This window comes from Nuphar pumila, chromosome 6 (genome assembly GCF_984573655.1).
Source record: "Nuphar pumila chromosome 6, dmNupPumi1.hap1.1, whole genome shotgun sequence".
Lineage (NCBI taxonomy): Eukaryota > Viridiplantae > Streptophyta > Magnoliopsida > Nymphaeales > Nymphaeaceae > Nuphar > Nuphar pumila.
In genome coordinates, this window is record NC_143254.1 from 96085698 (window position 1) to 96229876 (window position 144179).

A 144179-nucleotide genomic window follows, 5' to 3' on the forward strand; every position below is an offset into this window, starting at 1 on the left:
ATGCATTTTTTTTGTGCTTCACAACTTCAAATGTACAATATTTTATTCTTTTTTTGTTTTTATGATGGAGGAAGTCTCACCAAGAAATGGGTCACTTAATGGGCCTGCCAGGTGAACCCGAGGTGGGGTCACCAACATGAGAGTGGGGGACGGTAAAATTGAGTGTAATTAAAACCAACTATCACCACATGTGTTTGGGAATACTGTTTTGGGAGATGAAAATGGTGTTGGCAGCGAAGATGGGTCATTTTCAACTACATTTCCGAGAGGATGATGTTGCCAACTCCGGCCTCATCTCCCATTTTCATCTCCAATCTCATCTCCTATCCAAACACCGGCTTCCAAAAAGAGACTTAAAGGCATTGCCTCTTCGTTGGCGATTCTAAATCTTTACTCGGTTGGTACAAGACTAAACCCAAACCACGTTTCATCAAATATGGAGACCAGATCAGATATGGGGTCCCCTCGCAGCTACACTCGCATGGATGCCTTAATGCCGTTCATCTCAAGATGAACGGCATCCAAATCGCAACAATCAATGCCCTTCGGGTCAAGCTTGAGTAAATTGAGTTTACTTTGGACCTGAAACCGATTGGGTTCAGACCGGATCTAAACCTCTATGACCCTAGATCATTTTGACGCAGACCCAATTGCATACCTTTCTGGTTCCCAGTCGTGCATCAAGGCTCGGCTCATATGGATTGGACTTGCTTTAGCTTGGGTTGAGACATCGACCCACTTGTGGACCTATGACCAGCATGAGTTTTTGAGGGTTTGTTGAGTTCACGTTGACAGCATGGTCACCGAGAAAGGGCAAGAAAAATCTTGTGATGGGTTGAAATTTCGTGGTTTTCGTTTAAAGTATCAAAAAAATTCTTGACATATTTAATCTTTAAAAAGTAGTACAAAAACAAGGAAAACATAATATAATAATAAAAAGTTAAAATTGTACTAAAATAATGATATATTGTAAACAATAATGTTTGAATTTACTACAAGGTTTGATCATCTTATCATTTTTTGTAAAATTTATCATAATTTTATTATAATAAATTCAAGACATCATGAATTTTGTGACACTAGTTGATAATATGATAATGCACTTAATTGTTAGCCAGATGGGATCATGTCAGAGTGTGCTTGATGCTTTTGATCTCAAGATGAACGGCATCCAAAACCTGTACGAATGAGATGGTCATCGCCCTACTTTTTTTTTTTTATGTCGTTCATATGATTTAAAATGAATGGCTCACAATGATCTTGTTCTTTGTTTTGATATCGTTCATTTTTAAGACGAGGGACATCAAAGCGTCACCTTGTGTTGGAACGTTGCAAGTTCGAATCCCAATGGTATGGTTGTATAACTGGTCGGAGTCTGCCTAACCTCAGCTTTCTCTGTCAAAAAAAAAGGAAGAAAATGATAATGCACTGATCAATTGCTGTTATAGTGTCTTAACACTTATCAGGTGTGTCAAGGTTTAGTCTAAATGGGTCGAGTCTAGATAAAGGGTCTTAAAGAGAGAACATTGATATTTTGGGGGTGTTTGTGTTTCACGGTAACAATTTTCGTAGCGCAGTGTTTCATTGGAAACAAAGTCTAACCAATCCCTGTGGGACTTTGTTTCCATTGTAAATGAAGTGGAGAGCCTAAACACATTGGTGGGCAGGGCAGAGAGTTTTCTGGGCAGAAAAAACTTCCTTGTTTGCATGTACTGCTTCATTTCTTATGTGGATCCCACAGAAAAAGGCTTCATTACCAGCCCAATTGGTTTACCTTGGCCTTCTTACCATAAAAAAGAGAGCCTTTTCTGTGACATGCAAACAGCTCATTTGGAAAATAGAAACAGGGAGGAGAAAGAAACCAATAAAAACTTGGAAGAAAAAGATGAGAGAGTAAATAAAGCTAGCTGTTTGCAAAAAGCGTTTACCAACCTTTATTCGCAGAAAGGTCCTCACTTTTGAAAGTGGTCACAGTAGAATGATGCTTTTTGAAGGAGTCAGGATCAGGTGCAATCGCATTGTACATTTTCTTATGTGATGCTGCACCTGACCACCCTCCATCTTTCCCATACAGCATGACAGCTGTGATGCCCAACAGTAAATGATGGGTGCGCAAGAGAAGCAGCACATTTGATTGAACCTATTCTCTTTCTTTTTCTAAATTGGGTTCTTAATCCAACTGGTTTGACTGCTTTAACAATTGGTTCAACAACTATATTGGTCTTCATGACACACTTTCTTGATTTTTTCTTATGATGGGAACCCTGGTTGAAGCGAGAGAAAACCCTGGATGGGGCCTCACAATCAACCTGCCTTACGCGATCAGCGTGCGCCAGCGGGATTTGATCTGGGTCTTCAACTAGACACCTTCACAACCAGAAGGGTTTGATACACTTTCTTGATTAAATCAGTAAAAACTTGTGTGTCTATACTTACCTATGTAAATGGCATGAGATTTAGGTGAAAGGATTAGGGGAATTTTTTTTATTTTTTTTGAAGACAAGTTAAGGTTAAAGAGACCCACCAGTTACACAACATACCATTGGCTTTTGAACTTGCAACGTCCCAACACACAAACAAGCGGAGTCCCCATGAAAGGATTGAGGCAATTGCCTTAAGATACTGCACCAATTTTCATGTTTGCTCACGTCTCATGAGATTTAAACTCTTTTTTTTTTTCACGTAGAGAGCTGGGGTTAGGTGACCCCTACCAGTTTATTGAAGAAAAAAGAAACGGAAATTTACATATTTATATCAATGGAATCCACTCAGAATTCATATTGGACCAGTGTCTGTCATTACTGGTTGTAGCCATGATAGCAAGAGATCTTGCAAGATGATTAAATATTTTAGGTACAAACCGAACCACAACTCTATTAAATTGAAGCAAGCTTTGAGTGAGTTATTTCAGGACTCCATTTGCCGAACTCCTGCCCTCCAAACATTGATTCACTCTGATAACAGAGTCTCGCCGAGATGTTTCCAAGATGATGCTTGATGATACTGTGATGGTGCTGAGAATTCTTATCCAACACTGATAATCTCTATCAGCAAGAGGGGATTCATCGATGTTCCACCCTGCCTTTAGAAGTCGACCCTGCGCCTCTCGAATCACAAATCCAGTCTGCCATCTCCTGCTGACAGATACTGAAGATATTAATCTTTGTCCATTGTGCAGGTAAGGAATGCCATTGTCCAGCATAAAGCCATCTCCACACTATCGCATGATCAATATCCTTACAGATTCTCAATATGTGCTCCCTCGTTGCAGAAAAACAGGACTTCTGAATCTGTGTTTTTGGCCAGCACTTGCCTTCAAAGATGATTTGGTTACGTATTCCCCACAATTTTTCCAAATATTAATTTGAAAGGCTACCAGCCAGGCCCGATGAAATATTTTCGAAGGTTGGTGACATCTTCCCCGTTAAGGATAATAGTCGACCCGAGGATAACGGGTAATCGTTATCAATCAAGGCTGTGCAAATGTAACTGTACCGATTCTCTGTAGCAGCTGACCTCACGACTCGTATTACCTGGCTGGCTGCTCAAATCAAGGACTCTGTTTCTGAGTCTATCAAATGTAATCCATTTGATAGTTACCGCATATATTGCACCATTTGATAGTTACCGCATAACCGTGTACAGCTAGTCACCGCATATCCTGTAAAACCATTTGTTACTCAACGCATAGCCTGTAAACTCGTGAACAGTGTGGTCTATTAATAAGATACAACTCACGTCTCATGTGTGAGTGAGATTGTGTGTTTCCTGTTTTCCATTGTTGAGTCTTTTAAGTCTCTGTTATGTAACCCCCTCCACGAGATTGCTGGAGGGGATAAACGTTAAAATAAAAAAAAACAAAACAAAACAAAACAAAAAAAGGAAACAACTGTTTCCCTAAAAGGGAAACCCCGATTCGAGAGGGAGTGAGGATAAAATGTCATATTTCAAATCATGATTTAATTTACTAATAGAGATGAGATTAAATTTGAAATGAGGAACATATAGAACATTGTGTAAAGTAATTGTGGAAGTCAATATAACATTGCCATTATGAGTGACAGGGGTGGATGTCCCATCAAGAGGCCAATGGGTGGGAAAGAGATTGGCATTGGGGAGGAAAGGTTGAATAGGGAGTTTGTGATATGATCTGTGGCCCCAAAATCTATAATCCAACATTAAGATGCAAATAAACAAACTAACAGTTTGGGTATATTACCTACAAGGTTGGCCATAAATGGAGTGTTTTGATTACCTAAATTGACAATGGACATAATCTTATCATATTGTTGTTTGATGAGTTTAGGAAGAGAAAGATTGAAAGTTGGTTTTTCAGGTTCGGTTATGGAGGAACATGCATTAGCCTAGCTAGTGAAGCGAGCATTGAAAGAACCCTTGATCGATTGAAAAAACCATAAAGATAATAGCATTTTGGCTTGGTGTAACCCAGATGCCCACAATGTTTGCATTTTGGTCTGAGACGCATCTTGGATATCTTTGATGCATCGGCCTTGATAGGTAGATTGCCTCAATCGATTGCCACGACAGCTGGTTCATGAGATGACGTGAGGTGAATGTCACATTCTCGTTCTTCTTGAATGATCAACGAATAGGCCTTGGATATATTTGGTAAGGGTGTCATGAGGAGTAATTGACTCTAGATGGCACTAAAACTATCATTAAGGCCCATCAGAAATTGAATGAGCATTTCTCATTGTTGGAGTTCTTGAATGACTTTCATGGCCTCACACGAGCAAGGTGGAATCTCAATATATGTGGACATTTCATCTCATAACCCCTTTAGCTTGGTAAAATACACCATGATTGGAAATTGTTCTTGCTTGAGATTGATTATCTCCTATTGAATTTGATATATTCGGTAGCATTCAATTGGGCGAACCTCTCACGAAGCTCTGCCCAAACCTCAGGTTTGAGCATAAATGACGTTGGCTGTTAAATCTTTATGAATGGAGTTGAGCAACCAAGATAAGACTATATTGTTGCATCGCTCCTATATGACAATATTTGGTGATGGCGATTCAGGTTTCGTGATCGATCCGTCGATGAAACTCAATTTATTCTTGGCACTTAGTGTCATAACCATTGCTATACTCCACATCGAGTAGTTATCTCCAACAAGTTGTTGCGACACTAAGGATATCCTCGGGTTATCCGAGTGATAAAGAAAGAAGGGATTCACTGTCGATTCTTGAGTGTTTTTAGATGAACCAACACTGTTGTTGATGCTATCTGAGGCCATTGAAAACAAACAAAGATGCACGATAAAAAAGAAAAACGAGAATCACTGGCACTAGCTTGGAGATGTGTGATGACCAGACTTCGAGTCTGGTACCATGAAGTACGCAGGATCAAAGTCCTCACTCTGATACCATGATAAAATTGAAGAACATGAGATCTTGAAAAAAGAGACGATAATTATTTTATTGCAACAACCTCAAAAGATACATGTATTACAACTTATATAGATCGGCCAGAGTTGTCGATTCTTATCCCTTGTATGTAGGTAACAACCAGAACAGGATAACCGTTATCAATGTAGATGTTAGATAATGTAGATAACGAGTTATACAAATGTAGGATAACTCATTATCTAGGTTATCTAACATCCACATATGTAGGTGATATCCACATATACACACATATAAATAACAAATTACACAAATGTAGCATAACTCGTTATCTAACACATATAAATAATAAGTTATCAACTAGTTTTTACATATGTAGGCATAACTCGTTATCTAAAATAACTAACATTCACGTATAGATAATGAGTTATCAACAGATTTCCACGTATGTAGGCGATAACTCATCATCGAGTGATCTAAACAACTAATAGGATGAAAAACGTATATCCTTAATAGATGGAAAAAAAGAACGTAGCTTGTAAAAATAAATGAAAACTCGAGTCACTTAGTAGATAGACCAGCAGCAAGCCCAACTAGAAGCATAAATTTTAACAGCAACATCATATTCTAGTAAGTGGTGGTAGGGCTCAAAAGCTAGTCTGCACCTCCATCATTAAAAACATGAAAAGGTTTAGTTGGTTCAAGATGAGGGATAGAACCCTCTTCCATAATATCAGCCCATGATTTAGACAAAAAAGGTGTAGAAAGGTTAGGGTGAGAAGAGACACAAAATTCCATGTTGCATACAAGCATGAAGCATCCTTTCCCTCTGAGAATGCAACATGCAACATGAGACTTAAACTCTTATGCAAACGAGGGAATGAACCTTATTGACATAGATGACCAAACTGTTGGATTTTGAAAATCTACCAAAAAAACTAAAAGGACCGATTTCTATGTTTTCGGATTTACATGTTTTCACTAAACCATTGAAATCAAAACTGAAACGTAACTTAATGCAAAAGCGTACCTAAATCTATAAACGCTCTAGTAGATCGTTGATGGGTATGATCTTCTAGAACCTGTATACATGGTTATTTTCATTTCTCTAAACCTTATGAGAGAGACTAAATCTCTTGATACTCATGGAGAGCCTGAAGAGAAGATCATTATGTAAGGTTTGGGGACCATAACCTAATGTGTATCTAATTAGGAGTCTATCTTCAATTCAGCCCATTACAGAATTATAGACATAACGGGTTTCTCCACATAGTGTATCATACCATATGAGATATCACATAGCCCAACCGGATTAGATCACATAAACCGGGCCTGAACCTAAGACAATTTATAATGCATGGTTTGATGCATGTAGGTCCACACAATTTTTCTAACAATCTCTTACTTGGGCCACATACATAACCTTATAATCACACATTATAACCTTATGAACTCAAAAGCATTGTCTTATCAATTGATATCTCTACCAATCTAGTACATTGATCATGTCAACATAGAACCAAAGCGGTCTTCATTACAAGTAACATAATTGAACCCATCAATGATCACATATATTGACATAACCAAATGACATGGATCAAGTATGGTTGTGAAGCATGAAAATTACATGTAATATGATTAAACATGCATATTTTCAACTAGTCTTTCTTGAAAACTTTAGTGAGATCACAACATAATGAGTACAGAATGAAAATAAAACTTTAACTTTATAATAAAGTGGTAAAATAAACTTTATTATATCATAAAATGTCTAAATACAAACTCTCACTAAACCAGCATATCATAAAATGATAAAATACTCATTCGAGCAGTATGCTCATGAAAGACCTTGGGTGGCAAACCTTTAGTAAGTGGATCCGCAATCATGGAGTTTGTGCCAATATGTTATATCAATATCTGACCATTATGCTCTCTTTCTTTAACAAAAAAGAAACTTAGTATCAATATGCTTTGACTTCGAGAAACTCCTATTGTTATTGAAATATAGCACTGCTGAATTATTGTCACAAAATAACTTTAGCGGTCTCTCAACATTATCCAAAATATGTAGTCCTATGACAAAATTACATAGCCATATCCCATGATTGGATGTCTCATAACAAGCTACAAATTTTGCTGTCATGGTAGAAGAAGCAATGAGTGTCTGCTTGGCACTCCTCCAAAAAAAAACTCTCTCAACCAAAAGAAAAACATAACCTGATGTAGATCTGCGACGGTCTTAGTATCCCGCAAAGTCAGAATCAGAATACCCAATGATCTCCAATTGATCTGACATCCTGTATGTGAATATGTAACCTTTTATTCTCTATAAATACTGCATAACCCGTTTAGCTGCTTTCTAATGATTCATACCTGGGTTACTAAGATATTTGTTTAACATCCCAACAATATACGCTAAATCTAGACGCGTACATACTTGAGCATACATAAGACTCCCCACAGTAGATGCATATAGAATCTGTTTAATAACCTTAATTTTAGACTGGTATTTGAGGCACTGAGCGCGACTAAATTTATCTCCTTTAGCAACAGGAGTATCCCCTAGTTTGTAATTCTTCATGCCATATCTTTATAGAATCCTTTCGATATAGCTCTTTTGCGATAATCCAAGAATACCTCAAGAATGGTTTCGATGTATTTGGATTCTTAATACAAAATAAGCATCTCCAAAATCTTTTATTTCAATTTTTTTTTACAGAAATCTCTTGATTTCATGCAGTATGCCTATATCATTACTGGCAAGCAATATGTCATGTACATACAAAATCAGAAAAATAAATTCTTTCACTGAACTTACAACATATGCATTCATCAACCAATTCATCTCAAAACCAAATGAGAGGACAACTTGATGAAATTTATGATATCACTGATGAGAAGCCTGCTTAAGTCTATAGATGGATTTTTTTTAATTGTAAATCATTTTCTTGGCATCGCCTGCGACAAAATATTCTGGTTGGACCATGTATATTATCTCATCGATGTCCCTATTAAAAAATGCAGTCTTAACCTCCATCTGGTGCAGCCCTAAATCATAATGAGTCACAAGTGCCATCATAATCCTAAAAGAGTCTTTCGTAGAAACCGAAGAGAAAGTTTTTGTATAATGAATGTATTCCCTTTGAGTAAACCTTTTTGCAACAAGACGGACCTCATATATTTCTACATTACCCTTTAAATCCCATTTGGTTTTAAATATCTATTTGCAACCAATGAGTTTCACACCTTCAGGTAATGGGACAAGATCCCACACGTCATTCTTCCTCATAGATTTAATCTCCTCATGCATTGCTTCAATTCACTTTTGAGAGTTAGAACTTTGTGTGGCTTGATGAAAGTTGATTGAATCGTCTTTTTTTAAGCCAGTATCACCCTCATATTCTTGCAGAAAGGCAATATAATAATCTAAAATTTCCCTTCTTCTCTCTAGTGAATTTTCTTAATGGCACTAGTTCTTGAGATATTTCTTGAAGTTGCTGAGTTTGAACTCAAGGAGTAAAAGCTTGATTTTGGATAGGGAGATCTAAAATATTGCCTTGATCCGAATTTGTGTGGACAATATCAAAAATAGAAATCTGATCATTGTCAACCACAAATGTAGGAAGAGAAAGAGACCCTTCTTCAAAAGTAATATTTTTTACTTTATCACTCCTCACAAACTCAGCACCCTCAAAGAAAAGACATAGTTGCGTTGGAACTTGGTGTTGGAACAGGTACACTTGGTACGCACTGACCATAGTAGTTTAGGTAGTAATCTTGTTAATTATAATCTTAGAAGCAATATGATTATTTAACTACAAATTATGCTATCATCTGTTACTGACCACCCCGGATCAGGCCAGTGAAGCCGCCCCAGCATTCAATCCAGAGGAGATGCCCAACCTGAAGTCCCATCTAGGCTAGGACTCCCCTTGTATTCTTTTACTTATTTAACCTTTTGTATTCTATAAATATGTGCATGTAGCTTAGATAATTTTCAATGAAGTATTTTGGCCCTTAAGCTATGTCACATGGGTGTGGGTGCGAGTGCGACACGGGTGCGGTGCAATTTCAAAAATTTTGGACACGGGGACTCAGCTATATATATATATATAATTTTTAAAATATATATATACATATAATTATATATATACCAATAAATTAATAAGAGAGAACGATGAAGGTAATAAGATAGCACTGGCCATGTGACTATGTGCAAAGTCTGTGCACACAGTCTGTGACTGACTGTGCACACAGTCTGGCTATATATATATATATATATACAAATTTGTTTTTTTTTAGTTTTTTGCCCTAAAAAATAGATGAATATAGACTCGATCAAAGTTAACCAAGTCTATAAAGTGGACGGACTCGGCCCAAGTGCATTGACCGAGTCTGACACCTTTTGATCGAGCCAACCCCGTGTCTGAAGCCGCACCCATGTCGGGGCGTGTCGACGCGGGTATGTCGACTCCCTAACCAAGTCCGTGTGACATAGCCCTTAAGGTATTCTTCATTCACCCTATTTCAGAGTTCTTGTTCTTAAGAGGGAAAGCCCTTTCTCCCTCTATTCTTCTATATTTTTCATCTGCAACAACACACCCAAAGGAATCAATATTCTCCCTCTGCTCTGCTACTGACCCTATCTAATGCAGAGCCTAGCCATATCAAGAATAATTTTTTCTCTTTCCTGGCTTTTACCTGTGCCAGAGCCTTTTCGAGGCCGGATTTGTAGAAATCGTCCCTCCATAGGGCTGGGTTTCTAACATCATCTAACCAGGATTGGTGTGTATTATACTAGCTCGTGTTGCCAAGATTGTGTTCTTAACAGGTACCTTATTCTTTTGACCAAGACTCTCTCAACTGTTGTTTTTATCCTCTCCAAGCAATATTGCTTGTTTTTAAACTTCTGCTGATACTTTTCTGGTGCATTTTCTTTGCTGTATTTTTTTTTTTATGCTACAAGACATTTCATGGATTCCTAGAAGCTGCACTTTGACTTTCATTTCAAACTTCTGCAGGAATTCTTTTTACAATTTATTGATATGCAATAGGTTAACAGGTAGCATGTCAAGGGAAATATATTTCATATTAGGAAATCCCTATTGAATATTCCCATGCAGGACAAAGCCCAAAATAAGAAAGGATAAGAAACAGTGGCCAATCCTACTTTGAGAAGTAATCTCAAACCCTTTTGGTGGAAGTATCTCTGTACTTTACCATATGCACTTAAAATTGTAAAATCCTAGCCTTTGTAATTTGCAAGTGTCCTGCCGCCCATGAGTGTGATGTATAATTATGCATTCTTGTCGGCATAAGCCAATTGTGTGATTTGTCTGTTGATACTTAGACATCCTTCCGTTTGATTCATTTGTATGATTTATCTGTTGATACACAAACATCATTCCATTGGAGCATTTGTCCAGCCCAAATGATATGTCTATAAGTTTACTAGTGTGCTTTCTAGATGATCCTTCACATAATTTGACACATTCTTCAATTTGCTTCCAGCCATCCAGGATAAATTGTATTTTGGTGGTCCGACTTTTTTGAGATTCATTCACTTGTCATAGTTAAAAAGAGGCAGTTGAGCGTACATCCTTGGCAATGTGCTTATGGAGTAAATTTTATTTTGATGAGTTGTTCTTTACAGACCGTGATGCTGAAATACTTGACAACTGGGCCACCAACGTTCAGTTGAATACAGAATTGTTTAAATGCCGTCATGACACTGTTCTTGTCCATGAGCTCAATTTGGGAGGTCATGGCCGCCAATTGTGGGGCCATCTGAGCTGAGGTAACTGTTGGCTTGTTATGGATGATATAAATAATAGATTATCAGTAGCATTGCTAGTTTTGTATTCCTTCTGTGTTTCCTGATCAGATTTTGCTTCCCCAATTCTGCATTCCTGGTTAGATGGTTGTAAATTTAATTCTTGTTGATGTTTATCAGCTCAGTGACTTAATTGAGCACAGGTATGCATGGAGTTCTTCAGAGATCCACATAGCGGAGCAGGCATTAGCAGCTGATGTTATTTATTGTGATGATCTTACAGATTCATTATTTGATACTTCAGAAAGTTTGATGTCAAGGGGTTCTGAGAAGGTGAGTGAAATAAGTGCTAACGGCATTGCTTTTAATTTTTTTAACTCTTATGAAGAGGCTCCAACTTAATGGTTTGTTCAGGTTTTGTATCTTTCCTAAGAAAAACGGCATTTCAGTCTTGATGAGCTAGACACTGTTGCTAATGGATATTCACACTTCCAAAAGCATTTGAAAGATGAACTCTCTTATGTGCCAGCATCTGTTTTTGACGAACATTTTTTTTCTTTTGCTATTGTTGTCCTGTTGACACAATTTTCTTCCAGAAACTGCAGAGGGCTCTGCAACTGAAAACAAGTCATCGTTCATTGGCAACCGCATGGATGTTACACAAATACCACAGTATGTGAGAGAATATGAGAGAGGAAATGATTTAGAGGTTTGGCAGATTAGGTATGTTAGATCTAGAACTAACTGATTAGTGTTTGTTAGGATCTGATTTTCTAAGAAGTCACTTGTGGATTCTGTCAACCAATTATGATTTTCTAAGTCATTTGTGGATTCTGCATTAACTAAATATGATTTTCATAAAATTGTTGGTTCACATGCGCTTTTAAAAAGTTGTGAAATTGGGCAGTAAATATGGTGACTCTGACTGGAACAGAATACCAGCCTATTCCAATCATCCATAGCTTTCGAATAAGTTTTTTTTAGGACAGAATTGTCGATATGCATCCATATAGAAGAGTTCGAATAAAAAGGGTTCAGACTTAAGAACGGTTTCCACTCTTTGTTGTTCTCCACCCATCTTTAATTTTTAGTTAATTTAGCAGGTATAAATGGGTTTATCATGATAATAAAAAAATGGGTTTATCTTGATTCTTTTACTATGGAGGATGTTTTCAACCAATAGAATTAGATATTAAAACCTATTTTTGAGGACAGAATAGATGGTTCGTCTTGGCTTGACACAACCAACAATCACATCCAAAGCGATAGACAAAACAATACTGTTGGTTTTAAACGAACCATGATGACCCATATGGTCCGATCTAGTTGAAAATGTGTGAATGGATGAGATTAACTTAAGTTTTCCATGAAAAATAATGTCTTGAATTGTTAATGCTGGTGTTAAAATTAATTACCTTATTTGTAGAAATAATTTGGTCATATTATGGGAGCTCCGGTTGACACTTGAAGAGAAAAGCAATTGATCAAAGCCAGGGAGGGAAACAGTGTGGTACCTGATGTATGTGTGTTCATGTTTTGTCTTTTTTTTTAGAGAGAGAGTAAAATTTATTGATGTAATACTTTGCTCTGCGTTAAAAACTACAAGACTGCATTCCATCTTCTTACATGTATACATATGGTGCAGTGAATTACAAATCAAGAGGAAGACCCTTTTTCCTGTGGCATACAAAGGGATTAATCAATCCGTTTGGCCATCTTCCTAGAACAAAGAAGGGGGAAAAAAGCCTTTATGGTCTCCTTCCTAGTAGAAAGAAGTCGGACAAAACCTTAGGTTGTATGTGAGAAAGGGTTAATTTTACGTGAATGTTAACAAAATTCACTAAAAAATTATACCTCCATAAAAACAAAATCTAAAAATGACATGGTAGTTTCATACATTATTTGTAAATATTATGAACCACTATGCGCATTTTGATGATTTTTACAAAACATAAATGAGAAATATTAGATCTGGTGTGGAAATGTGTTTTTTTAATGAAATTAATAGAAATACTCCTGCTGATAACAATTAATGCATAAAACCATTAACATTTCAATTGTAAAAATCTTTCAAAAGGAATAAATTTCAATACCTATAAATTTACTATGATCATATTGATGGCAACTTGTTCAGTATAATGTTCTTGTCTAGAGATTGTTTAGGGCCAAAAAATGATGGTGAGCTCGCTAATGTCCAGGCTAAGAATATCTGGATTCGCCACAAATTATTGTACTCGGCAGAATGTAGGGTGACACGCAGCCCTCTCCACCAAATTGGTGTAACCAATCCCCAATGTCATCCCTAGCTTCATACCCCTCCCTGGAATTTCATTGATTCAAATTGTTCTGATCAAATCCGACTCCATGAATGTGATCTACATCATTCATTTAGTGAAGATCAATATTTAAATCGCCAAAATCTGACTTTCGTGGGGCAATTAAAAAAATCAACAATTAAGAAAGCATAAAATTTTGTGATTTAAAAAATTATATTTTTTCATCAAAGAATCCAATCTACCCGTCGATTCTTATTAAATGGACCGTGTTGAATCCATCTATAAGGTCAGATTTGATCAAAACAACTTGCATCATAAGATTTAAGGGTCAAGATAGGGAAAGACATAGGGGATGAGTGGAACCGAACTGCCTCCCCAGCCCCTATTTTCCATTACGTGGCATCTATTGAATGGACTTGAGTACCTTGCAAGGTACCCGGGCCGATCACTGAATCTTATTAGGCAAAGCATTGGTAGCATTAAAAGAATATATATATATATATATATATATATATATATATATATATATATATAGAGAGAGAGAGAGAGATGGCATTGGATAGAAATGAATGGAGGAGAAGGATTCATGTGGAAGACCCAGAATGATTTTCTTTGTTGGTTCATATGGCCGACCCCAATTGTTTTGGGATGAAGGCGTAGTTGTTGTTGTTGTTATTATATATATATATATATATATATAGAGAGAGAGAGAGAGAGAGAGAGTCACTTCATTGGTTCTATGTCCATTGTTTTTTTTTTTTTTGAAACGCATGTTACGAGACAGTACAATATACGGTAAATTTGCATAAATCAACGTCCAACGGGTCCAATTTCTCCATGCATGCGATACATTTAGGAGATCCATTTACCAATATAGGAACAATAAAACCCAGAGAATAATAAGAGCTCATAATGGTCAGAAAATATGGATTAGAAAAAAAATGTCCATCTCAAAGAACTATTTCTCATGGGTACATCAAGTGACCACCAAAGCCAACCCCCTGATCTCTAGCACACTACTTTGAGAGAAAAATGTACTTAGAGACTCTTCTTTCTCCTTTCTTTCCATTTCTCCATGAAGACAAAAAACAGCATCAGAAGGAAATTAAACAAGGAAGAGAGCCAAAGGTCTATAATACGAGACACAACAACAAACCCACGCCTATTTTTTTTTTTATTTGGTGGCAAACAAACACAAACTGAAAACCAAGTTTTGAAAGGCCAATATTGGAGATGTGTGTCATGTTTAACTTTGCTTATTCATGGAATCTTTCAAAAACACTGGTTTTCATTACTGGAGGATCCTAGCACAACGGGTGATGATGCTGCAGCCGCGCCGGTAGGGGTTGGCTTGCCCGCTCCTCTGGCAGTTGTAGTACGAGTTGCCGCGCCGGTTGCATGGGACCGTGTCTCGTCGTAGCGCGCCGTAGCTAATGAATCCGGCCTGACCGTACAACATGCGCCGGCCGGCCTCCGAATCCAACGACGTCTCCTCTTCCCGGTGCATGCATTCACCAACCCAGCCATCGCAAGTTGGCTTGGCGCCCATGCGGGCTGGGAAGCCCCATCGGTTCAAGCCTAGGCTCGATAGCTCGATCTTAGCGGTGGTCACAATGGCCGATATTGCAAGGAGGAGCAAGATCAGGGACACCCTGAACGCCATTGATGACCACGAAGAGAGGATGAGTTGTTGGTTTGTTGTATATTAAGTGCTAGAGAGAAGAGAGGTTGGCTTTGTGGAAGGAATTGTTTTGTGGTTGCATGTTGGTTGCGACTTATGAGGAGGAGGCCTAGGGTGATGGACACAATGTGGTTGGTACTTTTTCTCTCTCTTTCTATCTATCTATCTATATATCTATCTTTGGGTCTTGGTAATACCAAATTTATCATCTCGCGCAGCTGTCATATTGCATATGACTATATTCCATCACCACCCCCCACATCTAACATGACAGAGGTGTGCATGGCTCCAATCTCACGGATCCAGAGTGAGATGTGTGGTAGAGATTGAATATAAACAATGATTGGTTATATATAATATGACCGTAACTGCTCATGGATGTACCGGTTTGCTGTGGAATGAATGGATGGGTCTTTGGTGGTTGGAGGGGTACGCCGAGAACCATGGCTGACCTTCTCTTTTTGGTGGTTCAAGGGAAACTGCCCATATTTGGTACCATCGTCTACAGTTAGGGGAACAAATGGATCCGATTCTGTTGGATCCCCAATTTGATTACATCTTAAAATAATTTCTGGGTGCATTCTCAGATCAGAATCAGGCTTACATGATTGGATTTTTTTCGAAAATGTGTTCGAATTTGGCTTGGTATTTTGTGTTGGATCTTTGTTTGGATCCATATCAAACATGATTTGTTTGCACTTTTTACATGTAAAAACCCCTTTTTTTCAACCTTTCTATGTACTAGATCCAGTATTATATATAAATTAAAATTTGGAGTTTGTTGCAGTGCTACTGCATTGGGTCTACTTCAGATCCGGATTCAGATTCAGGCTTGCTTTCCAATATTTGGATATGATGTGGTACGGATTTTAGAACTCTAACTTCAGGGAATCCCAACTTTTTATGCCGTACCGGATGGGACGAGAAGAAGCCATGTCATGCGAAATCCGCATTTCTTTTTATGTTTTTTTTAATAGTAATAAATTTTGGAAAATGTAATTAAGTAAACAAGAATAGAAATTAAAAATATATAAAAATATGGAAAAAACCAATTGATTGGAGCTAGAACCCTGTGGAAGTGCCATTTTAATTACTAAGAACGTGGACCCACATTTGTATTAGCCACGGTCAGATTTGGTATGGATCCAGATCCAAAACAGATCTTAAGTCTGGACCTCATTATATGAGAATGCTTAATACACGAACGTCGCTTCAAACTCTTGCCACGGTTAATGAAGGGTGAAAATGGATATCGGACCTCCGATCTAAACCCAACATTGTATTTCTTAATAAAACGTTAATATAAGATCAGAATGGGTATATGGACCGGACATGGATTTGCTTGATTAGATTATCTTTGGAATTTGATCAGATTTGTGGCTGTGGGGCATTTCTTTCGGATTAGGATCAAGTCCAATTGGCTTGTGGTTGTTATTTGGATTTGGATTTTTGCATAAAGGTTAGACACATATTGGGATTGGGCGGAATCTGGCGTTTATCCAACCCATGTGCATCCCTAGTTTAAGGCCCACAACTGATTCTCTTGATCTCTCACATGGCTCTAAACAGGTCCACTATAGATTATGGATTCATATCCATATCCGAAGCACTCGGACAAGTTCCATGACAAAGCGTATGCTTCTGTGCAATTTATTTTAACGTAGTTGGCTAACTTGCACCAGGTTGGGATCAAAACGGGTCATGACCCTAAGCTTCCAAAATTAATGGATTTGATACATCTTGGACAAGTTTCCACCAAAACCCCTATCTCATCCACAACCAGACTGATGATTCTTGATCCAATCCATATTTTGTCCACAAAACTAGATGCACGACCCATTCTCATCGGCTCCCAACCCGCTTCTGCTGTACCTTATTTCATTTGGTTTGAAGCTGGGTCTAGATCTGGACAAAAGACAGAGGTTCCAATGGACCGGATTTTGTTCAATATCTGATTCGAATATGCCATGTTTTTGCATACGGGTCTTAAAGTAGTATGTGATCTGTATTCGGATACGGATTGGCACGATCAGACTCTTCTGATTTAAGATTAGGATTGGTACGAGCAGACTCTTCGATCTGATTTAAAATTTGGGTTAGACCAATATTTTATGCCGGGGCTGCATTCATACATGGAGCAAATCCTACCCGCATGAAAACCTTGATTAAAAATTAAAACCTTTTTTTCACGGATCTAATGCTACCAAAAATTTCACTAAAAAAATACTACCAAAAATAAATTTGAATCCAGACTATACTACATCAGACCCAGTTTGGATCTGGGGTCGGATTCAGATCTGCTGATTAAGAGGTCCAGGTTTGGGTTAGGATTTGTTATCTGCCCCATATTCTATGTCACAAAGGTATGAGTATGGCCTTGACACACAGTGGGAGTTTCAAATTCTTTTGGAAATACGACATAGGAGCATGGATTTTTTTATTTGTAAAATCAATCATTTTTTTTACTATATGAAAACACATTTTTTAAAAATATTAAAAACTACGCAAAACATATTAAAATAATATCTATTCGTCTCCGTATCAACGTGTCAGAGCATGTCACCATAGACGCACAACCAACACAGCGTGTCCTTGTGACATGACAATTGACAGGCACCCATGATTTCTAGCTCATTAAGACGGTCCGGTCGACATGACCAAATGTTACCCCCATTTTAAGATTACTAGTTTTCAACCTTGTTTTTTTTTCTCCAATCCAACCCAGTACGTATCATCTGAAGACGGATCCTGATTCAACAAACTAAACCAAAACAGACTTTAAGTTGAGCACCGAATTCGGACCTGCTGTTCAACATTTGGTTTTGGATTTGGATCTATCATGATCCGGACCAAACTCTTAACCTCATCCACACGTGTCGCCAAGCCATGTCCGATTCAAACATGCACTTCCCATCGTGGCTTTTGGGTTACTCTGCCACGTGTGAACGCATGCAAACCAGTGAAGAAACGGGGGAGTGCGTTATAAAAGAAGCGTCTTGTTTCGCTTCTTTCGAAGCCACCAGCAACGTGGAAGGATGGCGAGCGGGGAGCAGCATCAGCAACAACAACAGTTTAGGTCACCGGAGGATGCCGGAATGGCGGAATCCGGCTACCGAAGGATGGAGGAGCTGCCTCTGGAGAGCAGCCCCTACGTGAAGTACAACAGCCTTGAGGACTACAAGCAACGCGGATACGGCACTCAAGGCCACATGGAACCGGTGGACAAGGGCGGTGGCACTACGGACGCCCCTACTCCGGCCGGCGGCGGATCTCTGGAAAGTAAATCTGATACCGTCCGGCGTGCCGCTCCTTAGAATCCAACCTCTCCCCTCGTGCACCCTTCCCGGTTTTTTCTCTTTATATTAGAGAATAATGGTTTTGTGACGTGCTTAGGAAGATCTCTTATTCCTTGTTTTTTTTTTCTTCTTCTTTTTATTTTTTAAATAAATGATTGATGCACTTGCATATATTACGTCAGTTTGTGTGACCAATAATCTTTCTTTCTGAAACATATGGAAAAGGAAATGGACATTTTTTTTTTGACATAGGGTGGGTTTTTTCACCCTATATATATTCTTTTTATATTTATTGTACTCCTAATAAATTTTGGAAAATGTAAGTAAACATGAATATAAATTAAAAATATCTAAAAATATGGAAAAACCCCAATTGATTGGAGCTATAACTCTGTGGAAGTGCCATTTTAATCACTAAGAACGTGGACCCACATTTGTATTAGGCACGATCAGATTTGGTATGGATCCAGATTCAAAACAGATCTTCAGTCTGGACCTCATTACATCAGATTGCTTAATACATGAACGTCGCTTGAAATTCTTGCCATGGTTAATGAAGGGTGCAAATGCATTCGATTAGTTTGGACCTCCGATCTAAATGCAACACTGTATTTCTTAATAGAACGTTAATATAAGATCAGAATGGATATATGGATCGGACGGATTTTCTTGATTAGATTATTTTTGGAATTTGATCAGATTTGTGGCTGTGGGGCATTTGTTCGGATTATGATAAAGTCCAATTTGCTTGTGGTTGTTATTTGGATTTGGATTTTTGCATAAAGTTTAGACACATGCAGAATCTGGCGTTTATCCAACCCATCTGCATCCCTAGTTTAAGGCCCACAAACCGCTATAGATTATGGATTCATATCCATATCCGAATCTTACCTGTAGACTCTGACAAGTTCCACGAACAACGCATATGCTTTTGTGCAATTTATCACAACGTAGTTGGCTAACTTGCACCAAGTTGGGATCAAAACGGGTCATGACCCTAAGCTTCCAAATTTAATGGATTTGATACATCTTGGTCAAGTTTCAACCAAAAACCCTATCTCATCCACAACCAAACTGATGATTCTTGATCCAATCCAGCTTTTGTTCATAAAACTAGATGCACGACCCATTCTCATCTGCCCCCAACCAGCTTCTGTTGTACCTTATTTCAGTAGGTTTGAAGCTGGGTCTAGATCTGGAGAGAAGACAGGGTTCCAATGGATCTGATTTTGTGGAACACGGATCCCTTTTTTAAATACGGTTTGTAGGAGCTGTCAGTGCACGTCTCCTTGTGGTGGGACGTTGCATGTTCAAACCCCAGTGGTACGTTAAGTAACAATGGGTGGAGGTCCGCCTAACCCCAGCTTGCGTCCAACCCAGTACGTTATAAAAGAAGCGTTTCGTTTTGCTTCTTCCGAACCCACCAGCAACGTGGAAGGATGGCGAGCGGGGAGCAGAATCAGCAACAACAGCAGTTTTGATCACCAAAGGATGCTGGAAGGGCGGAATCCCGAGCAGCCCCTACATCAATTACAACCTTGAGGACTTCAAGCAACAAGGTTACTGCCCTTGGCCACATAGAACCTTGAAGGAATTAGGATCGTGGTGTGCAGTGAAGACGAGACAGAGGAGAAGGGAAAGGTTGAGATTAACGGCCTGCTTCAAGGGAGATTCCTCGATGTGATTATTGAGTTTTTTGTTCATTTTTACAGAAACAATTGTTGAGATACTTATCCTCTCCTGGGTAACCGTTACATAGTCATAACCAACTCATTGGATTTCCAATGTGAAGTGGGCTCACCACTATCCCAGTGGTTCATATCTCAATGGCCCACTACTCAAGTGAGTCATCAGATTCTTGACCCACTACTTTGGATCATTGAATCTAATTACCTATATTTATATTTCAAATCCATTACCTCGATCCAACATATGAGTTCCATGTATGAGACTCATTGGTCACACTGGATCCGTACTAGGACCCAACATCTCTCACTTGACCATATAGTGCGAATACCTACATTGTATCATAACCAGTGCATCATGTATTGCACTCATAACTATATGACATCACGAGGTTTTATATACGCTAGTTGGATTACTCTTCATGATATATCTTTATCATGAGGCTATTCACAACAACAACAACAACAACTACGCCTTCATCCCAAAACAATTGGGGTCGGCGATATGAACCAAAAAAGAAAATCATTCTGGGTCTTCCACATGAATCCTTCTCCTCCAATCATTTCTATCCAATGACATGTCCTCGGTGAGGTTCAAAGCATTCATATCCTTTCCTATCATCTCCATCCAAGTCTTCTTAGGCCTACCCCGACCTCTTTTAACTAATATATTTTCCCATTTCTCCATCCTTCTAACTGGAGCATCATTAGGCCTTTGCCGAATATGTTCAAACCACCATAAACGATTCTCCCTTATCTTATTTTCAATGGGTGCAAAGCCTACCTTCTTATGTATCTCCTCGTTCTGAATCTTATTTTTTATTGTATTTCCACACATCCATCTAAGCATACGCATCTCAGCTACACTCATTTTTTGAATATGATGTCTCTTGACCGCTCAACATTTTGTACCATATAGTAAAGCGGGCCTAATAGTCGTCCTATAAAACTTTTCCTTCAACCGCAATGGCATTTTACGATGGCACAACACTCCGATTGCACTTTTTCATTTCATCCACCCAACCTTTATCCTATGATTTATATCTCCATCAATTTCTCCATACTTTTGAATGATAGATCCAAAATATTTGAATCAATCATCCACCGGTATTTCTTGCACACCAAGCTTCACTACACTCCCATCATTACTTTGTTGCTTACTAAACCAACATTTCATATATTTTGTCTTACTCTAGCCAATCACATGACAACATTTCATGGGGACTCGCAGTTAAATAGTTCAGTCCCCACACGAAATGTTGTTATGTGATTGCCTCTGTCAAATAGCCATGGCACTTAGCCGCTCTCAGTTAGGGGTGGCAAAATCTGACACGACCTGCCAACTCGCTTCTTAGCCGGGTTTGGGTTTAGCTTAAACGGGTTCGTGTCGTAAATGGGTTGACCCGCCTAACCTGTTTATTAAACGGGTCGGGTTCGTGTTAGGGGTATGCCAACCCGCCAACCCGACTGACCCGTTTAATAAACAGGTTGGACCGACGAGTCAACCCATTTACCCGAACCCGACCCGCCAACCCGTTTACCCAACCCCAACCCGCCTGCCAACCAGTTTATCCGTTTACTCGAACCCGGCCCGCCAACTCGTTTACCCGTTTACCCGAACCTGCCCGCTAACCTGCCAACCCGTTTACCCAACCTGACCCATTTATTAAAAAAAGTTAACCGTGTCGTGTCGGGTTACCCGTTTAATAAATGGGTCGGGTTCGTGTTTGCCACAGCCGACCCGTTTAATAAACGGGTCAGGTTTGTGTGGAGGTATGCTGACCCGATAGCCACCCCCTACTCTCAGTATCCCTGTTCCTCTGCGGCAGGGTTGCTGTTAAACCCAGTGTGTCTTGAAAACTAGACGGAATTGATGATTGACACATTGTTTTTTTAACCATGACAGATCCTGATGGAATTCATCTAGTAAAGAAGCTAAACGACAAGAATTCGCCTGAGAACCACTGCAAAATCTATGAAACAATGCTTTGAGCTCAAAAAGGCCCTTTAATGATTCCATAAAAGAATTTAGCTGCAATAAAAGGCAAATGATGCACATGGATTCAATTTGGTTTACTCGCATAAGACAAACAAATACGCGCTTTTGAGCAATTTGCAAAAATAAATTTTACTCTCTCAAGAGAGAGAGAGAGAGAAATTAGAGAAATAAATTTTAATTAGGGAATCATTTTTTTTAAACATTTGACTGAGTTTCAGAATAGGATATGTATAGTATGGAGCTCTAATAAGCAAAGGTATTATCGTTGGTGTGACAAGGGCCTAGTGTTTGAACGCATGAAGGTGCATGTGAGTTTGAGTTAATTCTCTTAAAAATCACCTTAGGTGATTTCAACCGAGCATAGTAACTCAAAACTAAGTAAATGCATAGAAACCGACAAACGAGTTTGTGTGGTGCTCTTCGTTATGACATACAATCATTAATTCGTCTTCGAATTAAGGATTACAAGGATTTATCCCATTTATGATGAAGTTATGCTTGATCATACCCATAGAGTCGTGATACGATCCATGACACGCGAGGCTAAGACATTTGTGCACTTGCTAATCGGTATGAGATGATTATGCATGTAAGTGACATGAACAAAATAAAATACACATTTGAAGATGTATTTGATAAACTTTCGATAGGCAGTTGTGCACGAGGTGGTGCGAAGGGCCAATAAAATGATTCAGCACATGAAAAAGTATTAGTGTACGACATTTGACCGTTAAACTAGCTAGACAGAACAATCCGACGCATCGCGGGTTGAAGAAAAATTTTATGCCCATGACGGTCATACAACTATGAGATAATCATTTTCTCACATTTGCAATTTCGTGCTTAAGAATCATTCTATCAAAACTCAAGAAAATAAAGGATTGGACATCTGGCTGGATAGCACATTGATTGCCAGTACTCGGCCACGACGAGTCAAGCTCAAGCTTCATTTTGCAGCTCAGGCTCAAAATGGGACTAGCCTATTTGCAGCATGAATAGGCTTCGACAGGCCCAGCTGTTTAACTGGGTCATGCCAAAAGAGACCGGCGAGAGCCCGCTTATAACTGAGTCAGGCCAAGCTCAGGCCTGGGTATGGGTCAAGCTTGTGGGTTCCTGCCGTGGGCCCTATGTCCACCCCTACTAATAGGTGTGCAATAAACAAAGACTTTATCACATCTATCATCAAGCCCAAGTCTTTGCAGTTCAATAGAAGTCAGGATTGTGACAGAGTCTTTTTTTTTTAACATTGGGTCACATCGTCCAACTAGAATCAATGGAATGCCACCATTTTCCAACTTGAACTGCTTTTATCAAGCTAGGTCAATCAGCATGTGCTCTTTCTCATTTTTCAAGGGGGGTGCATGTCTTTTGCTAAGAATAATGAAAGGGTGACCAACAACAGAAAGTAAATATCAAGCCCTCATGTGCTTGAGGCACTGAAATAAAGTTGGAGAAAGATGATTGTTTCAGATCTCCACTTGCATTTTTTTAAGAAGAGATAAGCCCTCACATCTTTGAATCACTTCTGTTCGTCATGCTGTTTTTCTTGAAAATCATGAGTTTGATTATAGGACAAGCCTGATGATTTTATCCGTTCAGGCCAATCAAAATTAGTGTGACATAATTGTGCTAATATTATGTACAATATCAAACTTGAGAAATAATGGTATAGCAAAAAAAACTTTTGCTATTTTTGCTAGTCCACACCATAGTTCCTTTTTCTTTTGATAGGAGAACTAGGGCTAGGCAGACCCTGCAAGTTATAGAACCAAAACTGCAAGTTATAGAACCAAAACTATTGGGATTTGAACTTGCAACATCTCAACACAAGGTGACATGCACACCGCCCCGCCCCCCTCCTCTCTCTCCTGTCAAGGTCATAGATATGAAATTTCACACTAATTACAAATCTACAAACCATGAATTTCATAATAAAATTGTGAGAACTTTAGCGCTGCCTTGCCTATTTCCATTATATCATAATTTTAATGTGATTATAGTTTGATTTTTTTTTTTTTTAATATTTGATACTTTTAATTCTTTTGTCATTTGTATATCTTTAATTTAAAATATATTACTATTTTCTATATATATATATATATATATATATATATATTTATGACTATGTGAAAAGCTAAAAAAAAAGCACAAGAGGGTTTTGCCTTAATGGTTATGGAGCAACCATGATTTGTCACCTGACATGGGACGACAATGGTTCTAAACAACCGGACGCTATGAAACTTTAATAATAGTCAATATATTGAAGAATAAGAGTGGCACACTTAGAATGCCTGACTAGGCTGTCCATCTATATCACTTAAGGGGTGTTTTTTCATGCCCTTTCTTATAAAAGAGGCCCTCTCTTTCATAGGAAAATGGGGACCTTCTCTTACAAAGGGCGTGAAAATTAAACACCCCTTAAGTGATATAGATTGATAGCCTGCAGGCAGCCTCGTCAGGCATTCTATGGAAGTGTGCCACTTTTATTCTTCAATATATTGACTATTATTAGGAAAATGGGGACCTTCTCTTACAAAGGGTGAAACCCACATGTGTATGAAAAATATTTGGCAGGATTCATATTAGGGGTGTCAATGGATCAGGTCAAACCTGGATCACCTGATCCGTACCAAACCCTATAGGGTGAGGATTTGATGACAAAGAAAGAGTTCCGATTAGAAACCGGGGAAAGGGTCTGATTATTATATGGAATCAGGTATGGTTTGCGAAATTTTATACCAGACCTGAATCCTACCCCTGATTAAGACCCATAATTTTTTAATATACAAAAGATTAAAAAATATATATATTATTTTAACAGGTATGGTTCGGGTCTGATTCATGTAATCCTTACTGGACTCGAGTATGGTTTTTATTGTGGCAGGCCCAATTAAACCCAAGTCCAGACCCGTGCCTGCACCGTAAAATTAGATTTGGGTTTGGAATCACCTGAGTCCGAAACCAGATCCAACTCGTTGACACCCCTAATCCATATATATATATATATATATATATAAAAACAGCCCCCCGCCCCCCTTCCCTCTCTCATATCTTGGGGAAGCACTTTCCTGAAAAGTGGCCCTTTCAAAGGAAAGAGACTTTCTTTAAGTGGGAGTAGGAGTATAAGGAATGCCCCCCCTAAGGGTATGCTTTAGGGTATGTTTGATCCCTTGTCCAGCGTTGGACGAAATGAACAAAAAGAACGGAACAGAGCATTGGTTCTGTTCGTTCTGTTCTTTTTGTTCCAAGTTCAACAAATGTCCTTTGTTTGATGGGGAAAGAATGAAGGAGAAGAAGAAACCCTAATTAGTTCCCGAGTCTTTCCTCTCAATCAACCTTTTCTGCAGTGTGTTGTTGGGCGTCGCTGGTGCTTTCTCTTCCTCAATCTCATTGAATTCAGAACTGAGAGAGAAGTGTTTCATTCTTTCCTCCATCTTCTGAATCACACTTAATGTCTCAGATGCATTGCAGCCATCAACTTCATCCATGCTTGATTCTTTTGCTTGTTCTAGCCCTGTTATTTGGAAAACAAGATCAAATTTTCATCTTTCAGAAAGTGAAAAAAAAAATAGTTGGTAGTGCAGAATCTCCATATACTGTGAAACTTTGCAAACAACATCCTTTTGTGCATCATCCTTGTCATCATCAACGGTTGATTCTTTTCTTTGTTCTAGCCCTGTTTATTTGGAAAACTGGGTGAGATTTTCATCTTTCAGAAGGGGAAAGAAGAAAATAGTTGGTAGAGCAGAAGCCAATGTACCTTGATCTTCTTCAGCGAGCAAAACAGCGTATTTACAGGAGTGGGGAGGACAGAGGCAAAAGAGAAGCAGAGGGGAGGCGCTATTCACTCTCTTTTCTCTCCACTTTGTGGACAGGCCCAAACAGAGGCCGGGGTTGAGGACGATGGCCGACTTCACCCCATCATGAGTGAGAGAGAGACGACGCATCGACGGGCACGGCGCGCCCGTTGATGTTTTTTTTTTTTTGTGTGTGTTCCATCCGTCCCTGTTATTTTTGTAACAGGGGGTATGTGGAACAAAAAAAAACACTGAATAATAGACGCGGCGGACTTGCAGAACACCGTCCGCCACGTCCCACGTTTGTTAAAAAGTGTGATCTTTTTGTGCTTTTTGTCCCGCATGACGCGCGGAACCTGCTATCAAACATACCCTTATGGCGCATCTCGCACATTGCGTGGGACGAAAAGCTTCAAAATCATACATTTTTTAACAAACATGAGATACAACGGACACGCAGAATGTCATCCGTCGCGTCCATTTTATGATGTTATTTACGTTCTACCTCCCTGTTACGAGAAGAACAAGATGGAGAAAACATTTAAAAAAAAACGTATCGACAGGCGCACCATGCCCGTCGATGCATCTTTCTGTTTCTCCTGTGCAGCGGCAGTTGGTAGAGGAGCGACTGCCACTGCTTCATGGTGACTGCTCCTGTACAGCCAGATGGACACCAGAAGGCATCCTACCATGCCTCTTGAGGGTTTTGGTGTCGAAGGAAGAGCAGAGAGGGAAGGGTTTTAGGTCGGGGCTGCAGAGGCTAGGGTTTTCAATCAAGGTCAAGGTCAAGATGTAGAATGGGATGTTGAAGCTAGAGGGGATCCTTCCAACAAGGCTTTAGGAGGTCTCTCAAGCGGGTTAGGCACGACGAGAGGGCACCAGTGAACTGGTTTCCCTCTTTCACCTCTCCCTCCCCAGGAACAACCTCTCTGGCCCCATCGCCCCCCAGCCATCGCCTCCTACTCCCTCCTCCAGTGTCTCATCCTCTCCGGCAATGCATCGTCAGAGCGCTCCTGCCATGTCAAAGTCCCTTTGGGAGCAATCTAATCGTTGTAAGCCTCGACCTCCGATTCAACAACATCAGCGGCCCCCTGCCACAGTATGGCTCCCTCGTCAATCAGGGTCCCGAAAACCCGCTCCTCTACAGCTTCCCCCTCCAGAACCCCTGCAAGAAGCGCTCAAACTCCATGGGAATCCGACCCAAATCAGTCCTATTGACTAACCCACCATCGAAAAATGCCAGAGACAAGCAGAGGAGGGTGTTCTCCAGTGCTGCAAAACGTCATCCCCCGCGTCCAAAATACAGTGTAAACACCATTTCACCCTATCCCTGTAACAAAAACAACAAGACGAGAACAAATAAAAAAAATGCGCTCGACTCTCTCTCTCTCTCTCTCTCTCTCTCTCTCTGCATGAAAGACTCCTTAAGTCACCTCCCAACCCCACCCGACTGTGTTTCAGCTTCTGCAACGCCGCCCCCCTCCCACCACCACCAAGGAAGAAGCCTCTCTTCCTCCGCCCTTCCACCCACACCGCCACCTTCCCGGAGTTCCAGATATGGTGGTTGTGGGTCAGGGACCTCGCCCTCTTTGTGGGGTCCAAGTTTGCCGACCTCGACGAAGGCCCAAACTCCGCCACCCTCAGCAGAGAGGTTGTGTGGCTCATCCAGGATGCCGTCGAGGGCCGGTCTGGGTGCAGACTGCCACCTTTTGCGACCCTCCGTTTGGCTGCCTTTTCTTGTGCTTTCTATTTGTGTTTTTCTTATTTGGCGTTGTGATGATGCAAATTGTTTGTTAATTTGATTGTTTACTCCCCTTGCTTATTCATCATGTCAGCTTGTGTGTAACTAAGTCCCTAGTCAAATATCTTCAGTCAATAGTGTGATTGATGGTTTGCAATCACCAATGAGACTTGATCATGACTTACCTAGATCGGAACAGGGTTTGGCTGGTAGCGTTTCAAGTAATGATTTGGAAATTGTGGCACTTGCGTAATCTAATTATTTTTTTTAAATAAGAGATTCAATGCCCTCCAAATCTAAAGAATATGATTTGCAGTAGTTGGAGAACATATTATGAGGATCTGCCGTAGTATGGATCATCAAGTAGTTTGGTGTTGGCGCAATGTTGGAAGTTGGACCCCTCTTCCTTTGCACTTGGACATGCTTCACCTGTTCAACATTTTCAATAACTGGTAGCAGTTTGGCTTCACTTTAAGAGACCATCAAGGTCAATTTCTCAAAGTTGAATGGATGACAGATCATTAACCTATTTCAAGCAGAGACTGAAAATTGTGGATTAATGTTAGTGGCATCTCTAATGATCTGTGTTGGATTTGTAAAATTCAACGAAAACTAAAAAAAGTTCTCGCTAAATTGTTGAAATCAAAACTAAAACTTGATGCAGAAGCATACCTGAATTTATTGGCGCTTTGGTAGATCGTTGACCGGTATGATCTTTCAAAACTTGTACACATGGCCTTATTCCTTTATCTAAACTTTATGAGAGAGACTGAATTTCTTGATGGTTATGAAAAGCCTCAAAGAGAGGGTCATTATATAAGATTTGATGATCATAACCTAATTTATATCCAATTAGGAGTCTATTTTCAATTCAATCCATTACAAAATTATAGACAGAACAAGTCTTTTCATACAATGTACCATATTATATGAGATATCATATATCCCAACCAAATTAGATCACATATACTGGGCCTGAACCTGAGACAGTGTATAATGTGTGGTTTAACGTAGTTTGGCCCACATGATTTTTTCTCAACAATCTAGACATCATGATTGAAGCTTAAAGAAAGGATCAATAATCCCTCATCAATGGTTTCATCATTCACAAAGATACAAATGGTCTTGCTGAGCTTATGCTAGAATGACGTCCGCAAACACTAACCAACAGTGGTCGAATGAGTCTTTGACTCGAATGCTCCTTTGTAAATATCTTTGAATTTCTTTTATTATCAATAAATAAGTAGGGGTCTTGCCTAACCCCAACTTTCTACATCGAAAAAAATTAGCGAATATTATCCATCGTCTATGTGACAAATATATTTTGTTTTTTTGGGTTTTATATTATTTGGTTACGTGATGATGCAAACTGTTTGATAATTTGATTGTTCAATGTTTTCATTTGTGCTATGATGATGTCAAACATGGCCAATTGATATACCATTTTATCAGTCGTATTATGTTGTTTGTTTGGTTTATTCGTGTAATTGTAGCACATGAGACTTATCCAGCACCAAGATTCCAAACAGGACCACCAACGTAGTTTGACCAAAATTTTACCGCGGGACCACCAAATGCATAAACGCCCATCCCATCGCCCAGATTCCAAACAGGCCCTAAAGGTAAATCTATCATAATTTAAGTTTATACAATATTATCTAGAAAAAAAAATTCTACATAACACCTAATTTTTTTGCATAATTTAAAAATGTAGCTGCCATTTGAAAGTTTTCATAAATGCACAAAAGTTTTGTTTATATAGATCAAAAACAATTTTCTGCTTTCTAATTAAAATTTAGTTTTAGATTAACTGCTCTACTACTAACCTATATTGGATTAGTACAGAGATATTGCAATTTTACCCTCTCACAATTAGAATTACTCTGTCTTATATCCCAACATGTATTTGTGAGTCTTATGAATTAGATGGCTTTTGAATTGATATCTTCTTCCACCAACTCTCTATTTGTTTTTTATTTATCATAAAAATAATTGATATTTGGATCATCAATCGCTTCCTTGCCACACAAAAAAAATTGATTCAACTTTTAAAAAAATAAGTTTGAAGTTTGGATAAGAGAGAAAAAGCTAGCATTATATTTTTTTAAGGGACAAAATTTGAGAGGTCAATATAAATTTAACGCTGAAACTAACTATGATTCTTTTGATTAACCGTAGCAAAATTCAGGGCATTTATGAAAATTTGAAAAAATTATTAGGTGCAACATTGAATTTGCTAAAAAATTAGGTACCAATTTGGAAATTACACTGTCATTATTTAAGCTAGGCTAAACTTATCTGTTTGGCTCTGATCAAGATTTTCCTTTGAAATCCAGCTAGTTAGACCAAGTGGATCCAAACACATATGTGATTGTAACACTTGAAAAAAATCACACGTTTAGAATAAAATCATAGTGACAATACCTTGGTGATATTAACAAAACATTCCAATTTTAACACAAATTTTCAAGACTTGTTAGCCACAATCCCCAAGGGCACGTTTGAAAGCGAGAAAGATATATAAAAAGTGATGCAAAATGAAAAAATTCGTACCAATTTTTTAACCCCTTCCAAACGAGAGACTTTTCCACTGAGAGTTTTTTCTAAAAAGTACACTTTTTGATAGGAAACATTCTTTCATGGGGGGATTGAGGAATGTTTCCTACAAAGAAAACATTTATTTTTACAATCCCCACCACCATCTCACCCTCACTACCACCCTCCTCCTCTCTCTCATTTTTTCATATTTTCTTACTCTGTTTTTTCATGCTACACAAACAAGTAAAAAACTTTCTTTTGGAAAACTTCTCATATCAAAAACTCTCATAGGCAAAAAAAAAAAAAATCCTATGAGAGTTTTTCTCTCTTCCAAACATGCCCCAAAATATTGCCCATTTTGAAGATATATTTAAAAAGGAAACTAAAAATATATATCATAATTAAGAACAAAAAAAAAGACTACCAATTTTGAAGATGATTTTCAGTTCAGATTATGACAAACAATTACCCAAGAGTATCGAGCCTTCGGTGATTGCATCCATGCAAACAAAAATATGCCATACATGTTCATGTGTACATCATGCCTACCTATATGTGTATGTGTGCCATTGCGTGTAAGAATCAAAATTGTTAATCCAGAAACTTAAAGCTTCATATTTGGGAGAAAAAAAAGAGGATAAAATTCAAACTGCTTGCCCAACGAGGTGGTATCCCATGTGGTAAGCAGGGTCATGTGTCAAGCTGAAGGCCCAGGATCGAACCCCGCTGTCACATGGGGCTGCTGTTGCTTTTACACGGTTGGGTCACGTAAGGCTGGGTGGTCGTGTCCCCAACCTAGAGTTTTACCTTGCAGGGAGGCGGGTCCGCTAGTGACCCGGTTCACCAAAACCAAAGTATGAAGATTGAGAGAGCATCTTGCTCCCAATCTATATCAAAGACCCCACACAAGTTTTCACATGGTCTCTACAGATTTTGGGGGTTGTGGCTGGTTGGTTAGCCTGCATGGACTTGGACTGCTTCATGATCCGACTTTTTTTTTTTCGACAGAGAAAGCTGGGGTTAGGCAGACCCCTACCAGTTATACAACCATACCATTAGGGATTCGAACTTGCAACGTCCCCGTCGGCAAGCAAAGGCACATCCCAATTGTATCACTGCACTTGGTTGACACAGATGTAGGGCTGCTATCCATCTTCTTTTGTGAAACAAGGTTTGATCCCACAGAGCAAGAAGCCATACTCTTCCTCCCTTAATTTCTGTCCTACAATATAAGGAAAAGAAACAAAGTGAATACTTACAATAAAGACACCCAATATATGACCACAACTTTTCTGAAGATCCTACTAAACCAAACAATGGAATCTGACTTCAGAATAAAAAAAGAACAAAGAAACCAAGAAAATTACTTCCAAGTAGGGACTCTTAATTTTTGATATTGTTGCTTCTCCTTTGGGGCTTAGAAAGAAATATGGTTATGGGAGGATGAGATGAGGCTTGAAGGAGGATGTGGCTTGAGTTTCACAAGACCAGATTCTTCATTAAATAATCAAACGATGTCACCATCTTTGGTTTCTCTTGTCTTTGTTTTTTGATGGTTGAAGTTTTGAATATATATGATTATGAATGGGAGTTATGGTTTGGCAGTGAAAAAGGAATATGCAAGAGATGGTTAGTATGAAACGAGTTTAAACATGATTAGGATTAGGGGATTAGGATTTAGGACTAGTGCAAACCATATAGGGTTTGGGTGATCATTATAACTCACTTGCTCCCCTGGATTTGACTTGTTTTAATTGGGAATGTTGTAGTAATACCCAATGTATAGATAAGTTGATGCTCGACACGAACACCCTTCACTCGTTTGGGAAAAATCATGGTGCATTATTCATCACCATGAGCTTCTAGTCTATATATGGTTGCCAGTCATGTTGGTCCCAACCCATGTTGTCAGAATCAGTATCGGGCCTGAATCGATTTTCAAAATGATTCAGAGAATCGGTTGATCCAGACCCTGAACCGAATCTACCTGAATCGGCTAATTTTTAACAAGTACCTAAGGCATCAAATCTCCCACCAAAGAGCACATCATATTTAAAAAGTTGCACGTTACCTTTTTACTTTTTTTTTTTTTTATGAACCGTCATATCACCGACGTTTGACCAATCAGAGAATATTCCATAAGCAAACCCTAATAATCATCGGTCTATGGATCCAGATTCGGAATTAGATCCATTATCCAGTGAGATTTGACAAAATTAATTACCAGAGACGCCACGCAAAGCAGCAACGCTCAAACCATCGAGTCAAGGGTATTATGATCATCATCGCAAAGAAGGGATATTTTGGCGAAAAAACGAAATCTATCCGCTTCTAATTCCACGTCGGCCGTGACCCGCGTACACAGTACACTGATACAGGAAAAACAGAAAAAGGAGAAAACAGCGAAAAGAGAGAAAAAAAAAAAACGATTACAGCCGGTCGACCCCCCCCCGGCGAGCGACCAGGAAAAGCCGGTCACTTCTTCTTCTTGGCCGGTGGCTCCGGTGTCTCCTCCTCGTCCTCCTCCTCACTGTCGCCTTCTTCTTCTTCTTCCTCCTCCTCCTCACCGTCGTCGTCGTCGTCGTCGTCATCGTCATCGTCGTCGTTGTCCTCTCCGGCGTTGCCGTTCGCATCGACGTCGTCATCTTCGTCGTCGTCACCGTGCTCCTCGTCGTCTTCGTCTTCGTCTTCCTGCTCACCACTTCCGACGTCGTCCTCCCCCTCCTCCTCCTCGTCCGTCTCTCCTTCGTCCTTGTTCTCCTCCGTCTTGACGGCGCCGTACTCCTTTCCGTCAAGTCTAACGGCGTTTTCTCCCCCGCTGTCACACATATCCAGAAAGAACGATCGACGGAAAACAAAAAACATGAAAAAAAATTAAGCAAATTTTTTAACTTCGTGTGTAGCTATTTTTTTCTCCTGTGTAAATCACCGGGAATCAACAAAAGGGAAAAACGAGCAGAGGAGTTTCTGAATATTACCTCACGATTTCTCTCCCGATCTCCATCTTCTGCAGATTTTTGAACAGAAAAGGAAGAAAAAACAAAACTTCGTAAGCTCAAAAGACCACAAAAACTCGGAAAATTCGAAGGAAAATGAGATTTTTGTGTTCTTTATTACCGATAGAAGGAAAAGCAAAGCCGCTCGCTCCGCGATGAGAAGCCAATCGAAGACGAGCGTGTGAGCGAAGGAACGGAGCAGAACGTCCGCCATTGACTCCAGCAACGGATTTCAGTGAGAAACCCTAAAGCAAAGGGAGAAGGCAGAGAGGAAATCCGATCGGAGGAGGAAAACAAGGGGGGTTTTCTGGCGAAGGGATCCGCTAAAACCCTAGAAGACGGAGGAGGCGTCAGGGGGAGGAATTAAGGCGCTTGACGCTCCCCGCCTCTCGAACCCGAGTTGGACGCCGTTAGGGTTTTTTTTTTCTTTCCTAAGACTACCGTCACAAGACGGAAGGAAACGGTGACGACCGTTAGGGCAGGGAGGGGAATTAATTAATTGGATTCGATTCCAGTTGGTATCCACTGGTTAAGGGACAGCCAGTGGCCGTGTGCCAGCTCAATCAATGGGCTGACCAAATCCTTTCGTTGTGTAAATGACAGAAACTGCCCCTGGAACCTTATCAAGGTCACACAGAGCCTTCTCTTTCTGGGGTTTTGACCATTAAAAAAAAAGTGATAGGTCTACAGGATACTTGGTTGCCCTAGGATGTGGGGCCCACTATTCTGATAACCTTTTTTTTTAATCTTTTTTTAATGATAAAAAATTATATACATTAAAAAGATGGATGATCAATGTAACATAAAAGAAGTCATAAAAAAAAGGGCAAACGATATATACACGTTTAATTTGCGTTTAGTATTATGAAAGAAACAAAAGAGTACACGAATGTATGTAGAAACGAAGTCAGTGTGTAGGAAGTAGGAACTACAGAGTTTGAGTCCAAAACACAATATAATTCATATTTGGGATATGTTAAAAAAATTGGGTCTTCTTAAAGAAAATTTTAAATGTATCTTTCTTTGTGTTCTAAGCGTTTTTCCCCATGAGAACAAGTATCTTTGTAGGCAATGAAAAAGATAAAAAAGAAGAAAGATTGATTGTGGTTTGGGGCATTTGTGAAATCCAAAGAGGTCCAAGAAAAAAGTATACTTTTTGATGAAGAGTAATGTCTCCCTTTAATAGTGCGGAAGAAGTTAGTTTCCCAAATTTATTTTGCATTGAATGTTACTGCATTGATGGTGCAAGGCATATGATGATATGAAAATTCTAATTATATCACCCGAAGACAAGTTGGTCTGTATCAGAAAGAGAGCTAAAATGTGCTCTGTATCAGAAAGAGATCAGAAAGGCATCTTGTTTAGAAAAGCCATACAAGTTGGGGGTAAATTTATTCAGTTTTTTGCACATTTACCCTTTGGATGTGATTTACATATTAAGTTTAGCACAAACTGATCTTTGGATCTTGTTTTCACGTTAATATTTGGTATTATTGAAGACATCAAATTATATGAAACTATTGCGCTGAAAAATCATAGGTTCAAGCTTTATCAACTCAATCTGACCACATAGATGTGTTCAAAGCTTTGTTTTGCTAAAAATCAAACCTTAAATCATTGTGGACCATTAATTTTTGAAGTCCTTAAAGAACCTTCTTGTGTCACAATTCTATGATTCAAAATTCATTTTCCACTAAACAAACATCCTAGATCACATCCATAAGATTTAATTTACAAAAAATATCTAAAACCTATGATTTTCATCCTAATAGTTTCATATAATTTGATGCCTTCTATAGCACCGAATATTAACCCTTTTATAGTGGATTTTATAGAGATTAAAAAATCAATGGCCTACAATATACCAAATTTGCAGTCCTAAAAATATATATATTTTTACATCAAAAAACTATGATGCAAGAGTCCATTCCTACTATTTTGAGCATGTTGAACACATCCAAGAGTTCAGATTTAGTCAAACAATCTCTCCCTATGAGTTCCAATTAAGGGGTTTCTTAGCCACCAGGGTAGCAAATGTTATATATATAAACAAAGACATTAGAACATATATGTTCCAAAATATAATTGCTACAGTCCATTGTGTGCAATAGACTTAGCAAAGTTGCGGGGCCCCTTTTCTGGGTTTTTTTCTCACATCTAACACTAGAGATGTGATCTACATGTTTTATTTATTGGGAACTGGCTTTTGGATCACCGGAATCCGACTTGTATACAAGTTTTTGTGGCAATCCAAAATTCAGTGGTTATAAATGCATTGATTTTTCTGGCTCATAAAAACATATTTTTGTTGTTGAAAAAATATGGTTCAAGAATCGATTCCTACTAAATTGAGTCTATGATGTTAGATTTAGTCAAAACAATTAGCATGATAAGATTCAAACTTCATTATATGTACAATCCATTGTAGCAAATATAAATCCTCTATGTTGAGCTCAAGTCTTTGTAATTCAGTAGGAGTCCTGCAGAGTGCCCTAATCTGTAGCTGGGTTCTTTCTTTTCACCCATTGACATGTGATCCGGAGAATGCACCTAATCAAGGGAATGGCTTTCATTCTTGAACATGTAAAATAAGGTTGTCAATTGGTCGTGTTTGTCTTGGGTACCCAGCTTGTCTCGAATCTGACTATCTGAGTACTGGGCACAAAAACATCCGGATCAATTACCAACAGTGGCTCCCCTTGTGTGGTAGGAGCAGTTAGTGCACATCACCTTGTGTTGAAACATTGCAATTTCAAATCCCTATGATATAGTTGTATAACTGGTAGGGTCAGACTAAGCCCATCTTTGAAAAAAAAAAACATCCGGGTCAATTTGAAACTGGTTTGCATTTTTTAAAAAATGACTCCATTAACATGTGGGTTGGGTTTGGGCTATGATTTTTGATGAATATTCAGCGCAAGTTGGTTGACCCTAGAGTCTCTTTTTCATATATTTTCAGTTAGAATTATATATTATGGATACCCTTTAAATGATAGAAGTCCAGTTTGAATTCTGTTTTCCTAAGCTAATATAACTCGAACCTTAACTCTTGTTATTTGGGCAGGTTTTTGTGAACTCTGATGGGTATTGGTTTTTTTTTCGCTCAAAACTACCTAAGTATATTATCTATCTTTTTAATTTTTCCTAAGTATATGGGTGTATGGTTTCCTACAAAAGCTTAGTCTCATATTAAAAGTTGTAGAAACTGTTTTTGTAGGAGGGTGATGTCTTAGAGGGCATGGCCCTAAGGGCATTCCATTTTTAGTTTAAACAAACTTTAGATTATGGTTTGTGGTTTTGGATTCGAAATTGGACTTGAACCCGATTTCTGCTTGGCCTGGCTTTGACCTTTTTGGCACTTGGATGGTTTTGATCCCAAGTCCATATATATCCATTGACCAAGCCATAATACTATGTGATTTGCATGGCCTTTAAGACCCAAACGTTTCAAGATTCACCCCTTTTATCCCAAGACTTGCTGACGGTTGACTTTGACCAATTTAAGAACGATTAAGGGTCAATTTGGACACAACCTATACCCCCACTTTATATAAACTCAATTTTTTCTTCTCATTTCTTATCCTTCAGTTCTCTCTTCTCTCTATCTTGAGCTCTAGTCTCCTCTCTCTCAAGAATTTTGGTGCTTCTCTCTCGTGGGTTAGACCCAAATTCAGGTAGAGATCCAGATTTAGTTTAGCCCAAATTAAGCTTTGATTTAGATTCATATTCAGTTGTAGTTTGGATCCAGATCTATGTAATTTAGATTCAAATCTAGTTATAGATCCAATCCTAAGATCCATATTTGTTATAGGTTGGATCTTTATTTAAGATCTAAATCTGATTATAGTTTGAATCTCTATCCAAGATTGAAATTCATTATAATTTAGATTCATATCCAAGATTTAAATCTGGTTACTAACCCATATCCAGTTGTAGTTTGAATTCAGACCCAATTACTATTAGAATTTAGATCCAAACCCAAGATTCATACCCGATTCAACCTTATTTAAGAGGTTGTTCAAGGTGATCTGTGTTGAGGGTGTTGGGCTCACCCAGTACAAGGCATGGTCCAATCATTCGTGAGAAGGCAAAAGCTTGGTTGTATCTTGAGAATGTAGTGGCATGAATACTCATTGCACCGAGGACTTGATCTTAAGTGGAGCAACTATCGCTTGAAAGATGTAGTGTTTACATGTGCCTCCAACCTCATTGATTCAATTTCAGTTGCCTGACCCACTAAGGTAAAAATTTCAACAATGGGTTGGATACCCGAATCATTGACAGCCCTAAATTGTAAAAGAAGATGGCCTAAAGTCCACAAGGGTTCTGCTCATCGAATAAAGCGACTTGTGGATGTCACCAAGTTGACGGAACATCACAAGTTCGGAACACACTCCTCAGTGGGCAGGAAGAACCTCAAGGGTTTTACCAACCAAATGTAAGCTAATGTGCTTTTGGTAATTGGGGCTCGTGGGGGTCGGAAAAAAGAAGATGCACCTGAACTGGTTTTAATAAGCCAAGTCATGTAATGTGAAATCTTTCTCTTGCTTCAAGGGATGCATTTTTTTTTGAAGAATACTAAGGATGAATAAGAATAGGGTGTAAATGTCAAGCCCCATTTATTTACATAAATATGGTGTTTTGAGGCATTAGATTGAAGGAATGATTCGTCCAACACGATTACTATGCTAATATCATAACTAAAGCACTTTAATCAAACATGATCGTAATTTGTAAATATGACATGTGACTCGTGCCAATAGTTTAAAACAAAATAAATAGAACAATTTAGCAAAAGCTGCCTAACCTTTAGTATATTTACAAATACATGTCCATCTTTCAAAATGCTACAACTAACTGCCAAAATTAAGAAGATTGTTTTCAATTCACCACCCAGGTCTGAAATTATGACTACAACCTTTTCAACAAAATATCTAAATTGCACTTCCATTTATTCTAGCATTTTTTAGCAAAAAATATGAAAAATGAATAATTTAAAAATAAAAACCAATTTCATTTAATTTTTAAAAAAGAAAAAATAAAAATAAAATATATAGAAAATTTATTTTTTGTCAATATTTACCCAAAAAAATGACCAAGTAATTTTTTGCGATTGTTTCAAAATATTGCTGATATTTGTCACACTAGTTTTTACTCTTGTAAACCTTTCAGCTGTGTGGGGTATGGATCCGTGGGGATTAATATATGCAACCACTATGGCCGACTTTACCTCTAGATATTAAGTTTGGACCAAAATTGCCAAAGTAAGAACTGAATTTAGAAAAGGATGCATGAAGGGGTGAGTTTAAGAGATTCCCTAATAAGAGAAACGAAACACTTAAGAAACATAAAGGAATTCAATTTTAAAACCAAGAACAAAGACGTAGGAAACAACACGAAAAAAATAGTTAGGTTGAGTATGTTTTTTTTTTTAATATTTATACTTAGAAACCACCCCATGATCAGATACCTATCCGGGCTGGCTCTATCTGCCATACTTACTATCACTGTCCTGACAGCATAAAACTCCGTGGGCTTACCCCCCTTGTTCCCAAAGAATCCCTACGCTTTGGCTTGCGCAACCCCATGGGATTTGAGCCTAGACTGCCACCGCCTAAGGCCTAGGCCCCATCCCACTACGCCAAACCCCTTTGGGGCAGGTTGTGCGTTTTACTTAAATGCACTTTTTTAGTGTTTTTAACTAAAAAATAACCACATACGCAGTCTTTATTAAAAGAGCCCAAATATCAAGAAAATGTGATTTCTTTTACACAAAGAAAGGTGATTTCAACATTGAGGAAACAAAAGATGCAGTCAAAGTTTTGGAACTGTATATTTTTTTCTTTAGCTTCACTTTTAGAAGCAAAAAAAACTCTCTCAGGAAAAGAAACTTTTGCCCAATGGTGGAACCAGGAATTTAAACCAGGGTGGACACAAATGAACAGTAAAAAGAAAAAAAAATGCAAAAAAACTAAAATTTAATTAAATATTCATGTTATTTAAAAAATAAATATAAAACCTAAATCCTAACAAACATCATTCACATATATAATAATTAAAAAAACTCTTAAAATTTTAAGTATAACTAAAATCAAGCATGTGGAATCAAGTTTAATGTTGATTGAAAAGAAAAAACAAATAAGTACCTAAATGTTAACTGAAAAAAATACAAAAAACTTAAAACCTAATGAAATATTCATGGTTCATGCAATTTAAAAGAAAAACTAAATAAAAACCTTAAATCCTAAACAAACATCATTCACATATATGCTAATTGAAAAAAAAAACTTAAAATTTTAGGTTTTTAAATAAAATTAAGCATGTAGAATCATGCTTAATATTGATTACAAATTAAAACACAAAAATACCTAACTAAATATTCATCTCATTTAAAAATCCAAAATCAAACACCTAAATGTTAATTTAAAAAAAAAAACACAAAAAACCTAAAACCTAATTACATATTCATGCCATTTCAAATAGATAAATATAAAACCTAAATCATAACAAACATTATTTATATATGTAATAATTAAAAAAAATAAAACCCTTAAAATTTTAAGTTTATAACTAAAACCAACCATGTTAAATCAAGTTTAATGTTGATTGAAATAAAAAAAAATACAGAAATACATAAATGCTAATTAGAAAGAGAAAATCACAAAAAACTCAAAAACCTAATGAAATATTCTTGGTTCATGCTATTTAAAAAATAAAAAGCCTAAATCCTAGACAAACTTCATTCACACACACACACACACCTATATATATGCTAATTAAAAAAAAACTAAAACCTAATTAAATATTCATGCTATTAAAAAACTACATGAAAATCCTCAATCCTAACAAATATCACTCATAATAGCCTAATTGAAACAAAAAAATAACAAAACCCCACAAATTTTGACTAAAATCAAGCATGTAGTATCATGTCTAATGTTGATCAGAAATAACTAATAAATACCTATCTTATTAAAAACCTAAATGCTAATTAAAAAAAACACAAAAACCCTAAAGCTTAATTATTGATATGCAATTATTTAAGAAAAAGTAAAGAAAAAATCTAAATCCTTCTTAACAAACATCATTATTAATTTTATATGCTAATTAAAAATAAAAATAAAACACCTAATCAAATGTTAATTTAAAAAAAAATCACAAAATTCCCAAACCCTAAAGAATGCAGAAACAGAAAAAGCCTTACCATTCATTGTGCCAGAGAGACCATCAGATGGCAGACGGCCAACCCAAGGTAGTCACGCACCCAGGCCGCCGACACAGGCAGCAGTTCTGACCATGGCCTGAGCAGAAATTTAGAAAGTGAGAGGACTTGTGTAGTGGCGCCTCCGGACGGCGAGTGGCCGAAGTTATCCTCTTGTCTGGAGGCGTTCTGAGAGAAGGTGGGATCCGGGTTGAGAGGGCATAGAGAGAGAGAGAGAGGGGTGGGGTCGAAATGCCTATAGCCTTAATCCTGCCCATTTACATCCTTAACTGGGTTAAAAAAAATCAAATTAAAAAGAATCAAAGTCACAATGAAGTACATAACTCGGTTCATCCCAATAACTCCAAAGAAACAAGATTTGGGTTGCATCAGATCATACCCTCTTACAAAAAATTTATCCCGAATCCATAAAAAGACAAAGTTAACCTCAATGCAACCATCTTTAAGCTTGGGGTCAGAAAAGAACATAAAGAATAAGTAGCAGACAAAAAAAAGTAGTTCATGCATAGGATACAAACATCAGTAGACCTCTTGGCATCAACCAAACACTAGCAATACTACGGCTTTGATAATCTGAATTTCGTTATGTTTCCCTTGTCTCAATGCTGGCAATCAAGTCAATTACAAGGTAATATTCGATAAATCTTAGGTGTTGACGTAGACACATGCAAATACGCCAATGACATCAAAAGCATAAATGGAGCATGCCCTTGAGTTCCCCAACTCCTTTTTTCTCTTTATGATGATAATGTTGATGAAACTGGCAATTAAAAGCAATGAGAGTATTCATCCTCATCGGCGGTATCTATAGCGCTTGAAGTTGAAATAAACATGTAATATGCCGCGTTCAAACGTGCATTTGTAGCCCTTTTTGTGTGAGTACTCCCACTCCTTGTTCACAATTCGGAAACACTGAAATTGAAGCAATAAGTTAGCAAAACAGTCTAGAAACTTATAACGGAATGCCCAAGCAGAAAGAGAAGAGGCATACGATGTCTTCATAAGGAGGTCCAGCATGAAATCTTATAAGACACGTCTCACCATTGCTATCATCCTTTTCTATCTTGTATTCAGGAGCCTTTGTTTTGTCAACAAGATCAGGATAGAATATGTTGAATTTATAACCCTGCACGATCTTTGGAGGAGGATTATCATGGTCATAATGTGTCTGATTATATTTGTTCCATTCATAACCAGTATGAACTCGGTTGAAATATTTTGGCTTTCTTGGCCGATATTTGTCATGCCACCAATAGACCTGAAATTGAAAAAAAGGATAGGTTGGTAGACGAAAACGAATTTCAAAGGGGAATGCTACAGAAGTATCATAGAAGTAAAATGAAACTAACCTGTGAATCAAGGTTAACTTCTGCACCAGATCCAAATACAGCATCACCTTCCTCCATGGCTCCCATTGCTTTCAGTGCAATAGCCCTTGCTTGATTCGTGAATTCCATGTTTTCATCAGCCAGAGCAGGCCGTGCTGCTGCTGCTGCTGCTTGAAGCCGTTTTTGATGTTCTTGCAGTACAGCCATACGCCTTCTTTCCTATTACCAGCAACACCATTTACGCATTATATACAATTAATATGTTACATGGCCTCCAAAGAGAAGTAAAGGGAGTATCACCCTTCTCTAGAGAACTACCACAAGAAATAAGATATATTACCAGCTCAGCTCTATCAGCTTCAGGATCAATTCCTTCTTCCTCTTCTTCACCATGCAACAACTCAGGTGAATATGAACCAGGCTCCTCTTCCAACTCAGTAGCTGGCTCTTCAGTCTTCAGTTCAGGGGAATAAGGCTGAGGTTCTGCAGTAATAAGGGGCAAATCAGCTTTGAGATGTATACACAGAAAGTGAAGAGAATACGCAAGTCAGCAAGTTCAAACAAGTGGATAGGTAGAGAAATACCTTCAAAATCCCCAACCATCTCTCCATTCTTCAAATCTTCATCCTCTTCTAAGTGCTGCTCTGTAGCATCCACTGGTGTCTCAAGTCGTTGTAAATGCTTTCTTAACAGATTAGTATGAATTTCCTTCAGACATGCCTGGAATAGCAATGTGCTTATATGTTATTTCAAACATCACGAATCAAATAAGCTACTAACACAGAAGGTAAACTTAGACAACCACTTCCCAAAGAATTTAAGCAAGCAGTCAATATCCCCATCATAAATGTCATAAGTAATGAAGAACCACTATAAACAAGAATCTAAGAAAAGCATATAAGAATTTAAAATAAGTAAGCAGGTTGACACTAGGTGCTGGTCAAGAACTCATTAGGAGCAACCGTGTCTAACAAAATTTGCCCAAATAATAACCAGTAAAGGCCAATGAATAGGATTTACCTTTGCCTTAAATATCTCAAGTCGTTTCAGAACAGCCTCCCAATATTCAACAACTTTAGCAGTGCCCTTATGCATCCCTAATTCAATGTCACAACGGAGCTTCTCCAATTCATTATAAGTTTTTCCGTCCAATAGGCTCCTAACTTCAGTTTCAATACTCAAATGCAAGCCTCTTTCTTCAGCAAGCAACTCAGCAGGTGGTTCCTCACCACGAACCCGTGCTCGGTCAAGTGCATCCTTTTTACGAGCCTCAGCCAACTCCCAATCACAAACCACCATTAATGCCTGTTAGAAAGTATAAAAGTTAGCAGAAGAATTCACTTTATTTTAGTCTGAAAGGTAAAGGTAATACATAGGCAAGCAGAAGCAAATTCTTGGTGAAGACAGCAGGATCGATAGCTCAAAGATCTTCATTTCCCAACATCTAATGGTAGTGACTCTAAAAAATCCATAAATTAAGCATGTGATATGTATTATGACCCAAATATTGCTGGTAAACATGCAAACCCGATGAACAAATGGAATCAACTTTAGACCAAAACTATTTAAATGATGCAATTCCAAGAGTTCAGTATTATGATGGATTGGAAGTAACAATAGGTTAAAACAGTCGTACTAAAAATCAGAATCTTATTTGAATAATGTCAAACTTCTACATGAAATTTGTCTGTGCATGTATGCGGGCATCATGCATGAGAGATAGAGAGAGGTGAAAATAACAAAGTCGAGCAAAACATCTATCACATAAAAGTGACATATTTATGTTTCTATGCAAATTTACTCTAAATCATAGATCAACTTAATGGGATCTGTCACATGGATACAGATATGGATATGATCATATGAGTATGAAGCAGATTCAAGACACGTGATTTTTATGGAAGGACACAAGGACTGATATAAAAAAACTTACAACTGGAATAAAGTATAAGAATAGAAATACATTTATTAATGATAAAAATATCCAAAACATGTCATGGCACATCATGTGGCATGTCTGCGTGTTGTGTTGCATCCCCTAGACACAAGACCCCAAACAGCATATCGCTGTGACAAAACCGATGGGCTTCAAGGTAGGCGAACCAAACCACTTCACCACTAGAATCAGTCTGACACTGCCGAATAGAGGAAGAGGATGGGTCCGTCCAAACTTCACGTTTCATTGGGTACAAGGACTACGTCAGACCTAACTTCATGTTTAAAGCTAACAAGTTATAATACCTTGTCAGGCAACAGACCAAACTTTATCATCTTAGTCATTGGAACATGGTACAATTTCAGACAAATTAGGTCCAGCATGCAATGCACCATGGGATAGGCTTCCCTCAATTACAGGGGTAACTCAAAATGCCTGGCATACTTATGTTGACTTCCTGGGTGATGGCGTTGGGTGCTTCTAGGTGCAGTCATGGTTATACTTATTATATGACATATAGACCATTTTATGTTTCTAATACCACTGTTTACTTTATGCAGTTTTATTTACATTTAATTGGAGTTCTTCATGACAGTATATACTAGATATGCATGTCTGTCTGTGATTGAATGCATAACATAAACACTACCACGCCTTTTCAGCCTTCTTTCAGAGAAAACCTTGGCCATACCAGGCTTGAGATTGAGCTGATTTGTTTAATAATTTTTTATTTTTACTTTGAACCTATGTCACAGGGACTCTCCAACTAGGTGCCGCACCCGCGTCACACCCGCACCAGCACCCGATGCAGTCAACCTGACCCTGGGTGCAGTCAACACACCCAGGGTCATTTATGTCCAACTCTTGGACTATATATATATATATATATATATATATATATATATATATATATATATATATATATATATATATAATTTTTTATATTTTTGCCGCACCCCCGCACCCGCACCCACACCCATGTGACATAGCTTTGAACAAAGAAGAGAGTTCCAAACCATCACCTCTAGGTGAAAGAACACCCCTACTGTTACACAACCTTTTCTTCTATTGAAAAGCTTATCTGAAGATATACAGTTATAAATACTCTTCAAAGAACCTCATGAATAGCGAACACAAAAGAGGCAAAACAAGAGCGGAGAGCCAAGCTCGATGCTTTCTTATTGAGAGAGCATATATTACAATACAGGCAAACAGTGAGACAAGGACTAAAAATCCCTAGTATGTACATAGAATGATAAAAGAAACTAAGTTATACCTATTTTCAAAACAATACATAATCAATAGAAAAAATCCAATTATGTCCCTAGACAAAGACAACCTACTATTTTAACAAACACTATATATTAAGAAATTTTTCCCAAGCTAATCAGCTTTTAATAAGCTTAGCATCAAGCTCGATCTTAGCTTGTTTAATTAAATGAGAACAAAATTGCAGTCAATCTTGGTTGACGAATTTATTGCAGTCCTTTGAATTTTCCATGGCGTGTAGTCATAATAAGCACCTTTCCTTATTCAATTCTGAAAAATCTATGGATTAAATGACAAGAATGTTAATTTGCAATTAATCTCGATATCATCAACATGAGAAAAAAAAGGTGAGGTACCTCTAAATATCTCAATCTTCTTTAAAGAAAGGAAGAAACAAACGACACCAGAAAACAGTTCAAATATTATTTAGCTACCAAAATCAGTCTTTGCCTATTTTGTACATCCAACCTAGACACCAAATGAAAGAGACCCAACAGTTTCATACCATACCTTCAGCAATCACTTCCATCAGATATCTCACACAGAATAATGGGGAAATAGATTGTACTATTTATGACATACAATATAAGGGGAACAATTGAAAGTTGAAACTAACACAGAGAAGAGAAGGCACCAGAAAACAACCTTATGTAACAGCAAAAACCAGTAACAGGAATGTAACTTTCATGCAGAATATAAATGCAGAGGAAGAGAAAAAACCTTCCAAAACTCAACATGGGTTGGTGTTGCGGTGTCTAGGTCCAGGTACATTTTAATATCATCACGGAGCTCTTCCATTTCTTTTACTGTTAACCCCTGCAGCATCCACCACAATAGTTAGGCAGCTCCATTGATTAACATAGTTTAAGGTAGTAAGATGAAGCAAATAATGCAACTTTCAGTTGAAGCAAATTAAAATTTATAACAAGATTAACACAGTATATCAAACCAGTGGCAGTAACGGGAGTATGCAATACAACAGTAATTGAATTTTTTTTAACAAATAGAAAACCACTAAGCATAAACTCGGGAAGGAAAAGGGATGGAAAAGCTAACATATGCTAAGTGAACATGTTTCCTTTAAAAGTCACGTATTATAGAGACAACCATGGAATTCAGCATCTCTGAAGAACTAGATTAAAATTACAGGTATAAAGACAAATAAAAAGCTCAGATTTATAAGCAGGGGGATGCTTTTACCTTGAAGACCATGTATGGTTCATTAATCTCAATATCTAGATCACTTGAGCCATTCAGGTACTTTGAAAGAACGTCAATAGGTCTTGTACGCCCTTCACGCAATCTAATCTCTGACCGGAATTTGCTTTGATCAAAATGAAACTGCCAAAATAAAATCTGAATGATCCTTCTCAACACATGAAACATGAATAGAAACAGAAGTTTGAATCAAGTGGTCAAGTTCTTTCAAAGAAGGGAAAAAAATTAATAATAATAATAATAATAATAATAAACCAGGTTGGAGGAGTAACATTAAATGATTTAGAACTTCGAGTTGAACAGGGATCTTGGGTCTGTTTCCCCTTGGGGATCTTCAATAATTATATTATGTACCTCTTCCTCTTTCTTCTCCCAATCCTGGAACTCTGCCCTAGCACGTTCTCTATTCAACAAAGCCTGCAAAAGAATTTTTTTAGTTCACAAGTTTCCACAGATGGATTTAATATCTAAGATAATTTTGAAATTATTATACATTTATAAAGATTAAATATCCTTTGTCATAAAAAAAATAGAAAACCAAAAGAAACTAACCATTTCCTCCTCATGTTGTGCTTTTTCAATAGCTCTTTCCTCCCTTCTTTTCTTAACCTTCTCTATTTCTGCCTACATGTTGCATTCAAGAGTAAGTGCACCAAAAATAGGATCACAAATTAGGATAGCAGAATCCATAATGGCAATCAAAAGGTCATGTAAGATGATGATGATGATAACAATAAATTTATTATTATTATCATTATTATTATTATTTAATTATTATACTTATTATTATTATTACACACGTCATGATGAAAAGATACAACAACAAAGCACAATAAATTTCTTCAAGTGATAAATGAAATGTTGTCACCAAATGTCAAGATGGCAGCTGGTTTGCTAATTTTTATTTTCTCTACAAACATTAGTAGATATATCAGAAAGAAACTTTCTCAAAACTATAAAAAAAGTCTGACAAGGGTTGTTTTCACTTTTCTTCAATATCTTTTTACAAACTTTTAAAATGGCACCCAAGCTTTCGGTGATCTCTAAACATGCGCCTAACAACAACAACAACAACAACTATGCCTTCATCCCAAAACAATTGGGGTCAGCGATATGAACCAAAAAAGAAATTCATTTTGGGTCTTCCACATGAATCCTTTTCCTCCAATCATTTCTATCCAACGCCATGTCCTCGGTGAGGTTCAAAGCATTCATATCCTTTCCTATCATCTCCATCCAAGTCTTCCTAGGCCTACCCCGACCTCTTTTAACTAATATATTTTCCCATTTCTCCAACCTTCTAACTGGAGCATCATTAGGCCTTCGCCGAATATGTCCAAACCACCGTAAACTAAACATGCGCCTAAGATTTTAGAAAATTTAAAGATGAAACTAAGTTTTATCACTTTAAGATAACTGAAGTATATTTCACCCTTGTGTAGAAATCCCTCCATCCCTCCTTGGAAAGGGGCTAACAAGTCCCCTTTTCGCTTTTTGCTTAGATCTACATGATTTAGAGTATCTATAATCTCAAATTGTCCAACCATGAGGACCATTTCCCTGTGCATGTCTAGAGACACACTGGCGGCCATGAAATAGCATGCTCATATAAATTACTCACAGTTTTTGTATGTTAATGCAAAGTATTCATTGTTTTGTGAATTTCGAATTAGATTTATAAATTAGAGAAAAAACATCAGACAGAAATGACCCAAAGTTAGGGATGTAAAAATGTCGGATGTGGACATTACAAAATCTGACAAATCGGATATGTTTTAATCGGACTTGAATTCGGATTTGGATGTGGACAAGAGTCTATTGAAACTGAATCTGCATCCGACTAAAAATTAAATAACCAAATCCGACTCACAATCCGCTTAAAAAGGTGATTTGGATCGGATTCACTGTTAGTGGTTATAAGAAATAAGGTTCCGCAATCCATCACAAGTGTGGAAGTGCTTGGTGGTTAGCTGCTTACATTAAAGTTGTTGATATGCTTGAGGTTTGTTGTTCGAGTTTCAGAGGTGTCTTTTTTTTCTTGAAAATGTGTATGCCATATGGCGCCCCTGCGAATCCGATCAGAGTTAATCCATCTCGACAGAGAGTGAAGTGACTTATTAGGGTTCAAGCTATGAATGTAGAGGTGAGGGCAGTGGGTTAAGGGCTTAGTTGAACCCAATTTCTTCACTTGTAGTGTAGGGCTTTGCTTCGCATTGGGCTTTGATATAGCTTGCTTTCAGATCCTGATAAAAAATCGACAACAAATGTGAATTCGATTGTACAAAACTGAACCCAACCCGATTTTGTAATCGGATTCAGTTTTTTGTACCAGACACAACTAATCAGGTTCAGGCCAGTGGGATATCTGACCCAATCCCGAACCATTGACATCCCTACCCAAAGTGGAAATATTTACCAACCAGTTGAGATGAGAAATAGATTATTGGTGCTCTTGCGGTTAATAGTTCATGATGGGCACAATAAGTTCAAATGCCATGTTGTAGGGCAAAGCAACTCGTCACAATAATGTAGCTTTCCTCATATTTCAGCTAATGCTCATGTTACAATTGTGTCTAGCTTAGGAGAAAAGGATAGAAACACGGGCACAACTACCAGAGGTCATCCCGGATTGCGAAGATGAAAAGTTTGATTAAGCTGGGCCATTATCACTACTGCCAACGTCAAAAATTGGAGAAAGTCATCATGCTTATGAAGAAGCAATGCAAAGAATTAAAAATGAAATGTTGAACATTTACATTTCCAAAGTCTTGGAAGTAGCATAGTCTTAGGATGTTTCAAGTTAAAGTCTAGAAAACTAGAAACGTTTTATACTTTTTATGTATCATGAACCATGATCCTTCATATCTACTTAATATAGGTCGGAATGTTAAGATAACGTTTTAGTTATTTATAACTGTGTTTATACACTTCACTTTTTTGTATACATATTGCATTATTTAGCTTCACTCATAACAACCATTACGTACCGACTGGAATGTTAAGATTATGTTTTAGTTATTTTTAATTGTGTTTGTTCACTTTACTTTGTTGTATATATATTATTACATCATTTAGCTTCATTAATAACCACCGTTACATGATGATTTTTTTCAGTTGTTAAGGTTATGCAAATTTCTGATTTTTACAATATGTTAAAATACCTTATAATACAACATTATTTTCTTGCAATTACAATATGAGTTATGATATGCACTTTATAACATTGTAATTAACTTTACAAACATTTATCAAAAAAGAAAAAGACAATAGCAAATAAGTATCTTCTAACACCATTTGAATTTGAATAAAAAAAGGAAAGAAAAGAACAGAGAGAGAGAGAGATGTCACATAAGTACAGGGAAAATACGAGATATGCACCTTATAACATTGTAATTAACTTTACAAACATTTATCAAAATCGAAAAAGACAATAGCACATAAGTATCATATAACACCATTTGAATTTGAATAAAAAAAGGAAAGAAAAGAACGAGAGAGAGAGAAAGATGTCACATAAGTACAAGGGTAAATACGAGATATGACATGGGTACAAAGGATATGGCACAAGAATTGCTAAAAAGATGAGCATGGGGCACAAGTATATATAAACAAAAAAAAAAGAAATATGAATAATTATGTTAAATTTTACAAACTTCTCTACATATGAAGTTGTTGATTATGAATTATGAAACAAGACTGACTTTGAAAGCCTTAGACCTCAAATCTGAGGGAGATCTGAAGATTTCATAATGAGCCCCTCCCCATCTGTTTCTAAATCCGAGGTTTTTTCCCTTTATCCCCTTTGTACCAAAGATCTCTTCATCACATCCTTGTTCTGAGATCCCTTGTTTGAACAGCCTCGGATTTTGGCATGGGGCCCACGCCACCTCGAATAATCAAATATAAGATCCAAGGCTTTTGAAGACAACCTAAAAGTCCAAGACATGGAAAGATATAGATTAACTAACAATCAATAATAAAAAAATATGCAGTCAATGTTAGGCACTTATGATCTCAAGTTTTGGTTGCACATTGACTGGACCATAAAATGGATAAAATGGGCTGAGTCAAGTCTGAAACCCAATTGACTCATACGGTCATACCCAAGTACCTGTAAGGGAGAACGGCTCACCACACTATCGATAGATCGATAGATCGAAGACACAAAAACGGGAAGGGAAAGAAATCAACCACACGAGGAACAAGGATTTTACGTGGTTCGATAAGAGTTGTGTACGTCCATGGATGCACTGAGATCTACTATTAGATTGAGATACCACAGTCGTTACAAAAGACAGATCGCCCCTCTTTAAATACAAGGAGTCTAGGGCAACCTATTGGGGGTAAAATTATAAAACTACCCTCCAAAATATTTCGCAGTCCGCAGAAATTAGGGATTTATTGTTAAGATAAATGTAGTTTTTTGTTTATGTATACACGTATATATATTAATATAATATACAGTATATATAGTATGTATATATATTCATATGTATAAATATATATATTATATATTGTATCTTAGACAACCTAGGTTGATCAAGACTAGCCGTTGGACCCTCTCCAACGGCTAGAAGGTCTCTCCTTTACTCTCTTCTCTTCTCTTTCTCTATATATTGTGGGTGTGTGTATGAGTGAAGGCTGAGAGAGTGATGGGTAGTTTTGGGTTTATGAGTGTGAGTGTATTTTTGTAGTGAGGTTCTTTGTATTTTGAATTCTTTTTGTATTTTTGAATTTCATTCTTAATGAAATTATTCATTCATAATACTTGTATTCCATTTGTATTTCTTATGGTGTGCTTGTATTCAAATACATTATATTTGGGTTCTTGGTATTTATTTTGAAGTGCATTGAGATTCGTGCCATTTCGTGACATAGTATCAAAGCTTGGCATTGTGGTCGTTGAAAAGATTTGTATTAATAAATGGTATGGATTCAAGAATTTCACATTCCGGTATGTATCTTTGACTTTTCCATTTTTATATGTATGGTAAGTGTTTTAAAAGGGTTTATATCAAAAAATAAATGTTTTTTAATTAGAATATGTAGAAATTGTTGTCTTTTGATATATGAAATATATGTTTTAGATTATGGATATGTATATTGAAAAATTATATTTTGCAAAAACATGTGACTTCTTAAAGTCTCATTTGTTTCATGTTTTGCGAAATATTAATTTCATGTATTTTTTATGTCACTAAACGTATGTATATACATGGATTATCTTTGAGATTTTTAATATATCATGATATTTCTTTGGTGATTTTAATTATATGACCAAGCATGAATTTTAAGATAAATTGTGTGAAGAACTCCGTGATTAAGATTGTGAATCTTAAAAAAAATTGGTATGGCATTGTCAATGATTATAACATAGATGTTTTCTATGCTCTCACAAGGTTCGTCTATCATCGTGTGAATGCGTTATTCCATGTATGTTTGAGTGATATTGCTCTATTTTAAAAATACCTTATTAAGTAAAATTGTTCTCAAGATTAATGGCTTGTGTTTATGATTCTTCTTGAGCATTTTATGAATAAAACTTATATTTTTTAGACTCTTGTATACTTAATGTTTAGCACTTAGTAGCTTTATGTGCTTTTGCCCATTGGTGGTTTATTGTTTTGAGTGCTTGTGCACTTTTGTAACCATTAGCGGTTTCTTTCTTGTGTATTTCATTACAGGTTTCTTAGAAATTTTTATATTGCATTGTGATAAAATTTCTTGTACGACATATGTGGGTTCATGGTAGGTGATAGTTATGTATGTTATTGAACTTCTATATAGCTCTTTGTGAATCTCTATATATTTGCCATCAATTGTCTCATGAATCTTTATCATGGAATTTCTTCTTGTCTCCTTATTGAGATTTATTGGATCTTTTGTATGTGATGTCCTTAGTGCACTTGTTCATTGATTGGTGGATTTATGATTCCATTATCTTTTGAAGGATACTCAAATTTTATCATTTCATCTCCTCTATAGATTGCTTATATTGGGCATGATCCTTGTCTGTTATTTGCTTATTGAAAAATGTAAAAATTGTCATGAGACATCTTGTGTTGCATATGATTACACTTATTTCTAAATGTTTATTTAACTTGATTTGAAATTGTGACTTTCAAATCGATTTATGTTTTTTGACTCACCTTATTCGAAATTGATTTTTTCATGAGTTTGTTATTGTCATACTATGACATTTGTTTTGTCCATCACAGAATTTTATATGATGCAGCATTTTTTTGCCTAGTTATTGTTGGATCAGAGTTAGCCATTGAGGTGAGTTAGGAGTGCACCTCAAGTCATCATATCAGTTTGTACTTATCAATGTTTATGAGTGTCATGTGGACACTTGTCTTAGATTTGATTGATAGTTGATTGGCCTCTGGATCCATGTTGCTTTTATTAAACCAAAATTGTTTGTTGGGGTGAGTTGTGTGCACCGGCTTATAGTTTAGCTCTAACTGACGGTTGTTTGATCTCTGGTTTCGTGAGAGTGTTGTATCACTCATTTGTATATTTGGCCATTGTTATTATGGATGCTTATAATTATGTTTATCTGTGATGGCTATCTATTTTTTAAAAAAGTGGTGTTTCGAAAGTTTATAAAATTTAATATATCTGTCTTGATTTATAAATCTTTTCATATTCTTCTTGGTGACATTAGTTTATTTTCATAATAAGCTCTCTAAACTCGTGTGTTTCCTCCTATTATGCCTTTTATTTAAGTGTCATTTTATATAGACAAGAGAACTCATTGATGTTATTTGTAGTTTTATAGTCATTTGTAAGGTGAGGTGTGCACCTCTTGTGGTTGTAGTTGATTTTGTATTGTCATGGAGCCTGCATTGCATGTGCATGGTCACAAGAATGATTATTGCTGACATTTGTGTTCAGTTTTGGTTATTAGTTTGTTGGTGCATGGTCATTGATTTGGTAATGGCTGACATTTGTATTGTGTTCTTGTTCTAGTAGCTGATACACTTGAATTTTTGAGGTTTTGAGGTCTAGTGAGGTGATTGCTTGTGATGGTCAAACTATTGTTGAGACTTGCAAATATCATTCATTGTGTTATATGAGAATTTTAAATCTCTCCATAAAAATTCTAAACTTTTACTACTCATTTGCCTTTGTATGGAAAATGGTTTTTGAAATATTTTCATGCATTTTGCATTGAATATGCTTTAATTGCATGATTAAGGATATTTTAAATTTGATCCATGATTGGCTATCTTGTGTGTTCTCTAAGCTCTTTTATATTTTTTTACTTGTGACTCTCTTTGTGAATTGGCAATGTGTATCTACATTGTGAGAGTTCTTTTGGTCCATAAGTGACCACTATTGTATTGGTATCTCTTTTGGTTCTCTTTTGAGACTTTGTAAGACCTTGAGATTTTTTCTAAGTTGATTATTGTGAAGTAATATATATTCTCTCTTGTGAGTTTGGATCTTGAGTACGAGTGCTAGGCCCCATAAGTGGTATTTACATATTACTCGTTTGTTGCTCATGTAGGCATTTTAATTGTTCTATTTTAATCGTTACACAGTTCATTAGCATGCTTATAATGTGTCTTGGTTAGGTTAACATATTTTGAAATTGAAATTGTTATAATTGGATTGAACTTTTATATCTCTTTAGGACATTAAAGTATCCCCTTTGTATTTATGTTGATTGATATAGTTGTTGATCCATTTTTGCCATTGTTGCAAAATATCATTTATCTTGTCCATGGGTTTTGTAAATTTCTTCATTGTTTCCGCTGTGTATTTGGCTATTTCTTTGAAAAATCCATTTTCAAGAATATTTTATTCCTTGTGTGGATTTAACTCCTTGGAAAGTTGTCTTGTTTAAATTGTTCTCTTTTGATCTTGTTTGTGATATTTAAAGATTCGTAGTTATGTTCATGTCAAATATATATGTTTTTTTTAATTGTTTTTAAACTTTTTAATTATGTTTAAAATTCCGTGCTTAAAATCATTAGAAAACTTTTTTTATCTTAACACTCGTATCTTTGGATATTTTCTATAAATATATATATATATATATATATAGTATTTTTTTGGTGTGTTTAGTCATTCTCTCTCCATAATATATAGTTAATTTTGAAATCCTCTTTTATAGTTTGACATATATATATATATATATAGTTGGAATGTTTCGTTAACTCTATTTACAAGTTCTCAAGTAGTGATGATATTGAAGATTTTGAAGACCCTTTGTAAATAGAGCATATGATTGAAGATCAAGAGCACCCTTTAAGAAAGCACCAAAATAGAAGAATTTGATAAAGTCAACGAAGATATTTTATATAATGGGTTCCTTCTTTTTTAATTGCAAACTTACAATGAGTCACCATAAGTTTGAGGAGGGTGTTAAGATAAATGTACCTTTTTTGTGCATGTATATATATATATATATATATTTATATATTATATATTATGTATACATTTAAATATATTATATATTGCATCTTAGTTGACCTGCTTTAAGCCCTTTCCTATTTGCGATTGTGATGGATGAGCTTACGAGATCAATTCAAGAAAATGTACCGTGGTGTATGTTGTTTGCTGATGATATTGTTTTGATTGATGAGTCTAGAGCTGGGGTTAATGCTAAGTTAGAATTATGGAGACAGACATTGGAAGCTAGAGGTTTTAAGTTGAGTAAGAGTAAGACTGAATATATGGAATGTCGGTTTAGTAAGCAACGAAGTAGTGATGGGAGTGTAGTGAAGCTTGGTGAGCAAGATATACCGGTGAATGATTATTTCAAATATTTGGGATCCATCATTCAAAAGTATGGAGAAATTGATGGAGATGTAAATCATAGGATAAAGGTTGGGTGGATGAAATGGAAAAGTGCTACTGGAGTGCTGTGCGATCGTAGAATGCCATTGCGGTTGAAGGGAAAGTTTTATAGGACGACTATTAGACCCGCTTTACTATATGGTACGGAATGTTGGGCTGCCAAGAGACATCATATTCAAAAAATGAGTGTAGCTGAGATGCGGATGCTTAGATGGATGTGTGGAAATACAATAAAAGATAAGATTCGGAACGAAGAGATACGTAAGAAGGTAGGTGTTGCACCCATTGAAAATAAGATGCGAGAGAATCGTTTACGATGGTTTGGACATATTCGGCGAAGGCCTAATGATGCTCCAGTTAGAAGGTTGGAGAAATGGAAAAATATATTAGTTAAAAGAGGTCGGGGTAGGCCTAGGAAGACTTGGATGGAGATGATAGGAAAGGATATGAATGCTTTGAACCTCACCGAGGACATGGCGTTGGATAGAAATGATTGGAGGAAAAGGATTCATGTGGAAGACCCAAAATGAATTTCTTTTTTGGTTCATATCGCTGACCCCAATTGTTTTGGGATGAAGGCGTAGTTGTTGTTGTTGTTGTATATATTGCATCTTAGTTAACCTAGGTTGACTAAGACTAGCTCTTAGAGGCTAGTCCACCCTCTCCAACGGCTAGAAGGTCTATCGTTTACTCTCTTCTCTCCTCTTTCTCTATATATTGTGGGTGTGTATGAGTGAAGGTTGAAAGAGTGATGGGTAGTTTTAGGTTTATGAGCGTGAGTGAATTTTTGTAGTGAGGTTTTTTGTATTTTGATTTTTTTTTATATTTTTGAATATCATTCTTAATGAATTCAAATACATTATATTTGGGTTCTTGGCATTTATTTCGTAATGCATCAAGATTCGTGTCATTTCGTGACAATTTATATAAAAGTAGAAATCAAGTTCCGCACTCCAACAATCTCCCACTTAGAGACTGATTTTCTTTTCAGCAACCACATCTTATAACTTCGATCTTCATGCAATCCAGAATCTCAATGCTACACCTTCATGAAGGTCAACTGAGATTGTGCAGGTTGTGCACAACCTCAACTTCTCTGCAGTAACTGTCTTGGTCAACATATTTGTCAGATTTTCTGATCCACGTATCTTCTCAAGTGAGTGCCTCATCAGTCAATAAATCATAAATAATTCTTGCATGGAATGTTGGATTTTCTTTGCTAGATGAATCGCACTTTGACTGTCACAGAAAAGGACATTGTTGTTCTGCTATCTGTCAAGCTCTTCCAGAAAATTTTTCAATCAAATCATCTACTTGCTTGCTTCAGTAACAACAACATATTCAGCTTCAGTGGTGGAGAGAGCCACAATTTTATGCAGCTTAGAGACCCAACTTATAGCAGTGCTACCCAAAGTGTAAACATAACTTGTGGTACGACTGTCAACATCACCATCTAAATATGCATAAATAAAGCCTTGCAAACTCATGTCGGTTTAGTAAGCAACGAAGTAGTGATGGGAGTGTAGTGAAGCTTGGTGAGCAAGAAATACCGGTGAATGATTATTTCAAATATTTGGGATCCATCATTCAAAAGTATGGAGAAATTGATGGAGATGTAAATCATAGGATAAAGGTTGGGTGGATGAAATGGAAAAGTGCAACTGGAGTGTTGTGCGATCGTAGAATGCCATTGCGGTTGAAGGAAAAGTTTTATAAGACGACTATTAGACCCGCTTTACTATATGGTACGGAATGTTGGGCTGCCAAGAGACATCATATTCAAAAAATGAGTGTAGCTGAGATGCGGATGCTTAGATGGATGTGTGGAAATACAATAAAAGATAAGATTCCGAACGAGGAGATACGTGAGAAGGTAGGTGTTGCACCCATTGAAAATAAGATGCGAGAGAATCGTTTACGGTGGTTTTGACATAATCGGCGGCCTAATGATGCTCCAGTTAGAAGGTTGGAGAAATGGGAAAATATATTAGTTAAAAGAGGTCGGGGTAGGCCTAGGAAGACTTGGATGGAGATGATAGGAAAGGATATGAATGCTTTGAACCTCACCGAGGACATGGCATTGGATAGAAATGATTGGAGGAAAAGGATTCATGTAGAAGACCCAAAATGAATTTCTTTTTTGGTTCATATCGCTGACCCCAATTGTTTTGGGATGAAGGCGTAGTTGTTGTTGTTGTTGTTGAAACTCATGTCACCTTTGTAAAAACAAAGTGACATGCCTGTAGTACCTCTCAAGTATCGAAGGATCCATTTCCCAATGTTGCTTACCTGGATGTGTCATGTACCTGCTCACAACTCCGACTGCCCAAGCTATGTCTAGTCTGGTAGAAACCATAGAATACATCAAGTTGTCAACTGCTGAAGCATATGAAACTTTGGACAAATACTCATAATCCTCATCTAACTTGGGTGATTGCACTTTCGATAATTTGAAATGACTTGCCAAAGAAGTACTTACAAGTTTTGCACCTTGCATACAAAACCTACTTTAACATAAAGAATCAGCTTCTCGATCTCGAAGAATTCTCATCCCAAGTATTTTCTTTGCAGCTTTTACATCCTTTATTGCAAACTCTTTTGATAATTGTTGCTTCAACTTGTTGATCTCTTGAATGTTATCATTTACATACAATAGCAAAATAATATAGCAATCATCAAACCTATTAAGGTAACAACAATGATTCATCTAACATCTCATGAAACTGTAGTTAAACATGAATCCAACAAACTTCTTATACCACTGTCTGGGGCCTTGCTTCAAATCATACAAACTTCTCTACTTTGCTCTGCGCTTTAAACCCTTCTGGTTGCATTATGTAAATGTCTTCTTCCAAATCACCATAAAGAAAAGCAATTTTCACATCTAACTGCTCTAAGTGTAAATTTTCAGCTGCAACAATACTTAATCCCAACTTGATTGTAGTTAATTTAACAACATAAGAGAAAATCTCAGTGTAGTTAATACCTTCCTTTTGTTGAAAACCTTTCACAACCAACCATGCTTTGTATCTCTTGTTGCCATCATGTTCTTCCTTGATTCGATAGACCCATTTGTTATGAAGTGTCCTTTTGTTCCTTGGCAATTGAGTTGGCACTCAAATTTGATTTTCTTGAAATGAGTTTATCTCTTCTTTAATGGTTAGCTCTCAATGGAGCGAATCATTAACCTATATTGCTTCACTAAAACATTATGGCTCACTATCATCAGTCAATAATAAGTAATGCAAAAAAAGAGAATATCGCTGAGTAGGTCTAGATGCTCTAGACAATCTTTTCAATTCCATCACAGGTGTGCTAGGTTTTGGTTGTGGCATAATGTTTTCAGGATTCTTCTGAATTCTCATTGACACATCATGTTCAGAGATCTCCTCCAATTCAACTTGCTCACCCTTTCTTGCATTGTCAGATTCTGCAACAGATTCATCTTTATACAAGATATTTTCATTAAATATAACATATATCCTTCTTATGACCTTTTTGTTCTGATCATCGCAGAACCGATATCCAAATTTGTCATTACCATATCCAATAAAAAAAACACTTCCTAGACTTTGGATCTAGTTTATCTCTGTCATCAAAGTCTACGTGTATATATGAAACACAACCGAAAACTTTCAAGTGTAACAGATTTACCTCTTTGCTTGTTCAAGCCTCCTGTGGTAGTTCTCTATCTAAAGGAACAGAAGGCCCTCGGTTGATCAAGTAAGTTGTACTCCCTGCTTCAGCCCAAAACATTTTGGGTAATCCAACATGTATCCTCATGCTTTTGGGACGTTCATTTAAGGTTTTATTGATGTATTCAGATACTTTATTCTGTTGTGGCGTTCTTGGGACTATCTTTTCCATTCGAATCTCACTTACTACACAAAACGCATTGAATTCTTTGTTATTATACTCACCCTCATTATTAGACTTCAAACGCTTTATTTTTACCCCTTGACTCATTTTTCACTTGACTTTTTCACTTCTTAAAAATGGAGAATACATTAGATTTATTTTTGAAAAAATAAATTCATACCTTTTGAGTAGAATATAATATAATAGCGTGTGTAAAACCCGAGATTTTTCTTTAGCAATTAAAATAAATAAATGATGAACTTTATCTGCATCTATGACATTAGTGCAATTTCTTAGTTTTCTTAAAATTCTTAAATTTCTTAATTTTCTTGATTTCAAATTATTATGAAATTAAGTCTCAAGTTACGAAGAACGTTGAAAGAATAATTGTAAAATTCAAAATATGTTGACTAAATAAGAAAGTAAATGATTTGTATATATAACACCTGTGAATTTTGGTGGGTTTTCTAAAATTGGATTAACAGGGATCTGAACTGCACAGTATGGCATGTGTTGATGTCGAGTTGTATTTTATTTTGTACTGCATGTTTATTGATTTTTAAATATGAAATTGGACTAATATGCATGTTAACTGAATGCATTTCATTATTGATTGTATTGGTCATGCCTAAATATCAATGATTAGCCTACATTTACTGTGTACATGCATGTTGATTGCATTATTATATTAATTTTATAGTAGAGACCAATCGAATGCATGCATTGAGTGCCATGAATATTGTGGCATATGAACCTTGAATGTGTTTGCATGTTTGCATTGACACTATTAACAAGAGAGTTAATTAAGAAATAAAAAAAAATAATTCTCTTGTGGCTTATTCAGAGAGTAAGCATAGTACTGATAGTTATGTGAGATATTTGGCTTAGCACGAAAGGTTGCTTTTGTCCCTCATCCACAGGACCAGTAACCGGGAGAACTACCATGATAGGTAAGACTCATGAAAAAAATCTGATATATCGGGATTGAAGGAGTTGAAAACTCTCTCTATAAAATTATATTCCCTCTCTAGAGTATGCACAGTTGGGGCATCACGCAGGTTAATAAGACACAATTGTTTATTAATACAAACTTGGTTTGTACCTCCATCTGGGAGAGTTTGTCTTGTACCCACAGACAGATATTGGCAAGTGAAACAAGATTTTGAATTACATATAGATAGAACATGGCATGCATCATTTAAGCAAGAGAACAATAAGTAAAGACAAGAAGTTATTCATGCATGAAGGACTCACAACACTGGAATGGTAAGTTCATGCATATTGTATATGTTCATGCATTTTGTATATGTTCATGCATGTGCATAATTTATTGTATTGATGCAAATCCTAGCATAAATAAATGTACATTAAATTGACTTGCTAGCATGATTTTATGTTTATTGCCTACCAAACTATGTGTTACATTATTGATAATATGAGGTTGTGTTTGAATGTATTCTGATATTGTGCATTTGTTACAAGTATGTTATTTTCTACCAAACTTTCAAGAGTCTGACTCATTTTATGGAGTTTCAAGTAGATTATAACGAGCAACTGTGGAATGTTTAGGCAGCGTCGAGAGACAGTCTTTTCCTTTCCTGAGGATAGTTTTAGAAAAATAATTATTGTTATCAAAATACTCTGACATGTATTTTAAATTATTGAAACTGAATTAAATCTTAATGTTCACATTTTAATTCAGTTATAATGATTGATTGTACTGAAACCCACCTAGAATGTTTAACCCAATAAAAATGGTTGTTTCCGCTGTTTTAAAAAAAAAAGTTGTGTCTAAAATTTAAGAGTTCAAATTTTGGAGCGTTACAGTGAGCCTCCTATAGATGGTACAAGAGAAGGACCCCATACGTTTGTATACACAAGTTCTAACTTTCCTGTCTTTGGTGTCCATGTAACCTTCGAGAAACTAACATTTGTCTACTTTTCGAAAATACTATTCTCACAAAGACCAACATCCACAAACTTTAAGTCAGGTAATTTCTCCTTTGATAAAAGTGTCTTCATCCCTTTCTCACTCGTATGCCCGAGTCTACACTTCCAGATTTTAGAATCAAAGATTGAATAAATGATTATCAGAGTGTTTTCATATCCGTGATCATATAAAAGGTACCCATCTTGTTGCCTCTTGCCACAACCGTTACACCTTTGAAAACTTTTCAAGATACTCCTACAAAGGTCGTAACATACCCTTCATCATCAACATGTCGCATAGAGATTAGATTTCTCTTTAAGCCTGGAGCATGTCTGACGTTATTCGACTTCCACAAAGTGTCATTAGCAGTCTTAATTCAAACATCATTATTTCTCACAATATCTAAAAGTTTCATAAGCAAGATAAATCTTTCCAAAGTTTTCAACAACATAATTATCCATATCTTCTCTACATGAGGTAGAGTGAAAGGATACTCCAGAATCCAAGATCTAGGATTTAATGGGACTGTCAACACTCAGGATTAGGGCATCGAGAACTTCCTTTGTTGTTGTTGCATTGGCAGATTCTTTATTCTGTTTCTGATTTTGTTTCGTAGACACCCTACTGTCTCTGTTTAAGTGCTCTTTCTTCCTACAATTCTATCAACTAGGTCCATCTTGCTTATTTTGGGGTCTAGACCAGGGTTACCGGAAGCGCCTAGCTAAAAGGGGAAGTGCGCTTCCCCGAAGCGCGGAACGTCGCGCTTCCGAAGCGTGGGGGGAAGCGTCCCCCTTTTTTGGGAAGCGCGTCCCCCTTTTTTGGGAAGCGCGCTTCCCTTTAATGGGGGACGCGTTTCCCTTTAATGGGGGACGCGCTTCCCTTTAATGGGAAGCGCGCTTCCCCCTCGCTTCCCCCACGCTTCCCCTGTTTTTTTTTTTTATTTTTTTGTATTTTTTATTTTTTATTTTTATTTTTTTCGCTTCCCCCTCGCTTCCGAGACGCTTCCTAGGTCGCTTCCGAGACACTTCCCGAATCACTCCTAAGTGGTCCCACGCTTCCCCGCTTCCTAAAATTTTGAAAGTGCCTCGCTTCCCGTATCGCTTCCCGCTCCCGCTTCCTCAACTGGCAACCATGGTCTAGACTGACTTTTTCTCATGGACTTAAACTTGTCTCGATCTTGACCTAGTTGATTTGTTCTTCCCCTGCCTTCAATGTTCAAAGCATAACACAATGATTCACTTGATTCCCTTTTGTGAATATCTTCACTTAGAATCAAGTCTCAAACTTCATTTAACTTAAACTTGTTTGAACCGAAAGAACTGCTCATAGCAGTCACAGTCGCACCCTAACCATCCGCCAAAGAGGACAACAAAATCAATGCCCAAACCTTATCTTCAAAGTTGATGTTCACCGAACTCAACTGGCTCGTAATGACGTTGAATTCGTTGATATGATTTGCCACAGAGGCACCTTCGACCGTCTTCAAATTAAACAAACGGCACATTAGAAATACTTTAATCGACGTTGATGATTTTTCATACATATTTGAGAACGCCTTTAAGAGACCATAGTGCACTTATTACAAAGTCAATAATAGGCTATACAAGTGCACAAATACAAAATAGTCACTAAAACAACAATCTCACAATGAAGATAGCAAATATCACTTTCACAATAGCTGACAAGGCCTAAAACAATAGATACGAATTTTGTGTTCACACAAAAGCTTCTCAAAAGCTTACTTTACAAGAGGGAGTGAGGCTCACTTGTGCTCATAAGGGGGCAGTCCAAGAGTCATTGGACTGCCTCCAACGGTCAGAATTATGATCGTTGGGGGCAGTCCAACAACTAGTTGGACTGACAACCCCCCAACGGTTATACAAAATTACAAAAATAAAAAATAAAAAAAATTAAAAATACATTTTAATCCCTAATGGATTGTGCTAAAAAACTATACATAAAATTATCATAATATCCCTTATATACGTATATTTATAAATATGTGTATATCAGTGATCATATACATACTATTTTAACACTCCCCCTCAAACTTACGGTGAGATCACCGAAAGTTTGCTAAAAAGATACAAGAATCTTGGTAGAGAAAGAGTTTTAGTGAAAAAATCTGCAATCTGAAACTCAGGTTGAACATAGGGCAAAGTAATTGTCCCCTTCAAATATTCTTCAATCCATCTCAATATGTTTTGTTTGCTCGTGAAAGGTGTGATTGTTGGCTATGTATATAGCACTTTTGTTGTCGCAGCATAGTTTTGAAGGTTATAAAATATCAACTCCCATATCTGAAAGTAATGATCGCGTCCACACAACTTCGGTAGTTGTTGTAGCCATTGCCCTACACTCATCTTCAGTGGAGGATAAGGATATTTTTTGTTGTTTCTTGCATCGCCAAAAGATGAGAGAATCACCTAAAAAGACACAAAAACCAATAGTTGAGTGACGGTTATTGGGATCTCTTCAATAGTCAGAATCAGTATAAAGCAATAAGATTTAAAGGTGAGGAAGAGGATAAGAATAGCCCTTTAGAAATAGTTTTTTGGATGTATCGAACTATTCTCAATACAGCACTCATGTGAACCGATGTGGGTGCATGTTGAAACTGACTTACATTGTGTACAACATACACAATGTCGGGTCTAGAAATAGAAAGATACATTAGTGATCTAATAAGTTGCCTATAAGGAGTTGGATCATCTAATAATACTTCGTCTTTAGCTCTCATTTTTTCATTTATCACCTCAGGTGTATCTGCACACTTTGTGTTAGTGATTCCCGAACATGCAACAATATCTATTGCAAACTTTATTTGAGATAACATGTATCCTCTTAGCGAGTAAGCTACTTCAATTCTTAGGAAATATCTCAAAAAACCAAGGTCAATCATATCAAAAGATTTTTTAAGCATAATTTTAATTTCTTCAATTTCCTTCTGATCATTTCTAATGATGATCATATCATCAACATACAAAAGAATAATAATAAGTAAGGTAGATGTAAGTCTTACAAACAGAGCAGTGTCAGTGTAACAAGATTTAAAACCAAAGTTCAATACAGTATTACTAAATCGATCATACCATGCTTTAGGGGTTTGCTTAAGCCCATACAAAGCCCTTTGAAGTTGAAGAATCATACCATTTTTAATAGTCAAACCAGGAGGAGGACCCATGTTCAGTTCTTAATTTAAATTTGCATTTAGGAATGCATTTTTAACATCAAATTGATATATAGGTCATTTTCTAATAGACGTTACTGCAACTAGAGTCTTAATTGTGGTTATATGGGCTACTGGAGCAAATGTTTCCTCATATTCTATTCCATATTCCTGAGAGTATCCTTTTAAAACTAATCGTACTTTATATCTTTCTAGGGACTTGTCACTTTTTGTTTTGATTTTAAAGACTCATCTACACCCTATAGTCTTCTTTCCTTTGGGAAGAGGTTGAATTGTCCAAGTATGGACTTTATGTGGTGCATCTGATTCTATTTTCATGGCTTCAACCCACTCTTTTATGTTTTTAGCTTCATTGCAGTTAGATGGTTCATGGTATAAATGAATAGCTAGAAGGCAAGTCCTATAGTTTGGAAAGAAAGATTCATAAGACACAAATCTAGTTGGAGGCCTATATATTCGTTCAGATCTTTTAACTCTAGTTTCCTCAATATTTGTTGATTGATTATAGCTTTCAAAAGCACATGGATGCTCCTCATTATCTAATCTAGAATATTGTAAGAGATTTTGGGATGGTTTTCTTTCTTCATTAGAGTCATTAATAGACTTGAAATTTTAAATGTCATTAACAATTTCATTATTTGATTTAGGTAATAAATCAAATAAAAAGGCATACTCGGTTTCTTCCTTGGGTTTTTCAAAATCAAATCCATTTTCTTTTTCAAGAAAAGTAACATTTCTAGAAACATAGAGTTTGTCATTTGTTTGATCATAGCATCGATATCCTTTTTTGATTTTCGGCATATCCAAGAAAGACACATTTTATGGCTTTGGAAGAGAGTTTATTATATTTGTCAAGAAGCACAAAACACTTACATCCAAATATCTTTAGTCTTTTCAAGTAGGGAGAAATTTTAAAAAGTCTTTCAATTGGAGATTTGTTCTCCAAAACTTGAGAAGGCATTCTATTTATTAAGTATACTGCAGTGAGTGCGGCTTCGGCTCAAAATTGTTTTAGAATATCTTTTGAAATAAAAAGGGTTCTAGCAGTCTTAATAATGTGACGATGTTTTCTTTCGAAAATACCATTTTGTTGAGGAGTTCTTGGACAAGATCGTTGATGTATAATACCATGAGTTTTTAAATATGATTACAATTTATTCGAAAGAAACTCTCCTCCTGAGTCAGAGCGGAAGACTTTAATATTTGTTTTAAATTGGTTTTTAACAAAGTTACGAAAGTTTTTAAAACACGAAAAAACTTCTGATTTAAGTTTGAGGAAGAAAATCCAAGTATGTCTACTAAAATCATCTATGAATGTAACATAATATGAGTATCCTTCTTTTGACATGACAGGGGCAGGACCCCATACATCCGAATGCACTAATTCAAAAATTTTACTAGATGAAGAGGTTCTTGATCCAAAAGGAATCATTTATATTTTTTTAAGTATACAGTCTTCATATACAAAATCTTTATCTTTATAAAATTTTTCCAAAAATGAAAAATGAGATAGTTTGGATATACTTGGGTGTCCTAATCTTTTATGCCAAAGTTCTAAATCCATGTCTTTGATATGATTACAAAAAGAGTTTTTTGGTAAACATAAAAAATCCATATAGTAGAGATCTCATCTTTTATGGTCTTGCCCAATCAGCTTCTCTTAATGGAGATCTTGCACCCAACAAGCCTTAGATGAGAAGAGTTTACACCCGTTATCAGAAATTTGAGAAACTGAAAAAATGTTTAAATCTAGTTTTGAAATAACCCTTACATTTGGAATAAAAATTATTTTTAAAGTGTCTTTAAGATTTCCTATACTTTTGACTTTTAAAGAAGTGTCATCGGTGGTTGACACACGAAAAGTATGAATTGGTGCAATCGGATAATAGGGATTCATTATAAGTCACGTGAAAAGAAACTCTTGAATCCAAAATCCAAGAAAACTTACCCAGAAAAGAAGAGGAGGAGATGGTGGTGCCAGATATAAGAGTAAGAATGTGTGAGACGGCCTCCGCTATTTGAGCAATTGTCAAATCATTTAAATTGTCTCCTTTCTTGATATCTTGAGGTTCTTCACTTAAGGTGGCTACCTTTTTAAATTTGAGATAATTCGGTCATATATGTCCCGGTTCCTTACAATGATGACATGATTTTGCCCTTATATCCTCCATTGTATCTTCCTCCATTATGTCATTCCCCATTATTTTTCCTCTCAAAGTGAGGAGGTTCATATGTTTTTACAAAGTTTTTGGGTCTTGTCATGGCAAGGACCTCATCATTAGACTTGTGCATACCAAGTCTTGTTTCCTCTTGGCAAATTTGCGTAACATCACTTATAGAAGAAGTTGAGGTCCTATGAAGTAAAGAGGACCTAACTTGCTCAAATTCCGGCTGAAGGCCGTAAAGGAAAGAAAAAACCTTTTCTCTTTCTATTTGAGATTTTCTCATTTCAATAGTCGAACCTTCCCATTTGGGTTCTAACATGACTAATTCATCCCAAATAGGAGATAAAACACCGTACAAATCTCTTACACTTTTGTCTCCTTGTTTTGCATTATGTACCTTGTCTCGGAGATAATATAGCCTAGCCATATCTTTTTGAATAAAGGTATTTTTTAAGAAGATTCATGCATCGCATGCCTTCTTGAACTTAATGATGTTGGTAGCAATTTTAAATTTCATGGTTTGAGCGTTGCTCACTCCCCAATCTTCCAATTTGTCTTGGTACTCTTGTAAAGTCTTTTATTTTTCTTCTTCGGAGAAAACTTTGACTTGATCTCCTTCTCTTCTAATCAATTTAAGTTGGGGTTCATTAGTGGAGCCACTAATAAAGCCCCATAACTTTTTCCTTTGATGTGATTCTCCATTGTAGTCGCCCACATCAAATAATTGTTCTCATTGAGCTTGTATGTGATGACAGATGCAGAATATCTTTCTCCCATAATGATTGCAAAAAATTTGAGGAGAGTAAAAATGATGAACATGAGCGTGAGGAGCACCACCACAAGTAAGATTCCAAGGAAGCTTTTTTCAAGAACACGATCGTGAAGAGTACCACCACAAGTATAGAAGAGTATCCCAAAAAAAGGCTTTTTCAAGAACCTTGCTCTGATACCATGTAATGAAACGATAGTGCACTTATTACAAAGCCAATAATAGGCTATACAAGTGCACAAATACAAAATGGTCACTAATGGACCAACAACAAAGATAGCAAATATCACTTTCACAATAGCACAAGAGGCACAAGGCCTAAAACAATAGATACGAATTTGGTATTCATACAAAAGCTTCTCAAAAGCTTACTTTACAAGAGGGAGTGAGGCTCTATTTATAAAGCCTCACTTGTGCTCAAAAGGGGGGCAGTCAGCCCCCAAATGGTTATACATAATTACAAAAAGAAAAAAGAAAATAAAGAAAATAAAAATTATATTTTAGACCCTAATGGACTGTGCTAAAAAACTATACATGAAATGACCATAATACCAGTGATATATGTATATTTATAAATATATGTATATCAGTGATTATATACATACTATTTTAACAACCAATCATGGTTTCTCATTCTTGATGTTGAGTACAATGTTTTGGAACAACGTCAATCCAACAACTCTCAACGCATGTCTGTCTAACAGGTCCCAATCTTCCTTACTCATCTTTTCTAGCTTCATTCCAGCAAGAGGTTGATGCAACATTTTCTGCTATAGATAATCTTAGATCTGCATCTTCCAGAAACCGAAGTCCTTGTTGTCAAACATGTCAATCTTCATCTTTCCTTCTTTTGTTGTCATTGCTCCCACTCTTCCCTCGTAACCAAGTTGTTAGGGAGAAACGACTCAACACACTATCAATAGATCGAAGAAATAAAAACAGAAAAAAGAGAAAGAAATCAATCACATGAGGAACAAAGATTTTATGTGGTTTGACAAGAGTTGCCTACGTCCATGGCTACATTGAGATCTACTATTAGATTGAGATACCACACCCGTTACAAATAATGGATTGCCGTTTTTAAAAACAAGGAGTCTAGGGCAACCTATTGGGGTAAAATTATAAAACTACAGTCCAAAATATTTCTCGATCCATGGAAATTAGGGATTTATATCAAGGTAGAAATCAGGCTGCACACCCCTCCAACAGTACCATGTCGAGTGCGACATGAGTACAGAGGGCTGGTAGAAATACCCATGTCACAAAAGAGAGAGAGAGAGAGAGAGCATTTTAGTTTTAGTTACCATAGCTAAAAAAAAAGTGTGGAGATAAGCAAGATCCTACCGTTCAGGAATGGGCGAAGCAACTTTTAACAAAACAAAAGGAAAAGGGCTGTTATAAGACAATAATTCATTGTTATGACTATCTCCACCTTGTCAGACAAGTACACAGCAGCCTTCTTGTAATTTGTATATGTTTTTAACATGCAAATGCATAAGAATGGCATGTACATAATATGTATATTTGTAAGAGGTATATTGGCAGCAGTCTACCACATAACTTAGCTTTAAGTTCTAATCTAATTAATCAATATATTTACGTAATAGAACCATGATATGAAGTGGCAGATACTCTAGTGGTACAGTTAATGATAGCATGGACGCAAAAAGAGGTTGCAATTTTTTTATTAAGCAATGAATATCTTCAGTGCACTTTTGGAAAAACTTCGGCTTGTGCATTTCAAATACTAAACTTTAGATGCCAATTCAGAATTACCCCTTTTTATGTAAAACGCAAAATATACACTTTTTGGACTGGAGATGTGATTTAGATCAGGTGCTAAACTATCAATTAGCAAGATTCCTTAGTTTTGAAAATGATAACAAGCCAAGTTCAAGTAAAACATATATCATCATTTTTTCGAATTGTATTTGAGGTTACCAATACATGCGCAACCAAGTGTTTGCTAGGTCGTCGCCCAGAAGCGACGCGTCACACCGGCGCCCGGGTGTGGTGTCAAATAAGCAAGGGTTCCCTCACTTTGTTGGACGGGTGGGGGTAAAGAAGTTAGTCCAAGACCATAAAATTATGGTTAGCCACTTGGAACATAGGGTCTTTAACTGGTAAGTTGGTAGAGTTAGTAGATGTTATGTGTAGGAGAAAGATTGATATTTTATGTCTACAAGAGACCAAATGGGTAGGTGAGAAAGCAAAAGTGATAGAACCTTGGAGATATAAGATTTGGTATATAGGAATAAATAGGAATAGGAATGGAGTAAGGATTGTTATGAGTTGTGAGTTTATAGATAATGTAGTTGAGGTCCGTAGGAAGGGTGATAGGATTTTGCTTATTAAATTAGTATTAGGTACGGATATTTTTAATATTATTAGTGTTTATGCACCTCAAGTAGGTTCAAGTAGGTTTAGATGATTCCATTAAGCATCAATTTTGGGAAGATTTAGATGGAGTAGTACAAGGGATATCTTATGGAGAAAAGCTTTTCATGGGCGGTGACCTTAATGGACATGTAGGCATTAGTAGGGATGGATTTGAGAGTATCCATGGAGGCTATGGTATAGGAGAGAGAAATAAAAGTGGAGAAATGATTTTAGATTTTTGTTTGTCCTATGATATAATCTTAGCAAACACTTGGTTTAGGAAGAGGGAGTCCCACCTAGTAACATTTAAAAGTGGGGTTAATACGAGTCAGATAGATTTTTTCTAACTTAGAAAGAGAGATAGGGGTTATTGCATCGATTGTAAGGTTATACCGGGAGAAAGTGTAGCTACACAACATAGAGTCTTAATTTTAGATCTTAGAATTAGACAATGCCGCAAAAGGGATATACATAGGATAGATCCTAGAATTAAGTGGTGGGCACTGAAAGGAGCTAAACAAAGAATGTTTGTAGAGCAGGTAGTTAAGGAAGCTGATTGGTGTCTCGAGAAGGATTCAGAATCAATGTGGAATAAGATAGCGGGTGGCATGAGAAAGGTGGCTAAGGAGGTATTGGGTGATTCTAAAGGCGGTGCACCACTAGGTAAGGATACATCATGGTGGAACGAGGATGTCAAATTAGCTATTAAGGTTAAAAGATAGTGTTATAGAAATCTAAGTAAGAGTCGTGATAATGAAAATTTGGAGAAGTATATGATAGCAAAGAAAGAGGCTAAAAAAGTAGTTCGAAACGCGAGGGCTAAGGTATATAAGGAGGTTTATGACAAGTTGGATACCAAAGAAGGCGAGAAGGATATTTATAGGCTTGCAAAGATGAGAGATAGGAAATCAAGGGATTTGGGTATGGTTAGATGTATCAAAGATGAAACGCAAAGGGTTTTAGTCAAAGATGAGGAGATTAAAGAGAGATGGAAAGATTATTTTGATAAGCTATTTAATGAAAGTCATGCTCAAGATCTTGGAGACTTCTCCATTCCTTTTCATGAGATAAATTGTGACTTCATGCGCAAGATTCAAAAGAAAGAAATTGCAGAGGCTTTGAAGAAAATGAAATCAAGAAGGGCAGTTGGCCCATATGGTATACCTATCGAGGCTTGGAAATGCTTGGGAGAGAAAGGTTTAGAATGGTTGACAAATCTTTTTAACAAGATTTGGCGGACAAATAAGATGCCTAATGAGTGGAGGAAGAGTACTTTGGTGCCTCTATATAAGAATAAAGGTGATATACAAGATTGCACAAACTATCGTGGTATAAAACTCATGAGTCATACTATGAAACTTTGGGAGAGGGTGATTGAGTCTAGGTTGAGGAAGGTTGTCATGATATCAGAGAATCAATTTAGTTTTATGCCTGGAAGATCAACTATGGAAGCTATACATCTTCTTAGACAACTTATTGAAAGATATAGAGAGAGGAACAAAGATTTGCATATGGTTTTTATTGATTTGGAGAAGGCATACGATAGAGTACCTAGGGACGTTCTCTGGTGGACAATGATGAAGAAAGGTGTTTCTCTCAAGTATGTTAGTATAATTAAAGATATGTATGAAGGAGTAGTAACCAATGTCCGCACTTGTGGAGGGGTGACAACCAATTTTCCGATAACGGTTGGGTTACATCAAGGATTTGCTTTAAGCCCTTTCCTATTTGCGATAGTGATGGATGAGCTTACGAGATCAATTCAAGAAAATGTACCGTGGTGTATGTTGTTTGCTGATGATATTGTTTTGATTGATGAGTCTAGAGCTGGGGTTAATGCTAAGTTAGAATTATGGAGATAAACATTGGAAGCTAGAGATTTTAAGTTGAGTAAGAGTAAGACTGAATATATGGAATGTCGGTTTAGTAAGCAACGAAGTAATGATGGGAGTGTAGTGAAGCTTGGTGAGCAAGAAATACCGGTGAATGATTATTTCAAATATTTGGGATCCATCATTCAAAAGTATGGAGATATTGATGGAGATGTAAATCATAGGATAAAGGTTGGGTGGATGAAATGGAAAAGTGCAACTGGAGTGTTGTGCGATCGTAGAATGCCATTGCGGTTGAAGGGAAAGTTTTATAGGACGACTATTAGACCTGCTTTACTATATGGTACGGAATGTTGGGCTGCCAAGAGACATCATATTCAAAAAATGAGTGCAGCTGAGATGCGGATGCTTAGATGGATGTGTGGAAATACAATAAAAGATAAAATTCGGAACGAGGAGATACGTAAGAAGGTAGGCATTGCACCCATTGAAAATAAGATGAGAGAGAATCGTTTATGGTGGTTTGGACATATTCGGCGAAGGCCTAATGATGCTCCAGTCAGAAGGATGGAGAAATGGGAAAATATATTAGTTAAAAGAGGTCGGGGTAGGCCTAGGAAGACTTGGATGGAGATGATAGGAAAGGATATGAATGCTTTGAACCTCACCGAGGACATGTCATTGGATAGAAATGATTGGAGGAAAAGGATTCATGTGGAAGACCCAAAATGAATTTCTTTGTTGGTTCATATCGCCGACCCCAATTGTTTTGGGATGAAGGCGTAGTTGTTGTTGTTGTTGTATTTGAGGTTACCAATGTAAGAAAAAGATCAATAATAATGATCATAATATCAACAAATGGCAATAATAGCGATAGTTTTGTGAAGCCATACCATTCTTCCTCTCTGTCTCTTTTTCTCAGCTTTGGCAGATAACATGTCCAATGACATCCCTTGAGTAACGTCTCGTTCAATCTTCTTCCGCCACACAAACCTAACAACAACATGACAATTGAAGTCTCCATAAAAACCAACCTTGTAATATGTAACAACCAAACAACCAATCCAACAACAATCGAGTCAACAAAATTCAAACTCTCTGTCGACCTAAAGTCAAGTTGTGCGGCACTGTTTTAGTAGGGGGATACCTCATCACCCTATGTTTCATCCCTAAAGTCAAGTTACAGTAGAAAACCAGAAAATAAAAAGAACTCCAAAAGATAAGTTTCAAAAACAACGACTAAAGCATCGAGAAGAAAAAATCTTTCCATGACAACAAAATGAAAATTCAGGTTCTTTAAATAATCAATTCTCCGTGATTCGCATAAAAGAAGAAGATAATTTGCCAAACGTCCTCAACCACAAATTTGCAAACAAAATCTTTCAAAAGCGACAAACGAGGAACACACAAAAGACTCACTTCTCGTTCAAATTTGCATCCCCAAATGGATTCGAATCGTTCGAATAACCAGAGACGGTCTGCGCCTTCAATTTCTTGGCCACTCTCATCGCCTAAAAACCCCAAAAAATCCACGATTACTCCAATAGAAACGGCACATAAAAAAGAAAGGAACAAAGCAAAACCCTAATTTTTTGAAGAAAAGGGGAGAAGAGGGCGAAGAAGAAAACAACAAACAACACCTTCTTCTGGGCCTTCTTGTTCAAGTACTCCGTGATCTCCTCCTCCGTTAAGGCCCTCGACTTCCGCTTCCCCCGCTGCCGATCGTCCTCTCTGCCGGAATCCTCCCCGCCGGAGGAGGAAGAGCTCCGCCGCCGGTGCCTCCGGCGGCGGCTGCTGCTTCTCCCCTCACGAGGGGACGAACCGTCGGAGTCTTCCTTCTGGGTACCGGAACCGGACTCCGACTCGGATTCGTCGGACCTTCGAGAGGAGCGGCCATGGCTCCTCTTCCGCCTCTTCGAGCTGCTTCTGCTTCCCATCACCCAGACACGCGCGTCCTCGAAACTCCCACAGCCACGGGCGGATTTTTAAAGTGCCCGCGAGATATCGTTGCGGGGGAGCTTTTCGCCGCCAAGGAAAACATCGTGAAATTATCGGTAAAATATCGCAGTATTTATCTAAAAAATATCGTAAGATATCTGTAGATTTTTTTTTATAAGCCAAAGAAACGGCACCTGGCAGAAAGACCTGGTCGCGCTGGCTCAGCCTGCCATACCTACGCTACGCCCTTGGCTTGCATAGAGGATCGACGCCCATAGGAATCGAACCTTGATACACTAAGATCTATGTGAATTGAAATTAAAAATGTGAGATACGCTCGAAAATAAAAAATGGAGGGAAAGGTGGTTGTAGACCGAATTGATTTACTGAGGATTTTTGGTTTGCCATGAAATTTTTCTTGTGAGAAAGTAGGCAATGTTTGTTATGTCACAGGCATTTTCTCAGCAAAGGAAAATCTCGTGATACATTAAATAAATTTGTTTTTCTTGAGAAATTATTGGTATATTTGCATTTTAAAATGTATTTTATGTATTAGTTTAACAAAATATGTTTTAATCAATCAGATAATAAAAAGCCCTTTTTTTTTTAAAACAAAATTTTGGGAACTCACTTCTCAAACTCCGATCAAGTCACTTGCCTTTGTGAAATAGCATGCAAGGGTGCAACTGGGTCAGCTTTGGAAGGACCTCCAATCTGAAAGTATCTTAGGCTCAGATTCACCTATTTCGGTCCATATAGGATTTGGATCAAGTGCTTAAATCGGATCTCTGTTCAAATTCGAATCTAATTTGATCATTTTGCATCTTTTACATGTGAAAACCTTATTTTCAGTCTTTTTTCACTAGATCCAATGTTACCCCATATGTTTCTGCTCTGGATTGAACCACAAACCTTCGAATCTTATTTAGGACCCTATTTGGATTTGGATTTACTGCAAAAAAAAATCAAATTGTTTTGACCCGCATTGGTAAGAGCCGCACAGGAAAATCAGATTCTGGGGCTAAATGCTCGTTTCGGCTCATAAAATAGGCTGTACAAGCCAAGTTGCTAAACGTGCCAAACAAGCAAGCTCAAGCCATTCGAGCTCGGCTTTGTTTAAGGTCAGTCCAGCTTGAGCCCATGACAAGCCTGGCCACTCGAGCTCAACTCGTTTAGGGTCGAGGTCACGTGACAAGCTGAGCCAAGCCGAGCACGAAAACAAGCCAGATGAGCTGAACACTGGCTCGTATATTGCAGTAAGTTCCACGGATAATTTTTTGACAAACATTGTTCGTCATGAAAATGGAACACAAGACCTTTTGGCTATAAGTTTTCATGAAAGCCAAATTGGAGGGATGCAAATGGGTCGGATCCCTGTTTCATCTTGGATCTGGATCTGACTCCCCATGCATTTAGTTGTTCTAGATCCGACCCATGAACATCGTTTATACACATATAGTTTCTAACAAGCCTATGCGAATTGAACCGAATCGAACGCCCATTGTTGATGTTCTGCTCAGTATGCTGAAATGAGTTCGTCACATGGGTAACCCATCAAGAGGCCAGGCTGGGCTAAGGGCTAACATCATGTCTAGGCCCAACTTGCTTAGGCTGGATCAGTTCCAGGTTTGTGTCCTAATGGTTAAAACTAGTCCAAAGTTAATTAATGGGAAAATGACCGTGTACAACAAAAACAAGGTGTTTCCCGAAATGCTGTACCGGATGTCCAAATTCACAAATTTCTGATTTTAAAAGGACTTTTTTACCATTCACATGAGCAAATTTTTTTTTCAGATATGTGAACTTCCTCCCAAATATGAAAATATGTGATTTTTCTCTCAAACATATATTTTTTCTCCTAAATATGTAGATTTTCTTTAAAATATGAGAATATTAGAAAAAAAAGGAGGTTTGCACATGTGCAATAACATTCGCAAATGTGAGAGTATTTAGTAAAAAAAGATTCACGCATTTTGGATGCATTCCCAACAAGATATATATATATATAGAGAAACAAAGAGGAAATGAGTCTATGCTGAAACACGTTAAATAGGTTTTACTGCTCTTCCAGTGTTTTTCCAGTTTCTACCCCCATATATGTGTTGAGCATGGTCGATTTACGAGGAATCCACACTTGGATCATGTGTTTTCCATGAAAAAAAATAATATTTGGTACCTTAAAAATTTACAAAGATTTTGGACCACTTATAAAAACCCACCCATGTGTCAGAATTGAACACTCAAGAGCTGATCCCTATAAAATCAGTTATATAGATTACATCAGTACGGTAAAAATTTAAAAATAAAATGAAAAACACCTGAAAAACTTATTTGGCATGGCCCCATTACTCTCTCTCTCTCTCTCTATATATATATATATATATATAGAGAGAGAGAGAGAGAGAGAGCTTTTGAAGCAGTGCTAGAGGCTTTAGAGGCACTTTTGAAGCATCAAGAATTTTTTACCTTTAACAACACTTTGCAAATACATGGTAAGTCTTTTTGCTTCGTAACATTTGCAAACATGAGCTGCAAAAGTCTCATAAATATGTGAACCTTCTTTTACTAAAATCGCATAATGGGCACAAACAAGATGTTCGCAAATGTGCAAGGACATTCGCATGTGAAGGTTAGGACATTTACAAATGTGAGTATTTAGTTTAAAAAGTTGCACATATTTTGTGGACCTTTGCAACTCATGGTTCCAAATGTCTCCAAAATGTGTGAGTTTTCATTTTAATAAAATCACATAAGCCGCATAGGCAGAGGACATTCATAAGTACGTGTTTATATGTCTTATTTTGTTGTATTTTTATGATGAATATTACATGTTTAAGATAACATTTATATATTTGAAAGAAAATATATTTAAGAAAAAATTTACATATTTATAAAAAAAAATTATATATTTAAAATGAAATTCACATATTCTCATATTAAAGAAAAATTCGCATATTCTTATATTTAGGATGAAGTTCATATATAGAGAGGTAATTCGCTTGTGTAAAGGGTAAAAAAGTCATTTTAAAGTTAAAATTTTGTAAAATTTGGACATCGAGCCGATTTTGAAAATTGTAGGGCATTTGAGTAAACAAGTCATTTTTGCCATATTGTCCGGATAATTAATTGGGTAAAGCCCCTTTATTCTTTAAAATATGTGTTCCTATTTTTATCTGATATTGATCATCTCTGATTTGGATCTCAAACCTGAACTAATCAAGCCCTACAGGATCAAAGATTATCTAACTGGACCTACTTTGGTGGGTACAAACTGGGGCTGGGACACGACATTGGTTTGAATAGGACTCAGGTCAGGCCCCCAAGTGCCAAATGATCCCAGAGAAATTTAAACCCGGTGGACACTTCCTATTTTTTGAGCTCGAGCCTAGCTCGGCCCAGGTAATGTCGGAGCCAAGTACCAAAAACCCTTCCCAGTGTTTTTTTTATTACCCGAAGAAACCGTGTTTGGGATCAAAGACCTGATCAGGCTGGCTCAGCCTACGATCATCATCCCAAAAGCGCAAAACTCCAAGACAAGGACTCATGTTCATATCAGGCAAATTAGATAATAAAGTCTAACTAATCAAGTATATTCAATAAATAGTTCAAGATTAAGGCCTAATTATTTGATGAGAAGTTTTACAGCCACGGCTTGCACATGAATTTAGAGCGAAAGAAAACACTCATTTTGTTGGTGAGTGGATGTGTAGGATTAAGGTAAACTTAATATACAGGGTTAGCTTACGTGGGTCAGCTCAAGGAGTTCAAGTTCATGGATGTCAAGCGCACTGGGTGCATGTCCCTTGCCTTAACGCTGAAGCAGTAGGCTCCCTAATGGATAAGGGGGGTGGCTCAAGGGTTTTAATGACTTGGGTTTGGGACATATGGCCCCCAAACCTCGCCACCTGAACCAGAATTTTTATAAAAAAATAAATAAGATTTTTTTTTTCGATAGAAAAAACCGGGGTTAGGCAGACTCCTACCAGTTGTACAACCATATCATTGAGATTCGAACTTGCAACCTCCCAACACAAGGTGACAGGCACTATCTGCTCCTGCCAGACAAGTGGATCCCCCCGTTGGTAAAAGTAAAATAAGATGCTTTTCGAGGGTATCAATAGCCATTTTACTTTTCTCAATCTCTAAACCATAGTTACCAAAAGCTTCTCACTACCTGGGGAAGCGGCTTTGAAAGCGGGATACTTCTAGTTTTCCCGAAAAGAAGAGAAGCTTTGGAGGGCTCACTTTTGAAATATGGGAAACCCCGTTTCTCCCTCGTTTCCAAATCGATTTTCTCTCATTTCCTTAACGTTTTTCTCTCGCTTTTTCTCGCTTCCCACTGGCCTCCCCCTTACTTCCTAAAGTTCTCATATTAAAAAACTAATTACTTTTTTACAAGCTTGTATCATTTTATACTTGTTTCATGTTTGCTTTCTCTCACATTTTATAGTGCTTCCTATGCATTTCCTTTGTGTTGGCAAAATTGCTTACTGTATCTTGTTTCCTGCTTTTGCTTCACGCATCGCTTCTTGTATCCATTTTGTTTTCTGGTAACTATGCTCCAAACTCCTATTCCTATATATTGATTGCTTTTAATTGCAACCATAAACTCAATGTTATTCTTTTTATATTAATATTTATGGAAACAGTTACCAGAAAACTCCCTAATCGAGTTAGCTGATTAGTATCAAATTGGCCCGAATAGATTCAAGAAACCCTTAAAATTTTAGCTTATTTAACCTAAATTTATCTGGAATATAGAAACCATAGAATCATCCGATTCGGGATGCATTGGAGCACTTTAATTCTTTTGATTTGTATGATTTCTTTTCAAATTTTAAAAAGACAAGGCCCATTCGATTTGATCTGATTTGATTCAAAACTGGATCATCTGATTTGATTCCGGCCTGATTATGCCTGTGTCTGGTCGAATCAGCCCATTACAGGGAGGCAGAAATCTACTGACTCAAACCAGATTATGCCCATGATCTGGTCGAATCGGCCCAATACAGGGAGATGGAAAATGGGCTGATTCAGGTCCGATTATGCATGTGCTCGGTCAATCAGCCAAATATAGGGAGAATGGGGCCTGAATCTGCTCCCATCTCTCTCTCTCTCTCTCTGACAATTTTTTTTTTTTTTGAAAGGCAAGCTGGGGTTAATTAGGCAGACCCCTACCCGTTATACAATGATACAATTGGGATTTGAACTTGCAATGTCCCAACATAAGGTGATGTGCACTATCTGCTCCTACCAAACAAGCCCCCCCCCCCCCCCTCTCTCTTACCATGGATGCCCCTTTTAGGGTTTCTGTGAGATGACCCACAAACCTTAAAAGATCAGGTGCAATATGATTGCATAAACATTTGGGAATTAAGCACACCCCCTGTCAGTTGTGGGGCCAAGGCCTGATGGAGGGTGATCAGGTGCTTAATGTACAAAATTTGTTTCATGTGATTGCACCCGATCGGGAACTTCCCACAAACATATTCAAGAATGACTGACTGGTATTGAATCGACCCGAATCGAGCCAACTCAACCCCGATCCACCTCGAGTCCAGTAGCATCATCCAGATTAGGGTTGATTGGTGTTGAGTTGGCCATTTTCTTTAAAATGTTTTACAATTTGTTGATCTTAACTCTATCTCTAATACTCCACAGGTGTAATTGGGCATAGGTTTGGGTCAGGTTGCCCGTATAGAACTAGGCGCAAAACTCTCTTCCTTTTGGAGATAAATAGCCTAGACCGAGCCACGGAATATCCTTGTTTATGCAAGACTGACTAGAAGTGGAGAGCACTTATCCGGTCATCTTGTATATAACGTTATAATTATCAAACCCCGCCCCACATCTCGATATATTAAAAAATGATGGATTTTAAAATCAACATCAAACTTTTAAAAATCTAGAATTATCAAAATCTCATGCATAGTGCAAGATCTTATATTTGCAACACATCTAACGAGTACACATGATATTAGAGCATTGGGATTCAGACTTCATTTACACGCTTGCAGAAGCCAATGGGGAAAAGGGATAAACACCGATATTTTATAAATATCATGATTTTATCATGATATTTCTAAAAGCCCATAATGTACCAAAAATGTAATATTTTCAAACGATCACTTACTTTGAAAATATCATATTTCATCGCAATATTACTTTTTGTAGAAATTTTGTTCACATTTTTTATATTATATACACATTATATTTTTATACGTACAATATTTTTCACAATTTTCTGGAGAAAAACTAAGCTCTTTAAAATATTGAAAGAGTTTTTTTATTTCTTGTGTTTTTCCAAGAACGAAATTATGCTGTCAACATGTTGGATATATATCTCACCCATTTGAGCATTTACACGGTCCGATACTGACAACATATATTAGTAGGTTGTCTTTGGATTGGCGTTCAAGACAGATCGGGTCAAGCATATTAGTGCCAAGACCCAAGCTTGTGTGCAGTCCACATATTTTGTCAAACCAAATATTTGAATTTAAAAAAAAAAGTGCCTATAATTAGGACTGGGAAATGAACCCAGCAGCTCGCAGCTCGGCTCGGTTCAGCTCGCCCCACGCTCGTTCATTTTCGTCAAATGAGCTTGGCGAGAGGAGCTGTGAGAAGTTCCTATGATGTAAGTGAGCCAAGTATGAACAATGGGTGTTCATCTCGGCTCGGCTCATCTGGGCTCGTAAGAACATGGGGAATATGACAACAAAATTTGTGTTTGGGTAAGTGGTTAGGTTGTTTGGCATGTGATACCGAGGTCGCTTCTTCGAAATCTTGTCATTGGTAATCCTTTTGAATGCATTAAATATTTTAACCCCAGAGAGCTCGGGTTCGGCTAGCCAAGACCCGAGACTGAGCCCTAGCCCTAGCTAGGTCAACTGGTAGACGAGCCAAGCCTGAACAAGCTGTGTTCGGCTCGTTTACCAGCCTGTGTGGCCCTTTTCTGGCCACCCACCCTTTATGTTGGTATGTCAACTTCTGCTGTCAATCAAGCAAATCTTCAGTGATGAGTCACTAGAATATGAGAAGTGGAAATATGAAAACTAGAGTATGAATTAGGCTTTTTTAAAATTTTTTTTTTTTTTTTTGCAAATCTGATCGTGCAGATGTGTTCATCATAGGTCATTCGCTAGGACTCGACTGTTGAATCAAGCTTTTTCGAAAAGAAATCATGACTTTTTAGATGCTTGATATTTGCTAAAACTCTACACGATGAGATCACATATGTATGGTCGGAGAAAAAAAAAAACTATGAAAATCTCGGTTCACATTCTAGTTCTCATATTTCCAGTTGGCATATTCTAGTGGCCCCTTCAGTGATATCGTGCAGATGGATATGCTTTTAAATGTGAAGGTAACAAGGCAATAAAGGTTGCAACTTGCAACTCATCGACATCACCAAACTCTAGTGTTTGGGAGACAGGATTCCCAAGTCGCATTCACATTTCTGATAAATCCTAGCATTTCCAAACAACCATACAAATATGTAGGAACTGCAATTCCTGGTGAAATGGGAATTTATGGTGTGGGGATTCTACTCAACTAATAAAAAACTCTTAGTATGGCATGTATCTGCTTAAATGGAGTTCATGAACTCGGTAATGTTTAGCATGATCACTAATATTGCCCTTGCTGTAGAAAACATGGATGCTTGTGAATTTAGCCTTGTGTTAAATGATGCCAACCAAACCATAAGTTGCAGTAACCACTGAGGTTGTACCCATGTGGTAAGCGGGGTCCTGTGTCAAGCTGAAGGCCCAGGATCGAATCCCTCTGCCACGTGGGGCGGCTGTTGTTGTAGTAGTTGTCTGCCTAACCCCAGCTTGCCTTTCAAAAAAAAAAGTTGCAGTAGAATATTCTTTTCCTGATTTGTTAATATTTTTTAATTTATCAATGCAAATATAAATCAGACATGCTCTTCAACTTGTACCAAAATGATTTGTCATAAACCAGAGAGATCTAGAGAGAGAGAGAGAGAGAGAGAGCAGCTTGGTTTTATGAAGGTTAATTATTATCTAAATCAGACATGGCCTTCAACTTGTACAGAGGATTTAAAGGTCCCAAACGAGAGAGAGAGAGAGAGAGAGAGAGTATTTACAAAGACCTTGATGACTATACTTATATGTAACAGTGCCCTCTTCAAACCAACAAAGTGTTCACAAAATGGAGACCCCTTCCTTTAATGGTACAGCTGTGACTTGGAGCACTCAAATCCCATATTTGATCTCTGTGTACTTGCTCTTGATCCACCTGAAACTGCTCTTCACAGAAGACTTGATCTTACCTTCCGTGGTAAAGATATTGTAGGCAGCCACCCTCTTCTTCCTCTTCATTTCCGGATCCTCCCTGCTGCTGGGCCCATTGAAACTGTAAGCCTTTGATCTGTCTTCATCATACCCAAGGCTTTCTGAGAAAGAAGAGTACTCTGGAAATGATCTGCACTTCTCCATTACAGACTCCCAAGATTAATGTTTTAAGACAACCCACAACCCCTTGCCTCGTGCACAAAGATGAAGTTATATATGGGGTATAGCATGCTCTTAAATGAAGCAGATGTAGGCTTGGAATGTGACCATCACCAAGAGACAACCAATGGAGACCCACGTGTGATGTTGGGGACACCTTCACTGACTGGCCCCATCATCATCTGGGGTCCAGGTTCAGGGAAAGGATGTAGGCAAAATTGTGGGGTTCACGTGGTGGTGGACCCCACTTGTATATAGTGCAATCCTACCACTGACTTGGTCCATTAAAAAAAACCATAGTTGCATATGATGTTTGCTTATTTTGAACTCGTAAATGTGTTTATCATTACTCATTTAGTAAAAAAAAAAACATGCTTTAAGTTAAATTGATCTAATGATAAAGCTTGAATCTTTTTTTTATCAAGTTTTCACGCAACAAGAGTCGATAAATTTTTTTTATCTAAAAACAGGTAAAAAAATGAAAAATGCCTTATCTAATACATGTTTTCTGATCAATAAACTGCAAAAAAATAAACACCTGAGTTGGGTCTATGTGGGAATTCCATTCTATGCAAGTTAGGGCATTATCAAACAGAATTGATCTGCCTGTTCAGAACATTTTGTCATACCTATAAAAGAATCTGTGGGCTTTTCACTATAGTCTTGGTTATAGTTGCTAGTTAACATCACCACTGGATATGCAACCAAAGTTGGCAGCTGACACACCTCCCTTTTTTCTCATCATGCTTAGGACAGATCATCAAGCATTATCTCTAGTCTATCTGCAAGTGGAGATGGTGGAGATCTGACTTTCAAGATGGCCTATCCTTGTGTAGAAGATTCCAAGATTGAAAGTGTGAAGGCATTAAGCAAAAGTGGGCCATGTTTTAGCTTTTTCTCTTTATGGCTATTGGTCGTATCAATAGTTTATCTTGAGATTTTATTAACTGTAACGAGCGAATTGGGCATCACTTACTTTTCAATAAACCGATGTGGTTGTAGGCATATTTTCTTTATAAAGGATAAAGAAAGGTATAAGAGAGAAGATGCAACAACATAGAAAAATGTTGAAATAAGTAGGTTCAATGTTTTCGCTATTTTATAAAACATTGAGAAAATGAGTTACCAAAAAACTTATGGAAAATACTATGCTTACCAGAAAAACTCATCATTAAGAATGTGCTTACCAAAAAAAAAACTCGTTAGAAATACTGTGCTTAAAAAAAAACTCAACATTAAAAATGTGCTTACCGAAAAACTCACTGTCGATGAATATGAAAAACTCAATGACGATGATCAATCACCAAAAATAGTTATCGAAAAGTCGTCGCTTCTTTTTGTAGAAGATCAAGAAAGTTGACACCACAAAGAAACCCTAGAATATGAAAAAAATAGTTATAAGGTGCGGACAATCGCTTTTTATACACCAAAAGATTTGCATTTATTTTGGTAAAAAAATAACAAACATGAAAGAACATCACACATTTAGATATGCAGTCTTATCGTGAAAAACCACAAACATGAACAATTATATATGTGATCTTCTTATAAAATATGTGATTTTACTTTGTTATTTACAAAATTACAATTAAAAGAGGTTCGCATAAGTTATATTTGTTTGCTTTGTGAGGAATGCAAAAAACAAGGTGTGAATATACATTTAAGTAAAAGTTCAAGAAAGACGATTTACATTGTATCCATCGATTTACTAAGGTATTTGCGAATTTACGATCATAAAGAGATTCACAAAACTTATTTTTGGGCACTTTGTGAAGACTGCTAAAAAATTGGCATGAACATACATTTAAGTGACGATTAAAGAAAAGAGAAGGAGGTTCATAGGTTTTCCATGACTTTCATGTAAAATATATAATTTTACTAAGGTATTTGTGATTTTACAATTAATAGAGAAGACCGTATAAATAACATAATTTGTTGTGCCTATCTTGAGGACTACAAAAAGAATATTTGTGAATATGAAATTTAAGTGAGGTTAAACCGAATTGACCGGAATCATTTAAAAGCTAACTTGCAACCTCTTGCTCATTCTACAAGCCTGTTTTTAGAACACTGAACCCCAGCCTGTTAAAGGCATTGATTAGACTGGTTTTTATTGAGAATCTCAAAGTGCACAAGCATTATTCATTTTAAAACACAACGATTAGGGGTGCAAACGGTTTGGATTTCTCATAACAAAATATATAGAGTCTGATTGAATAGGATCCAGAACAGCCAAAATTTGTGAAACCCTAATTCCACTCAAGATCTACTTTTCATTAGAAACCATCATTAAGAAGCTCCAGCAATCATAGTGAAAAGTAGTTGGATCTAGGCTAAATCTGATAACCGGATCTTGGAGTTGCACTGTCTTGGCTGAAAGGTCTTAGTTCTGAGGCTAACCTCCAAATGTGATGGACCCATCTGGCTCCTTTCTTTGAAATAGTGATGTAGATTGAGAGTTGGTATTTGTATTTTTTAATTGGATATTTATATTGGATCCATATATATTTGATCCATGTTCAGCACCAGGAAACTTATCACAATTAAAAAATTTATCATAATTAGGAACCTTACTAGAATTAAGCTTAAACCTATCGGAATTAGGAGCCCTCAAATAGATGAGATGAGGAAACTAGAGATTTTGTTTTTTATAAGACGTCATGGAATGATTTCTGATTTTTGCTATTTCTTGTTACTTCTCAACTTTCTAGATAATACGAGTTTCAGTTATTTCTTGACATTTTAGTCTCCTAATTGGGTTTGTGAGCTTCAGGAGCGATCTTCTGGGCATCTGTTTCAAATGTTCACCTTTCTTCCTGTAACATATCAAACAACCATTGGTCTCTGGTAGCTGAGGTGAGACTTGAGAGTTGAGAGTTTATGTGTTTAGTTAAGGCATGGTCAAAAGACCTTGGCCATGCCCGAAGGGGGGGTTGGCGTAGTGGGGTGGGGCCTTGTTTGTTAGACAGGCAGTCAAGGTTTGATTCTCATGAGTGTCGCCACTCTGCACAAGCCAATGCATAGCATAGGCCCTGGGGTAAGGGTCCTAGCATCAGAGTTTTACTCTGCCAGCACAACGACCTTAGGTATGACAGACTGAGCCAGCACAACTAGGTCTTCGTGCTTGGTGCAGTTTTTTTGGGTTATAAATTAGAAAAAGAAATGACCTTGGTCGTGGTGGTTTGCCAACTAGTGGCTTAGATAGGAGTTTATGTTACTCCAACCTTGTGACAAAACATCATTTAAGAAAAGAGATCTCAAGCCTAGAAGCACATTCTTAAGATCGCTATCTTTAGAACTTCAATCGCTTCAATCCGAAAATTTCGAAGATGCGAAAAAGAGTTTGTTGCGACTGAGTTCTCAGGATACAACTAGGCTTGAACCTCAAGAGAGTCATTGCTTCGCAAGAACAGATGATCTCTACCACACTTGATCTCTGCAAGCCAAATCGAGAAGAAAGGAAGAAGAAGACTGGAGAGTCAGAAAATACTTGTCTTTCCAAAAGACGAAAATAGAAGATATTTATAGACTTTTAGAAAAGACAAAACGTTTTGCGATAAATGAGATTAATGGCAATAAACCTGACGGTTTGAACATAGGATGAAAAGGTACCTGAACGATCACCCACCTTTAATTGTCAATCAAAAGCCTTCAAAACCATCCAACAGTCACAATGCACCATAAACCCGATATACATGCATCTTAAAGCCTTTCAAACGGTCAAATAATCTGAAACCGAAAAAATAAAACGGTTGCACCTGATATGCACCTCGCATCGCTGCGAGCGTGCAAAGTATAAAGTGCAACGTCCGCAAGCTACTCAAAGACACAAGGCTTACCAAAGTAAAGAATAGAGAATATAGCCTGTATTTAAACCACTAGAAAAACTGATTTCTCTTTCATATGGTACTAAACTTTTTAAAGCACTTTTGATGGAAAGAAAAACACCAATTTAAAAACTTTTCTAACAGTTTATGTGTTTGGTAAAGGAAATGAGACCATCTCCTCTTGTATTGGCACCGAATCCAAAGATTTGGCAGCTGCCACTGACTGCCAGTTTCCAAACAAAGCTTAAAATTCAGTAAATTACAAAATGAAACCCAGATTTTTTCATCCATAATGTCATAGAGATGAAGAAAAGAATTTGCAGGCGTCAGACCTTCGCTGGTGACTCCTTGAGGGCAAAGGGTGTGCCACAAGTTTACACCAACGCGAAAGTGACTGTGAGTAGTGCATGCATACCCAGCACAACTAGGTCTTTGATCTTGAGCTGGTTTTCACGTTTCTCATGAAAAGAAAAAACCAGGGAGGTAAAAGTTGAGACCCTGAATCTTAAACCAACACCATGACAGCATTTGAATGATGAAAGAAAAAAAATCAATGTACATATCAATTGCTTCTCTTTAGGGAGGCTGATGGACCCGATTTGGCAAGCCTATCAGACAATCAGTATAAGTCCAAATTCAGTGAAGCCCCTGTTTTCACATTCAAATCCAGTCAACATTAGAAATCCTATCACAAAAGTGGATCTCTCTGCCCTACCATGTCTGGATCTGATTATGCTATACCTGACATTAAGCAATCCAGCAAGATCCCAAATCTGACCACTTTATATCTCCACTTTTTCTCGTCTCTCTATAATAATGATAACATATTAGATTTAAGCTCCCCGGATCGGCGGTATTGCAAAACCTTGTGCTTTTCTTTAGGCTCTGTTTGAGAGCCAGTGTTGGAGGGATTTGCAAGGAGTGTGAGAAAATAAAAAAAACTTGACTTCAAGGAAAATGGATTTCAAAGGAGTTGTGGATTCTTTTTATTGTTTGGAAGCATAAATAATTTCTTCAATAATTCAGGCTTTCAACTTTTCCTTATTTCTTATCATGTTTGGAAGACAATTTAGTCTAATGTGAAATTTCACTGGAAAAAATCCAATCAGATTTCATACATAAAAAAAATTAGGTCCGGTGCAAATCTACTAGATGCAGTCACCTTTAATAAAAAAAAATCCCAAAAAAATAGTAATAAATGCATAGGTGCGAGTTAAAGTATCAATCTCAATCATGCTAAAATAATCAATCAAAAAAATAAAAATATAATAAAATCTACAAAAGACTAACTAGGGTGAGTATGGCCACCTTTATTTAGACGAGATAAAACTCTTGAAAATGTTGACAAAAAAGGAATGCAAAAAAAATCCTGCTTATATTATAGGAAATGTGACGTCAAAATATCTTGATAATATATAATATCTTCAGTAATAACAAGGGCATGTTGTTTAAAATTAATGGTAATAATTGAAAAGTCTTTATATATTTTACTTGTAATACCTTTTTCTACCCTTCCACTTGCACAGTCCCATTTGGATGTATAAGGCTACGTGCATGCATATTCATTTGTGCTCTATGATATTGACATTAAAAAAGCAAAGCATGAAACGTTAAAGCTGTTTTGTAAAATATACTTTTTTTTAAGTTAGGTTGTACACAAACTAGCCCAAGACATGTCAAGCACCAACTGGAATACAACTGCCTGAATCCTTATTCTATAAGGGAGTTGTAAATACCTTATTCTATAAGGCTTTACGGAGATTCATGCCTCCCTCCATTTCCTTCTCCCAAACAGCTTTTAACTTTCCTTGGAGTGGTCCAGGTCAGATAAGTGTGTCTCTAACACCATCCCACCTCCTCTGATGCCCTTCTTCCAAACACAGCCTTATGTTCTTTTTTTTCTTTGTGCTTTGTGGCATGGCTAGTTCATGCATCTTCTGGCCACCGCCAAGAGAAAGCACAACCATATCTTGTCTGACGAGGGATAGCAAAAGGTGTGGTTCAAGGCAGACATTTGGGATTCTCAAATATATATAGGGTAATACATCAGTGCTAAATGGGGACACTGTGCAAAGTGAAACATGCTATTAGATTTTTGAGTCTTTGTCTAAATTTTTATTGTACATATGTGATATATGCTTGTTTTTGTAGGAATCAGTTTTTGGAGCATTTGATTCCGAAGCATGAATAGTCTTTTATAAAAGTTTCAAAAAGCAACGGCATACAATTTTCATAAATTTTTGTGGCTTCAAATACCATTTTTTTCATCTAAAATGCATGATCCAAATGTCGATTTCTAATAAATCAATCATGTTGAACACATCTATGAGGTTGAAATTGCAAAAAAAAAAAAACACCAAAAATCTAATAGCATGTTTCATTTAGCACTGTGACCAGTAGTTGATACAACTTCACCTATGATTTCTAGCTCATTAATTTCTTACCTTGATCAACAACATATATATATATATATATATATATATATATATATATATATGCTCTTTTCCTTGTCCAAGTAGACCTAAGAAAACCCTCATGGATTCAAGGGATCATAGCTTTCCTTTGTCCAAGTGAATGCTTAATCTCTTTGAGCTATATGTTTTCTTTATTGTCTAAGTAGACCTAAGAAAACCCCCAGGGACCCAGGGATTCAAAGGATCATAGCTTTCCTTTGAGAATTTAGAGAGGGTCTTGAGAATTCAAGATCAACTCTTCTAAGAAGATGTAGTTCTTTATTCACGCTTTTGACTATGTTATTTGGTATCAGAGCCTCGTTCTTTCTTGGTTCAATTGCTAACAACGGGTCTAAGGACCGCAACTTTGGTGATGGTACTCTTAAAGGTCAACTTGTAACCATGATCGGGTTTAAGAATCTTCAAAGAATGGTAGAGCAATTGATAGTAGCAGTGCAATAATTGTAATCTCTGAGATATAGTACTCATAGACATGTGCCTCTATCCTATTCAGGCGATAAAGATATTAAAATTTTGATCATTGAAGAAGTGATAGAGGTTCCTAATAGAGATCAACATCAAAGAGACTGCAAGATAAAATTAGACCTTCTTACTTTTAATGGCTCACTACATATTGAGGACTTTTTAGACTAGATCTTAGAAGTAGAAAGATCGACTATATGAATATCAGAGAAGATAAGAAGGTTGAGCTTGTTGCTAAAAAACTTGAGCAGCTTAAGCTTGGTGGAAGCACTTAATTATAATTGACTCGCTAAGGCAAAACACCTATCAGGTCCTAGCAAAAGATAAAACAATTATTGAGGGTCAGATTTTTACCACCTGATTATGATCAAGTTTTATTCTAGCCATACCAAATTACAAGCAGAGAGATCATATAGTAAGTGAGTACATTGGAGAATTTTATTGGCTCTCCTCGTAATGATTTATTTGAAACAAAGTTACAAGTGGCAAGGTTCACTGGGGGTCTATGATGAAATATTCAAACTAAGATCTTGTTACAACCTATTTGGACTTTAGCAGGCATAGTAAAGTTGGCAACCAGGATTGCGTCACAAATGGACTGACCCCCTACAAAGCATAATGTAGGCAATCATACCTCAACTTTCAAGTCCACATCTCTTGCTATAAAAGACAAGGGCAAAGCACCGATGGAAGTCAAATCTCGATCTTTTGTTACCCAAAATGAAGATGTGGATAGTGGCAAGGGTCAAACCAAATCAACTAAAGACAATCCTTATGCAACCTCTCAACCTATTAAGTGATATCAGTGTGAAAAAGTTGAACATAGGTCCGACCAATGTAATAAGAAAATGACCATAAATATTGCCAATAAAAAAATGATGAACTTATAGAAGGGCAAAAAATCTATTCAAAAGATGAGGAGGAGGATGTGACTTATGCAGAAGGGCTTCTTTGATCGTGAAAAGGTTAATGTATGCTCCAAAATAGGAAGATGATACTCAATGTCATACTATTTTCAAAACTCAATGCATGGTTAATCAAAGAGTATATGACGTGATCATTGACATTGGTAGCAAAAAGAGCATAATATCAAAAACTATGGTGACATATTCAAGCTTAAGACTAAACCACATCCAACTCCTCATAAAATTGGATGGATCAAGAAAGTGGTTGACGTAAAGGTAACTAAACAATGTCGAATTCCTTTTTCAATTGAAAAACATTACAAGGATTAAGCAATGTGTGATGTAGTAAATATGGATGCTTGTCACATGCTACTTGGCCGGCTTTGGCAATTTGATTTAAATGCCAATCATAGAGGAAAAGAAAATGTGTATATCTTTTTCAAGAATAGAAAAAAGGTTACACTTGTAGATATGAAAGAAGTAATTTCATCAAAAACTTCTAAAGAGGAGGGAAATTTTTTTATTACAATTAATAACTTTAAATATATATTAAAGAATCTAGAGAATTATATGCCTTGATAGTAAAATGACCAGAAGTTGAACCTACAAGCATCCCTGCTAAATTGGTACATTTGATGAACAATTTTGAAGAAATCACTTCAAAAGATCTACCAGATGGGTTACCACCTTTAAGAGATATCCAACATCATATCAATTTCATCCTAAGTGCAAGCTTACTAAACCTTCCACATTATCGTATGAGTCACCAAGAAAATAAAATTTTGCAAGGAAAAGTAGAAGACTTGCTCAAAAAGAACCACATCAGACAAAGCATGAATCCATGTTTTGTGTCTACCCTTTTAACTCATAACATGGATAAAAGTTGGTGTATGTGTATTGATAGTTGAACCATAAATAAGATAACTGTGAAATATCAATTTTTTATACCTCGGTTAGCTGATATGTTGGAGGGCTCAAGGGTGTTTTCAAAGATTGATTTAAGAACCGAGTATAACCACATTTGAATTAGACCCAGAGATGAATGAAAAAATTCATTTAAAACCACTAATGGGTTATATGAGTGGTTAGTGATGTCTTTTGGGTTAACTAATGCCCCTAGTACCTTCATGAGGTTGATGAATCAAGTACTTAAACTTTTTATTGGTCACTCCGTAGTTGTTTACTCTTATGACACACTCTTCTACAACCGATTTGAGGCTAAACTTGTTAAGCATTTAAGAGAAGGCTAAACATGTTAAGCATTTAAGAGAAGTGTTGATTGTACTCGAAGAGAATAAGTTATACATCAATTTGAAGACGTGCAATTTTATGACCAATAACATGATATTTTTGGGTTATATAGTGAGTCTTGAAGGCATCAAGGTTGATGAAGAGAAGGTTAAAGCAAGTAGGGAATTACCTACACCTAAGTTTGTTCATGATGTTCAAAGTTTTCATGTATTAGCTATTTTTTATTGAAGATTCGTAAGAAATTTCAGTTTGATTGTGGCTACAATCACTGATTGCATGAAGAAAGAAAAGTTTTTGTGGAGTAAAGAAGCAAAAAAGAGTTTTTCTTTGTTTAAAGAAAAATTATTTAATGCACCACTCTCAGCTTTGTCTAATTTTAAGAAGCCACTTGAGGTAAAGAGACACTTGAACAAGTACGCAGAATTTGCCTGTAACAACATGGTGAACAGATAGGTAAATCACCATTTCATATTGTTTATAGAAAGGTGCCCAAGAATACTTTAAATTATGTAAAGTTGCTGACATAATGAGTGTAGCAACAAAGAATATGGCAGATAGAATTCAATAAGTGCATGTGGATGTGAAGAGATAATTGGAAGAATCAAATACTAAGTACAAGAAAGATGCATATAACCATAGGCGTTTGAAGGCATTCAAAGAAGGAGACATGGTGATGGTTCATCTTCAAAAAGAGTGTTTCTTTAAAGGAGCATACAACAAGCTCAATGATAGGAAGTATGGGCCTTATCAAATTTTCAAGAAGATTAACAATAATGTATATGTTGTTGATAAACACAATGCATAAAATTACTATACATGCAGCAATTTTTTGTGTAAAACACAACATAGAAAATCACTACGCAGGCCCAACGATTTGTGGATTGTGTGGCTCAAGTACTTTGTAAAGTACTCAGACTCGATTAATGGATTTGCTCTGCTTATACAAGAAGGTGGGGTCTATGCACACCATCAAGCGAAGTGCACAGTGGGGATTAATTATAAGCAAAGAATCAGTTAGGCATATAACCTCACTTGTTCTCATCATAAATAAATTATACTTACAATTTTTATGGGGGGTATAATGGTAATTTTAGCTCCATTAGCAACTCCAATTTACCAACCTTCTCAACTATCAAGCCATTCTTTTTTAAGAGTTGACATTGAAAAATATAAGAAACTATAACAATATTAGTTTACCTTCCTAAACGTTAGGTTTTATTGACACAACTAAATAGTGGTTTAACTACTTTGTTTAATGGCTTGAGGCACTTGCTTCTACGGTGAGACAACAAGTTAAGCACACCTTGGTGATGGGTATAAGCACTTTCATCTTCTAATACCTAGTGACATTGCAAAAAAAAAATTTATTTAATACAATTAAAACTTTTTTTAAAGGCAAGCTGGGGTTAGGCAGACCCCACCAATTATTATTCAATGTACCGTTGGGGTTTGAACATGCAACATCCCACCACAAGAAGACGTGCTTTGACAACTTCTATTGATACAATTAAACATTCGTTTGATGCTTTTTAAGCATGTTTTTTAGTTAGTTTTTTTGGAATGCTTAATTTCCTTTAAGTTATTTTGTATTTAGTGGTAGAGTTGTTGGTGTAGTAATGGCAACTACAACTAATAATTTATTCTCATTGATGAATAAATTTGATGATTCTTAGTATTGTGTATACTTTAATGTCAAAGGTTGAATTTTCTATTGATACTTTCATATAACATGGTTTTGCTTGTCAATGTAGTGATTTTATATATGTTGCAAAATATCTTTTTGAATCTTCTTAAGGTCTATCTGTTACTGAAAATGTTTTATGAGTTGCTTGGCTTCTATTACATATAGAGTTTGCAGAGTTTTACACAATATGGCGACTAAGAAGTTTGTGCTTGAGGGTGGGGCCACACCCATATTGTCTGCTAGTGTTGGAGCATAGCAAGAACTGTCAAAAAAGAAAAACTATGTATTGTACCTCTAAAAAATCAATAAATCGCCTAAAAATACACAAAAATCAATGATTGAGTGTCGATTATTTGGATCACCTCCACAGTCAGCATCACTATAAGCAATTAAATCTAAAAAAGAAGAAGCAGACAAGAAAAGTCCTCAAAAAATAGAAGTTTTAATATATCTAAAACTGCTCCCATATGAACAATGGTAGGAGCATACTGAAACTGGCTTATTGTGCGAACTACATGTGCAATGTCAGGTCTTGTAATTGAGATATATGATAATGCCCCAACAAGTTGGCTGTAAGATGGATTTTGAAGTGGTTCTCTAGCATTAATCTTTATTTTGACATTGGCACCTTCGAGAGTGTCAACCTTCTTATCATCTGAGATACCAGACATGTCAATAATATTTAAAGCAAACTTAGATTGAGTCAACAAATAACCTCCAGAAAAATAAGCAACTTCTATACCAAGAAAGCTCATTATCATATTATAAGATGACATGAATTGTATAATGAATGTACCCTGTGTGAAAATAATACTATAATGTATGTAATAAGCTTGACACATGGATATATAGAGAGAGCCTGCTATGTAGCCAAAATACTGATTGTCTGACATTTGCAACAAAAAATACAGGCTCAATTATCAGTCACCCCAAAAAGAGAAGCAAAAAACACTTAAAATGTTGACCAAATTACAATTAACAACTCCTGCCTAGCACAAAATTAAAGCAAATATGCAAAAAATAATGAAAAGTTTGTTGTCATAATCATGTCTCTCATCCTTGAAGCATCTAAAAAGAGGGAGTTAGAGGGGGACTCAATAAACAAGAAGTTTGACCCATGTTTTAACTCTGTGGTTGTTATTAATCTCAATAACCGGATAGATGAAGTTGAAGACATGACCACAAAGAATGTAGATGATATAGGGGTGGAGGAGGCACCTCAGTAAGGGAAGAAAGCACCTCAGCAAGGAGAGGATGCAAAGAAGAAAGTATAAGCTCTTAGAAAGAGATCGAAGGAAGGAAGAAGGTTCAGTGCTATTGGATAGGTACTTTGGTCAATTATTATTAGTATTATTATTATATATGTGTGTGTGTATTTCTAAGATATTTGCAATCATTTTCTATTTTATATTTAATCATTTATTAAATTATCATATATATATATATATATATATATATTGTAAGAATTGCAAGATGAGGAGAGTGATCCAACAAGCCACATGCTCCAGTTCTATTGGTTCCAAGCACACCAGTGGTTTCTATCTCTATTGGAGGATGCGAATGACAAACTTGATCGTATGCATTTTCAAAAAAATTTGAAGATCGCACCATGGAACATGAGTCACCCCCTCTTAGAGGCCACTGTAAAGTTCTAAAATATAGCAACTAACACATTTTAGTTCAAAGATATCGAGATGACCATCATGTTGGAGGACATGACACGAATCACCGGATTTAAGTATTATAGAGAACCAGTAAATGAACATCGGTAGAAAAATTTCAAGCACATGTGTGATGTTTATTTGAGAGCAAAGGATGATATGTTAATAAAAGAAAGGTTGAAGTTATCATGGCTGAAGAATCACTTTGACCCCAGCAGGGCAAGAAGAATGAAGAAGAAATTATCATATGTTGGAGGGAAGGTCGGTACCGATAATATCTAGGATAAGGATCTGAGAGCATCCCTGCTCTACTTCTTGGGCACATGTATATTCATCGACAATGATGAAAAGTTTATTTATAGTTTGTATATTGAACTGGTGGGAGACTTAAATCGCATCGACCAATACACATGGGAAGAAACCGCACTTACATACTTCTATGCAAGCCTGAGTAGCGTGAGAAATGAAAGAATAAACATCACCCGCATATTGGTGTTGTTGGAGGTAGTTATTTCTTCATTTATACCTAAATTATTGATTTAAACTAAAATATTATTTAAAAAGAATAATGTAACATACTTGTATTAATATGTGTTAATCCTTGCATAAATTCTTACATGTTTAGATATGAGAGCACATATCTATTGGAAGGCCCCTAGCTAGGAGGTTGCATTCTAAATAAATTTCCACATGTTGTAACGTGGAATTAGTCAAGCAATGAAGAGAGGACTGGTCGAAGAACATCTGGTAATCACATTCCTAATAGTGCCCATTACTTTAAAGTATTGTAAAGGCTGACGAGGGCAAATATAAGTATTTTTTATAATATTTCATACATGTTTATAAGTAATGTGATATACGACTAACCATGAATGAAAATTCATTACGTAGGTAAAGTAGTGCCCCTATGAAGACACAAAGGAGGAAGAGAATCAAGATGTATTGTGCAAGCAAAGGTTATCACGATAACAGACATTTGGTTGCACAACATGAATAAAGTTGAGTACCAAATGACTAGCTGAGTAGTTTGATAATTTGGCTATATTCAACAATCAACCAGTCGCCTTGTCGCAGATAGCAAAATTGTATCACTTACAATAAAGGATAGGACAAAGGATTACCCCATCCTATTCTTTTCTGAACTTGAAGACTGACACGACGACGACAAAGACATTGTCTTGTACTCCATGGTATTTGTCATCGATGACATGGATATACCTGCTCAATCTCAATATTTTGCAGGCAATCCCTACAAAAAGTGAGCCATTGAAGAGGAAGAGGAGGAGGAGGAGGAACGTGGGTCGATGAGTCAAAAGTATAAAAGGATTGCAAGTGTACCAGATGGCGCTTGCACATACCAAAATTCGTGTGTTGAAAGATATGTTTTTTGCAAAGGAGTCTATTATATGAAATCAAGCTAAGCTTATCGATAACTACACTAGAGCCAACGAGGAGCTACGAACACGTCTGAAGCATTTACAAAAGTGAATAGTGTTTTGTAATTGTAAATCAATGAATGCAATTGTAATTGAATTTTTATTTCACAGTTTAACTTTCAATACCTATAATAGTTTAAATGTATATTAAAAAATAATGTATGCAATTTTGAATATTACAAGTAAATTGTATATAGTTTTAAATTTGAATATAAATGTATGTTGAATTATAACAGAAAATGTCTGCTGATTTGCAAAATGTTTATCGAATTATATTAGAAAATGATGGATTTGCGATTTTAGAGAACTCTGTAAATAATTATTGTGAACAATAACCAAGAGTTGCATTTTGTAGGAATTCTGCAACAAATAATAAGAAAATATGTGATCTTCTTATAAAATATGTGATTTTACTATGTAGTTAGTAACATATTTGCATCTGTTCACACAATTGTATATGTGATCTTCTTATAAAATATATGATTTTACTTCGTTATTTGCAAAGTTATGATTAAAAGAGGTTCACAAAAGTTATGTGTGTGCACTTTGTGAGGACCTTAAAAAATAAAGTGTGAATATACATTTAAGTGAGGGTTATAGAAAAGATGTTTATACGATATTCAATGACTTTATTATATAATATGCTATTTTACTAAGTATCTGTGAAGTTATGATTATAAGGAGGTTCACAAAACTTGTTTTTGCACATTTTGTGAATACTAAAAAAAAGGTGTGAACATACATTTAAGTGACTATTAAAGAAAGGAGAAGAGAAGTTTGCATAATTTTCTGCAACTTTGATATAAAATATGTGATTTTAATAAAATATTTATGATAAACAAAGAAGACCACATAAATAATATAATTTTTTTTGGGGCTTCTTGAGGGCCGCAAAAAAAAAATGTGCAAGCATGAAATTTAAGTGAGGTTTTGCCTTAGCCGACGGGTAAAACAATATATTGTGCGAACTTCATAATGTTCACTTGTGTGAAGGGTAAAAAGGTTCTAAAACATTTTCTATTTGCAGTTTTGGGCAAAGAGTGGATTTCAAAAAATTTAGGGCATTTAGAGAAATGTGTCATATTTGTCGTATGTTACGGTCATTTAAAAAAATGCATTTAATCTTTATATAACCTATTCAAATTTGAAACCACAAGCAAAACACAGGTCAATAGGGCTGTGCAGTCTGCTGCAGTCAAGTTTAAAGACATTGAACAAGATATTCCCGCTCTAGCATTTAGTTAAGTTCAAACACACTTAAAACCAGTCTAATCTAAATATTGTGTGCTCTATGGGGCCTTATGTGTGGAAAACACACAAATTTCACAAAGCCATGGATTACTTTAAGGCTATGTTTGGGAGCCTTGCAATGGGATTGAAACACAGTTTCATTGTGTTGCCAAAAACATCCTCCCGTGAAAGGTGTTGAAATGTAGTGCTGGGCCTGCCAACACCAGTCCCAAGGCATTGTTTGGGAATAACCACTGCTCCCAAACAGCAAGAGTGTATGGGAGCTTGGTGGAAACCACAACACAACCTCCAATTCAAGGCTCCCCAAACATATATACTAAATCCCTATATGACTAGAAACCCCATTTCGGTCACTTTGTTCAGAAAAGTGGGCATTCCTATGGAGGAGCTGGATCACCACCCCCCACTTGTTGGGCCCTTCGGAAGGAGATGAACTCTAGGCTCCACAGGAAGGACCATCAACACCCAGCCACAGTCAGTAAACACATTCTTTCTGATGTGTTTTTTATGGGTGGGGAATAGGTGGGCCCCTGGCTCTTTTTTAATTTTCGGCATCTGTTTGTTAATTTTCTTGAATTGTTCCAATCTATCTCCTTCGATTTCTTGTTGACCACTTTTCCTTTCCCTCAAACAAAGAAATAAGAAAAAATGTTGAGGTGCAATCACAATCTTGGAGATTTTTAGCAGTTATTAGTAGTAGAAATTTTGAACCGCAAAAAAGAAAATGATGTCCATAGATGTGGAGAATACTTGCATAGATTGTCAACAGAAACACATAAAAAGAAAACAAGGCCTAAAAGTGACTTAGCTGCAACACACACACACACACATATATAGTAGTTACTTTTAGAGGCAGAGTGATTTTTTTTTTAATTTAAAAAGAAACAAAAAGTTAGATACATTTTTCTAAAAACATAACACAATGAGATTTAATAATTTAAATTTGAAAAATAAAAGAAACTTTTTTAACCTAAAAAATAACTATATATTTTAAAAAATATCATCACCTTGAAAACCGTTCCAATCATTTCCACCAACTGAATGCCGCTAACGAGAATATAATAATTTAAAGTTGGATAAACGCGTATACATTTGATAGTCTAGATAACGTTAGACATACCATACATAAAAGTAATACATCAACAATTCTATAGAGATTCCGTGTTACCTACAGTTTGTCCCATAATAAGGTGGAAAGTTGGAGTGTTACTTTCTAATCTTAGACCGGGAAAGGTAACCCAGTCAAGCTACATGCACCCAATCAAGATCCATTAAATTAGGAAGATGGTGCAAGAGCTTAAATCACATCTCAAGTCTATCATTTTATACCAATCGGGAGATTCTGATTCATAATTTTTCTTTACATTTCCATTGACTCAATGATAGCTCTGATCATCTGGTGACATTAAGATTTGTCATAGGACCTACATATCAAATATTGGCGATATTTTAAAAATATATATCAAGATTTTATCAATAGTATATTTTGGCTGTCACTGTCAGCCTAATGGTGAAAATTTTCCATAGTTTTACAGACTTTTTTTGCATTAAAGATGTAATATTCACATCCTGTTATGGCAAATCAAAATGGTTTGAAGCATTTCATGCCATAGTTTGCTAAACTATATAGCTGTCTACATTCCTAGTGCATATTTATATTTACATTAGAGATGAGCAATCACATAGTAGATAAACGGCTTGATCATGGATACAGATGGAAGTTACCGTGGCCATGAGATTTTATTGTTCGAAAAAGTCTGCCCCATCCTCTACGTCATCAGATTTGATGCTTCCAGATTGAGCCATGAGAATTCTGTACTCTCTTTGAGCACATCTCGCCAACCCTCCTATCTTCATTGCCCAGAAAACCCTCAGTCATCAAATCTTTAAGCAAGTACTCTTTCTCATGTACCGGCCCATATATACAGCACAATTAGAAAACAAATTTTTTATCGAATCTAATAAAGCATTTATCTGGTCAGACACTCACTGATTTACAAGAATCCATGTACACATTGAGGAGAGACCTCATCGTCGGGTACTTCTTCCATATTGCAACAGCAAACATGCTTCCAAGGTATTCAGCATGCAATAATAATGTTAGAATTATCGAATGCCACTAGCAGGAAGAAACATGCTTCCAAGAAAGATGCATCCCTTTCTGTGTTCACATATGTAGCAAGAGCATTAGACACAAGATCAATGAAAATACCAAATGGATGGACAGATTTTCTAAACCGATATTGAACTCATTCTTCAAAGAAATCAATCATCAAATATAGAAAATAAACAAATGAATTCACGCATAACATCAAATTTGAATGCACTAACCAAGATATTTTTGCACTATGCAATGCACATGATGAAAACAGACAAGGTAAGGAAGGAGTCCCATTAAAGTTGACAATAAAGGGGAGCCAAAGGATGGCAAAACTTTCTCTGATAAATGTCCGTTAACAGATTACTGGCATTGAAACAATGATAGCACAAATTTGAAGCTCGTCAACAAGCTTTAAAGAATCCAGGATTGTCAGAACTGAAAAAGGAAGCAAATCACAAGAATCACATGTATCTAAGTCTTTTGCACATCTTTATGGAACCATGTCTGGTGCAATAATAAAGGGTCAATTAGTCAGTTGCACTGGAATCAAGGAAATCCGAAGTCATCAGAAATAAGAGAAACAGAGCCCCGCATTTTCCTTCTGGTGCACAACCTAGAAAACAGGTGGCAGATATAATCTTCCATGCAATCCATAAGAAGTCACCAGTGGTGGAAAACATAACTCAATTTTAAGATGCATAAACATTGATTTATATACCTCAGTTGTCTAAGATAAGCTATACTGTTGACCTTAAAAGTAACTAGTTCTCAAACCACATAATCTATTTACAGCAGTGAGAAGATCCTCAAGACACATGCTATAATGCTGGACGCCATCAGACAATAGAAAACTCAGAGAAGTCGAAAGGAACAAAGGATAGATGAGCTGTCAATAAATGCCAAGTAGCTCAAGTGTGAACAACAACAATTTATCCTCTCCCTGAGCCAGAATTCATTGTTCCTCTTGCTTAGTACCATGTTTAGTCTTGTTCTGGAACAAATTCACATAATTCCTATCCTTGGAGCTAAGGTTTATCAAAAGTTCCAAAGTATCAGGGAAGCTGGCAGCAGGTGATTAGAGTTTTTGGGAATGGGTAGAGTTTGCAATTGGTGGAAAATATTGTCAAGCAGACAAAGACCTGATTAAAGGTGATCCAGAGCTGTCGTTTGTTCTACGCAAGGAAAAAAAGAAAATAATAAAGAAAAAACATGTGATAAATATCACATGTCTGAAGCAGTCAACAACAGAAGTTTTTCAGAGAAGGAATGCAATCTTTTCTTTAGAACTCTTTTAGGGCTCCACCCAAGATACCGACATACAATCATGGAAGTATCAAGTATCGATAAGAAATCCAACCTGCATTTCTGGAGAAACCATGCCTCATAGTCTTTAATAGCAGATGATTTGGGAGAAAATGTAAGCATGCACAGTCCTCTATAAAAGTAAATGGACAATGTAATATACAGTAAATTAATTAAAAGCAAGAGTTTAACCATGCCAAAGTGTATTTTCAGGACAAAAAGAGGCTGGATCAAAGTCAGACATCCAACCCAACAACTAAAACTGGGTTAAGAACTAAAAACCATGGCATTTTTTTTAAAACGATTTGGACCAAGGCTGCACCTGTAGAATGTTTAGGATCCATACAGTTGCTCAAGGTCAAATATCATCCCAATAGCCAAAGAATGGTTGAAATTCGGACTGCCAGTCCCACAGTCAGACCTGGGGTTGGATCTTGGGTTACAACTTTCCTCAATCCTCATTTCTTAAAAGGCAGACTTATATAAAATGCTTGTAAAGTGAAACTTGAACATGGAATATAGGATATCTAGGAAAAGATTCAACTGCTTTTTCACCATTGGTGACCCTGCACTTTCCACTCTTACCCATCTTGACATCAAACATCACGCATATGGTCATTGAATTCAATAAGTTGATATTGAAGCAAAATATAATGGTCTTATAAAACTTACATTGTTTTGTGAAGAAACTAGTCAATTGTCTGTCCCAGTGACATAAAAAGTACAAATTAGGGATTAAACACCACTAAAACAGGTATACACCTAGTTAAAATCTACACATGAACCAACTAAAACTCAAAAGCTAGGAACCAAAAAATAAGACCATTACCATCTCATAATAAGCATGAGCGTGAACAGATCAAACGAAATAAAGGGCCCCAAAGAAAACCAGGTTCCTTATAGAAAGAATGGACACTATCAGACCTATGTCACATGGGTGCGGGTGCGGTGATGCGGCACTTTAAAAAAACTTAGGTGCGGGGGTGCGGGAGGGTATATATATTTTAAATATATATAAATTTTTTAATATTTTAATATATGTATATATAAAACTTATCCATAAAGCAAGCTTCCAATAAAAAAATTTGTTTTTCACCAGAAACAATAAAAAAATTAGAAGTATTGCTTAATCAGATTTTGATTTATATACATTTAATACAAAAGTTCATTCCAATGCAGTTTTCACTTTTTTTATTAATGCATTTAATACAAAAGTTTGACCTATTTCTACATTTCATACAGAATACCTAATCGGTTTTTCTCATTTAATATATAAATTTATTTCAATGCATTTTTCACATTTTCTATTAATGCATTTATGACAAAGCTCTATAAAAAGTATAAAAGAATGTAATTACTCAACTTTTTATGACAAAGCTTTTTAAAAACAACAAAAAAATGTAGGTGGCTCAAAACATTTAATGCATAATGTTTCAAACTTTCAAAGCTTTGTATATGGGACAAAACTATAAATAATTAAAAAAAAAAATGCATCTATTTTAGACAAAAATAACCCTGATTGCAGGTTAATCGCACCCAGGTTCACATTGACCGCACCGGGTGCTGCACCTGCACCCGCGTTGCATCGATGCGGGTGCGGCGGCCTCTATGCCGAATCCCCATGACATAGTTTCAGACAGAACACAAGTAGATAGTGAAATAATGCCACTACAAATAATAACCGAATAAACATGAAAAAGTACTCCCCACACATTCGTTTTAATAAGGTTCTTGGCAAAAAAAAATCTTTTGGAATATGGGATCCATTAGCACTTATAGATAGCCGAGTCAGCTTTTTCCTGCACATGCAAGAGGTTTATGAAATGAGTAAACACTTTTATAGAGAGGTGTCTGATAAGCAGTTAGAAATATCTAAACAAACAGGTTCGCAATGGACAGTCCTAATATTTCCTTATTTCTTCTTTTATCCCATTTCACTTTTGGTTTTGCAAGCTGTGGTAGGACTGGTGAACCCTACATATCGATTGTTTGAGTTGTCAAGCTGTGGTAACACTCTTGGATTGTTTGAGTTGTCACAACTTCACAAGTTGGGCAATTGACTGGCTTACTTGCACACACACACACACAGCATTTCTCATATTCTATGTCACAAAGATATGTGGATACGAGGATGCGTGGGGCAGGTTTTTTGATAAATAAGATACAAAGACAGTTTTTAACTTTAAATAAAAAAACTATTTTTTGATATTTTAATAATAACAATGCATTTTTTTAATAATATTATATTTTTTAAATATTAAAATATATTGAAATAATGATGGCATGTCAATGTCCATATAAGCATGGCACAAGGGGCATGCAACCACTAGCGTATCCCTGTGACATAGCTCATATTCCTCGAAATTTTTAAGAGGGCAGATTTAACTATCGATCATATATATTGGCAACAACCTTATAGCAAATTAGCAATTCACCATTCCCTCATTTTCAGGAGGCTATACATGTCCTCCGAGAACTTGAGAAACTCTATGTCAATCTATTGAAACGTCAAATATGTTTGTGAATGACATTCAGATATATATATGGGGTAAGACAATTCTACGAGGGAACTTTTGGACTACATGGCTCCCACCTATGTAATGATAACATAGGTGCTTCTGCACCCCCAAAGCACCCGTGTCAGCTGGCATGAAATGGGCGTGGTGTGGGTGCAGCACCCAACATGACTAGGTGCCAGTCAGCAAGTGTCAGGTGCGATCAACCCACATTCAATTTTGGACTTGGTCAACTCCGATAAAGTCAAAATTTGTAGAAGATTTAAAAAAAAAAAAACTAAATATATATGATATATATTTGAATTATAAGGAATACACACACATACTTTCTATCTCGGATGAGAATTTATGCTTGGAAGCAAACTTGGCTTTAACAGTAACTATGAATGTTTACTAATTATCTGTGAATTGGAGAAATCTGATTCTATCAACATAAAGAAGGCATAATTTCAAGACATACAAGCTGCAGATAAGAACCAAAATAGTAACATGAATAACATAACAAGATGCATATGCACAGACACAATAAACTGATAGATGTCAGTGAGAGAAGCCTTTAAGCTTGCTCCACAAAATACCCTAAAAGATAGTGCCTTGAAAGTGCATAGATATTGATGCAACCGATTATGGTAGTCGGTTCACAAACACGGCTGCAACTTGGATTCTAAATGCAGAAGCTATTTGGATTTTTAAACAAGGTGCAAATTTCAAAGCAAATTCAGATCCGATGTGTAGAACCAAATCTGTTCTCATACCCGCGATTTATCCGATATATATATATATATATATATATATATATATATATATATATATATATATACTGATTATCGCAACCTGCAGAAAACACTCTCTGTATATTTCTTCACCCACTTCCAACCAACGCCAAAATTCAAGATATGATGATGCACCTCAAAATTCAGATTCAAACACGAATAAATCAATACGACGATGCTCAATACGCAATCAGCAAACAAGTGCACAAAATAACTAATAGCGATGATTCAGGTAATGTATGTGTGCAGCAGTAACCCAAGAATGGAGACGTCAGCAGTGACGCCACTTAGTTGGACGTCTTTGCAGATTTGACTTAACAGATTGGATTGTGCTGCTAGGGTATGTTTGATGCCTTGTCCAGGGTTGGACGAAATGAACAAAAAGAACGAAACACAACACCGGTTCTGTTTGTTCCGTAACAACTGTTCCAAGTCCAATGATTGTTTGGACCATACTCAAATGCTATGTTCCAAATGTCCATTGTTTGATGACGATGTGCAGACAGCTTGGACAGTCATTGATAATGGGTTAAATTATTTCATTTTGGATTGTATGACCCAATCCATCCCCCATTTTACATGTTTTAACAAGTTCATTATGGTTTTTTGCTCGGATATGGATCCAATTACAAAATTATATCTAAAATCATGAATTTTTGCTCCAAATATGAATCTCGACTGGGATTTTTGCCCCGAATATAGATTTTTGCTCCAAATAAGGATTTCAAATTGGATTTTTGCACCGAATATATCCTTTTGCATTGAATATGGATTTCAAATTGAATTTTTGCCCCGAATATGGATCTCAAATTAGATTTTGCCCCGAATATGAATATCAAATTGGTTTTTGCAAGATTCATATTTAAAGTTAGACATTATAGACTAACAAATGAAAATGGTGAATGGGACAGAAACTTCAGCACCATGGAAAACTTTCAGGCCAGAAGAAATAGTTTGGAATGGGTGAAAATGTTCGTTGAAACAATGCATATTCAACCCATACCCGTTGGGTTGTTAGCTGATGATGAAAATTTGGCAAGGTTTAGCAAAGTTTAACCGGCAGACTTGCAAAACAACATTTGTTAGCCAATCAAAATATAGGTTTTATATGCCTTTTTAACCATTAAATGTGCAAGATGGAAGGATGAAAAACACAAGGTCAATAAAATTAGTATCTGAATGCATGATATCAGAAAAACATTAAAAAAAGGCTATCCTTCCAAAATTGTTGCAGTATGAGCAAGCTGGAGAGGCCTTTCAACTGCATCCTATACTTTGGTATGGTCGGATTCATACAAAGTTCTCAATGCTAGATATAAAACTTGAAGCATGCAGAGATGGACAACTATTTATAAACATCAACAAGAAAAAAGATGTACAAATATATTAGAAAATGAAAGAGTAATTATTATGCCAAAAAAAATGAACATCAATTTAGATATGTGACAACAATTTTCAACAAAAAAATTCAACCTTCCACTTTGATGAATACAATCAAGGAAACCAGGAAATTATAGTTGTTGGAACATATGCAGCATCATGTGCAGACTATAACTAAACCAACCATACTTAGCGGGAGTTACAACCTAGAACTACCTATCAGTATATAATGATAAGTCAATTTTAGGGAAATTTTAACATTAACTACCACAGAGATGATTGTATTCGAACTTATGTTGCTACCTTGCATCCTCTGCTTGTGGTACACATGAGTCCCCATTGTGTGTAACATCCAACTTGAGGGGATAAAGATATTTGCAAGAAAACCGACTCAAGTATTTCTCTTTCACTTGCAGCATCTGCCCACAAAAATGGACATTCTAAGTGCCTAGTAGATTGTCAGCTTACAAATGAATAACTTAAGGTGCTATATTAGATTAGCTCATATGATGGTTTTTATTTAAACGCAGATGCTCTTCCAGACATATCAATGTGCCTCCAAGGTTTTATTATAGCTCTTCAAGAGACCATTTTTGTCGAGGAAAACAAAATAGAGAAAAGAGTTTTGACACAAAATCAAGACACTGAACGTGAATCCAGCTCGAAATCAGCTACTCCGATTCAGAACCAGCAGATCTCAAGCTCGATTAACAGTGGTTTAGCACAATCGAGTCCATCCGAGCTAAATTACAAAAACCACATACAAAAAATTACCAAAAATGAAAAAAAATACAGAGAAACGCATTGCTAATCCATAGCAATTTCAGAAATTAGAACAACAAACAAAAACATAAAAAAAAATATGAAGGATTTACCATCTGGCGAAGATGTCCCAGTTGTAGAGTGAGAGGTATAGACGCCGAAGGGCCGAAGCGAAGCCCGCCATCAATAGAGCTTCCTTAGAGAGGAGATGGCAAATCAGAGAAGAAAAGGGAGTGGAATCGAGGTGGATCTAGGGTTTTTGAAGAATGGGAATCGGGTGGATTTCTCCTCCTCCTTGTTATTGAGTGAGATAATTGGGGGGAAATTTTAGGGTTTTAAAGAAGGGGAAGAAGGGGAGAGCCAGAGGAGAGCATGTTCTCACATCCCCACCTCCATTAACGGCATCATAGAGAGCATTCAATCCGGAAAACGAGCAACCCATCTTCTCCCTAGAGTGAACCCACCACGGCCGGCCGAACGATCAATCTCACCGGTGTTGGCGCCCCTCCAAAGAGTGAACCCACCACGGCCAGCTGGACGATTAAGCCGTGATCTTCCGGCGAGATTGGTTGGGTGGTGGTGCCGAGTGGAGGTAGATCGAAAGAGAGAGAGAGCTGGTGCCCCTCTGCCTTGCTCAATCGATTGAGAGAAGCATCGACGGGCGCAGCACGCCTGTCGATGTAATTTTTTATGTTCTTTCAGTTCTTGTTCTTTTTGCAAGGGGGGGGGGAGGGGTGGAGCAAAAATTACACATCAAAATGAACGTGGCGGACACGCGGAACGCCCTCTGCCGCATCCAACGTTTGTTGAAAATCGTTGTTCCCAATTTTCATCCTAATCGGGGTGGGAGCGGCGCATCAAACATACCTTAAAGGACGCAAGTCACTGGCCAAACCGTTGACAGCACAACTGGTTGTGCTGTTAATGTGTGCAGCGAGTCAGATGAGAAAGCTACCAGCGTTTTCTCATCGATGTGATGATCTTCAACACACAACTCGGTGAACAACACAGTTCATAAAAAAAGTTTATCAGAATATAATCTTTCTTTCTTCAATCGCAGAACATTAGTCATGATTCACGAAACACACAACAAAGTTCGGAGAAGACATATTGAACCTCAATCAGATCAGCAGTTTGAAACTTTCACTAGCATCAAATGATTAGATCAGGGTCATTCCAGCTTACACGTAGGTCAAAATACATCCTTGTAAACAGGAAATCGGTGCCGACCTTCAGGAGATTACGAGCAGGATATTCAAATGGACATTCACAGGCAAGAACTTAACATTCAACAAACTACAATATCATAAATGCATTTCAGCACAATAGATTGAGCACCAAACGGCAAACAGCTCAAACCTATGTCACAGAAACTCGGCCAACTGGGTGCCGCACCTGCGTCGACACGACGTGATACGGGTGCACGTGCAGCACCCGGTGTGGTCAACCTGACCCTGGGTGCATTGACCACACTCAGGGTCATTTATATCCAACTTTTGAACTATATATATATATATATATTTATTTATTTATTTATTTATTTATTTTTGTCAAACCCCCACACCCAAGTTTTTTGAAAGTGCCGCACCCCCGCACCCGCACCCATGTGACATAGGTTCAAACTATAAACTTATTGCCGGCAGCAAGAAAGAAAATCCCTCATTTCGCTCAGCAACCACCAATGTGTAACTGGGAAACTCGACAACGAACGGGACAATACCCTTGAAATTGGCAAGTTCAGCAGCAACCTGATTCACGCCCAGTACGGGATGGGGGTCCTGGCTTCATGCCCAGCAGAGGGACATAGATGCTCACGCACAAGAGTCTCGAAGGCACTCTTACGCACAACGCTGGATGGCATCCTGGTTCACGCCCAGCAAGTTCAGGAAAGGACATCAGCTGCAGCTCCAAGGCTGCTCACGCACCAGATTCTCCAGCTCTCGCGCATAAGGTTCCAAAACCTTCACGAAGGCTCACAAGTTCGGCAATAGGGAATGCCCAATTTTTGCAAACAGCCACAAGTTCATGTTTCCTTCCCTTTTCCTTACATGTTTCTTTTCCAGAAATTTTCATAATAGCAAAAAAAAACTCCACAATTTTCTGGAGCTCAGTTGTACCTTCCAAGGCAATGAAGGGTCATCTTTTGAAATTTTTGTCTTACTCTTCTCTTGTCCGAAGAAGAAAGAACCACCAAGAGAGAGAAGAAAGCCCATATGGGCGGCACCTCTAGAAGAGCCAATGGGTTTGAGATGAGGTGGCTGGTCTTTGGTTGGTCACTCAAGTGGCCCATCTCATTCAAAACCCAATCACAAAATTGGATTTAGATCTGGATCAAAAATAAAAAAAACTACCAAATAGACCCACAACACCCTCTACTACCTAAAAAAAATCTTCCTGGATACTAGAACTATGATGATCCATAAGATTCAGCCCCTATAAATAAAATAAAATAAAATAAAATACAAACATTACAATATAGTTCTAGGTTCCGAAAATCACAAAATAGGAACCAAGTATGAGAATAAATTTTCTGAGATGTATAGAACAAAAATCTCAGAAAATAAATGCACGTGAAAAGATGATTTTACCCCTAGACTCCATTTAGACCCAATTTGGGTGTTTCTTGTTTGGGGGTCTCGGGTATCGCAATCCGGATTGGGTCCCGCTACTCACGTACATCCAGATGGTTCAGATGCACTGCAACAGATATATTTTGGTCGTGGACACCTTAAAGGTACATCACACATTGCAAGTAAACATATATTTTTTTGGAACTTAATTACTAGATCTGTACAAACATGGTGAAAGAAAACCAGACTGCAACAGTCCTTGGCATTCATAAATTAAATACAACAAAAATCAAATCAAACAAAAGTAAATTTGCCTCAAGAAAACCAGAACCATAAAAAATGCCACACCAAAACTGGAAAGACGCTAAGCTGCATGTTAACCCAACAATGTGCTCAGCAACTTCAGCTTCATCCAATGCACCCTGAAAAAATGTGTGCTGAGCATTGATAAAACGTGAAAAAGTTGCACTTTACAGATACCCATAAAGCAAACATCCAGAATTTATGCACTTATTCATAGATGAAAAGCTAAAAAGATATTATATCAGAATGCGTATACCTCTTCAACAGGGGGATACCTCCAAGAATTAGCATATGGATTCTTATACCTTTCCTGTTCCCTGGAAATTTTCACAGATGGAAACCCAAAAGTTGAAGGTTCACTAAATCAAAATAGAACCACAAAATTTAAAGGAAAACAATTCAAGCAGAAAAAAGTTCCATGCTAAATAAACACAAATGAATATGCATATTGATGTCTAAGACTCTAGGATGCAGGGTATTGTTTGTGGGTCATGACCCAAGCTAGGAAACCAAGTAACCATGTTTCTATGAACATTTCCACTTCCTCACCTTCTACTGATGTATGACATCAGCTTATTTGTGCAGTAACAAATAGTGTACTCTGGTTAAAGTCGTACTCTATGAACATGATGAATAACAGATTCACTGGTGACCATGTTGCAAAAAGCTTCAGCCTCATACACAAATAGTATATAAGGAATTGCAGAACCCTTGGAAGAAAGCTGGAAAAGAAAAACAGTATTACAAGTAAGATTGCACCAGAAAACAAATTGCATCCCCTAAAATGATGAAAACAGGAAAAAAATGACATGATTGAAGGCAGCCTTAGCATAAGAAGAATGGATAAGCTCAAGTGAAAGAGTAGAAATGGAATATCCACAAAATGCCCCTCTTCATTAATTAATCGATCAACACAAAATACAAAATCATGGTGCTAAATGGAATATAATAAGGTACTAAGGTTCTAAACTCTAAAGATACGCAGCATTACTGAGGAAACAATTGATTCAGAGACAGTAAAAAATGATCATGAAATAATATCATGAGAAAATAAACGTAATTGAATATGGTTACAACAATAACCCCACAAACTTAACCACCAGGACCAATCAAAAGATTCAAAATCTAAAGATGAAAAAAAAGGGAGACCCGAAGCATAGTATGTCAAAAAAAAAAACATGGCTGGAATATTTACTAAAATAAAGGATGATAACAATCCAAACAAAAAATCTTTTCATGGATTCCAACCTTCAAAATACCTGAGCAATTTGGTCAGGAACATTCATCTTCCACAAAATTGAGTTCTTAATTAGATTTCAAGTTATATGAAAGTCCAGTCCTTTCTCTGCCAGCCTACTAAGCAGAGAACCTGCCAGGAGAATGACACACAGAATTTGCAACTATGATAATATATTTAAGCAACCAAAATGAAGGGACTAGGCAATGCTAAATGCTAACTCACATAAAACTATCTTCTATTAGAATAATGACAGGGTGGTCATACCACCAATTAGGCCCATCTCAACAACTTTAGCATCAATCTCCACTACTATGGATTTTATTGCAAGCTTCCCTTTCTCCCACCTCTCCTTCTCCTTCTGCAGCTTTTTCATCTTTGCAGCTTCAGCCTTCAAGGTTTCCTTTTGCAACTTTGCTTGCTAGGTAACAATAAGTGCATGAAACATTTCAAACCAAAATCTCAATGATAAGGCATTTAAATTGCAATTTGTTTCTAGATGACATTACCTCTCTTTTTAGTTTGCTTTCCTCATTTAAACAAATCTTGTCTGCTTTTGTTTGCTTCTTTCTAGACACCTCCACTTTTCCATTCTGGCAGTCAGAATCACCCGCATTCATAGGTACATCTTTTTTATGCTAAAGGCCAACATTCAGCACTTGCTTCGATAAAACCTGTTCACTGATGATGTCACTCTGCACCTACAGATAATGTTCGCAAGGTAGTTAGACTACCATGAGGTTCACCAAAACATGAAAATACAAAATGTATTATAAAGACATTGTTCAAAAAATAAACACTAAAAATCAAGTTATACATAGAGTGAAATAACACTCGGAGGATACTTAAACATCAGCAACAAGATTAAAATCAAATAGAAAGATGAGCAAGAAGATGCCCGACAGACCTGTCATTTGGGGTCAGCTCGCCACAAGCTCAGGCAAAACTATATAAAACTACCAAATTTATTGTGCTTCTAAACATTCTGATTGATTGGGAAGCTCAGGCCAAAATATATAAAACTACCAGACTTATATTCACCATTTAAAGAAACTCATCATTTTGATATACAATTCTATTTGAAAGATAGACACAACAGAAACCCTAAACCGTGTTTATAATGTTGCAATCATGTAATTGAGTACCTGGTCCTGGATAGTACATGTCCCTGAGCTACTAGGACCTTATCTTTTACATGAATAAAGGAATACTAACCACGAATAATGCAAAGATTCTACCTGAGGTCGACACAAGCTTTCAAAAATCCATAACCATGTGTAGGGAAGCCTTCCAAAATCTGTACACATTCAGCATCCCCTTGCAAAGAATTACACGCACCTAGGCCATGGAGACTAATAACATTTGATTTAACCTCGAGATTATCTTCAGTTGGCTTCAATTTTGGAATGAACTGGCTAGTAGAAATTTCTGCATCATCACATCCATAATCCAGTGCAGTGTCCACAACATTATCAGCGATAATGTATTTCTCATTAAATGACTGAGCTACAACTTTTTCTGCACCATCCAAAATCACCTGTTCTACAGAAGAACACTGCCTAATATGATTTTTGATAGTTGCTTCATCAAATGAACCAGCAATCAGGAGATCACATCTTGACTGGGAAGCCTTCGCCACGGGAAATGGATCTGAGCATCTATCTACCTTTGGACTTTCACTTACAAAAAAGCTCATCAGATTCACTATCAGAGTCCAAAACAAATCACGCCAGAAAATCCTGTTCAAAAAGAATAACATTAAGATTGACTCCAAATCAGAAGCGATGCATATTCTGCAAATCATAAATTCCTGTCAATCTAGAATACAATTAAAGGAAGGATGTATAAATTAAATAGAAACCAACTGTAGATGCCTAAATATTAGTGAAAGCTAACTAGATGTTAACAGTGGTAACCACCACATCAAATCATAACCAGAGTGAATGCTCATACACATCTTTTGAGGATTCCTATCTTTCAAAAGAATTGATAGTTTGAACTTATCTTATTCTCATTTCAATGTCCAACTTCTGCGATAATGATGCCTATGCTACCTAATATTGTAGATACAAAGCTCATCGACAAATAAATGAAATGGTAGAGTGTGCACATTCTAGGCATGCAAAACCAATAGGCAAAAACTCCAAAAAAGTTGAGCTTAAGGAATCCAATTAGAGTCCCACCATAACTCTAGCTGGGTTGTTATGAACAGGAATCATGAAACCTGAAAATGTGGGCTAAATCGTTTATCCTTTCAAGTCTACCAATACAGCAGCTTGTTCCTGAAGCAGAGGTGTAAGAACAAAATAAAGTTTAGCAAGTTTGCGACGATTTTTCAAAACTCTTTCCACAAAATTATCGCAATAGAAGATTTTTCTTTTCCTTGAAAACGGAGGTTGTGGAACGGCGTCAGGGTGGATTCAAGTCGAAGATCCCTTTGTTAAGAGAGAGCAACTCTATCAGTCCAACAATCACTGTTGATCCACTGCACAGGAAAATCAACCAGAATTACACACAGAAAGCTTTACAAATTTTAGACTTCATCCATGCAAATTACATAAAAATTCCAGTGATCCATCAATGCAGAGTGCATACACCATCAATAAGAAACTAAAGTTAATAATTTAGCCAGGAAGCAACCTAAACAATTTCCTGACCGACCTATTTCCCTTTCAGAAATCATAAAATTCATTGGAATGAAACTCGGTCTTCATCCATTCAATCGAGGGCTCCAGATCATATTACTAATAGCATCTCAACCTCATTGCTTCGAATATTCCAGTACCGACAAAAGAGAACCTAACTTCTCAGATGCAAAAACCCTAAAAGAAGACAATCCCTAACTCTCGTGCATCAAATTCTACCAAACCTAGCGGCGTAAATTCTACATGGAGCTCCTCGGAAGAGATCGACGACTCACCGGAAGATTTATCGGCCAGAAGACAGGCGGGAGATCGGGATCGGGTGCATTTAACGATGGAGACGTCCGATCGGCCGGAAAACGGGGTTTCCGGCAAGATCTCCTTCTGAGGAGTGTCAACGACGAAGAGAGAGACCGCATCGTCTCTTCTCCGCTTGACGGACCGAATCGCAGGGCTGTCGATCAAGCCGTCTCCCTCCTCGCCGTCCGATGGATATCGACGGTGACCGGCGGGTTCATTTTCTTGGATTTTTTTTTCTTTTTTCGCCCTAACCGTGTGGGGAAGAAGAGGGCGCGCTGGTTTTAAAAATGGCAGGAGAATTGCGCGCCATGCGTTCTTTATGTTCCGAAATGACTAAAACGCCCCCGCTACACGAAGCCGGCTGGCAAATAAGCAAGCGGTTCGGATATTGATCGGTTTATACTTGACCCGGAACTGTTATTCGACATTGAAAGGTGGATTTGGTTATTGGTTCGGATCCAATTCGGTCTCTTGATAGAACTTCAATTCTTGATATGGCATTGGGTACCTGTGTGCTACTTAATTCGGATCCATTTGATTGCCTCGGATCTCATATACGAGGTGATCTGATATCCTAGGATATTTGGCCCAACCATCCGCCCTTCCCTTCCTCGGCCAGAGATCCACATATCTAGAGGTGTTATGTGGAGCTTAGACCCAAGGATTTGAGATTCTCTGTTGGTATGCAAACCAGATCCTTAGGGTGTGTTTGATTGCCTCATATCTCTTAGGAGATCCACTGACACGAGGATCCAGATACGTGCCCCGCACATTGATCTGACCTCCATTCAAACTGAGGATCTCATAACCAAGGATCTGGATTTGAGATCGTCGTTTTGGATCGAAAATACTTCAAATCCATAGGTTTTAAGTCTGATGGTGAAGGGTCGGACTAGAGATTGTTGGATCCCTGGTGAAGCAATCATTTTAGCAGAATACTTCCATTTAAGAATTGATATTAGAGAGAGAGAGAACCGTTTTTTTTTTGTGGAATCTATCCTGAATTTTCCCTTCCTGCTTATTTCTTTAGAATTTTTTTGTTAATTTCTTGAACTATTTCCATTGAATTTTAGTGCAAGTTTCGATTCTTTTGATTGCAAGTAGATTGATTCGGCTGGTAAGGCCTACATCTACGGTTCCAACTCTCTCTCTCTCTCTCTCTCTCTCTCTCTCTCTCTCTCTCTCTCTCTCTCTCTCTCTCTCTCTCTCTCTCTCTTCAATCACACGAGATGAGAGGTTTCCTTATCATTGATATATGTACAAGAATTTGGATTACAATTGACAAGTTTCACTTGTGGGATAGACTCTTCAATGTTTTGGAGTACTTCTGATTCTAAATCTCTTACAACTCTCAACCTTCATATTTCTTCTTGAATTTCTAGGGAGTCACCGGGTATAGTGGGTCCCACTTGTGATGTGGTGTCTACAACTGAGATATCCTTAACATTGCCAATCAAAAGAATTAGATTTTATTTTGTTTAAGATGCAAAATAGAAAATATTTTTGGGCACACTAAATTAGGAGGGTGCAGTTAACAATATACTGATGCATTGTATCACAAGAAATAATTTCAATATATATTGATGGTTGAATCAACTCATATTCAAGCTTCTTAGAGTTTTATTTAATTTCTGTTAAGTTTGGTATGGGATCAAATGTAATTTGAAGTGTATGATTTTAAATCACATATTCTGCCACGAGACACTTCAACTTGCAGAGCCACGTGTGATTCCAAATCAAAATATGAATCAAAGGCTCTATGTGATTTTGATTCTCATTTAAATGAGAAAGCAACTCTTGTTTGTAAAAACAAATGAGAGTTCATTTTTCAACACTGGGATTCATTCTCTCATTTCCATGAGAGTCCAAATCTCATGAGACTCAACCATGTTGGCATAAAATGGATTGTCGAAGAGCCACTTACCAGATGTGGCATTGGACGATCCGAATGACGCTTCGGTGGATGCAGGTGGTCAACGTTCTTCTCGGCCAATTGATGCCCTCAATAAGCCCAGTCCAAAATATCAAAAGGTGATCTGGACCCTTGAACGCAGAGAGATAAAAACACATACGTATGTGGCACTCAATAACCATGTATGCCCTCATGGTAATCTTCATCAAGCTACCATTGATCTCTCATATTTATAGGGAGATTTGGTGGAGGTCCATAATCGGCACTAGTGGAGGTCATTAATAAGCATGAATGGACAATTGCGATTAACTTCAATTTGTTGGGCCACATGTGATTCCAAATCAAAACATGAATCAGAGGCTCCATGTGATTCTGATTCTCATTTAAATGAGAAAGCAACTCTCGCTTGTAAAAACAAATGATAGTCAATGTCTCACCACTCATTTTTTTCATATTTATTTAGTCGATCCCAATGGAATTTATTCTCTTATTTGCACGAGAGTCCAAATCTCATGGAACTCAACCATATTGGCATAAAATGGATCACGAAAGAGTCACTTAATTACCGGATGCAGCTTTGAATGATCCGAATGATGCTTCGATAGATGCGGGTGGTTGGCGTTCTTTTCAACCAATCAACGCCCTCAATGAGTCCAGGCCAGAATATTGAAAGGTAAGCAAGACTCTTGAACCCTGAGAGAAAAAACAACCATGTATGCCCTCATGGTAGTCCTCGTCAAGCTACCATAAATCTCTCCTATTTATAGGGAGATTTGGTGGAGGTCCATAATGGGTCTATAATGGGAACTAGTGAAGGCCCCTAATGGGCAGTTACATAATTGTCCTGTAACCTTCAAAACTTAAGAGCCACGCCCATATATGCTCCTTGATGTACCCATGTCAATATGGGTCACATCCAAGTTAGATCTAGTCCAATCCAAAATCCAACATTCTTCCACTTGACCCATTGACATGGTAAAACACATAATCGAGGTTCTTTATCTTTATTTTGATTCAATTTTTATATGGGTTCAGATGCTATCCTATATCACAAGAATGAATCATGCGAGTCATGGAGATGAACACCTCTGTATGAAATATCATATTTTTATGTACTACAATATTATTCATTTTTAGTATTTTAGCATGTTAAGATTACCTTTATGAATGGGTTGGTCTCTAACTCATTTTATTGGTTCTTTTAATATTTTTATTCTGTTATTCTCTCTTTTTAAAATGTGATACTTTACACATAATCAACAATGCAAAAAATCACAGAGAATCAATTTAGTTTCATAAATATAATCATACAACCATAATGTATTGTTATACATCAAAAGAAATCAAATAGATTCATCCTTATTATGTGTTGGGAATACAATCTCGATATTAGCCCATTAGTAAGAAAATTTGCAGTTATTTTCTTCGTACCGATTGTATCAATACATACTAAATGATTTTTAGTTATTTTTTAACAATAAAGTACTTTAACTCTATGTGTCGACATGAGGTAAAGTTCATGTTATTCGAGAAAGACACAACAACTTCATTATCACATAAAATCTTTAGTGGCCTTCCAATAAAGTCCATCATACAAAGATTCATAATGAAGTTTCTAATCTATATGACATGAGATAAAATCTCATTTAAATCAATAATTTTACCTCAATGGCTTTCAAAAATTTATCCATTATCCTATAGTGAAAGATGACACCTCGAATATTCTTAGTCACTCATGATTGCAAAAGCAATACATTATATAAACAACATTCTGAGCACTCTCACTTCGCATATACAACCTTCATAGCAGTTGTTATATTGTCTGTATGAGTGGAAAAGTTCTTTATACGAGATTCATATTGAAAAAGTAAACATGAGACCCTTTATTATTTACCTTTTCTAAGACAAGTATAAGAGTCATTATTGTTCTACTTTAATGAAAACAATAATAATCAAAGTTGTTTCGGCACCTCAATTATCAAGAAATTGACTTCAATTGGTGAAACTAGTAGATCATGTAACCAGAGGCAATTCAGCATTGTACATTTTGGTACAAGCATGCTTTATGAGTTGGTATGCACACCAAATATTACACCCTGTATGAATTTGTAATACAATGAGCTTCCTTTGGGTAGAATCATTGTTTCATAAGTTACACACAATCACTATACCGAATTAGCATGGTCCGAAGAATCTTGAATCAACATAACTCAGAGCACTTTAGTAATAAGCATAAGTGAGTTGATCAAAATCTTTCACCGCAAGTTCATGTAAAGCATGTCATAACATAAATAAAGTACATACATTCATAATTTTATGCTTAAATAATCATGGATAACTCAAAAAATAAAATAAAACATACCTTATATCGTGTTAAAGTTACAAAAAAGTGTGAGATCAATGACAAAGATATGCATTTACGAGTCATATCCGAGATTGAGGACTTAAAACTGCCCAAACGGGTCCTTAAAGACCATGAACCAGTTACAAAAACTTTGAACAAGTTTACAAACCAATGAATCAGTCAAAAAAAACCTTGAAGCGTTCACAAGAGGTCTGAATTGATCTCATAAACCATTTAACTAATCTCAGAAGGACCGAACCGATCCCAAAATGCAAGAACCAGACTTAGAAACCACTGAACCGGTCCTAAAAAAAACTGAACTGGTTTTCAGAATGTCTAAATCAGTTTTATAATGTCTGAACTGGTTCCAGAAACCCCATAACTAATCTCAGAAACTCCTGAACTGGTCCTAGAAGGACTCTATTGATTTATGGGTTGGTTATGTCCTTAATGGGTTAAAGGGTCTGGTTCTAGACCTAATTCGACCTATGGTTACTGACCTGGTCCACCTAAGAATAGTAATTGGTCCTCGATCGAGTCTCAACGGGTCAACATCATAACCGATCTACCTGGAACCCCAATGGGTCTGGGTCCTAGACCAGGCTGAACTCATACTTGGTCCACCTGAAACCCCAATGACTCTAGGTTTTGGGTCGGACTCAGACCTGGTCCACCCGAAACCCACAACAGATTTGGGTATGAGATAGTCGATCATGGATCCGGTCCACCCGAAACCTCTAACGGGTCTAAGACTAAATCTCACAGGATCGAGCGCATACTCGATGCACTCGGTCCCTCCATTGGGACTGGGTCTGGATCAGGTCAGGTACAAACCCGATCCACCCAATCACGCCAATGGATCCGAGTCTGAATCAGATCCTGATGATTCAGGTAAAAACTCGATCCACTCAGAAACTCACTAATGGGTTTTCGAGCCAAGATCGGGTGCTAACCCGATCCATTTGGAACCTAGGATCGATTTCAGGTTCGAATTGGGTCCACGACCCTGTCGAGTTTGGTTGTAGCTGCTACAATAAAACCTGATAACACCCTCCCTAAAAATCGAATGGTTTCAGTTTATCAGGGTTCCACCCCCACGCTTTCACCATATGGCCATCGCCGCTAGCAGTGACTTCGGCGGGTAACCCAGTTGTCGCTAACAACGGCTTGCCACCGGTGGCGAACCACTATCAATCTAGGCCATTCACCGATGGTTGTGACAATGGAGAATGGCCCGGGTATGGTTTGAACCCCCCTTCACTTGAAACCACTATCAACAGTGTCTGCCATCGACGACCGACCTCAACCGCTGACGGTGACAACCAATCTTTGATGATTGGTTGTCGATGTCCACTGCCATCCGCTGGCCATGGCAGCCAGTAGAGTGGCTGGCAGCTCTGATTATGGTTGTTCACAACCATATTTGTCTACTGCTGACACCTGTTGCCGGCCTCTACTGCTAATAGTGACGATCGAGCTTCAATGACATCTGTCGCCGACCATGGCCATCGATCGTTGATGGTAGCCTGCCCTGCAATCAGTTGTGATTGATTGTGGTTGTTTGTAGTCACACTCATCATCAACCACCATTGTTGGCCGGCCTTGGTAGCTGTCGCCCTAGAAGGCCTTGTCCGACATCACAGTGGCAACATATGTCGACTTATGGTGGTTGTAGAGCACCTCGAGGGGGCACCAGAAACCTTGGCTGAAAAACCCAGTATCTGGCATCCCTACTTGTCGGTGGTGACCACTGCCAACCTCCGCAGGGGACAACAGCTACTGCCGACCTACAAGCAGTGGGTCACTGGCCAATGCTTACCTGTCGCCATCCGACATTTCAAAGCCAAATGAAGTTCAATGAGGGAGAACAACACCAACAAAATTTTCAACGAGCACCACATGGATGCTGACATACTCACACCTCAAATATGTGTGCAACGAAAATGCGATGTGGCCCATAACCCATGTTAGCATAAAATAGATCACAGAAGAGCCACTTATCGGATACAACCTTGGATGATCTAAATGACACTTCACTAGATGGGGGTGGTCGACGTTCTTCTCAGCCAATCAACACCCTCAATGAGCCCACGCCAGAATGTTGAAAGGTGAGCAGGACCCTTGAACCTAGAGAGAGAAATCACACATGTATGTGATACTCAACAACCATGTATGCCCTCATGGTAGTTGTCATCAAGCTACCGTGGTTGCCTGTTAGACCCTCAATAAACTGGGCGTGGCATGCACGACGTGCAGCGCACGCGGCATGCGCAGCACGCGGCATGCGTGGCATACGCGGCATACGCGGCGTGCGCAGCGCATAGTGAGCGCGGTGTGCATAACGCAGACTATAAGGCGGCATGCAAAATGAAGCACAACATTCGAACAGTCGGTAGCGTGCGACGAGGAGGCACCTGCGCTCACCAAGAGGTGTGACTCAAGTGCCAGTTGGTGGCAATGGGTCAGAAGGCACCTGTGTTCGTAAAGGGGTGCGACCCAAAGGATGCGTTGATTGGAGGCATGTCCCTTATAAGTTATAAAGATGTAACGTCTGGGCATTACAAGGCATGCAAGCCAGACCAGTGAGATTGTATTTTATGTATGAATAATACAAGTGTTGGTATTCTTTGCATTCGGCTTGTGTCAAAGAAAGTCTTCCGCTGCTGAAAGGTTGAACGAGGTTGTGGCGATCTTGTGTCGGTGCAAGGCAAATTTCGAAGGTGAAGTTTGAGCTTGTGACAATTGGTATCAGAGTCAGGTTTGCCTATCATGTTGAATAATACATCGGAAAGGATAGGAATCCTGGAGGAGAGACTGGATGCATGGGGCACTCGGTTGACGTTTTTGGAGACCCGAGTTACTGAACTTGATGTCTCATGAGATCTTGGGAGGAAAGATTCGAGAAGTCTCACGGGGCGACTTCATTTCTTACCATGATTCATAATAATGTCAAGTCTATGGGGGACGAAGTATGCCTTTTAAAATTGGTGCTACTTAGTAATTCGGCAGGCACTGAGATAAGAAAGATCAAAGTGTCAGAACCTAAGGCATTTACGGGTGTGCGCAATGCCAAGGAGTTGGAAAACTTCTTGTGGGATATGGACCATTACTTCAAGAATATCAAGACACCGGACGCTGATAAGGTTGCTATCACCAGCATGTACCTGACTGAGGATGCTAAACTTTGGTGGCGCACTCGGTTTGAGGAAACTGAACGTCCAACCATTGCTTCGTGGGGGGACCTTGTTCGAGAAATGAAAGAGCAGTTTTTGCCTAGCAATACAACATGGGTGGCAAGGAATGCTTTGAGGAACTTGAAGCAGGTTGGTTCTGTTCGAAAATACGTCAAGCAATTCTCTTCGCTCATGCTTGATGTCAAGAATATGTCTGAGGAGGACAAACTCTTCAACTTCATGTCTGGGCTGCAGGGTTGGGCTCAAACTGAGTTGAGGAGACAGAGAGTGAAAGATCTTCAGGCGGCAGTAGCAGCGGCTTATGCGCTCGTCGACTACAAGGTGGCATCATCTGGTTCGAATGACCAAGATGTCAAGGGCAAGTCCAAGAGAAATGGCAAAGGTAAGGGCAAGTTTGAAAAGAAGCCCAAAAAAGATGCGGGTTTTAAAAAGACGGATAAAGGCGAAAAGAAGACTTTTGGCTGCTACATCTGTGAAGGGCCTCATTTTGCGCGGGACTACCCAAAGAAAGAAAAACTAAATGCTTTGGTGGGTGAGGAAGGACTCACAAAGCATGTCCATGTGAATCCTCTCCAACTTCTTAATACGTTGAGAAAGGAGATTGTGCGAAATGAGTTAATCTATGTGGAGGCAAAGATTAATGAAAAACCAGTAAAGACTATGGTCAATACTGGGGCGACCCATAACTTCATTTCTGCAGAAGAGGTGAAGACGTTCGGCTTGTCGTTGTCCAAGGACAGAAGTCGAGTGAAGGCAGTTAACCACAAGGCATTGCATATCGGTGGCATTGCCCATGTCCAACTGCAAGTTGGGGAATGGGTTGGCAGTTGCAGTCTGATGGCAATGCAATTGGACGACTTCCAGGTTATACTGGGGATAAAATTCTTGGCAAGGAATGTGGTCATTGTAATGCCTCATCTAAAGAGCATCATCATCACAGGGACGGGGGTGCCTTGTTTCATTCGAGGCTTGAAAGAAAATTCATTTGTGGGCTTGGTGTCGGCTTTACAACTTAGGGATGGAATCCGAAAAAGGCTTCCTACCTATGTTGCAACCTTGATAGAAGATGGTGGATCAAATAGTGTGGAACAATCAGGAGAAGTGAACGTTATTCTGCGGGACTATGCAGATGTGATGCGGGATGAGTTGCCAAAAAAGCTCCCCAAGAAGCGAGATATTGATCACTCGATTGATCTGGTTCCAGGGGCACTTCCACCATCTCAGATGCCTTACAAGATACCTCCTCTACATTTGGTTGAGTTGCGGCGGCAACTTGATCAGTTGCTAGATTCTGGATTGCTAAGGCCAATCAAGGCACCGTATGGGCCGCCGGTGTTGTTCCAGAAAAAGCAAGATGGATCCCTTCGAATGTGCGTGGATTACCGTGCTCTCAATAAGGTAACCATCAAAAATAAGTATCTGGTGCCAAACGTTGAAGATTTGTTTGATCGCTTGGGGAAGGCACAATACTTTTCAAAGATGGATTTGCGGTCAGGATATTATCAAGTCAGAATAGCCGAGGGTGATGAACCAAAGACTACCTGTGTGACTCGGTATGGATCTTTTGAGTTCCTTGTAATGCCTTTTGGGCTAACAAATGCTCCTGCAACTTTCTTCACTCTAATGAACAATGTCTTTTGGGAGTACCTTGATTTATTCGTAGTAGTGTTTATTGATGATATTGTAGTTTATAGCCAATCTCTTGAGGAGCATAAGATGCACTTGAAAATGGTTCTGACCAAACTGCGGGAGAATGAACTCTATCTCAAGCGGAAGAAATGTGAGTTTGCAAGGAAGGAAATTCACTTCCTTGGGCACATTATCGGAGAAGGTACAATAAAGATGGATCCACTGAAGATTCAGGCCATTACGGACTGGCCAGAACCAAAGAAGGTCTCGGAGCTGCGGTCGTTCATTGGCCTTACGAACTACTATCGTAAGTTAATGAAGAGTTACTCTAAAAAGACAGTGGCACTTACTGAGTTGCTCAAAAAAAAACAAGACCTGTGATTAGTCTGCTGAATGCCAAGAGGCATTCACTAAGTTGAAGAGGGTGGTAACATCAGAACCCATCCTTTGTCTGCCGGATTTTGGGAAGACATTTGAAGTCCATACTGATGCATCAGACTTTGCAATAGGAGGGGTGTTGGTCCAGGAGGGACACCCAGCTGCCTTTGAAAGTCGGAAACTCAATGATACAGAGAGGAGGTACTTTGTTCATGAGAAGGAAATGACAATGGTGGTAGATTGCCTACGAACATGGAGGCACTACTTGTTGGGCTCCAAGTTCATAGTTCGGACAGACAATATTGCTACAAGTTGTTTTGCGACTCAAAAAAAGTTGACGCCTAAACAGGCTAGATGGCAAGACTTTTTAGCAGAGTTTGACTTTGAGTTGCAGTATAGAGAAAGAAAATGATGCCTTAAGCCGCAAGGAGGAACCTGAGGTGGTTGTTGCTTCAATCACGCAAGTATCGGGAGATATTTTACAGAGTTTAAAGGAAGAGACTCAAAAGGATCCAGTCACTATCCGCTTGTTGAAGCAAGTGGAAGAGGGGGTGACAAGGCAGTTTTGGATAAGGGATGGTGTTCTCAATGCTAAAGAAATGTGACCCTAGGTGCTTAACGGTGGCGGCTTGCGTAAGTTGTTACTAAAGGAGACACATGATACCCCATGGGCGGGGCATCCCGGACAGGAGCACACGATGGTTCTCCTATCATCCAGTTATTACTAACCGAGGATGAAAGAAGACATTGACTTATATGTCAGAACTTGTCTTGTATGCCAGAAAGACAAGACAGAGAGGAAAAAGGTTGTTGGGTTGCTGAAGCCCCTACCAACGCCGACCAAACCATGGGAAAGCATATCGATGGATTTCATCTCTAGATTTCCTAAGGTGAAAGGGTTTACATCGATTATGGTCGTGGTGGACATGTTTTCAAAGTATGCAACGTTCATTCCTGCTCCAAAGGAATGCACAGTGGAGATTACTGCACAATTGTTTTTAAAACAAATTGTGAAGTATTGGGGATTGTCGTTGAACATTGTGAGTGATAGTGACATACGATTCACAGGGAATTTTTGGACCACCTTGTTCGAGATGGGCTCTACTCTTAACTTCTCGACAAGCAATCATCCACAAACAGATGGTCAGACGAAACACGTCAATGCTCTGTTGGAGGAATGTCTCAGGCATTACGTGTTGGCCAACCAGCAAAACCGGGTGGATTTGCTGGATATTGCTCAATTCTGCTACAATCTGCAACAGGCCTCGACGATGGGTTAGAGTCCCTTCGAGTTGGCAACGGGGAAACAACCCTTCACTCCACATAAGGTAGTGAAGCAGAAGGACCAAGGTCGCTGTCTTGCGGCATACCGGTTCGCAAGAACGCGGCATGAGAGGATAGAAGAGGCGCAGGATTGTTTGGAAAGAGCCAAGCGGTAGATGAAAAAGTGGGCAGACGAGAGGCGTCAAGCACTTGAGTTCCAAGTTGGGGAAAGAGTATGGCTGAAACTCACTCCCCAGATTTCAAAAAAGATCCTAAGGAAGACGACACATAAGAGACTCATTCCTCGGTATGACGAACCTTTTAAGGAAACCAAACAGATTGTACGCTCGGCTTACAGGCTGGAACTTCTAGAAAGGATTAAGGTATATCCAGTGTTCAACGTTAGTTTTCTCAAGGAGTACCATGAAGACTTGGAAGAACCCTCACGGATGGTGCCACAACGTGCTCCACCAAATATACGAACACAGTTTCAAAAGCAAGCTGAGTTCATCATGGACCGAAGGGTGGAGGGCCAAAGCAAGAAGAACCAGAGGACCTATTTTCTAGTCAAATGGAAAGGACTGCCGATAGAGGAAGCAACGTGGGAGAATGACACTACTTTATGGCAATTTGAGGATTTGATCTAAGCCTACTTAAAGAAGATGAACCCGACGAAGATGTCAGATTCATTTGGTGGGAAAGGCTTGTTAGACCCTCAATAAACTGGGCACGGCATGCACGACGTGTAGTGCATGCGTCATGCGCGACGCGCGGCATGTGCGGCGTGCGCAGCGCGTAGCGAGCGCGACATGCATAATGCAGACTACGAGGCAGCATGCGAAAATAGGCACGACATTCGAACGGTTGGTAGTGTGCGACGAGGAGGTGCTTGCGCTCGCCAAGAGGTGCGACCCAAGTGACAGTTGGTGGCAATGGGTCAGAAGGCACCTGTGTTTGTAAAGGGGTGCGACCTAAAGGATGCGATGATTAGAGGCATGTTCCTTGTAAGTTATAAACATGTAATGTCTGGGCATTGCAAGGCATGCAAGGCAGATCTGTGAGATTGTATTTTATGTGTGAATAATACAAGTTTTGGTATTTTTTGCATTCGGCTTGTGTCAAAGAAAGTCTTCTGTTACTGAAAGGCTCAATGAGGTCATGGCGATCTTGTGTCGGCACAAGGCAAATTTCGAAGGTGAAGTTTGAACTTGTGACAATTGGTATCAGAGCCAAGTTTGCCTATCATGTCAAATAATACAATTGGTTGTCACAAGCTCAAACTTCACCTTCGAAATTTGTCTTGCGCCGACACAAGATCGCCACAACCTCGTTCAGCCTTTCAGCAATGGAAGACTTTCTTTGACACAAGCCGAATGCAAAGAATACCAACACTTGTATTATTCACACATAAAATACAATCTCACTGATTTGCCTAGCATGCCTTGCAATGCCCAGACGTTACATTTTTATAACTTACAAGGGACATGCCTCCAATCATCGCATCCTTTGGGTCACACCCCTTTACGAACACAGGTGCCTTCTGACCCATTGCCACCAACTATCACTTGGATCGCACCTCTTGACGAGAGCAGGCGCCTCCTCACCGCACGCTACCAACCGTTCGAATGTCGTGCCTCATTTCGCATGCTGCCTCGTAGTCTGCATTATGCACGCCACGCTCGCTATGCGCTGCGTGTGCGACGCATGCCACGCGCGTCGTGCATGCCACGTGCGTTGCACGCCGTGCATGCCATGCCCAGTTTATTGAGGGTCTAACAGGCCTTCCCCACCAGATGAATTCGACGTCCTCGTCGGGTTTATCTTCTTTAAGTAGGCTTGGATCAAATCCTCAAATTGCCATAAAGTAGTGTCCTTCACCCACGTTGCTTCCTCTATCGGCAGTCCTTTCCATTTGACTAGGAAGTAGGTCGTCTGATTCTTCTTGCTTTAGCCCTTCAGGATTCCTATCCTTTCCGCTGTACTATCTGACATGATAGGCAAACCTAGCTCTGATACCAATTGTCACAAGCTCAAATTTCACCTTCGAAATTTGCCTTGCGCCGGCACAAGATCACCACGACCTCGTTCAGCCTTTCAGCAATGGAAGACATTCTTTGACACAAGTCAAATGCAAAGAATACCAACACTTGTATTATTCACACATAAAATACAATCTCACTGGTCTGGCTTGCATGCCTTGCAATGCCCAAAAGTTATAACTTGCAAGGAACATGCCTTCAATCATCGCATCCTTTGGGTCGCACCCCTTTACGAACACAGGTGCCTTCTGATCCATTTTCACCAACTGTCACTTGGGCCGCACCTCTTGGCGAGCGCAGGTGCCTCCTCACCGCACGCTACCAACCGTTCAAATGTCGTGCCTCATTTCGCATACTGCCTCGTAGTTTGCGTTATACACGGCACGCTCGCTACGCACTGCACATGCCGCACACACCGCGCGCATCACACATGTCGCGCGCTGCGTGCACCACACATGACGCGTGCACCGCGCATGCTGCGTGCGCTGCACGCCATGCATGTCGCGCCCAGTTTATTGAGGGTCTAACAGGCCTTCCCCACAAGATGAATCTGACGTCCTCGTCAGATTCATCTTCTTTAAGTAGGCTTGGATCAAATCCTCAAATTGTCATAAAGTAGTGTCCTTCTCCCACGTTGCTTCCTCTATCGGCAATCATTTCCATTTGACTAGGAAGTAGGTTCTCCAGTTCTTCTTGCTTTGGCTCTCCATCCTTCGGTCCAAGATGAACTCAGCTTGCTTCTAAAACTATGTTCGTATATTTTGTGGAGCACGCTGTGACACCATCCGCGAGGGTTCTTCCAAGTCTTCATGATACTCCTTGAGAAAACTAACGTTGAACACTGAATGTAACTTAATCCTTTCTTGAAGTTCCAGCCTGTAAGCCGAGCGTCTAATCCATTTGGTTACCTTAAAAGGTCTGTCATACTAAGGAATGAGCCCCTTGTGTGCCGTCTTTCTTAGGATCTTTTTCCAAATCTGGGGAGTGAGTTTCAGCCATACTCATTCCCCAACTTGAAACTCAAGTGGTCGACGCCTCTCATCTACCCACTTTTTCATATGCCGCTTGGCTCTTTCCAAACAATCATGTGACTCTTCTATCCTCTCATGTCGCGTTCTTGCAAACCGGTATGTCGCAGGATAACGACCTTGGTCTTTCTGCTTCACTACCTCATGTGGAGTGAAGGGTTGTTGCCCCATTGCCAACTCAAAGGGACTCTGACCCGTCGTCGAGGTCTGTTGCAGATTGTAGCAGAATTGAGCAATATCCAGCAAATCCACCTAGTTTTGCTGGCTGGCCAACACGTAATGTCTGAGATATTCCTCCAACAGAGCATTGACGCGTTCTGTCTGACCACTGTTTGTGGATGATTGCTTGTCGAGAAGTTAAGCGTAGAGCCCATCAACTCGAACAAGGTGGTCCAAAACTTTCATGTGAATCGTACTTCACGATCACTCACAATGTTCAGCGGCAATCCCCAATACTTCACAATATGTTTCAAAAACAATTGTGCAGTAATCTCTGTTGTGCATTCCATTGGAGCAGGAATGAACGTTGCATACTTTGAAAACCAGTCCACCACGACCATAATCGATGTAAATCCTTCCACCTTGGGCAATCCAGAGATGAAATCCATCAATATGCTTTCCCATGGTCTGGTCGGCGTTGGTAGGGGCTCCAGCAACCCAACAACCTTTTTCCTCTTCGTCTTGCTGGCATACAAGACAAGTTCTGACATATAAGTCAATGTCTTCTTCCATCCTCGACCAGTAATAACTGGATGATAGGAGAGCTATCGTGCGCTCCTGTCCGGGATGCCCCACCCATGGGGTATCATGTGCCTCCTTTAGTAACAACTTACGCAAGCCGCCACCCTTAGGCACATAGGGTCGCCTTCCTTTAGCATAGAGAACATCATCCTCTATCCAAAACTGCCTTGTCACACCCTCTTCCACTTGCTTCAACAAGCGGATAGTGGCTGGATCCTTTTGAGTCTCTTCCTTTAAACTCTGCAAGACATTTCCAGATACTTGCGTGATTGAAACAACAACCACCTCAGGTTTTTCCTTGCGACTTAAGGCATCAGCAACCAAGTTTTCTTTCCCTGGCTTATACTGCAACTCAAAGTCAAACTCTGCTAAGAAGTCTTGCCATCTAGCCTGTTTAGGCGTCAACTTCTTTTGAGTCGCAAAGCAACTTGTAGCAACATTGTCTGTCCGAACTATGAACTTGGAGCCCAACAAGTAGTGCTTACATGTTCGTAGGCAATGTACCACCGCTGTCATCTCCTTCTCATGAACAGAGTACCTCCTCTCTGTATCATTGAGTTTCCGACTTTCAAAGGCAACTGGGTGTCCCTCCTGGACCAACACTCCTCCTATTGCAAAGTATGATGCATCAGTATAGACTTCAAATGCCTTCCCCAAATCCGGCAGACAAAGGATGGGTTCTGATGTTACCACCCTCTCCAACTTAGTGAATGCCTCTTGGCATTCAGCAGACCAATCCCAGGTCTTGTCTTTTCTGAGCAACTCAGTAAGTGCCGCCGTCTTTTTAGAGCAACTCTTCATTAACTTACGATAGTAGTTCGTAAGGCCAAGGAACGACCGCACTCCAAGACCTTCTTTGGTTCTGGCCAGTCCGTAATGGCCTGAATCTTTCGTGGATCCAACTTTACTGTGCCTTCGCCGATAATGTGCCCAAGGAAGTGAATTTCCTTCCTTGCAAACTCACATTTCTCCCGCTTGAGATAGAGTTCATTCTCCTGCAGTTTGGTAAGAACCATTTTCAAGTGCATCTTATGCTCCTCAAGAGATTGGCTATAAACCACAATATCATCAAGATACACTACTACGAACAAATCAAGGTACTCCCGAAAGACATTGTTCATTAGAGTGCAGAAAGTTGCGGGAGCATTTGTTAGCCCAAAAGGCATGACAAGGAACTCAAAAGATCCATACCGAGTCACACAGGTAGTCTTTGGTTCATCACCCTCGGCTATCCTGACTTGATAATATCCTGACTGCAAATTCATCTTTGAAAAGTACAGTGTCTTCCCCAAGCGATCAAACAAATCTTCAACGTTAGACACCAGATACTTATTTTTGATGGTTACCTTATTGAGAGCACGGTAATCCACGCACATTCAAAGGGATCCATCTTGCTTTTTTTGGAACAGCACAGACGTCCCATACAGTGCCTTTCTTGGCCTTAGCAATCCAGAATCTAGCAACTGATCAAGTTGCCGCCGCAACTCAACCAAATGTGGAGGAGGCATCTTGTAATGCATCTGAGATGGTGGAAGTGCCCCTAGAATCAGATCAATCGAGTGATCAATATCTCGCTTCTTGGGGAGCTTCTTTGGCAACTCATCCTGCATCACATCCGCATAGTCCCGCAGAATATCGTTCACTTCTTCTGATTGTTCCACACTATTCGATCCACCATCTTCTATCAAGGTTGCAACATAGGTAGGAAGTCCTTTTTGAATTTCATCCCTAAGTTGTAAAGCCGACAAAAAGCCCACAAATGAATTTTCTTCCAAGCCCCGAACGAAACAAGGCACCCCCGTCACTGTGATGAGGATGCTCTTTAGATGCGGCATAACAATGACCACATTTCTTGCCAAGAATTTCATCCCCAGTATAACCTGGAAGTCGCCCTGTTGCATTGCCATCAGACTGCAACTACCAACCCATTCCCCAACTTGCAGTTGGACATGGGCAATGCCACCAATATGCAATGCCTTGTGGTTAACTGCCTTCACTCGTCTTCCGTCCTTGGACAACGGCAAGCCGAACGTCTTCACATCTTCTGCAGAAATGAAGTTATGGGTCACCCCAGTATCGACCATAGCCTTTACTGGTTATCTTTGCCTCCACATAGATTAACTCATTCTGCACAATCTCCTTTCTCAACGTATTGAGAAGTTGGAGAGGATTCACATGGACTTGCTTTGTGGGTCCTTCCTCACCTACCAAAGCATTTAGTTTTTCTTTTTTTGGGCAGTCCCACGCAAAATGAGGCCCTTCACAGATGTAGTAGCCAGAAGTCTTCTTCCCGCCTTTATCCGTCTTTTTAAAACCCGCATCTTCTTTGGGCTTCTTTTCAAACTTGCCCTTATCTTTGCCATTTCTCTTGGACTTGCCCTTGACATCTTGGTCATTCGAACCAGATGATGCCACCTTATAGTCGACGAGCGCATAAGCTGCCGCTACTGTCACCTGGAGATCTTTCACTCCCTGTCTCCTCAACTCAGTCTGAGCCCAACCCTGCAGCCCAGACATGAAGTTGAAGAGTTTGTCCTCCTCGGACATATTCTTGACATCAAGCATGAGCGAAGAGAATTGCTTGACGTATTCCCAAACAGAACCAACTTCCTCAAAGCATTCCTTGTCACCCATGCTGTATTGCTAGGCAAGAACTGCTCTTTCATTTCCCGAACAAGGTCCTCCCACGAAGCAATGGTTGGACGTCCTGTTTCCCGAGACCAAGTGCGCCACCAAAGTTTAGCATCCTCAGTCAGGTACATGATGGTGATAGCAACCTTATCAACGTCCGGTGTCTTGATATTCTTGAAGTAATGATCCATATCCCACAAGAAGTTTTCCAACTCCTTGGCATTACGCACACCCGTAAATGCCTTAGGTTCTGACACTTTGATCTTTCTCATCTGAGTGCCTGTCGAATTACTAAGTAGCACCAATTTTAAAAGGTATACTTCATCCCCCATAGACTTGACATCATTCTGAATCATGGTAAGAAATGAAGTCTCCCCGTGAGACTTCTCAAATCTTTCCTCCCAAGATCTCATGCAGACATCAAGTTCAGTAACTCGGGTCTCCAAAAGCGTCAACCGAGTGCCCCATGCATCTAGTCGCTCCTCCAGAATTCTTATCCTTTCCGCTGTATTATTCGACATGATAGGCAAACCTGACTCTGATACCAATTGTCACAAGCTCAAACTTTACCTTCGAAATTTGCCTTGCACCGACACAAGATCGCCACAACCTCGTTCAACCTTTCAGCAGCGGAAAACTTTCTTTGACACAAGCCGAATGCAAAGAATACCAATACTTGTATTATTCATACATAAAATACAATCTCACTGGTCTGGCTTGCATGCCTTGCAATGCCCAGACGTTACATCTTTATAACTTATAAGGGACATGCCTCCAATCATCGCATCCTTTGGGTCGCACCCCTTTACGAACACAGGTGCCTTCTGACCCATTGCCACCAACTGTCACTTGGGTCGCACCTCTTGGCGAGCGCAGGCACCTCTTCACTGCACGCTACCGACCGTTCGAATGTCGCGCCTCATTTTGCATGCCGCCTCATAGTCTGTGTTATGCACGCCGCGCTCGCTACGCGCTACTCATGCCACGCATGCCGCGCGCACCGCACATGCCTCGCATGTCGTGCGCCGCGCATGATACGCACCGCGTCCGCCGCGCATGCCGCGTGCGCTGGCATGCCGAGTTTATTGAGGGTCTAACAGTTTTCTCCTATTTATATGGAGATTTGGTGGAGGTCCACAATGAATCCATAATGGACACTAGTGGAAGTCCCTAATGAGCATGAACTGTAACGTTTAAAACTCAAGAGCCACACCCATATATGACCCTTGATGTGCCCATGTCAATATGGGTCACATCCAGGTTGGATCGAGACGATCTAAAATCCAACAAACCAAATTTATTTTAAATGTGATTTCAAAATATTTGGTTGTGTTTTACAAAAACAGAAATCAATCACCTGAGACTTGATTACCTGAACTCCGACAACCATCTTTGTTCTTATACAATACTTCTCCGGTGAGTTGAAAGCAGGTGAACTGCTGCTTTGACCTCAACCCAGAAGAAGAAGGTTGGGGTAGAGTTCACCTTTTTGCATGGTAGGGGGTCCATGAGATGTGATTCAAAACCACACCCAGCCCTATGAAATTCAAAATCTCATGGGTTGTAAGGATTTCAAATAATGTTTTATTCGAAATCACATGCCCCATTTTCTTATGTTTGGTTGGCCATGAGAAAATGCAGCAATATGAGAATCACACTCTCGTGCAAATGAGAGAGTGATTCTCATTTGGCCGAATCAAACATGCCCCAAATGACATTTTATTTTTTATTTGTATGAGATTTCAAATCACATGTTTGGTTAGCTTTGCAAATGAGATTTATTCTCTCATGTTCATGAGATTCTAAATTACATGTTTGGTTAGCTGTCCAAGTGAGATTTGTTCTCACGTCTGCACGAGATTCCAAATCTTATTTGAATGCAACCAAAACTTAGTTTCGATGCATACAAAAAGAAAGTCGTGTCCAATAAAAAAAATGCAAGCATGGTTTGTGGAGGGGTCCTTTTCTCCCAATGAAAAATAAGGAGATTATCTACTATCCCTAACTAGTTCCAGGTCAGAGTCTTAGGCAATCCACTACCATACAACAAATAGTATGTGACAAATTAAAGTAAAGAATAAATTACAAAGTAGAGTGAGTGTTAGGGCTGTCAACAGATCGGGTTTGTACCAGGGATCTAACCCGATCCGAACCTAAAATTTCTGAGTATGAGCTTAAAAAATGCTAACCCAAATAATATTTAGGTCAACCTGAACCCAACTCCTATAATATGCAGGCCGAGTTTAGGTTATCATTTTTGCTTGGTACCCGATCTGACCCTATTTTTTTATCGGGTATCTGACATGGTCCCCTAGTGTTTTAAATGTATTTTAAGTAAAAGTAAACCTCTGAAAATATATGGATTCTGGTTTGAGATTTCATTTTTGTGACCGGACAAAACCCAAACCCGACACTTTGTTACATATTTTGAACGGTTCGGGTATACCATGACCGGTTGGGTACCCAACCCGTTGATAGCCCTACTGCCAGCAAAACCCATCAGCTCTATAGACTTTCAGTCATGCCAATCCGTGCATCTGCAGGGATGCCCTACCATGACATGGAACCTTCTATGTAAGGTGGGCACCAAGCCATGTTGCCTGATATACACAGCCAAAGATACCATTGAATTTGGCCTAAAATTTGAGCCTAAGCTTGATTTGCCTATATCACTACCACTGTGGTCCAACCCAGACTTGCTAGTTGAGGATGCGGGAGCAGAAAACGATTCAAGAAGTAGAAGCGGGAAGCAAGGCACTTTCAAAATTTTAAGAAATGAAAAGCGTGGGATGAGCGAACCAGGAATCATCTTGAAAGCAATATAGGAAGCAAACCGAAAGTGACCTAGGAAGCGAGAGAAAAGAAAAAAAAAGAAAAAACTAAAGCTAAAATTAAAAATAAAAATATAAAAAAAAGAAAGAAAAAAAGGGGAACCGAGCTTTGTATTTTTTTATGCTTCTGATCATGCATAATATTTTGCATTTTATTCATACTATTTTATACATGATCTAGTGAAAAACTGAATTAAAACTCATTCTTATCAATGTTTTTGAGAAACTGCTTTAAATTAAAAATAAAAGAAAATTCGCATATTTCAAGCTCTTTCTATGTTTTCCAGTGTTTGTTTAGTTTAGAATTGTTCAATTATTAGTCTAATTAGTTTAGAGGTGTTTAACTAATATTTTATTTTATTTAAGAGTGTATTTTTGATAAATATGTTTTTCTAGAGGAGCCTATTTGAAATACAAGAAAATTTAATGGAGTGTTTAGAAAATCATGTTTCGACCTAACTAACTAGTATAAAAACCTTATTTTCAGTCATAGAACACGTTTGTGCCTTCAAAGAAAATGCATGTCTCTGTCTCCCTCCCCCTCTTCTCTTTTTCTGTTTACTCTTGGTCGGTTCCTCACTCGATTCTTCCTTTCCCTCTTGTTTCATCTTGCTTGTAATTCCTGCTATTGTCGGCTTGTTCTTGTCCCTATCATCGGAGGTACGTGCAACCCGAAAGGTAAGACCACTTTCTTTTTCTCAACCCCTTCATCGAAAAGGAATTAGAAGGTACGCTTTTCTCTCCCACCTCTCCCTAGTTTCATAGTTTTAGTTTATGCATGTAGTTCATCATATCATTGCACGAGTTCATCATATCATTACATATTCATTACATCTAGTTTAGATTAGTTCTATTTTTATCATATGAAAATATAAAAAATAAAAATAGATTAATTTAGTTTAGCCAATTTTCTTGATTTTTGTATAGAATAATATTATTTTATTCAAATCGATAGATTAAGCCTAGCATTTTCTGATATTTGAGTGATTTTTAATTCAGTTTATGTTAGATCTAGGTTAGATTTAGTCTAGATTAAGTTTCTAATACTCGGTATTTACTAGATCAATTAATTAGTTTTTTTATTATTAGCCGATTTAGTTTTTTTTTCATTTTTTCTGAATCTTCTTTAATTGTGTCAAATAGAATTTTTTTTTTATTTAAACCCAGTTCTAGGTTATTTAGTTATTGTTCAACGCATGCATTTAAGCCTTCATTAATATTAAATTAGCTTTTAGTTAGTTATTTGTTAGATTAGGAAAATTGATAGAAAATAGATTAGTGTTTTATTTCTTGTTTTTATTAATTTTAATTCAGCCGAATAAATTAGATTTAATCTATATCATCTTTTATCAGTTAGATTATTATTTTGTTTAATTCCAGAAGTTTTTAATTCATTGCTTAGATTAGATTAAAATATTTTTTTTCTGAGTTATGCTTTCATTCAATCATTGAGTTTTATCTAATTAGTGTAGTCGATGTTAATGATCAAGTTATAGGTTAATTTCAGTTTTTAATTTATTTAGTCAGCCATAATTTTGTTTAATTCAGGTTTAGATTTTATTTCAATATGCAATGTAGAATTAAACCCGAGTCAGGCATTAAAAGAAAAGGGCGAAAGGGCCACAACCCCTTACGATTTCTTCTTCTCTATTGCAGAGGGGCCAATTACCAGAGTCGACCCTCTCTCTCTCTCTCTCTCTGGCCGGTGACCAGAGCCGGTCATCTCTCTCTCTCGTGCGCGCTCGGCAAAAAGGTCGACAACCCTTGTCTGTTTTTTTTTCCTGCAACTCGCTGGCAACCATGGTTGTCGGCCCTCTGATCAACCAAAAAAAGAGAAAGAATATAATGCATACCTATCAACGACAAGCTTTGGTAACTCTTTTCCCCTCTTTGCAACTCTTTCTCAGTTTTTTTTTCTTCTCAACCTCTCTCTCGTTCTCTGTGTATTGAGGGGTGGAGGGCTCATCGTGAGGGCTTTTTATAGAGTCTTCACGGTGGGTGAGGATAAACCTCACCCTACCCCACCCATCGATCTAGGGGGGTGAGGTTTATTGTCACCCCCTTGCGATTATGGGGAATGCGGTTCCTGCAAATGGGAGGAACTGTCTTCCCCTTATCCCTCTTTGTTTTTTAACTTTCCCCACCCACGTCTTTCGTCTGGTGATTTTACAATGAATGTGATCTAAGTGATAAAAAACCTAAGAACCAACACTTGAATTAAGTTTTTTATTACATAAATACAATTTTCTATAGTGCAAAAATTCCAACCATTTGATGTTTAGCACATATAAAATCCTAGTTGCACATAAAAAAAAACTTGATCTAAGTGCTGGTTCTTAGGTTTTTATCATGTTGATCACATCCGTGAACTCAATTTTGCAAAAAAAAATACATCTAAAATTGATTTTTAAAAGTGGGTTTGAACGGTTTGGACCTTCCTTGGCTTGGATACAGTCCTCTCTCTCTCTATATATATATATATATAATCAAATTTAAAAAAACATGTTAATCAAAACTTCTTGATCAACTTGTAGAGCTTGGCTCAGTTATTAACAAGCCCTTGAGCCAACCACAAGCAGGGGTTCACACCAAATGAGCCAATTCTAACAGCCTAAGCTTATTTGCTTCTTTACCAAACCTAATTGAATCCATTGGTTTTTAAAAAATAGGCAGCCTGGGACTAGCCAGTAGGCATGGCCTCGTTATCCATGCCACAAAGGCATGGGTAAGAACCATGACTCGATATGTCTTCCTGACACGAGTTCCAATTTTTCTCTTTTTTTTTTTTTTTGCAAAATAGAACACAAGGCAGTTTTTTTTTATTGATTAGATGTATTTTTTATATTTTAATAAATATATTTATTATTGAAGATGCTACTAAACAAGTTAAAAAAATAGTCTGTACATGTTAAGTTCACGTGTCGTGTCCCCGTAAACAGAAGCAAAAATGTGTCATTGTGACACGGCACATTACTATCAAATCCATCTCCAAGGTCTCAACAAATGTAATCCAAACGTCCTCGTTCTATAGTCGAGTGATTGACTCTATAGGGGGTATGCTACTTGATTGGATATAAAGGACTGGCTTCCTAATGGATCTACAGCTAGTTAACTTGACCAACTACTAAACTCACTTGATAGGTCCAAACTATCTGAAACTCGGGCATAAAAGACTTGACTAAGACGGAGACCGAGCAGACTCGAAAGCAACATGGATGGGAAGGGATGGGCGAGATCGATACACTGTCTGGTTCGAGTTCCATGAGGATGTTAAAATTCCAGCCATAAAATAAGATCAAAGACATTTCCCATTCTAATGTTTGCATCATATTAGGAACCCTTTTTGGCCACGATCCGAAGTCTACATTTAAATGGAAATGCAAAGGCGTGGACGTTTTGTTCATCCTTAATAGCTCATAGTAACCTCCAACGATTTGATATATAAAAGTTTTTCCACCACATGGAACTAGGACACTATTCATTGCCCAACTTACTCAAATTGGCCATGTCCCCTGAACCAAGCGTTGAGATCAATGTCAACTACGAAGCCAACACCTTCATTCACATCCCTTTCTTGTTTCTTTATAACGAGGAACATGGTGGTCCAAACTTCACATGCTTGTGCCCCCCCTTGATTTTAATGCTCTAGGCTCGATTTTGATGAGTAAATTCAACATGAACTGAGTTCATTGTGTCATGGGGGCTCCTTGTGGGCTCGAACCCACTCGAGTAGGGGGCTTATAGACGAGAGGGACCAGGGTGCACAACTGCACATTGTCATGTATGCTTAGTCCATAACCTATTCGGTTCAATGGTTCTATCAGGCTCGACAAGGGTCCAAGTTATGTTGAGGTGTTGGGCAGAAGAAACTGCTAGAGCAGGTGGATTCGGTCCATGCGAACAAATTTGACACATTAATCACTTTGGGATGTTGGGGAGAAGCACCTCTCTCTCTCTCTCTCTCATCACCAAGTGTTTGGGATGTTGGGGAGAAGCCCCTCTCTCTCTCTCTCTCTCTTGGGATGTTGGCATAGGCGGAGCTGGGGGGGGGGGGGTAGCCCAGTCCTGCCTCCCGGTCCAGTTAATTTTTTTTTTTAAAGCCCAGTCCTAGCCCAGCCCTGACTGCAGCAAATAGTTTGATTTGTCCATATGAAATAGATTTTTATTAATAATTGTAGCCATTTTTTATTTTATCTCAAAAAAAAAAAATCCGGGGGCGCTGCCCTCGAACCCCAGACTATCACACCATTTTTTTTTTGCTACACCCCTGTTTGCCCTCCCCTCACATGAATCCTAGCTACGCCCCTGGATGTTGGGGAGAAGCACATCTCTCTCTCTCTCTCTCTCTAACAAACAAACAAGGCAAAGTATCATGTCTGACATTGGAATTCTTAAGTCAATATGGGTCTTTTTTTATGAGAAGTCGATAGGTTCATGATTGAATGATACAAGTAAATTGGCCCGGTAAGAGGTGCCATGTGGTTAACCATCCCTGCGTCACCAATATCGGTTTCCCCATGTAATAAATGGAAAAAACGATATCAACTAAATTGGAACAATCACTTGTTCAATTGAGAGAGAGAGAGAGAGAGAGACCTTTCATATATACAAACCGAAATTAAAGAATTTATCCTCTTCATTCTTTGACACTGAATTCAAGTTGCAGATAACAAACAAAACAACTGCTAACAGAAGTCGTTATCTGAATTTTAATCAAGTTGTCCACGATATACAAAGTCTACGTAGAAGATAATACACTGAAATAAGGAGTCAACGAAGATGAGCAATGTCCAAGTTAGTTGTATACATAATTCTTTTTATTAGCTTTTGACTTCTCAATCTAGCTCATACCCAACTTAATTCAGAAGGCCTATTCCTTTAATTGGACCAAGTTAAACCTGGCATAGTTCCATGCCTCTCTCATGCAAAAACACACAATTGATAATGATTTATTGATGTAAATACAGTAAAACAGAAAACTTCGTAGGAGACCTTATGTTATACTGGCTGATAATTTCGTCAGCTAACATTTTAATAAACACTAGCAATTGCATTTTTGTCTGCTTGGTGATACTAAAAGACAGTTATTTTTCTCTGATGTAATATTGGTATTCAAAAATGGTAAATTCTCTTGCGCTACTGTCATCTTGTGCTTATATGAACCTGACAATCAAAGAACATGTTCCTCGGGGTTGAAACCTTTCCACGTCCCTGTAAGAGCATATGTCAGGTGACAAGGGTGGAGGAGTGTCCCATCCATTAAGCCAAGATTGTCACTCACTCGCCTTAAGATTTGTCCTTGAAAATTAAAAGAATCCGTCCAAGTAGTCATTTTACCAAGCAATCACTACCACCACCACCATAAAATCTAGTCATCGGACTCAGTACCCTGAAAGGCGCTTAGCCACTCAGCAATCGACACTTGTTTCCCCACCCTCCCTGTTAACTTCATGGCACTTCTACTAAAAATCATCTCTCTCTCTCTCTCTAAAGCACATACAACAAGATGTCAAGAACAATGCAACAGCTTTTTTTTAAAGGAGTTTGAGAGTATTGCTTTTGACATTCTAATTCATATAAAACTCAAGTTTACACAAAGTGGTCCTAATGATTACATCTGTTGAACAGAGGAGTTTGGGAGTATTCCTTCTGACATTCTAATTCACATAAAAAGACCTAGGCCTAATTACTGCATCTGTTGAACAAAGGAGTTTGTGGATATTTCTTTTGACATTCTAATCCACATATAAAGAAAAAAAACTTTATGCAAAGTTGTCCTAATGATTACATCTGTTGAACAAAAACTTAGTTATGAATTGGAGAATTTTTTGCTGCAGGGGAATAGTCCATTGATGAGAAGTCAACCGGTTCTATGTGTTCTTCTTTTGTTTCTTTTTCTTTGGTCCTCAACTCCTCCAACCCCTTCCTTTCACCCCATTGTTCCCCATCCTTGCCTTCATTCAGGGCCAGGGGTACTCTTATCCCTACAGCAAACCACAAAAATCTGTTACTCATTTGAATAATTGTATATACATATCTACTAAACTTCGCAATTTCAAACTATATATATAATTCACTACTTTCTCACCTTGAATTGTTGTTGCACTAATTAGCAAAAGTGCTACCAAGAAAACTTCAAACTTTTGTACACTCGCCATACCAAACAGAACAAGAAGAATGAGAAAGAGAAGAGAAGAGAAGAGAACAAGAAGAAGTTTTTGAAGAAGAGGAAGTTGGTATTGATGCATTCCTTGTTCTCTACCTCCCCACCTATATATAGTTTTCAAATAAGAGCCGAAAGCAACTGTACCACTATAAAATGACCCTTAGTTCCAAGAAAAAAAAAAAACAGATATTAATGTTAGCATATGACTTTCATTCAATCCTCAATTTGTCTGTAGCTACCATGCAAAAAAAAAAAACAGAGTGAATTTTTTATACTTGGTCAAGAAAATCATAAACCAGTAGTTCATGTAAAAGTTATCTTGTGTCCTTGTTAGAATTTAAGTAAATTTGAGTGAATGATGCCAATGGTCTGATAGGTTTGAGACATTTATGTGTTGGTTATTGGTTTCCTTCCCTACGTAAATGAGACACGAAATCGTGGACTCAAGTGCTCCCTCTAATTTACAGACACATGCGTGCACATGCTGGTACTACATGGACAATGGATGCCATACTTCGCTCCAAAATGTCCACATAAAGGCAATGAAGACCTTCCAACAGCAAGATTGTTGCACCATGACTAGGGGGGTGTCAACGGGTCAGACCCAGGTGGAACCAGAGCTGGACCCAATTTTGGGGTATGGTATCGGGTCCAGACCCAGGTCTAATCGAATCCACCATAAGAGAAACCATACCCGGACCCGATAAGAACTACATGAACCAGACACCGGCCATACTAGGTAAAATACTATTTTTTATCATTTTTACATTGAAATTTGTGGGTCTTAATCGGAACTCCGGTCACGCCGGTGTCTGGTATAAAATTTCACAAACTATACCAGGATTCATGTATTAATCAGACATTTGGGTCCAGAACCAGCCTTATTTATCACAATACCTGGACCTTATAGGGTTTGGTACTGGTCGGGTCCGGGTAAACCCAACCCGTTGGAACCCCTAACCATGACCCATCAAGAATGAAAATATGGGCGTCCCACACTTAAACAAAACTTACCAAATAGTCATTGGGGTTTAGGGATGTAAATGGTTTGGATTTGGGTTGGATATGGGTTAATAGCATATTCTAATAACCAGATATTGGCTAATCGGAGTCAGATACGGATTTGGATGGAGAAGGGGTCATACCAAATCCAAAAATTTACATCTAACCAGATATGGATATGCATTCAAAAGTGAAATTCAAAACCGTGTCAGAGTTTGATTATAGTTCGATATGGTTTTGGCTTCCTGAATCAGACTAAACAGAGACAAATTCTGTTGGATATCGGATAAAATTCAATCTGTTGACATCCCTAATGAGGTAAAAACTTAGGGGTGCAAACGGATCAGATACGGGCAGCATTATGACAGATCCACATTTGAGTCTGAAATGCATACAGTAGGTCTGAATCGGAGAGCATATCTGATGAGGCCGGATTGAATTTGAATCCAAAATATATGTAGTAATACTGGATCTGGTGAAAAAGATTAAAACAAGTTTTGGTGTAAAAACTGAAATTGGGTTAGATTTTAATCCAAATCTGGATTAGACTTGACCTAAAGTACTGATCTGAATCTGATCTAAATGTGGGATAATCTGATTACCAATATAAATGTGCATTCGAATCTGAACTTAAAGGATCTAAATATGGAAAACAGATTTGTATCAGATGTCATAGTAGATCCGTTTGCAACCCTAGATAATGACAAAATAAGTATATGATTGAGCTGTCCCACTTATCCAGAAATGTTGGGAAAAGTTGGGATATCCCTGTTTTTCCAACTTGTCTAGATAGGTGGATGCATCCAAATACTCCCTGGTGGCAAGCGGCAAGCAAGAAGTCTGGGCGGATTGGGTGCAAGTGGGTCTAGACCGCAGTCCTCTTCTTGGATTTGTGAGGCAAATACCGACCCAGATGTAGAACTGCCTTAGCTGGGTCTGAACAGATTGGACCCAGGTGTTGTGACTAAAATCCAGGTAAGGCAAATTTAATCCATATCCAATTTATCTAACAAGGATACTTCATAGAAATTTTGGTTTTCCAGTAGAGGTGCAAACAGATCAGATAGAGGCTACATCATGCTTGATAGGAACCCAAATCCAAATTGCAACATCCGAGTACAAGACTAGCTCCCAATGAGATCCAATGATGTATATGTGGCTGAATCTGGATCTGAAATAGAACAAGGTTCTGTACGTGTGAAAAATACAAAATGGATCAGATTAGTTTGATGTGAATCTGGACATGCATCTTTCATAAATCACTGACCTGAATATGACTCAAATCTGAAAATATTGGGTGAAGACCTAGTTGAGATGTGGCGAGCTTAGCCTTAATACTTGGATGATGTTCTAATGTGTTTGGATCTGTTCAAAATATGTCCAATAAAAAAAATGGAATGGATCTATCCAAATTGTCAAATAAGAGAGTTGGATCCGTATGTGTCATTATCATAATGGACGGGTCTTGGGTTCGAATCCATGGGATTATCCCACAATGAAAAGTGAAAAAATGGATAAAAGGGTTGTTTGGCGGGCTCTCACAAAAGATCTGAATTGGATCTGCAATATGCATAAGGGAATTGAAGGAAAAAAAAAGTAGGCAAAGGTCTTTGACGCAGTGAACAAGAGGATTGCTGACGAATCTCACAAAAATCAGCACCCTAGTGCAGCTACAAAACTAAGAAACTAAAAAAACAAAAAAAATAACAGAAAAATGCGGGAAGATTAACTAAAATTCTCAATAATTCATTACCAAACTCCTTTTTCTGCCTCTCTATATATATAAATATTTGTAGTAAACAAAAAAAAAACTTGCAAACCCTAATCCTAATATGGATCTAAGATAGATTCAATTCTAAACTATGACTCAAGAACTAATATGCAACTAATAATTATAAAAAACTAAAATAATCAAAATTAATCTGAATGGACCCTATGAACCTGGTGGTGTCTTGCCCATGCTCCTGCATCATTTGATATATCCAATTCTAAACTATGAACCAAATATGTCTCAATAACTAATATTCAAAAAAAAATCACCATTATAGGTATTGTAGCAAAAGTTCTAGCTTCCATACAAGAAGAGCCTACACCCCCGCTCGGGTCGCCTGAGTGGTAGCGGGCCTGGGGATAAGGTGCTAACCTCTTTGTTTCAGGTTCGACTCCCATTAGGTGTGCAGGTGTCTTTAACTGGTGGGCTCTCTAAGGGCTTGGGTGTAGGTGACTCCACTTGGAGATTACTAGTTTTGGCAGGAAACTTCTTTATCCAAAAAAACAATAAAAAGAATAAAAGAAGAGCCTGCACTCATCGTAGGCCTTTTCTAGGTTTTGTGCTAATTAAGCTCTATGCTGCCCTTTAAATCATTTATATCTAATTCCTCTCAAAATTTTAGTGACCTGTGAATGCCACCAAGCTAAAGGAACGTCACGAGTTCAAAACCTATGGTGGTGTATCCCTTGCCACAAGGCCGAAGTTAGGTGTACTCCTGGGTTAGGAGAAGGAACTTCAAGGATCTTACCAACCAGAGGCTTGCCAATGTGTGGCTGATGATGGAGAGTTTCTCTTAACCCAGCTAAAAGAGAAAAAAGAAAGAAAAAAAATCTGACTACCTCTTTCTAACCCACACATGCATGAGGCCCTACTAGAGGGCAAGGAGGTACATTGAGTTTTTCACACAAATGGGCTTCTGCAACAAATATTGCGAGATTTTTATAAATCTTGCAATAATATTGCGAGAAATTGCTCGAAAGAATTTCTTGCAAGATTTTCAAACGGTGACAAATATCGCGATATTTACCATTTTAGCAGATATCTATCATGAGATTTTTATTTTTAAATGTGTTTTATTTATAATTTCTTATAAAAATATTTCTTTATATTTTCTAATTTATTTTTTATTGCTGAAATTTTGCCAAAAATGCAAGATTTATGAAAAATTTCAAAGTCTCTCGAGTTTTTTACTCCCAAAGATTTTGCAGTTTTTTACTTTTGTCACTATTCTTGCGAGTGAGGTGGTTTTCACCAGTTATCTAAAAAAAAAACTCATCATAAGGTGATTATCTCAAAAAAATAGGATGAGGTAATTTTTTGGACAAACTTTTGGATATAAGAAGAAAAGCAAAACATATTGTGCCAAATTACCACAAACATTTGCATGCATGATTGTCTATTTAATTAGTGCCAAAAACTAATGAAGCTAAATCATCTAGAAATGGATCTAAAAGCTTCACTCAAAGTACTTAATCCAAAATAAATACTAAAACCCTTTAGGAGTATGTCCAATAGACAGGCATATGACTCGTGCATTTTGTAACAAAAGCTTTTGAAATATTTGTGGTAAATGATATAGCTGCAGGATGAAAAGGTAGCACTATATCAAAACTGAGGGATCTCAGTTCGGCTCCCATAAGGGTTATCCCTCAGCTTGCCTTTGAGGAAAAAAAACTAGAAGTTTGATGTATTTTCCCTTAGCAAGTGTTTGGATGACATGGGGCAAAGCTGGTTGCCAAAAACCAGGTTTTTAACCTGTTTGGAAGATCGGTCATTGAAAACTTAAAAAAAAAATCACATAGCATTTTTTGGCCACCCACTAGCTGAAAATAGTCAAAATGGTGTTGCCCGCATCACCCCCTATCATTTCCCGATTGGTGGATAGTGAAAAATGGCTGGAGGATATAAAAATTGAAAAACACAATAAGGAAAACAAAATTGCTGAGCTCGTCGGCCAGCCACTGACTGATGGCCGGCCAGATTTGTTAGATAAATCGTGTGGGCCTACATATGTTTAATCAAACATTATATGTTGTCTAAGATTAAGGGTCATATAAAGTGATCTTATACGGTTGGGTTATATGACATCTCATATGGTATGATTATATTATGAGTAGAGACCTCCGTCATTTGTCAATTTTCTATTTTATGATTAGAAAAATTGAAAAAAGACTTTAAGGTGGTTATAATTAGGTTATGATCTCCAAAACCATATATAGTGGTTGTTCTCTTTTGCCTCCCTATCAAGAAAGAAAATTGTTTCTCTCTCATCAGGTTTAGAGAAGAAGGCAAGGACACGTATAGAGGTTCTAGAAGATCATACCCATAAAAGATCTATCAGAGCACCAATGAATTCAAGTATGCTTTTGTATCAAGTTTAATTTATGATCTTTTCAATAATTTATTATGAACAAGTTTAACGATCAAATAAAGTATTTTCTTAAATTTTCAAATCCAACAATTGGTACCAGAACACTTTGTTCTTGTTGAATCGTTGAAATATTTGGTTTTGTCATTGTATATTTTTGTTTTATAGGTCATCGAAATCTCATCGGACTTGTTTTTCCTTTTCGATCACCGACATAAGGGGTTATTAAATAAAAAAATTTATTTTTTTATTTTTTGCCATAGCCGATGATGTCGTTTAGGGTTTTGTTGAGATTGGCAATCCGTCGTGGGGGTGGCGCACCCCTTCGGTAACTGCAAGCCACTGGCGGTTTTTTACGCAGGTACTGTCGGGTACCTGCATAATTTTTGCGGGAAGTAGAAGGACCAGATGGTTGTCCGATCACTCATCGATTTCGGTGAAGGATCGGATCCCTCTTCTTTCTTCTTCTTTTTTTGATTGGTGGCTAGGCGCAGGCAGAAGGGGGTCAATGCCCTCCTCACACCATTTGGCTGCGCACTGAACGAAAGGGAGGGACGTTCGACCCTCCCCTCTTT

The 144179-nt window shown here is 37.8% G+C and overlaps 7 protein-coding genes and 2 long non-coding RNA genes across 11 annotated transcripts; 3 read left to right on the plus strand and 6 right to left on the minus strand.

The window, feature by feature from the left end:
• The first annotated feature begins 9809 nt into the window (after positions 1–9809).
• Positions 9810–12626, plus strand: LOC149835285 (uncharacterized). Its single transcript, XM_090009554.1, has 7 exons — positions 9810–9831; positions 11023–11146; positions 11254–11281; positions 11323–11475; positions 11531–11546; positions 11739–11865; positions 12569–12626. Exons 1-7 carry the CDS (start codon positions 9810–9812, stop codon positions 12624–12626), a joined length of 528 nt encoding a protein of 175 aa, XP_089865680.1.
• Positions 12627–14709: 2083 nt separating this feature from the next.
• Positions 14710–15081, minus strand: LOC149835286 (rapid alkalinization factor-like). Its single transcript, XM_090009555.1, has one exon. It carries the CDS (start codon positions 15079–15081, stop codon positions 14710–14712), a length of 372 nt encoding a protein of 123 aa, XP_089865681.1.
• A 3053-nt stretch (positions 15082–18134) lies between these two features.
• Positions 18135–18413, plus strand: LOC149835287 (uncharacterized). Its single transcript, XM_090009557.1, has one exon. The coding sequence runs from the start codon at positions 18135–18137 to the stop codon at positions 18411–18413; it is 279 nt and encodes a 92-aa protein (XP_089865683.1).
• Positions 18414–32455: 14042 nt separating this feature from the next.
• Positions 32456–33549, minus strand: LOC149835288 (uncharacterized). Its single transcript, XM_090010489.1, has 3 exons — positions 33273–33549; positions 33134–33162; positions 32456–32973 (listed from the first exon to the last, which is right to left on the minus strand). Exons 1-3 carry the CDS (start codon positions 33363–33365, stop codon positions 32631–32633), a joined length of 465 nt encoding a protein of 154 aa, XP_089866615.1. The 5' UTR covers positions 33366–33549; the 3' UTR covers positions 32456–32630.
• A 7352-nt stretch (positions 33550–40901) lies between these two features.
• LOC149835289 (cactus-binding carboxy-terminal, cactin) lies at positions 40902–73016 on the minus strand. Its single transcript, XM_090008359.1, has 13 exons — positions 72696–73016; positions 72475–72566; positions 71949–72048; positions 46677–46748; positions 46479–46541; positions 46107–46247; positions 45627–45722; positions 42722–43006; positions 42286–42421; positions 42042–42184; positions 41723–41920; positions 41365–41631; positions 40902–41285 (listed from the first exon to the last, which is right to left on the minus strand). Exons 1-13 carry the CDS (start codon positions 72990–72992, stop codon positions 41166–41168), a joined length of 2010 nt encoding a protein of 669 aa, XP_089864485.1. The 5' UTR covers positions 72993–73016; the 3' UTR covers positions 40902–41165.
• Positions 73017–81044: 8028 nt separating this feature from the next.
• Positions 81045–81482, minus strand: LOC149835290 (mediator of RNA polymerase II transcription subunit, putative (DUF3511)). The gene has a single exon (XM_090010490.1). The coding sequence runs from the start codon at positions 81453–81455 to the stop codon at positions 81213–81215; it is 243 nt and encodes an 80-aa protein (XP_089866616.1). The 5' UTR covers positions 81456–81482; the 3' UTR covers positions 81045–81212.
• Positions 81483–97868: 16386 nt separating this feature from the next.
• LOC149835291 (uncharacterized) lies at positions 97869–105930 on the minus strand. Of its 3 annotated transcripts, none has more exons than XR_016432612.1 (3): positions 105369–105930; positions 98412–98582; positions 97869–98320 (listed from the first exon to the last, which is right to left on the minus strand). It is a non-coding gene; the product is annotated as an uncharacterized LOC149835291 (long non-coding RNA). The 3 variants fall into 3 exon arrangements; XR_016432613.1 differs by having other exon boundaries at positions 97869–98324; XR_016432611.1 differs by lacking the exon at positions 105369–105930 and having other exon boundaries at positions 98412–99469.
• Positions 105931–108114: 2184 nt separating this feature from the next.
• On the minus strand, positions 108115–109497 carry LOC149835292 (uncharacterized). Its single transcript, XR_016432614.1, has 3 exons — positions 109388–109497; positions 108385–108445; positions 108115–108247 (listed from the first exon to the last, which is right to left on the minus strand). It is a non-coding gene; the product is annotated as an uncharacterized LOC149835292 (long non-coding RNA).
• Positions 109498–123203: 13706 nt separating this feature from the next.
• LOC149835293 (uncharacterized) lies at positions 123204–123674 on the plus strand. The gene has a single exon (XM_090009558.1). The coding sequence runs from the start codon at positions 123204–123206 to the stop codon at positions 123672–123674; it is 471 nt and encodes a 156-aa protein (XP_089865684.1).
• The last annotated feature ends 20505 nt before the right edge of the window (positions 123675–144179 follow it).

Coding starts and splice junctions, on each gene's coding strand:
- LOC149835285 (XM_090009554.1), top strand. CDS start 9,810: ATGTCGGGGCGTGTCGACGCGG. Junction 9,832..11,022: donor GTCGGGGCGTGTCGACGCGG/GTATGTCGACTC, acceptor TGTTCTTTACAG/ACCGTGATGCTGAAATACTT. Junction 11,282..11,322: donor TCCCCAATTCTGCATTCCTG/GTTAGATGGTTG, acceptor GATGTTTATCAG/CTCAGTGACTTAATTGAGCA.
- LOC149835286 (XM_090009555.1), bottom strand. CDS start 15,081: ATGGCGTTCAGGGTGTCCCTGATCTTGCTCCTCCTTGCAATATCGGCC.
- LOC149835287 (XM_090009557.1), top strand. CDS start 18,135: ATGGCGAGCGGGGAGCAGCATCAGCAACAACAACAGTTTAGGTCACCG.
- LOC149835288 (XM_090010489.1), bottom strand. CDS start 33,365: ATGGCGGACGTTCTGCTCCGTTCCTTCGCTCACACGCTCGTCTTCGAT. Junction 33,163..33,272: donor CTTTGCTTTTCCTTCTATCG/GTAATAAAGAAC, acceptor AAAAATCTGCAG/AAGATGGAGATCGGGAGAGA. Junction 32,974..33,133: donor ATCGGGAGAGAAATCGTGAG/GTAATATTCAGA, acceptor TATGTGTGACAG/CGGGGGAGAAAACGCCGTTA.
- LOC149835289 (XM_090008359.1), bottom strand. CDS start 72,992: ATGGGAAGCAGAAGCAGCTCGAAGAGGCGGAAGAGGAGCCATGGCCGC. Junction 45,723..46,106: donor AACCATACATGGTCTTCAAG/GTAAAAGCATCC, acceptor TGGATGCTGCAG/GGGTTAACAGTAAAAGAAAT. Junction 43,007..45,626: donor CCCATGTTGAGTTTTGGAAG/GTTTTTTCTCTT, acceptor ACTTTCTAACAG/GCATTAATGGTGGTTTGTGA.
- LOC149835290 (XM_090010490.1), bottom strand. CDS start 81,455: ATGGAGAAGTGCAGATCATTTCCAGAGTACTCTTCTTTCTCAGAAAGC.
- LOC149835293 (XM_090009558.1), top strand. CDS start 123,204: ATGAAAAAGTGGGCAGACGAGAGGCGTCAAGCACTTGAGTTCCAAGTT.